The 132,115-nt window shown below is 43.6% G+C and overlaps 7 protein-coding genes across 23 annotated transcripts in view; 2 read left to right on the top strand and 5 right to left on the bottom strand.

Moving 5' to 3' along the window:
• Positions 1-16,140: 16,140 nt before the first annotated feature.
• CTNND1 (catenin delta 1) lies at positions 16,141-65,654 on the bottom strand. Of its 16 annotated transcripts, none has more exons than XM_051967335.1 (22): positions 65,353-65,653; positions 65,101-65,167; positions 41,662-41,779; positions 39,920-40,118; positions 37,735-37,806; positions 37,057-37,209; positions 36,249-36,784; positions 32,359-32,822; positions 31,935-32,118; positions 28,696-28,813; positions 28,067-28,220; positions 27,672-27,689; positions 27,143-27,211; positions 25,425-25,552; positions 23,538-23,688; positions 22,971-23,163; positions 22,466-22,580; positions 21,806-21,893; positions 20,229-20,291; positions 18,912-19,012; positions 18,546-18,632; positions 16,141-18,278 (listed from the first exon to the last, which is right to left on the bottom strand). In XM_051967335.1, exons 4-22 carry the CDS (start codon positions 40,112-40,114, stop codon positions 18,267-18,269), a joined length of 2,901 nt encoding a protein of 966 aa, XP_051823295.1. In that variant the 5' UTR covers positions 40,115-40,118; positions 41,662-41,779; positions 65,101-65,167; positions 65,353-65,653; the 3' UTR covers positions 16,141-18,266. The 16 variants fall into 16 exon arrangements, with proteins under 16 accessions (XP_051823295.1, XP_051823302.1, XP_051823299.1 ...); XM_051967342.1 differs by having other exon boundaries at positions 16,141-18,275; XM_051967339.1 differs by having other exon boundaries at positions 65,459-65,653.
• A 7,660-nt stretch (positions 65,655-73,314) lies between these two features.
• Positions 73,315-84,648, top strand: BTBD18 (BTB domain containing 18). The gene is made up of 2 exons (XM_051966224.1): positions 73,315-73,482; positions 82,106-84,648. Exons 1-2 carry the CDS (start codon positions 73,359-73,361, stop codon positions 84,148-84,150), a joined length of 2,169 nt encoding a protein of 722 aa, XP_051822184.1. The 5' UTR covers positions 73,315-73,358; the 3' UTR covers positions 84,151-84,648.
• A 92-nt stretch (positions 84,649-84,740) lies between these two features.
• Positions 84,741-85,813, bottom strand: SELENOH (selenoprotein H). Its single transcript, XM_051966229.1, has 3 exons — positions 85,445-85,813; positions 85,207-85,352; positions 84,741-85,113 (listed from the first exon to the last, which is right to left on the bottom strand). The coding sequence occupies exons 1-3, from the start codon at positions 85,558-85,560 to the stop codon at positions 85,013-85,015; spliced, it is 363 nt and encodes a 120-aa protein (XP_051822189.1). The 5' UTR covers positions 85,561-85,813; the 3' UTR covers positions 84,741-85,012.
• A 675-nt stretch (positions 85,814-86,488) lies between these two features.
• On the bottom strand, positions 86,489-94,275 carry TMX2 (thioredoxin related transmembrane protein 2). The gene is made up of 8 exons (XM_051966226.1): positions 93,944-94,275; positions 90,113-90,173; positions 89,619-89,732; positions 89,316-89,392; positions 88,928-89,034; positions 88,671-88,736; positions 88,461-88,590; positions 86,489-87,741 (listed from the first exon to the last, which is right to left on the bottom strand). The coding sequence occupies exons 1-8, from the start codon at positions 94,130-94,132 to the stop codon at positions 87,595-87,597; spliced, it is 891 nt and encodes a 296-aa protein (XP_051822186.1). The 5' UTR covers positions 94,133-94,275; the 3' UTR covers positions 86,489-87,594.
• Positions 94,276-94,437: 162 nt separating this feature from the next.
• MED19 (mediator complex subunit 19) lies at positions 94,438-103,718 on the top strand. Its single transcript, XM_051966228.1, has 5 exons — positions 94,438-94,867; positions 100,319-100,575; positions 100,670-100,766; positions 101,237-101,331; positions 103,304-103,718. Exons 1-5 carry the CDS (start codon positions 94,534-94,536, stop codon positions 103,370-103,372), a joined length of 852 nt encoding a protein of 283 aa, XP_051822188.1. The 5' UTR covers positions 94,438-94,533; the 3' UTR covers positions 103,373-103,718.
• A 983-nt stretch (positions 103,719-104,701) lies between these two features.
• On the bottom strand, positions 104,702-126,999 carry ZDHHC5 (zinc finger DHHC-type palmitoyltransferase 5). The gene is made up of 12 exons (XM_051966225.1): positions 126,886-126,999; positions 122,001-123,220; positions 114,353-114,474; positions 113,408-113,565; positions 112,159-112,331; positions 111,921-112,023; positions 111,412-111,503; positions 110,358-110,490; positions 107,725-107,848; positions 107,285-107,394; positions 106,308-107,167; positions 104,702-106,001 (listed from the first exon to the last, which is right to left on the bottom strand). The coding sequence occupies exons 2-12, from the start codon at positions 122,102-122,104 to the stop codon at positions 105,836-105,838; spliced, it is 2,145 nt and encodes a 714-aa protein (XP_051822185.1). The 5' UTR covers positions 122,105-123,220; positions 126,886-126,999; the 3' UTR covers positions 104,702-105,835.
• Positions 127,000-129,092: 2,093 nt separating this feature from the next.
• The window catches only part of CLP1 (cleavage factor polyribonucleotide kinase subunit 1), a 7,108-nt gene continuing 4,085 nt past the window's right edge, over positions 129,093-132,115 (bottom strand). Inside the window, exons 3-4 of one of the 2 annotated variants that reach the window (XM_051963807.1) lie at positions 130,472-131,139; positions 129,093-129,774 (exon numbers count right to left, since the gene is read on the bottom strand). In XM_051963807.1, the coding sequence (XP_051819767.1) occupies positions 129,768-129,774; positions 130,472-131,139 (675 nt within the window). In that variant the 3' untranslated portion in view covers positions 129,093-129,767. Of the gene's footprint in view, positions 129,775-130,019; positions 131,140-132,115 lie in introns of those variants that run through there. The other variant, XM_051963808.1, reaches the window with a different exon arrangement.

Raw genomic sequence — 132,115 nt, 5'->3', positions numbered from 1 at the left:
TTTTTTACATATAATTGGAAAAATAAAATATTATTGAAATTTTTTAAACTAATTAAATATAAAAGACTGTAAATTCCAGAGAAGGTTAGAACTTACATTGGTAAAAAGGAGTCTTCTCATCTGAAGGTCCCTGATAGCAATGAAAGCACAAGTCCAGCCTCTATCTCTAATGGATGTTCATATCAGTGACTACCCTTGAGTTTATTTCAAGCTCAGGTCTCTTCATAGACAGTTGCTCCTTAGCTCCCGTTGGGAGCATTTATATAAATGGCTTCTGATTGAAGTAAAAAAGGAATGAAACTAGAGGTCCTAAGTAGGAGACCACCCTGAATGACACAGCCTCTCTTTAGGAGCCTTTTTTATTTCCAAACTAGGATGCCCTTTAAATGGTTGCCAAGGAGTGAGATAATGTGGTTGTGCAGAAGAAAAGATACATGTCTATATGCCCTAAGACTAAGCCTCATGTTCTCAAGTTAGTTCTATGAAAAATAACAATAGCCACCCAAATCACACTTGAAAGAAAACTGCACTGACATCCATTTCTCAAATGTGAGTCAAGATTTATAAAGCACTTTATATACATTTTCTCATTTAACAACAAACCTGTAAGATATTAAATCCAGGATCACATAGCTAGAAAATATCTGAGGCTGAATTTGAATGCAAGCCTTCTTCACTCCAAATCCAGTTCTCTGTTCACTAGTTGACACCCACTGGAATATAAACTTTCTTATACCACAATAAGAACAGATCTATATGAAATGATGCAGAGCAAAAGTAGAGACAAGACAAAAAAAATACATAGTAACTACAACAATGAAAATGGAGAGAGCTCCAGAATCTTCTGTATCTCAACTGAAAACAAAAATCATAGATTACTTACTGAAAAAATAGTGCAATCAACTTCATAAAAAATGCCAGTGCTAACAAAAATCCTGATTGTGGTTCCTGAGAATTTGGTCCCCATCTGTCTCATTCCTCCTTTGCAGTGAGTATCTGAAGTTTTAAAGATGCATTAAAAGAACATGGAGAGGGTCATTGGCAAGAGAAATAAATGCATAAATCTAGTAGACATCACTGCCAAGGAATATCACAAAAGGAAGGGATCTGGTTATGGTGGAAGCAGGGCTAAATTGAAAATCAAAAGAGCTGAGCTTGGACCCAGGCTCAATCATATACTAACTATTCTATCCAATTATACATTAGGTAAAGCACCTCTGATTTCTCAGTTTCTTCATCTGTTAAAAAAAAAAAAGTGGGGGGGTTTCAAACTATGTTTTAAAGCTTGTTACCCCGTAGGCACTGGGGTTACAAAGAAAAAAAAATAAAAACAATTTTTCCCTCAAGGAGTTTACATTTCAACTAGAGAAACATCACATACATATATAAGTATATGGAGAATAAATACAAAATCAAAACTAGTTAGGGAAAGAGCATAGGACAGTTAAGTAGATCAGTGGACAGGATTGCCAGGATGTGGGACTCTGGGAAAGTCATTCTACATTGTCTGGCTCAGTTTCCTCATCTGTCAAATGAGTTAGAGAAGGAAATGGCAAACCTCTCCAATATTTTTGGCAAGAAAATCCCAAATGGTATTACAAAGAGTCAGACACGACTGAAAACAACTGAATAACAACAAGGGAGGAAGAACACAAGCAATTCAGGAAAACAGCAACAACTTCATGTAGAAGGTGGTGCTTGAGTTTCAGTGAGGTAGAGGAATGTTGTATGTAAATAACAGAGGGAAGGCTAGTTTGCCTGGACCATAAAGTGAAGGGAATAATACATAATAAACCTTAAAAAGACAGGTTAGGGTCAAGGGTGGAGGATCTTAAAACTCAAACAGAGGAGTGTGTATTTCATCTTCGAGACAAGAGTTAATCCTTGATGTTTATCCAATAGGTGGAGGATATGGCTGATCTACACTTGAGGAAAATCCATTGGCAGCTGTGTGAAGAAGGTCCATAGGTAGTTGATAAAAAGAAAGTTTCTATAATCTCAAGGATTCAAGTGAGCAATTGACTCATTAAAAAGCAAGCATTGTCACTAGATAACTGCTTGATCTCAGGAGACCTGTGCCACCATCTTTGTTCGATTATTTGAGGTTTCTGCTTTATAGATGAATGGTGTGTTCAATTAAAATTCCTGTTTTTTAAAAAAACAAAAAGTTTCAGTGAACAATTGACTCACTAAAAAACTGTCACTGGATAACTGCTTGATCTTGGGATGCCTGTGCCACCATCTTTGTTCGATTACTTGAGGTTTCTGCTTTATAGATGAATGGTATGATCAATTAAAATTGCTATTTTTTAAAATTTCAGTAATTCTTCATTTTCAGAATGCAGAATTATCACTCTAAGGACAACTGGAATCAATGAAAAAGGAAGAGGTCAACAAACATTCATATGAGAAAGACACAAAAGCTGACAATTAAACGAACAACTGAGCAATTTCTAAATCAAACATTCAACTGCTACTTATGAAGTACCTGGCTTTCTTTATCACCTACCCACCATAAGCAGATGACCTGGCTACTTTTTTAACTTAGGAGAAGCAATATGACTTTGTGTTCTACCTCAATATTTTTCAACAGCTTCCCCATCTACCCAAGTGAAATATAGCTGTATACTAAGCCCTTAATAAATGCTGGCTGTTTGAATGAAGGTCAGATTCAATAGGTCAAGGTGGTACTACTTGATTAGTGAAGAACCTATTCTTCTTTTTTTTTTCAAGGAAGGATCTATTATAGAAGTTTAAAGTTGCCTATAGCATCAGTAGCTATGACTTTTAAAATTTTAATTAATTGTTCTCAGAAAATATACCTGGCTGATGGTTTAAAATTTTACAGTTTAATTAAAGTGTGAAAATAATATAGAATTCCAAGAGAAACATGGATGCTAATACTTTCTCCATCCCTTATTATTTGCTTCCTTCCACAATCAATCACTAAACACTTATTAATCATTCATTATATATCAAGGAAGCACTTGCCAGGTTCTGGGGATACAAAAACAAAGAATAAAACAATTCTAATTCTCATGCTCCTACTCTATAGGATGAGATACATATATAAAGAATTATACTGCAGAAAAATATAAGCAGAATATACAGTGTAATTCGGGAGGGAAAACATTAGCAATTGGGGGTACAGTTTCATGGAAAGGCTTTATTTACAAAGAGTGAGATTTTTTGAAAGCAGAGGTGAAGAAGGGGTGCACACCTAGCATGGAAGAAAACTAGAAGGAAATGAAGAAATGAGATAAAGTGCTATATGGGATAAACAGTAAGGCGGCCACTTTTATTAGATTGTAGAGTACAGAAAAGGGAGTGTATGTAAGGAAGGAAAGATAAACTAGAACCAGGTTGTAAAGGTATTAAAAACTAGAGGAGCTAATATTTAATCTTACAGCAATAAGGAGCCACTAGAATTCATGATGAGTAGGTAACTGACATGGTCTTTTCTTATGTAAGAACAATTAGGAGGATAATCAGCCAATCAACAAACATTTACTAAAGGCCTATCATGCCAGATACTGTGCTTAGCAAGGAGAGATGAGGAGAGGAAGAACTACAGGCATGAGTGACAGTGAGTGAAAGAGAAGGGGAATGGAGGCCCTTGGGGTTCCTTGTTCTTATATGCATTTAACCTACCCCTCGGTCTCCTCTGCCAGCTCTTTGTCCATATCCAGCTAACTGTGGGTGGCTATATATCTATATCTATATCCAGCTCATCTCTCCCTAGAGCTTCAGTCTTTATTAGCAATTGCCTTTTGTTTATTTAAAACTGGATGCCTCTGGATATCTCAAACTTAACATATCCCCAATTTTTTTTTTTCTTCAAGCTTTCTCTCTAAACTAAATGCTCTTCCCAAATCCTCCACTTTTGTTGAAGGTACCATCACTGTCTCAGTTATTCCTGATCTTTTTGTTCTTCAAGGGATTAATGCTGGCTGGCATTTACTGCTCCCCTCTATCTTGCATTTTCTAGCCCTCCCTTTTTTGTTATAGAGGCCTGCTGTTTGCTCCCTCTCTCTCCCCTTTTTTGTCACTACAGGTGAAGGTCCCTTGCTATGTATATATGTATATGTATATGACAATATGTATATATATATTGTCAATAGTTATATGTGTTCATATTTTCTCCTCTGATGGGATATAAGCTTAAGAACAGGCCTATTTCACGTATGTCTTTGTTTGCCCAGTGCCTGGTATATTTCCTGACTTACTGGAGATATTTAACTGCCTTTTGATTGATTGAAGTCATCGATGATTAGCCAAAGAAAAAAACAGCTTAACATGAAGGACTGAGGCAGAAGGAGTGGACAGGATCAGCCATGAGAACCATCTTCAAGTGTCTGAAGTACTAGACTTGTTCTGCTCAGTCTTAGAGCACAGAGTTGGAAATAATGGGTAGCAGTTATAAAGAGGCATATTTAGATTTGGTTACAGAAAACTTCTTAACAAAGTTAACCAAAAATAGAATGAGCTGTCTAATGAGTTGTCCGAGTCAAAATTAGATGGATTGGACACGGTGACCCCTGAGGTCCCTTCCAATTCAGGTTCTGTAATTAGATTAGTTTCAAAAAGGATGAGGGGAGGAGTGAACCTTTACAAACTTTATGAAGGAGATGACACTGGAGCTGGACCTTGAAGGATAGACAAAAAGATATATATTCAAAAGGTAGAGATGAATTTGCCATGGGCATATTTGGGGCATTTTTAGGCATGGGGAATAGTGTAAAAGAAGGCAAGAAAGAATTGATCATGTGTTATATGAGAAAGCAAGGATTCTAATGAGTCTAAAGTTTAGCATGTAAGATGCATTATTGAAATAGACTGACAAGGTCAGCAAGAACCAGCCCATAGAGGCTGATAACAATCCCACTTGTCTAGTTCCAAGCCTAGAAATTTGATTTTTAGATTATGCAAATCAAAAGGGAACATAGAAAGAAAATAAATGTTCCCTTAATTAGGTTAATATACTTCAAAGGGATGGGAAGAAGAGGAAGAAGAAAAAAGTCGACACAGAAATTTTAAATATGCCTCTGACAGGACATAGTATCTGAGTCTGAGAGGGTTTCAAAGATCATTGGATTCAAGCTATGTATACAAGCTATACATACAAGAACTTTTCTACAATATCCCAAACAAATAGACAAGCTTAGAAGTCAGATTATATAGGTCTGATACATCCTATCCACAGTAGAATCTCTCCTAATGCTTGGAACTAATTTCATTCAGAGACTTATAGGTCATATTCTTGCTGAACTGCAACCACAACCTAATTATTATCCAATTGTTATCCCCCTAAGAAGAGTCATCCACATTGATATAAGTTCTCACCTCCTGTATTCAACCTGTAACCAAACCTATACAGGGCAATTGCCTGAATCTAAGGGGATAGTCTATGACTTTGGAATAGTAACAGAATGGCAGACCTAAAGGGGATCTTGGAGATAATTTATTCCACCTCCTCATTGCACATACTACTTGTGATCTTCAAGCAAATGCTAGATAGTTCTTTGGGAAAATTGTAGAAAAGATTCTTGTATGTATAGCTTGTATACATAGCTTGAATCTGATGATCTTTGAAACCCTCTCAGACTCAGATTTTTTGTCCTGTCAGGAACTTATTTAAAATTTCTGTGTCAACTTTTTTCTCCTTCCCCTCTGCCCCTCTGTCCCACTCCTTCGAAATTTATTAACTTCATTAAAGGAACATTTATTTTCTTTTGTTTCCCCTTTGATTAAATAGTCTAAAAATCTGATTTCTAGTGTTGGAACTAAGCTTCTCAAACTTTAATTCAAGCCAAATCGGTCTATTTCTGTTCTTGTACATGACCTTATAGAATACATTCACTTTCCTTTTTCTGGAAGAATCCCTATTGTGACCGAAAATCATTTTTTCAGTCTTATCCAAATCATTTAGGGTTTTCTTGACAAAGGTATAGGAGGGATTTGCCATTTCCTTTTACAGATGAGAAAACTGAGACAAACAGGGTTAAGTGACTTGCCCAAATAAGATCTGTAGTGTCTGAGACCAGATCTGAAGTGAGGAAGCTGAAATCTTCCCGACTTCACTCTGTATTCTAATCCTTTTACCCCCTCCCTGCCCTAAGTAAAATCCCTAGTTTTCTTCAAATCACACTTACATCACAGGAAACTAATAGCATAGCAACCCCCAACACACACTCCCCTCCTTCCCTCCCTCCCCCAATACTTGGAAATTTCATAGAAATATGTGTATGTCCACCTAATCTACAGCCCAGAGAGATGGCACATCTTCTCTCACTAAGGGGACCCTAGTTCTGGATTCATATACACTAACTTTAGCACTCAGGCATCCTACCCCAAATCAAGAAGTCAGGTTTTTCTGGAAACTGGGATTCATTTATATCCCTATTTTAAAATAGAATTTTGGAAAAAAATTTGAAAATAAAATGTGTGTGGTTCTCATCAAAAGGAATAAATTTTGTACAAAGTAGAAAGACATAGAAATATTTTTTATCACAAAAGAAATACTTAAAACACAAGAGTCAAACACACACATTGATCTATAATTATAGCATGTAAAGATAATTCCTATTATATTACCCCAAGAGTTGAAACTGAAATTGAAACTTAAAAGCTTGAAATACTTTGTGGAACTCTTAAAAGGCATGTTTCTTTTCACCTCAGCTCTGAAGCTTTTATCAGTTCCCCTTAATGGTAGTACTTTCCTTCTGCTTTTGTACAATTGTTTATAATGTCTCCTCCATTAGACTGTAATCTCCTTAAGGGCAGAGTTTTTTTTTTCTTTGTATTCCTAGCAATTAACAGTGTCTAGGCCCTTAATAATTGCTAGTTGACTTAATTCTGCATTAAGTAACTATCCTTTTCCAGCAATGGTTTTCTCCTATTCAGTCCCAGGAGCTCCTTCCCTCTTGAACTCAAAAGGTTGCTGTCAAGGCTAGGAAGATCCCTCACAAAATTACTATTTATATTCAAGGAAAGAAACACAAAACAGAAGATCTGAAGCTAGAGACTTGAAGCCTCACCTAGAAAATCACAGAGATTCATTGTCATGTATTTATAGCCATCATAGCTGGTAGATGTCCCGCCCAGGCCCTTCCCCCCTTTTCTCCATCTCCTGAAAATCCAAGACAATATTTAAAAGAGTAAAAGTAGCATTTGTTTCTCCATTTAACATTTTTGGAATAATTCTAATAGACTTGTGATGGGGAGCCATGTATATCCAGAGAGAGGTCTGTGGGGAATATGGATCATAACATCTTTTTTGTTGTTTGCTTACTTTTCGTTTTCTCTTTTCTTCCTTTTTGATCTGATTTTTCTTGTGCAGCACTATAATTGTGGAAACACGTATAGAAGAATTGTACATGTTTAACATTTATTGGATTACTTGCCATCTGGGAAGGGGGTAGGAGGGAGAAAAATTTGGAACACAGGGTTTTGTAAGGATGAGTACTAAAAACTATCTTTGCATGTATTTTGGAAATAAAAAGCTATTATTTTAAAAAAAAATTATGGAGCAAACATGTCTTCTTGATCATTAATCAAACATCTTCCTTCCTCATGGAGAAGAGAATGGGAGAGGCAGCATACAAGGTCATGACTGAGAACTTTATGATTTATCTAATATTCTTTAGCAAGAGGTCAAAGTATATCTCATCAAAAGTAGCCAGGCCCAGGCTCATCCAACGTGGGAAATGTCACCTATAGTGATCAGAATACAGACCTATGTTATCCCATTCATACTCTAGGAAATTGATATTATTACACATCCACCCAAATATGTGAGCTCCTGGGTTTTAGATATGATTTGGATTTTTTCTTCGCAAGATCTGAATTCAAATACAATTTCAGATATTTACTATGTATGTGATCTTGAGCAACTCATTTACTGTTTGCCTCGGTTTCCTCATGTGTAAAATGAAAAATAGAGCTTACCTCCTAAAACTGTTGTGAGGATCAAATGAGAGAACAATTGGGAAGTCCTTAGGACAGTGCTTAGTACATAGTAACTACTGTATAAATGATAGCCATTGTTATGCCTAGCTCTAGTATAGTGCCTGGTCCCTTGTAAATACTTAATTTCTTATGAATGAATGTTAAGGGGAAAAAAGGATCAAGAAATTATTTTTCAAATGTCAGTTCTCTCTCCTACAGTGAGAAAACAATATAACAATAATTATTTTGCTCATGGACATCTGACTATATAATCTACTAACATTCAAACCCAAAGAATATGGGCCATGGAAAAATCTGAAAAAAGCAAAAGAGGAAGGGTCCTGATGGTGATGATAAGAGGAGACTTTCATGGCTGTAGCCAAATGGGTTGCCTCCCCAACTGGCCAATTCAATTCAACAAATATTAAGTGCCTATAATGGGCAAGACACAGAGCTAGATCTTGGAGATACAAAGCAAAATCAAAACTCTCCCTTTCCCTAAAGAACTTATGAGAGGTGAGGCAGAGAAAAAAAAACACACACGCTCACATAGCCATACACCTATGTTTATATTCTGAATATGCTCAGGGCCATCAGTATATCATCTATAGTAATGATCTTGAATATATGCAGTCAATCATTCAAAAATTATCTAGTTAAGTGTGCTGGAATCCTGCTTATAAGAAACTTGTAAAATTAGACTATTAGAATAGAATTAGAATAGGTGATTTTCTATTATATAATTATTATAGAATCTATATTCTTTTATTACAAGGAAAATCAAGGTAGAATAAAGCACTAATAGGACATAATGGAAGGCAGTCATGAGGGAATCACAGCTTGGAGCTTTGAAGACAAGTGTTTTATGGATTGGAGATGAAAGAAGAGAAGTGAAGCATTGGTTTAGAAGGTGTGTACCCATAATTCTCTGTTGTTCTGCCCAATCGTTCCTTTGTTGACACTTACACTCAAACTGACAGGTACAGGGGATTTCCAGAAAGGGGGGAAGCAACACACTGCTACAATTACTTCTTATGAATATTAAGAAAAGGACACTAGATTCTCCATTTAAGTCAAATTAAATTTGTCACCGTTAACTTTGTAGAGTGCAATTTGCCGGGAATAATAAGGTAAGAAGCAGATTGTAGAGTTAAGACAAAAATGAGAGGAGAGCTATGGAGACAGCTATTATAGATGACATTCTCAGTTTAACTACAAAGCAGGTTAAGAGGAATTGGACACTAGTTAGCAGAGATGGGAGGATCAGGCAGGTGTTTCCTGAAAACAGGGTGACCTGGGCATATTTGTAGGCAGTATGGAAGCAGCTTGTAGTGAGGGAAAATCTGAAGGTGAGAGAATAAGCATAAGGAGATGCAATGGGATGATTACTTGTGCACTTAGAGCCACCTTTGTGTGAAATGAGTAAAGGAGATGGTGGCAGAAGGCATCCAAGTGTTATTAGATGAGGAAAGAAAGTGAGAATAGCTTCAATATTTTCCAGTCATAAATGAGGCAATGTTCTCACCTGGGAGAGGGGAGATAGATTTGGTCTTTTTTGAAGAAAGATGAAAAGTTTTGGAAGAGCTATTGTTATAGTGGGATAATGAGCTGAAGTGAGTTCAATGAGGGGATGTAGGATTACTTAGCAGGAGGAAGGGTGCTGTAGCATCAATTTATAATGGACCCAGTTAGAATGGTATAGTTCATCTTCAATTAGAAACGTGTGTAGGAGTAATGGCTGCAGATGGTGGGAGTGATCCAAGGCTGAAGTTGGCAGGTAAAAATTTTAAAGAGAGAACAGCTTAAAAATGGGGTAATAGCCTGGGAGAGAACTGAGGACTTCAGAGGCTGAAGATCTTAGTGTGGATGAAGAGTAGAGTTTGGTAAGGCAAAAGGAGACAAAGAGGTGAAAAGCCAAAAGATTATAGGGATTTCAAGAATTTTCATGACAGAGGTAGTATACTTATGGGTGATGGGATGATTAAGAAGAGTATGCCCATTTTTGCATGTGGCTGAAATGTGAGGAAGTAGGCCATGAGAAATAAGTAGATAAGGAACTAGAAGAGTTTGGCAGGGATTATCTATCTGTGTATGTGTGTGTGTTCAAGATCCCTAGTACAAGGACAGGAGTTGGTAAGGCAAACTTGTAAGCCAAGTACTGGACTCATTGAGAAAGAAAGCATCCTTGAGAACAGCTGCCAGGATGCTGATTGGGTAGATAGGAGTTGTATAGACCTCAAAGTAAGACAGGTTTATCAGTAATGATGGTAGGGGAGAACCTGTTAATGACAATGGGGAACAAGGAGTATTCCAATTTTCCCCTCTCAACTAATGAGCCAAGAGGAATGAGTGAAAGTGCAACCAGTGTTGGAAAGGATGGCCAGGAAGGGTGATGTCAGGAGGAACTAAGTCTAAATTAGAATCAGAAGATGGAAGGAGTGGAAAACTGTTTCATGGGAAAGCAAATTTGTTGACTATTAAACAGACATCCCAGAGGGCACAGTAGAAGGGATAAATATTATTTGGTTGAGATTTTTAGGTACATAGGTTGAGGGGAAATGGGAATGAGGAACTGGGCAGTTGCAGATGTGGCGTTTATATGTTTACTGGTTTTCAGAATCACTGCAATTCTACAGTGGGGAATTTGTTAATCATTAAGTGAAAGATACCTTTTTTGGTTCCCTGCAGAGACTGGAGATCAAGCAAGAGATGGAAGGCATGTATTCAGATGGTAGATTTCTATGCTCATCTCCTCTTCCTCCTAGAGTGTCCTCCCATCTTATATTCCTACCCAAAGCTGGAAATAGGCAGGTGAGCTCTGAAAGCAAACCAAACAATCCCTTCTCTTCTTGCAGGATCCTTACTCAGCAAGAGATAGAAGGCCTATGGAGAGATGAAGGTCTTATCTTCCATTTCTCTTTCTAAATGAACCTGTCAGGTCCTGTCAACTCCTCTCACTGGCTTCTTCCCCCTGATCTTTTCAGTTCCTGATTCTGGACTGTATGATCTCAGTGACTTCCCAATTTATTAGGTCATCCCAGTTTACTGAGAAAAGCAAAATGCACATTCCTGCCAGAGATGATAAATGAGACATATAGGTCCCAAGCAATTCTTTGGTGGAGATTTCCCCGACAATAAATTCCAAAGAAGTGAACCGAGTCATATTCAGACTTGCTTGCTGGGAAGCCAAGGCAGCAGCCATCTTTACATCAGATCTTTTGCTTTTGAAAGGTAAAGTTTACTTCAGTCCTCTTGAAAGCATCTCTTCAAGTGCTTTATCTGAAAGGCTGCTGTCTCTCAGCAGCTTATCTGTCCTGAAGCTGCTTTTTCCCCCCACACAAAGGCTCTCTTTTTCTGCTGCTTTCAGCAAATAAGATGTTCATGTTAGAGCTGTCTTGATAATGATACTAGTATTTATAAAATGCTTCAAGTTTTGCAGGTGGCTTTATGTGGTATCCTGATCTGATCTTTGGCACAATCCTATATTTATTGCTATTAACATCTCCATCTTATAGATGAGGAAAGTAAGAATGATTTTACCTGCAAAGGCCACACAATCAGAAGTCTGAGTCAAGATCTGAATCCTCAAATCCAGGATTTCATCTACTTCATAATTAAAGGAATATGCAATATCTTGTAAGAATAAAAAAGGGCAGGAGACAGAATATCAAGTTTGGATAGTAGACCCTAGCAGCCCAAAGCCAAATTGGGGTAATATGAAGTAAGGCTGAAAAAAGTAGATGGGAGCCAGATTAAAAGGTGAGCTACCCAAGTTTTATTTTAGAGTGATGAGGGAGTTGGTGTAGGGAGTTTGTGAGTAGGGAAATGACAGACACAACTTTAGGCTTTTTGTCTAGGTTAGACCTATTGTTGGACATCTTAAACTTGACAAAACTGAACATGTTTTTCCTCCCCAAACCCTCTCTTCTAATTTCTCCTATAGGGTTGAAGGCTCCATCCCAGACTCACAATTGTAGAGATCATCCTCAACTATCCCTCATATCCAATTTGCTGCCAATCATTGCTAATTTTATTTCCATAACAACTCTTGTGTATGCCCCCATCTTTCTTCTGGCACTGCCACCAGCCAGTGAGGGCTGGTCCTTATTACCTCATACCTAGACTATTGTAAATAGGCTTCTAGTGTTGACTTTCCTGCCTCAAATCTTTCTACTCCAGAGCCTCAATTTGGCTCTAAAGTTATTCTTTCTAAACTGAGGGTCTGACCAACACTCTAATAGTTATCACTCTGTATTTTGTTTTTCAAGCTCTTAAAAATCTTATCTCTATTTTTCCAATATTCTAATTTCTTTCCTTCCTAAATATGCAATAATCTCATGACACTTGCCTCCTTGCTGTTTTTAGCATCATACTTTCCATCTTCTGGCTTATTTTCACCAACTGGATGCTCCCCCTTATCTGGCATCTGTATTCTTTAAAGTCTCTGCTTAAGTCCCCTTTCCCAAGGTGCTTTTCTCTAGCCCCCAACCATCTCCCCTTCTAAGACTGCCTCCAATTTGCCCTAAATATATCCCGCACGTACACAGTAGTAACTTAACAGGTACTTACTGGCTTATTGGTACATATGTATATACACACATATATACACATGCTACTCCCACAAAGATATAGGCAGCTATTTCAAAGATAGCCAATTTAAGGAAAGACAACAGGCATTCTCAAATGCTTCGTCTTACTTATATATATGCTTCAATGCCTTTAGCTTTTCTTATGTCTCCTTCATAACACCTCTTCATATTGCAGGATTTTTATCTATGTTGTCATATTTTGGCTATTGTATCCCACTATTGTGGGATTGTAATTATGAAAAGACAAACAGAACTTCTGAAGATATCAAAAAAGATAAAAAGCTTTAAATAAAAAGAATTAAGTATGAATAAGCACTGAAAGAAAAGGCATTTAGGAAGTATATAAAGGATTAAATTAAACCCAACAGTGTTTATCTCTACAAACTGAGTTATACACTTGACTTTCCTGGAAAATCTTTCATCACACTCCAGTTTTCCTATCTGTATACATTCAATTACCGCCACTTCCCTTGAGTAATTTCCTCAGTACAGAGAAAATTTTCCAGTAACTTTGGTCTTTGCATAAGTTTCAGTTAGTACACATACGCAGATGAAGTTCAAATCTATTTATCTGCTCCCAATACCATCTTACTGCCTACAGCATATTTCCACCTCAAAATCTGGCCAACTTCTCAAACGTCCATCTGCCCTCCCATCCAAAGTTATTTCAACTGAGCACCACCAACTTCCCAGTCACCCAAGTACAAAGCTTTGAAATACTTTTGTCCTTTCTCCTTCATGCTGGTACCAAACTGTTGTCTCGTAGGTCTTTAAGTAGCATCTGGATAACACCTTGTACATGTTGGACTAGATGACTTCTAAAAATGATCCCCACAGAGATCCACTTAAAATATGATCCTTAGAAGTGGAAAATAAAGTCTTAGGAAAAGGATTAGGAGAGAAGGGATAGATGTAGATCAAGGACATCAGCTTAATCTGATCATTTTTCCTCCTATATTGACCCATTTGCAAGGCCAACCAATCTCTAGCCAAATGAGTTGAATTCTGTCATTAGCTTACTTTCCTTTTCTTTCCTGTATGACCATAAAGATTCTTCAATCTATGGAAACAAAGTAATGAGAATTCCTAAAGCAGTTGTTACTGGAAGGTGCAGGGTTTAAGTGAAGAAAAGGAAGTCACTAAACTATAAAGGCAGAATTTCTGCTAATGTTCTACTGCAGTCAGATGCAATGACATACCGAGTTCAAAACAGACACTTCGGTAGACTTTGGTAAAGTCGTTATCCACCAAAAATACTTTTTAAATTTTAGTTTCCTTACCTACAAAATAGTAACACTTACCTGCATGATGCTAAGATTAAGTGAGCTAACAAAAGCATTTTGTGAACCTAAGTTGACATGCAAATGCTAGGTTTATTAGGAGGGCATAGTGGACCATTAGGCCTAGGGAAATGTAGAAATCTTTTAGCTCATGCTGTTGGGCAGTTAGGCGATACAGTGGATGAAATGTTGGGAAGACAGCATCCCGAGTTCAATTATGATTTCAGACAGTGACACTGACCAAATCACTCAACCCTGTTTGCCCGTTTCCTCATCTGTCAATAAAGATGAACAATATTGCAAACTCCAGCATCTTTGCAAAAAAAAAAAAAAAAAAAAAAAAAAAAAAAGCTAAACAAACCAAAAACCCATATGGGATCATGAAGACTTAAACATGAATGGAAATGCTTTATCAACAGAGCAATATAGAATCATCATAATCAGGTCACAGAATGAAAAATATCCATTTTGGGGAGTCAAGTTCTGTCACAATTTTAATTTGAATCAAGTTTAGCTAAGATACTTGTTTTGATAATGAGTTTGTTTCAATATAACTGAACATTTATTTTGAGCATGAGCTCATTTATATTTGTTTTCTTCTGAAACACTGAAAACACAACCATTTCTTACTTACAAACTGCAATCTTTCTGATTCAATTCCATAAGCAGGCTTCAGGTCTTAGTGCTGTATTACCATACATAAAGTGCCATTAGTGTATATACTACACTACCAGATTGCATTTACACATATAAGGCATGGGACAAAGCTTGTAGATAAATGAAGGTAGGACATGGAGTACCAAGTTTGGAGGAACCCAAGAAACTCAATTTAGTTCGACAGAGGAGGGCTGAGGACCTTACCCCAATCTTCGACCATCTGGGGGAACCAGATGAGCAGCAGCACAAAGCTTTACTTATCACCCACTATTTATAATATTCTTAGTCACTGAACATGTACAAAAACTAATTTTTTTTGGCTATCATTTAAAAAAATTATCACTGCTGAAGTTTTTTTTTTTTTTAAGCCATTAGAATTAACTTTCTTTTTCCCAGAAGCCCTGTAGTTATGTGATTTTGCAGATCTCATAGCTTTTTGGGAAAGCACGTGTGTAAAAGTTACACTGTAACCAACTGTAGAGCTCAAATGACACCAATGTTTATCACTAGCGTGACCTTGGACCACTTTAACCCAAGGTCTCAAAATTCTCATCTATAAAGATGAAAGCATTGGCTAGATGGCCTGAAGTTCCTTCCAACTTTATAGTTTTGATCCTACGGCTCTTATTTTTATTAAGGTCCCAAGAAAGTGACACGTGTATAAGTTGTCTGAAGACTTTTGCAGTAAAGTAAAACCCATTCAAACAGTAAGCATTTGCTAAGGATCTCAAAAGGGCAGATCATATGAGAATCAATTCATTTTTCAACTCCTTTCAAGCTGCTGGAGCTATTATAGAAGTTCCTATCTCTTTACCCAAATGTTAGCTCAAATATACACACAGTACTGAGTTTTGCTAGATTTGGAATTTTTATCCTCAATCTACAATAAGGATCTAAGCATCAAGTTTTCTCAATAAGAACACAATTTACCCAACAATATCATGTCATATTTGCAAATGACTTTTAGAGGTCCCAGCAAAGCTAGGTTACTGGCTATCTCATCTCCTCATCCAACAATAGCTTTCCAAAAATACAGATTTAGCTAAGGAACTAATACCTTAGTTTCTTTGGAAACCCTTAACTTTAGACCTGAGAATTCAATTTATTTCCTCATTTCTGCTCTGACTTTTAGCCTTTTGTCTCCTTCAAGTATCTTTTCTATCTCAAACTAGAGAAAATGATCTGCGTTAGCTACTGTCATTCTCCTTTTTCCTACTGAGACAAGTGAAACAACTGGAATCCTATTCATAGCTTTAAGGAAGAAAGACTTCCTATTGCTTAGTCATGACCAAAGGTCAATAATTATAATGAACCCTGAATAGATATCATTCCCTTAACTTGGTCTAATTAAAGAGATCCAGCCAGGCTTCTGTATTGTTACTTTATATTTCCTGATGCCTCACCCTTTTATTTGAACACTTGCAAAGAGAAGAACAGAATTCTTCTGACAAGAGTTTCAAGGAACCCATTGCATTATGTAAGCAAGACTGTCCAGATGAATTAAATCCAGACATGGTAGACTGTGAAGGTCTAAGAATGGAGCTTTGTCGATAGTTCTGTTACAACCTAGAGCTGCAATAAAAATGATGTGAAGCGCTGAGAAATACCTGAGGCACAAGGGAAATATGGAGACATGGCTCAAATCAGTGACTCCGAATTCTTTGACATACACACTTTAAAAATTTTATTTATATAAAAAACTCATTTTTAAAAGCGTTAACAAGAAAGAGAAAAGGGCATGGAGCAGAAGACATGTCCCATGGTAGTGTTCAGTGGGGAGGTGGGATTTTTGGTTCTTCTGGAATTGAGTTTAGTGTTTTATAGTCACACAAATTGAAAAGATCCCCAAAGCCCATATCTGTACTGATACCCACAACCCCACCGAGAAAACAAAAGAGCACCAGAGGAAGAGAGACAAAGGTGGAGGAGGGAGAGGGGGGCCAAAAGGAGACCCAATTCAGGCCAGGACCCACTCCCCTCTGTGCAGTGTGCGCGCTCCTGGGGTCACCGAGAGAGCAAGAGGCTCCCCTCTACCAGCAAGGGGTGGGAAGGAAATAGTAAGCACCCAAGCTTTAGGGCAAAGCAGCTGGGTCCTTCTACCCCAGCCTAACAATCAACACTTGGGGAGGTCTTCCAGTTGCATTGAATGTGGCTTTGAATTTTAGCGAGGGAGGGATAGGGTTAAAAACAAAACAAAACAAAACTTAAATCACATAGCAGCTGACTCTTTTCACTACCATGATCAGATATATTGAGCTAGAGGGGTGGAAGAGCCCAGACTTTCCAGAAACCCCTCAGAGATGATGCTGAAATTTGGGGATCATGTCTCATAACTTTCCCTTGGCCCCCTCCCCCCCAAACATTTTAAGATTTATCCAAGTAGGATTATTGCTGGAAATCCCAACTTTCACTGCTGGGTATAAGTATGTTAAGGCTGAAATAAAGAGTCATCCTCCCCCAGACCAAAAGGATAATTTGGGTTCCTCTAGGCCCTAAGATCCAATCACTTGATCTCCCCTTAGTTTCAATGGGGAAGCAACAAAATAATATTTTGCAAAATCATTGGAAATGAGGCTGCTTCGGCAAAGAAAGGCACATGGGGGGAGGGGACCACCCCAGGCCAAAGGCACGTGGGAGAGGCAAAGCCAGGGCAGCCCCCCTGCACAGAACAAGGAAGGGCAGGAGCTATGTACATCAAATCCTTCTCTTGGCCAACCAACCCCAGGGTAAAGCAAAAAGAAAGGAGGAAGATAAAGAGTTTAAAAAAAAAAAAAAGAAAAAAGAAAGAAAAGAAAAAAAAAAAGAAAGGAAAAGGAAGAGAGGGAAGAAAAGAAATGAATAGCTTTAAAGCTTCCCACCTCAACTTCAGACCAACCACCTTATGTACATTCCTCCCTGATTGATAGATAGGGAGCTGATTGTTCTATTTTTTTTTTTTAATGACCTCATTCCCTTTCCACACTCTTCCAACTTACTTCCCCAAAACATTCCCTTAACCGCACAACCTGATTCCCTTTCCTAAGACTTCTGAAGCAGATTTGGCCATTACATCTGTGGTAGGATGAGGAATGAAGGGGAGAGACAGACTCAACAAGGGGCGGCACCTTCTCACAAACAGTGAGTTAGAGTCCAAAGTCCTTAGATGGTCCCTGCCCTGAAGACGCAGGAAGAAAAATCTACTCTGAAGGATCCCTTGGTGAGATGGCTCGTTCCCCAAATGGAATGTGCCAATGTTACCAACATTCTTTGCTTCAAAACCAAAGTATCCATTAGGAATAAAAGGAGAGAACAAACAAGAATTCACTCCTCGCCCGCTAAAAAAAATTTTCTTTGCCCACTGAAAAATTTTTTAAAAAGTAAGTCAGTCAAAACATGAGAGCTTTGATAGACACCATATGCACTGAAACCAACTTCTAATTCTTCCCATGGCTTTCGATGAAGAATCTCAAACTTTCTCCCAACCTCCATATAGGACCAGCAGCTCTAAGGAGAGCCGGCAAAAGAAATAATCTGCAGCAGTTTCTCAAGGCAGGAGAAATTGAGGCATCCTATGCAAGTGACTGAATCAGACTCCTTAGGAGAAACCAGGGTCAGGGAGGGAAGGGCAGACATCATTGGAAGAGGTTGGGATTGAGGAAAGGAAGGCAGCCCATACCGGGCTAATAGGGCAGGAGGCAGCCTGGCAGTTGGCACAACAGTCCAGCGAGGGAGAGGGGAGAATCATCAGTCCATTTCACCACCAAAAAACAAAGTACATATATTATAAACCCAGATGAAGCTTGAAACAGTGGTGCTAAATCTTCTGCTGTAAGAAAAAAAAAAGAAAGAAGTTAAAAAGATTGGTAGTGAATACAGAGAAGGCAGAAAGTTGGAGAAAAGCAAACAGCACACAATGGAAGGTCAGATCACCAGCTGAATGTCCCAATCTCCCAAGCATATGATCACTGCAGAATCCCCAAAGCCCCATTATGGTCAGACATTCTTTGTTCAAATCTGATCAGTTTGATTGGCCCACTGCTGGCACACCCAGGCCTGATTTGAGAAGGACCCCCACATGGGGCTGAAGACATACCATGGGGGAATAAGACAACTGGTCCCCCTCATCATCCATAATCAAAACATCCAACTCTTCCTCCAGTGATCCCTGCCCTTCCTCCTGCTGTAAACACATGCAATTTGTTAGTATGGAGAGTGATGGGACAGAAAAGCATGTTAGTGGGTGCCAAACCTGAGGAGATTTCAGAAAGCGGTAGTGGCAGAAAAAGGGAAAGCATACATAAGGGTTCACATAGATCAACAGATGAGGGTGGTATTAGTCATATCAAAACCTCTTTTCCTGAAGAGCTTACTAAATCAAACAACCAAAAACAACAACTCTCCTTAGAGGAATAAAAAGCAGACTCCGACTAGAAGGATACAAGATTAAAGAAATAGTTACCATTAAGGGTGTTCCTTTCAAGGGTTCCATTTCACCCAGGTCCCCAGATCGGTCCAGTGTCCTATTGTGGTCTCCCCTCTCATTCAATGTGGCATAATTATCTAACAGAAAAAGCATACAAAGATGTAATATCTTCTGCTAGTACCTAATCAAAAATACTCATCAGACCTTTTTGTGTTCTATGCAAAATATAGATGGTCTGTCCTCATTTACCTCAAAATACAGTTGTAAAACTATTTTTCATTTGACACAATATTTAATTATATACTGTCTTCTATTATTTTCTAAATATTTTTATAGAATATAAATGTGATAGCACTTAGAAGTAGTCTTCGAAGCAAGTCAGATTACTTCATGGAAAAAGAACTTGAAGAATGTCTTCCTAATATAATTTAGTGAAAGCAATTAGTCCAATTGCTATCCAAAAGGCTATCAAACTGTGTATAACCTTTGATCAGCAGTGTCTCTTCTGGGTCTGTATCCCAAAAACATAATAAAAAAGGGGAAAGGACCCACATGTGCAAAAATGTTTCCAGCAGCTCTTTTTATAGTGACAAGAAACTGGAAACTGACTTGGATGGCCATTAGTTGGGGAATAACTGAATAAATTATAAATGAATGAATATTATGGAATATTATTGTTCTATAAATGATCAGCAGGATGATTTCAGAAAGTCCTGAAGAGACTTAGATGAATTAAAGCTAAGTGAATTGAGTAAAACCAACAGAGCATTGTATAAAGCAAAAATATTGATTATACAATAGTCAATTCTGATGGACATAGCTCTTTTCATAAATTTGCGATGGAGCCGGCCATCTGCATCCAGAAAGAGGAATGTGGGAACTGAGTGTGAATCACAGCATAGTATTTTCATTCTTTTTTTTGTTGTTTGCTTGTATTGTTTTTTCTCATTTTTTTTCCTTGTGCAGCATGATGTGAAAATATGTTTAGAAGAATTGCACACACACACACACACTCTTTGGCTAAGCAAAGAGAGAGTACAGCAAGAATAGTGGTGCTGAAGAAAAGCACAAGTTGATGTATACAGCAATAAAGAAATCAGCCTAACTAGAGAAGAGAGTGAGAATAAAAATGGGAACAATAGGCAGAGAACATGAAGTAAGTCATGGGCTTAAAAACTGAGCAAATGAAATTACAATTTGCACTACTAATAAATTGGAGGTAAAGTTCCCCACAGTTCACAATTGGAAGGGAAAGGGGTGAAATGAAAAAGAGTCTAGACCTAGCTAACCTTCCCTAACCCTGATGATAACTTGCTTCCCCTTATTTGGGACAGTTAAAAACAAGATTATTACCTGATGATTTCATATTTGGACCCATGCTGCTCATCTGAATTTCCTCCCGGTCAGGTTTTTTATCTAAATAAGGTCAAAATGTACTTTATTAAAAGTCAAATATTGAGTATCCTTATTTATGGCTATCATTTTCTTCTATATTAAATGTAAAAACTTAACATTATATTTTAATACAACCATCTTAATGTTCTTAGTGACTATCAAATTTCTATTAAGAGGTTAATATAGTCAAAGGATATAAACAGTACTTAAAATAACTATTACAAATTGTTTACACTTGAAATAATAATAATAATCCAAATCACTAATAAATTCAACCCTGAGGTTTTACCTCACTCTACAAACTAGCACAGCTCACAAAAAATAGCAAGAATGTTGGAGAAGTTGTAAGAAGATAGGTCACATTTGGTACATTGCAAGTGCAACTATGAATCAGTACTACCACTCTGTAAAACAATTTGGAATTACTCAAGTAAAGTGATTAAAGTGTCTTTCTAGGTTTATGCCCCAAGGAGGTCACTTATAAGAAATTGCTATATGTACCAAACCATTTTAAAAATACTTTTTAAGACAACAAAGAATTTGAAACAAACTATTTATTAATTGGGGAATACTACACATACTGTGGTATGTGAATATGATGGAATGGTATTATGCCATAAAAATAACTGATATGATAAATGCAGGGAAACATGGAAAAATCTATATGAATTAGTATAGTGTTAAGTAAGCAGTTAAAAAAAAAAAAACAAAAAAAACACTCCCATATTAAATCCCTTTGCAGAAGTAGGAGTTCAATAAGTGTAGCACATATTTCCAGACTTTTTTGATATACTGATCAGCTACACCAATTTTTTTCTTCTTCTCTTTCTTTTTTGTTCTGTAAAAAAATACTATGTTATATGAAATGGCTATCTGGAAAGATGAGGAAAAGGGTAAAGGAAACTAGAGGGAAAATATGTAAAAGACCACTAAAAAACTTATTTTAAAACAGAAGTCACTTAGATTCAATATTTTAAGGGTATATTCCAAGAATGGATTTATTAGTCAAAATCTGACTATTTTTATTTTATTTTAATTTTTTAAAATATTCCCAGATTCCTTGCAAAAAAGTTTCTTCAAGTTTGAAATTCCACCAATAATAAATATATGTTTCTTTACACTCTTGCAAGCTTAAAAGATTTTTGGTTTTACTTTCATCAATTTGATGAAGTGAGGTTGAATATCAATAGTGTTTTAATTGCTGTCCAACCTTCAGCTTAAGCTCTAGTTTTTAAGCAACTAACAAAATGAAGAAAGACAATCTAGATCACGGCTTTTTTTTTTAAAACTTTTTCCACTTTTAACCCAAGAAATTTTTACTTGACCCTAGGTATATGGGTATATAAAATAGGCATACAAATCACTTACTGATAATAAATTATAATTTCATGACCCTCCATATTCAGTTACATAACCCCTTATGGGCCACAACCCATAATTTAAGAAGCTTTAATCTAGAACACCCAGAAAAAACTGTTGTACTTTTTTCTAATGAAAGAGCAATTTGCAAATATATAGGGGGTGTTTTATCTTACCCAATTTTTGGTTCCTGTCAATAAGAGGGAGGGTGCTATCATCATAAGAGTGACTGCTTTGGCTCCTAGAAGCATTATTTAGATTGACCTGGAAACAAATGTACAATACATCCATAAACCTCCGAGTTTATAGAAGTTATGCTACATCATGTCATTTAGAGCAATATTCCCAAATTTGACTCAACTTCATCAAAATGCCAAATAAATTAGGGAAATTAGCAGACCAAATAGCAAAAACATCCACTAAATAAGATTTCTGGATAAGAGGGGCAGAGATATAGTGGCATCCATAAATAATTTGATCAGTTTCAATGACCTAAATGGAACTCTTATCTGCAGAGAAATAAATAGCTTTGGATAATTGTAATTTAGATTGAACCAACTTTTTCATTTCCCTTACACTAATGGAGACATTGTTTAATAGAAGAAATGCTACATTAGGGTTTGTTTGCTTTCAAGGCTACCACAGTATCAAAAAACTGACAAAGATATTCTCTCTCAAAAAACTCATGAGAGAAACTTCTACAATGAGCTATAGAAAATAATTACTTTTAAAATTAGTGATGAAGTCTTAACAAAGAATAATTACTGTGCTAGGAAAAGAGGGCATTATAGTGAAAGAAGAGTGTATATATAAACAACTGTCAGTCCCATCAGTACCTGAAAGTCTGATTTTTTCCATCCTTCCTTCTCCAGCGGCTTCCGAAGTTCCTTGTAGCCCCAGACTGTCTGTAAGACAAGTGCTGCTGCCCGAACCTCCTTTTCTGATCGATTACTATAAAAAGAAAATACCAAAACAAGACTTTGGCATGGAAAAGAATATAATCCTTCTTCCCTTTTCAAAATAGAGAGAGAGAATATACAAATATACGCGCAATGGGTCACGCTTATTTTGTTGATTTAATGCAATATTTGGTCCCTGACAATGGTATTAAAGAATGTAGAAGATGATGGTAATTGTCCTCTATGATCTACATCTACCTTAAAAGGGACTTTTCCCTTTAACTGGGTTTTGGAAAATGGAATGGCTCAATTTAGTGTGAAAGTATGTGGGGGGAAGAGGGAGGGAAGAGAAGAAAAAGGGGAGAGAAGGTGGGACTTGAAGGCAGCACAGAGAAGGGCCAAAGAACAAAAGGAAAAGATCATAATGAAGATCAAAACAAACCCTGACTTGTTGATAAGCACTAGTTTCTCAATGCCCTGTGTCTCTCGGAGTTTCTTGGCAGCCTCCAAGTTCTCTGCAATAACTTCATTAATAGTATTCAGAACTGAGACCACAGTATCCTCTGAAAAGTTGCGGGAAGAGCCCTGTTGACCACTTGGCAAGTTCTTCACAAGGTTGGGGATAGCATGCTTCCCTGGAACAATGAAAGAGAAAACAGGTTACGAAAGATGTACCTTAAAAGGCCACAGGCAATTGCATTCAGCTACATTAACCACTGTAAGCTGTAAAACACTGTTTCAATTAGATGATCTTTGTTCCTCCATAATTGAGTCTTCTTCCAAAAGGGCAAGGGAGGAGTCAGCAGTAAGGTGGCTTTATTTTGTTTTTCTGAAGCTGGGGTGCTCCTCCTCTTCTCCACCCTGCCTGAGGCAGGGGAAGGACTAGGCTGACACTCTAGAACCTTTGAAGTTCTATCTTTGAAAAGAGCCTTTTCATTCCATAGCCCACTTTAGTTAGTGACATAGCTTCACAAGCTTTGCTAACCAAGATTCTCCCTGCCCAGCTCACCAATCAGTTCTTTATTTCGGGCATCCACAGCCAGATTACGTAGTGCCCCAGATGCAGCTTTCACCACTCGTTCATGCTCATTGGTCAAAAGGTCCGCGATGGCAGAGAGTGCCTTCTCTTGGCGCAGAGCTGAACGGATATACCGACCATACTAGAAGGGATCACATCAACAAGCATTTTATAAGTACCTACTATGTACCAGGATCTTAGAGTACTATGTACTCTCAGGATCTGAGAACAACAGTGAAACAGTTTTTATTCTTAAAGGGCTAACATTCAAATGGGAGAAAACAAGGAGATGTAAAACACAATGTATATATAAATCATACAAAACCAATGGAGGGAATATTGGGACAAATGGCCCAGTTACTACTGGATTTCATCAGGAAAGGCTTTTTGTAGAAGGTGACACTGAGTTCAGTCTTCAAGAAAACAGGGGGCAGAGATGGGGAGAAAAGGGCAGGGGTTGAAGGAAGTGAGGAAATGCTATTTTTTGAATGAGGAATTGAATGACCTGAATTTTAGGAAAATCATTTCTAGTAGGCTATATGGACCATTGTATTAGAATAGGGGAAGAGGCTTGAGGAAGGGAGACCAAATGAGGTTATAATAGTCAACGTGAAAGTTAATGGGGAGCTGAATTAAAATGAAGCAGACAGATAAAAGAGACAGAAACAAGATTTGGTAAATAGGATTGAGGAGTCAAAGATGAAGCTGATATTGTGAATCTGGATAACTGGAAGGATGTTGATACCCTGAGGTTCAGAAACAGGGGAGAGGGGAGATTCAGCAACATAGGAGCAAGAGGCAAATGGTGAAAATATATAAGATCAAGGTTTGGCAAGTCATGATTGGACACAGAACAGAAAAGCCCAGAGTGAAGAAGACTCCTGAGAAATCAAGGAGGAAAAGGCTAAAATGAAGACCAATACAAGGAATTGGAAACTGAGTGGATGCCCATCAGTTGGAGAATAGCTGAATGAGTTATATTAATGCAATGGAATATTATGTTCTATGAGAAATAATGAGCAGGCTGATTTCAGAAAAAGGCTAAAATGAAGACCAATACAAGGAATTGGATACTGAGTGGATGCCCATCAGTTGGAGAATAGCTGAATGAGTTATGGTATATTAATGTAATGGAATATTATGTTCTATGTGAAATAATGAGCAGGCTGATTTCAGAAAAGCCTGGAGAGACTTATATGAACTGATGCTGAGTGAGGTGAGCAGAACTAGGTGTACAAAACAACAAGACTATGTCTTGTTGATGGATTTGGCTCTTGTCAATAATGAGGTGATTCAAGGCAATTCAATAGACTTGTTAAAAAATAAATAAAAAGAGGACTATGGGGATCGAGTGTGGATCAAAGCATAGAATTTCCACCTTTTTTTTTTTGATGGTGGTATTATTTGTTTACTTGTTTTTTTTCTTTTGATCTGATTTTTCTTGCACAGCATAACGAATATGGAAATATGTTGAGAAGAATGGCACATATTTAATCTACAGTAGATTGTTTACTGTCTAGGGGAGCGAGGAAGAGGAAGAAAAATTTGGAACACAAGATTTTACAAGAATAAATGTTGAAACTTCTCTCTGCATGTATTTGGAAAAAATTTTAAAAAGAGGATCATCAAAGCCGACAACTGAAGAAATGAAAAGACAAGAAAAGGAGTTTGGCTAACAGAGGATAGATAATTAACAATAGATAGAAAGGATGGTCGATTTTAGTGCTAATTCTTAGGGAGGGTAAAATGTATGTAGGTATGTGACGATAGTCTATAAGGCTATGAAGGAACAAGGTGTAAAAGTGGAGAATCATGTTATATACATTATAACCTCCTTTTTATTTTTTTCTTTTCTAAATCCATTCCACAAATACTCACCGTCCAGCGGCCAGCACACAAATTCTGAATGGCTCCAGCTGAAGCCTCCAAAATGGCAGGAGTCCTGCTCTCCTTAAGAAGAGAGATATATATACGGACCACCTCAGGCTGAAATAAAAGCTCATAGCCTGCATGGGAGAGGGAGAAGAGATAAGATTTTAGAATTCCCTCCCCTAAGAGTTTTCACATTGATGGGATATGATTGTGAATACAACAAACCACACTAAACTTCTCTAGTTCATGAGGCAGGAAACTAATGTAACCACTTCCATTGCCTCCTGGAAGTTAGGACTTCTAAATTAGAAGTGGGCAGGCTAGAACAATGGTGCCATAGAGAATCATCATACACTTTTCTTTTCCTTCTCCTTCTAACACTTTCTCTTTTGTTTTTTATCCCTAGGAATATATGTTTTAGTCCTATGGCAACATTAACTGTTTATCTTCATTTTACTAGTGGCATTCAAAGTGACACTACTGATCTTTGGTTCTAATTCACTTATTTTTTAAAATCAACCTACTACTGTCTTCCTACCCATTCTTTTACTTCTTTCTCTAATCCAATAAACAAATCTCAACATCTAATGAACAGAATGTTATAAGTTTTGTGTTCCAAGGGCTTCACACTTCCAAATCAACTTTAACAACTAAACTAAAAGCCACGTGGCATTTTTAAGGATCAATACTACAGTGTTGTTGTAGATATAACCATGGCAAAGAAAAAGAATAATTGCCTTAAAATTAAGAGATGTTGTTTATAATGATCCAGGCTGTAAAACTTACTAAGCTATGTGTCTCTGGGCAATTTATTCTTCAGTGACTTAAATGTTTTTTCAACTTCAATTTTCTGAACTGTAAAGTGGGGCTAACAATGAAACTGATTATTTCAAAGGTACATTATGCAAAAAGCTTCTTAACAAACTTCAAAAAAGAACTTTAAATCATAAAACACTGACTAACCTCATTTAAAAATTCAGACATCCGGAAGGGAGAAAGAGTCCAAATTCTACATGAAATCTATCCCTCTATCCACCAACATAACATTTTAAGAACTGTGCTGAGATAGATCACTATGTGTGATGTATGTGATATACAGACAAAAAGAATTCCTATTCTCAAGGGACTTACATTTTATGAAATAATGCAGACACATAAATGCCTAAAATACATACAAAGGAAACACAAGGAAATTTTAGCAGCTGTGGAGAGGCACTAGCACTTGGGGGTATAAATCAAAAAAGGCCTAATATAGGAGGAGCTGGCACTATACACAGATTTTAAGACAGCTTAGGGATTCTACATGTTACAGGTAAAGAAAGTACACATTCCAGGTGTGGGGCACAGCTTGTACAAAGATATGAAAAACAGGAGCTGGAATGTTGTATAGGAGAAACAGCAAATAGATCAGTTTGGCTGAACCAAAATATGTGAAGGAGTGTAATGTGTAATAAGACTGGAAAGGTAGACAAATATCAGATAGTGAAAGGTTCAAGAGTTTGCATTTTATCTTATTGGTAAGGAGTTACAAAAGCAACCTCCTGGTCAGGCCTGTGCTTTAGCATGGGAGCTTTTACAACATGAATTTGGTAGCTGTTTAGAAGACCTTTATGTCTTCTAGAGGACAGACTGGGAGCATGGGAAAATAATTAAGATGTGGATCCAAAATACAGGATTCAAAGAAGATTAAGATTAAAGTTTTCTAATAGAATACAAACACTTACCTCGGGCAGGACTGGTTCTTTTGGGAAAATCTACTGTGTCGGTATTTGGATCCTCCATGGGTTTTTTCCCTTTATGAAAGTAAGAAAAGACAAGGGGAAATAAGAAACCAAGTACCCAAACCACAGCCTTCCTTACTCCTCCCTTCCTTCAGTGTGGATGAATCAGAGATGTTCCTTCCAAACACAGCACTTCTTTCAGTTTTCTTTTTTTCTCATCAGTCTCTTTGGAGAATAAGCCAAGAGGCAAAAGAAAGCCAAAAATGCTCATTTCTCCTAGCAGAATCATGCAGAGATGAGGACAGTGGTGTGGGCCATAGGTGGAGACAACCTATAACTATCATCACAGTCTTAGGTGCTGCCAGGAAATAGCATGCCAAGAGCCATTAGTTCAACCTGCTTCATTGGGCTCTCCACACTATATTTCCCCTGCATGCAACCAAAGAAAAGGATTAAGAGGGAGGTGCTAGAAAAGCTAAAACCAAAACATGCATATTAGATATAGGCAAGCCCCTCAAAAGAATCCACTCACCTCTGGAGAACCACTCATCTTCCAGTGCAGCACCCGAAGTGGAGAGAGGAGGGAGAGACAGAAAGGGAAGAAAATGCAGGAGAAGGATGACAATAGGACCGCAAATAGGCAGGAAGGCACAGATAGGAAAAAGAACACAGGTGAAAAGGGAAGAGTTGGGGATGGGGAAATCCCCAAATTAGTAAGATTCTCTTCCATCACTATCCCAACCAGTCATCACCACTCCCAGGACAGCAGGGACACATACATAACATAAGGGAAATGGTAGAACAGGGATGCTATTGCAACATTCCAGTCATCCAGATCCTGAGCTGCTTAGCTTATGGTTTGCCTCAGGGGATGACTCTTTTCCTAATCATCCCCCCAGCAGAAGGAGGATAGAAGCTAAGTCTCACCTTTGCCCTTCTTAGACCCAAAACAGCTGGCTGCATGAGGCCCTGTGTTGTTGGCAATGTTAGGAGAAGCTTCCTGGTATCGCTCTGCCTGGGGAATCTCTCGATGGACTTGGTACGACAGGTTCCGCAAAAGGCAGACACAGTTCTCCACCAGCTGAGGAAATGGGGTGAAACATTCAGTGAGAGGTCAGAGGACAGCCAGATCCAGAGTAAAGGGGATCTACATATCCAGAAGAGGAGATTAATAGTGATCTATGACTTCCAGCCCTCAAAAGAACTGCCCAAGCTAATGCCTCTGCAAGTTGTGGCATGAACAACAGCAGAATTTGGCCTGATAGTCTGAGTGCTCCCCCTTCCCTCCTAAAACAGAATACTCTATTTCTTACTAATGACGAAGGACACCAACTGTTACACAAGGGATAGAGCAAAGAAGAGAAGGTGATCTCCTTTAAAAGGGACTATTGTATTTCTCTTTAAGTTATCAAACCAATAATAAAGAATGAAGACTGTTGTACATGAGGCTTGACATGTTGGAAAACCAAAGTCTGCCTCTCTAGGTCCCAAATGCTTCTCTGAGGAAAGCCCCCACACCATCCTCTTCCCCAGGCCCATCCTGGTCTTCTTTTTACCTTGCTGTCTGAGTCTTTCTGCCCAATCTCTGCCTGAACAATGAAGATTAGGGCATCCACCAACCCATCACACTCCCGAAGTTTTCGACGGGCTTCACTTCTTTCTGAACTGACATTCCTGGGGGGAAAAGGAAGAGTCTAAAAGAACTCTACTTACCAAATTCAAAAATTTTCCCCTCTATTTTTTTGAGCTCTGTAGAGGATTATCTAATAACAAACAGCTCTTCCTCCTTTCTAAGCAACAAGTTAAAATAGCTAAATTTGTATTCCCTTTTATGATAATATTTTAACTAATCCATGCTCAATCTACAAGCCAACACTTCATCATATATGATTCTTGTCAATATCTTTGAATAGCCAATGTGCTGGAGTCCGTCCTCTCATTGTTTCATGTTTAGCAGAATTCAGCACAATTCAGCTTGTCCATCTTACAATGTCTTATTCGCCATTTCTTGACATAAATATCCACTATTGCCGGCTCTTTAACTTTGATTCTTTGAGACCACAGTATTCCATGTAATGTAGCGTAACCAGAAAGACACTAGTATTAAGATAAGATTGTGATCAACTAGAGTGCCGTACAACTTTCCAAACGCAATTTCGTTTAATCTCTTTTGCTAATCATTTTGTACTGATGTCCATTTGTAGCATTTGCCCAAGATACTGACAAGGTAGTTACTCAACGAGTAACCATGTCAATATAGGCAATCTGGATTTTCATTCAGTTTATTTTCCTATATAAGCAGCTAGGATGATCTCTTTTCTGATTGGATCTTAATGAAAAGATCCTGTAATCTATCCTTAAGGACTTTGATATAACCAACAATGTCATGTACATACAAGGAGCATCAACAGAATCTTTTCAACAACTTGAATCCTTCCTCTATGCGGACTCTGGCCAACATCTTCCATAGTGATAAAATACACCCCTTGGTTGAGTAAATGTCTCCCCATTTTGCATGTCACTTGAAGTTGAAACTTAGATTACTGAACTTCAAAGTCACATCTATCATAGAATCTTGTATGGTCTTAATATACACTTTGAACTTTTTGAGTTGTATTTTGAACTAAAAAGTAAAAAATACTTTTCTGTAAATCAATAAAGAAGCAATGGATTCTTCTATTCTCAGTACTGTCTATTATGATTGTGAAAGTCTGCTGTTTATAGTCTGCTAGAGAAAATTGTGGAAGCCTGTTTTCTTCTCAGATTGTCAACAATGACAACCGAAATAGGCACACACTAGTCTTTGTTTAAAAAAAAAAAAAAAGACATAATAAGCAACTGTGTCTGGGGTCATCTTTGTTGGCTTTTGTTATCTTATGATTTTTCTTTTAGAATCAGTCAATCAATAAACATTTATTAAGTGCCAAGTACATGCCAAAGCTCTTTACTAAGTAGGAATATAAAGTTAAAAGACAATTCCTGCTCTCAATAAGTTCATAGTCTAAAGTGGAGACAACACATAAGTAACTATGTACAACAAGCCACAGATAGTAAGTATACACTGGAAATAATCAACAAAGGATTGGGAAAATCAACTAAGATTAGGAAAAGCTTTCTGCAGAAAGTGGAATTTTAGATGGGATTTAAAAGAAAGCAGGAAGACATTCCAGGCATGGGAGGATAGTCATTGAAAATTCAGTTAGGAGAAAGGAGAGAGAGGGGGAGAAAAGAGAGGGAGGAGGGAGAAGAGGAGAGAGACAGAAAGGGGGAGGAGAGAGAAAGGGACAAAGAGAGGGAGAGTGAGCATACCACTGGAGTTTATCAAATAGAGGCAGCATGATCAGATCTATCTTCAGAAAGATTAATTTGATAGCTGAGTGGAAAACGGACTGGAGTGTTAAAAAAAATATTAAGAAGATCAACCAATCAGCAGGCTAACGCAATAGTCCAAGAATGAAAAGTGTTGAGAGTAAGTTCAAGATGACAAGATAGTGATGACTTCCTTTATATCAATAAGTAATCCCTAACTACCTTTAAAACTGTGTTTGCTCGAAGATTTTTCACTATATATTTCAACTCTTCTTCCCAATGTCATCTCCTTAACCAACACTATCACATCACACTTGTATCAGGTAATAAAGAATCCAAATGTGGCTATTTCACTAGTGCCACTAATTTAAATAGACCGCTACAGCACTATTACCAGATATGTTCCTCTTTTTATATCTTTATTATTCAATTTAAACTATGAATACTTTGTGGATGATCTGCTGAGGAAGTACTGCTCAACCTTCCTTCTTCCTTTTCAGTAATATTTTACAAATTATCTACTACACTAAGTGGACAATCTAATCTCTTCACTTGACAAGAAGACTGAGATTCTGCTGGAGAGTTGTTTCTAGGATCTTTCCATTTCCACTTGACTTTCGGTAATGTTGAATTTCTCTAGGAAACGGTGGTATCTGTGTCTTCATTTTTATTTCTCATTTTTTCAAGGAATTAACAGCTGGTTTATACACATCTGCTATATACAGAACTGCTGTAAGTTGCATATGATTTCTCTTTACTTGTATCCTTTTTTCAAATCTGTTGCCAATTTAAACTTTTATTGGTCAATCTGAACTTAAACAGCTGAATTTGAAATGAATCCCACATCTATAATTAGTAATTTCCGGCCAATATATATTTGTCTATATATTTTTTAACTTTGGGCTCATTTTTGTAACTTTGAATCACATTTCCCAAAGTGTTTTTGCCATCGTCTCTTATGCTCACCAATTTACGTCACCATACAAAGACACATATTCCGGGTATCCCAAAAGTCTTAATACAACTCTAAGTTTAAGCTTAAGATAGCCTTTAAAACTTCTGGGACACCTTGTATATTATTACCAATAAGTTTCTTCTAAGAGTAATCATTATGAATCTTTATTTTATTTAAAGTTCAATTCTTTGGATTTTATTGATAATAAGAATGTAAATAAGGATTTGGCCCAGTTCTTTCAGTATTGTTTCAACTTGCTGGTCACTAGATAAAGATTCAGCATGTGCTTCTTTGAATAAAACACTTTTCCTGCCTCCAAAACTCAATAAATATAATGGACCACTTATATTTTTGTCTCTTTCAGAGGGTGCCATGGTGCCTCACCATAGTGGTAAGGTAAGAACTGTGGCTCAAAGGCTTTACAAGTTTTATACTTCACTTGCAAAGCCTTGTACCACCAGAGCAAGAGTTTTGTGGAGGCTTACACAAAATAACTCACATATGCATAGTTCTTATAGCATCTGCTGTTACCTAAGGCAGCCAGCTGTGTTGGTGAGCACCGATTCCCATTCAATATGGCGAGGCTTGGAATCTTCATTGGGTTCCCGCTCCCAGCCAGAATGTGGGATGATCACTTCATCTGTCAAAGCATGCAGTGCATGGTCCACAATCTCCATCTTGATAGAATCATGAGATGAGAGGTTCCAAAGTGTTCCTGAGAAATGAAAATTATAAAGACCTAGTAAGCATTCATCTTTACATGTCCCTAGGCACCTGACAGGACAAATGTAGGATTTCTTGTGCCCAGGAGCCTGTTATCATTCATGTTCCCCAAAAGTAACATAACTTGGAAAGAGGGAAAGAAAGCAAAAAGCTTTTCCCAATTTCAAGTAATTCTTCTTGAACTGAAAGAAGAATTCCTGAACCTAATGAACTCTTTTAGCTCAGTGCTTACCCGTGATGACTTCCGTGAGGTCCATGTCACGGGCCTTGCGCAGAAGACGAACAAGGGCAGGAACGCCATCACAATTCTTTATGGCAATCTTGTTGTCCTGGTCACGACCAAAGGAGATATTCTTGAGAGCCCCACAGGCCCCATGGTGCACCTCCTTTTTGGGGTGGTCCAACAGGCCCACCAACACCGGGATACCCTTAAGTTTCCGCACATCGGTCTTCACTTTATCGTTACGATAACAGAGGTGCTGCAGATAGGCAGCTGCGTTGGACTTGACAGCATCCAGGCGGAAGCCCAGCATGGCAATCACCTCTGGCAATTCTGGCTGCCTCCAGTTGGGAGGTGGAGGGCCTCCCTTTCTCAGGCTGTCCAGACTTGCTAAACTTCCCCTTTCATGCTGAGCCAGAGGAGCCCAGTAGTATTGGTCTGGGGGCACTTCCTCACCAATTATATCTTCATAGCTCCTGAATGATTTTAGAGAAAGCAAAGAAAATGTAAATTAATTTAATCTATTTCCTATATGATCATCTTTTAAGTACGAATAAGGAGTATCGGTAGCTCTTGGCATTTCCATATCAAACAGACAAACCAAAGATCTGACTCGATTAACTATCACTGACCATCCTTTCTTAGCATATAGAACAAAGGGCATTTACCTTTTTTGAGAGATGTGCTGTATCATTTTCAATGATAAAATCAGAAAACCTATCCTTCAAGATACATTTAAATGACATTTTATAATTAGACATTTCCATGAAGAGAAATGAAGCTAAACCTTAAATTAGCAGGCAAATAAAGCAATGATTGAAGAGTGCAAAGAAATGCCCAGGAATGAAACTTACAAATCAACTAAGTAAACCAAGATGTAAAGTACTTCCACAAGAATCAGCTGCAGAGAATAAGATCCTTTAGTATACTTTATGTTTCATCTCCGCCCTATTCTAGAAAATGTGAGGGTCCTACAGAATGGCACAATCAAGAACCTCTCGCTATATCATATTAAGATTTGGCCTCAGTGAATGTCATACATACCAGCGTATTTGTCTTTTTTTTTTTTTTTTTGGTCACACATATCACCATATTTGTACTTCACGTGGCAATCACCTCAGTATGGTTCATATCTGACTTCTTTTAAGACTGCTTCCTTTTCCATAAACTCTTGCAATGGAGTACTCAGCAACAACAAAACTGGGATATCTGCCCACCAGTAATCGTAGTAGGCATTTTTCCCTTACACTGGCCCAAGGCTAAAGCAATGGAAAGTAAATTCTTGGATTTCAGTACCCAAAACCAACCACTAGAGGGTGAAGCTGTCTCACTATTACTTGATCATCACCATCAGGAAGAGATCTATTCATTATCTGTGAGGTCATCTCATTCCAAGACTTCCCCCTTTAGGAGAAAGGAAAAAATCTATTGTTTGGATCTCTTAGCAGAGGACTACCATTTTAATTAGCTACAATGTTAATACCTACTGATACTTTATAGTAAATTCTGAGCTACTTCCTAAAAAGAAAATACCAACTGCTCTATCCCAGCACAGTTTCTGAAAAAAATCCCTGAGATTTCCTAATCTCCCTTCAAACATAATCCTTTTTCTTAGAAGAGAGTTCATTATCTACTAAAGATCAATAATGCTGAATATCCTACCAGTAGTCATTCTGGTAACCTTTATGTGACAAGATGAGCCATGATATAGGCAGGCTCCCAGACTATAGCAGTCATTTACCAAAATAAAGGCCTGAACAGAAAACAGTATTTCTAATTCAATATATAAAATACAAAATAGCTCTCTGCGAAGCTACTGAGAATCACCAAGTATTATCTTTCATTGTAAGAAGTTATGATTTAAACAATTATCACAGGCTAAAGTACTCACAAGTACTTCAAAAATGTGTATTCAGAGATTTATTATGAGCCTATCATAAATAAAGTATTGAGGAAAATGTACACAGGAAATAGCTTCAAACTCATTATGAAATAGAAGTAGGTTCAAATATTTGGAATGTTCATTGTTTCTCTTCACTGCACATGTAAAAAAAAGAGGTTCTGAAGTTCAATGATTCAGCGTAGGTCACTCAGTTATTTTGTGCACAGAGGTTTCCTGACAGCCCAGAGCAATGCTTTTTTTCATATGCTACATTGACACACTGTTTAGACTTTGACCTTGTATTACTCTTCTAGGACCGGAACAGGAAGCAGCAGAATGTTCTTGCTAGACAAGCAGGTTTTTAATCCAAAACTATTCTGACAAATATCCAAAGACAGGGCACAGAAATCTCTCTCTAAATAAACTTCTCAATCCACTATAGCAATGAGAAAGTCCACGCCTTCTTAAGGTCAATCATGTCTCACTAATGAGAAATTCAGGAAATAGCCTGGTACAAATAGCCTGGTATCTGGGGCCAACACCCTCAGGAGGATACTTCCTAGATGACCACTACTCAGTACTATGATTCTGGGCGGAGGTTTCTAAACCTGGTAACCTTCTATGAAGGATCGATGAGTCAGAGAGGAGGAGAAAAGACAGTCCAAAAGATAACTCAAAAGACGGTGACTAAGGTTTAGGTAAGGAGGCCTCTCCTTGTTAAGTGAAGTCATTCAGCAGTCAGGCTAAATGTCCCAGTCCCAGTACCAGTCCCAGACCTTATGGCAAGATTTAACACAAATTGACAGTGATCAATTTTGATCTGAAACTTATTATGTGGTTGCTAAATATAAATCACCTCCTTTAAGCATGGGGGACAGAAAAATAAAAGTAAAAAAGGACCACTTCTCAAGCTTATATGGGAGTATGGAGGACAGGGACAGATCAAAGTGGATTTAGACGCCATATTCCAGAAGATTTGAGGAAGAGAACACTTAGTTATAGGTTTCTCAGAAGGCTACCCAAGGTGAAGCTTGAAGGTGAAAATTGTAAGACAGACATGGAGAAGCATAGTGAATACACACTTTAAGGGTACGTGGAGTCTGGGACCTGCCCAACCTGACTTGACTTAATTCGAATAGGAGGGATCCAGAGCTGAATCAGGGAGGCTGAGTAATTTGCCTTACTACCAAGGAAAGTCAGACTCTATTCTGACACCTTGCCAGGAGCATATGAAGGTCATTTAGAATGAAAAAATGGGGGTGGGGGCAAGTTTAGATACTATCTTTGGAAAAATAAGAGGATCTAAGAAAGGACAAGATTGAGATGATGAAAATGGAGAGCTGTAGAACCTTCATTTGGCTTGTTTGTTTTTCGAGTTCAGAAAAAGTCTTTGAACTGGGAAGGATAGAACAAAAATGGTAGTAAGGAGTTGAAATATCAGATAAGGAGAAAGATAGCAAGAAAGCATTTAGCTGTCTGGATGACTTTAAGCCACAGGGCCTAGATAAGCACCATCACATGATTGAAGAACAGTCAGACAGGATTAAGATGAGCCATGGTCAATGAAAAGGGAAAACCAATCGGAAAAGCAATTTGAAGTATACTTTTAAAAAGATTAAAACACCAGTCACTTTTACCTAACTACCTCTGACTAAGCACAGAGGTGACATTATGTGTGCTTCCAGATAGGACCTCCATATGGATTAGTTTTCCTGTTACAAAGGAGAGCTTCCTATTGGAGAAGAATAGCGCACTTTGGGAGAAAATTTAATGGATTGTAACTGAAAAAGATTTTGAGAAAGACAGAATGATCAGCTCTCAGATCTCAGATAGATGCGTGAACCAATGCCCATTTGGTTAACTTGCACTGCTCTGTACCAAAGCATAAGCATCAACCATAAGCTAAGAATCATGACAACTACAGTTTGAAAAGGGTTTTTAGCTGAATGTTGTCAGGGTCCACAGGATCACCTTTTTCTGCCCCTGTATACAAAGAATTCCTTTTCAGATCCCGGCCTACCTGAGACGTCGGCGGGGGTCGGACGGTGTCCCAGTGCGGCGGGCAGTGCCATAATCGGGCATGATGCCATAGTCCAGATCATCGTAGCCCATGCTACGCTGGTCATCCTCCAATCCATAAGGTTCTGGATGGAAGCGATGCAGATCCACACTACTTCCACCTACTCGGACTTGAGGCTGAGGCCCATAGACATCTTGCCGACTTGGAGCCCGGTATCCCTCCATACTGGGACGGTACCGCTCATCGATTCGAGTCACCCGGGACAGACTACCGTAGTTGTCACTGCTGCCAGGGTAGCCATCTTCATAGTGGCGGCTATAGCCATCTGGTGGATAATGAAAGTTCCTGGGGAGAGTGGCAGTGCCTGCCTGCCCCACATAAGGGCCGGGTCCCCCATTGCCATTCTTGCGGAAGTCACGGCCCAAGGTTTGGATATAATTGTTGGAAACTGAGGAGCCATCCATAGGAAGCCCATCTGGTCCCACTGGGACTGGCTGTATCGTTCGTGTTGTCACGGTCTTGACTACTTTCTTGACCTTGAAGGGCAGAGGAGACAGGTAATGGAACCAATTAAATGAAGGATCCTGTCACATACTGACCCTCCTATCTTGCCAGGACTCCCAAGAAATAAACTACTCAGGTAACAGCTACAGCTAGGAGAAGAGGTATTCTGGACCAATTATTTTCTGCCTTTTTCTCTTCACTATCTACAAAAATTTCCCAATGTCCCACCCAATAGCTTTCATATCCACTTTGACAAGTTCCCAAAAATCTAGTAGTAAATACTCCCCCATCTGTCCCAGCTCACTGTAGTCTCTGTTCGGCGAGTGGTCCCATCATCAGAAGTCTCCACAGAAACAACAGACATTGCTCCCTCTGGATCCTCTTCTGTGTAGGTCTCCACAATCGGCCCTGGTTCTTGCATCCTGGGGATGGTGCTATACAGAAGGTGACTATGGTCCTGTTGGAAATAATGGGGGGGAGGAGAGGGAAGAGTTACAATGATATGTCTCAAGTAAATATTGACATTAGAAAATCCAATAAGAACAGACAACATTTCAGCAACTCCAAAATATTTAGGATGGTGGTACTTCTCCATACTTGGAATTTACACAAAGGGCACAGATGTGGTTTTGTAAAATCTCCTCACCTTTGATTGATCCCTGACTGATAAAGAGTTCTTTCATGAGGAACCAACCCACATATTAGATCTAGCTCAAGTGACTGATTTCCAAGTTGACTGTCAGAGAAAAGCAATTTATTTTCTAGAACAAAAGTCTACAGAAAAGTAATATTTTAATTGGAAGAGACTGATTACAGGCAGTGGAAAATACTGCTCACTAAAGTTCATTCTCAAGTATTTAGATTCTTTCAGAGTTTTGCTTAATATCATTGCACCCCATGTCTAAACCAAATTACCAAGATGTTCTAACTAAAATGAGAAAGGAAAAAGAATGATGCAACCTCCCTAAACTGTAAACTGTACCTGGGGTCCGTTGAGTTTCAAATCTGAAAATTTTTGCCTTTCAACGTCAGCATCGCCCACAAACCGGCCGTTCTGAAATATATGCCACAGGAACAGTTTATGTATTATGTAGTCTTCCCATAGTCTCTGAAATACTAACATCTTCTTTATTAAAGGAAAAGGCCTTAAGAGGACACTGTCTACATACTAGTGGCAGATGTGTGAGATTTGCATTTCTAGCTCTTGAACTGAATCCAGACTGTCATTATTTACCTATGTGACTTTGGACAAGTCCATTCCACACTCTGGGCCTCCTTTTCCTTATTTGTAAAATGAAGGGAATTAGACTAAATGATTTATAAGGTCCCTTCCAGCTCTAAATCTATAATTTTTATCACTTTAAGTAACCTGAGATATAAGCAGGCCTGGATCTCCAGGACAATGGTGCCTGGCAAGAGCCAAGAACAGAGAAAATGAACACTAATTCTTGATTTTGGTTGGAAGCTATGAGTTTCCCCCCAAAAAATCTTTATCTACTTTTCCTATACTATCTTTACTTCTCAGTCCTGTGGTAAACACTCATAATGTCCCTTAAAGGCAGTTCTTTGAAGAAGCAGAAACAGTACACTTGCTTATCAAGTATGAAGAAGAACTCAAATTGGTCTTAAAATGTGTATCAGTCTAAATAAATAAATAAACAAAACAAAACAAGGAAAAAAAATTTGTACCAGTCCCCACAACTCCATCTCAGGTCTCTACAGCTATTGAACAGCTATGACCCTTTTTCCTAGACTGTCTTAAGAAACATTAAAACATGCACACAGACACACACATACACATACACGACTACTGTCTAAAATATATTTGAAATTCAAGGAACTTCATTCTTTTTTAGCTACAGAACAGAATTTTAAGGATGCTAAAATTGATTAAGCTGGGACAAAAGACCTAACTGCCTTGGAATAAGCCTTTATTCCATTCTAAACATGCTTCAGAGAGAGGAAATACAACCAAGGTTTCTTTCCGTGGAGAGGAAGGGTGTGGTTTTTTAGCCAAGTAAAACTCAAAGAAAAGACTATACTTATGATTCTGGAATTCCCCACCATCACACTCACTCTTAACAGTACTACTCTCCCCTCTCCACAGGCATCTTAAGTCAGTCTCTTTTTTCGTTGCTTAAATAAGTCTCAAAGAGAAAAGAAAGTAAGGACATTTGAGGAGGGTTTCCTTGGGAAGTCATGTAACTGGACCCCCATCTTGCCTTACTTTCTCAACTCCTCATTACCAAGAATTTTCTCTTCCATCTGCCCTCAAACTCAAATAGGTTGTTAGTGGGAAAAAAAATTCCAATTGCTCCTCTCTAGAAAGCTCTCAAGAGCTTCATACTACCCCATCAAGAAACAACCCCTCCACCAAAAGTAAATCGGACAAAATCCCAGACAGATCATTTCACATCAGGACCGCACGAAGAAAAGAGAAGATCCTTCTCATTCTGAATACTCTGAGCTACTCAATCACATCACAGACTAGTAGAACCTCCAAAGGCTGCTGGCTCCTGTAGTTAGCAAGTTTGAAGAGCAACATGGTATGGATATTTGCTTTCTTCCATTCTCCCTTGACCACAACAGAAGTAGCCATTAACTTCCAAACACACATGAATTACAGTTAACAAGGAAAGCACGCAGGGCCAGCATGAGGTAGGAGGACACAGTTGAGGGACACAGACTTAGCCCTGAGCACAGCATGTTCCCTGAGGACCGAAGTTAAGCTAAGATCACAAGCTGCCCAATTTCCCCAATCACTAAAACAATCGCTCGCCCTCTCCCCTATACTGTCTCCCAAGAAAGCTCCAGAAGTTAACACCAGAGGAGTTAAGAGAAAAAAGATGGTTTTGCTGCACCGCTCCGTATCGCAAGTTCTACCACTGGTGGCTCTGCAACCCAAGCCAGAAATACCAATGCGGCAGAACAGGTCCGAAGAAGGGTGCTCACCAAGGACGAGCTCATAGAGCTCAAAGCCGCCGCCAGCTGCCCCACCAATCCAGTAGGTACCAACCCAGAAGGTACCTATTCACTATAGAAGTTTACCATGAAGCACGGACACCAGGGACAGTCCATCACCATCAGAGCAGCTCCCTGGAAGTCTCAGCTGCTCTGGGGAGCATCTCAAAGTTCTAGCTGCCCGGCAGAGGGCAGGAGGGGGTTACCTGGTGCCGGCGGGTGAGGGTGCCGTTGGCCATGATGGAGTTGGCATCCTGTGGTGAGACGCGCACACGCTCCAGTTGCGCTGAGACGTGGCGCCGCTCCTCCTCTAAAGCCCGGGTCAGCTTCTCAAACTGGGCCTCTTGTTCCTTCACAGAGGCCAAGATGCTGGCGGTCGACTCCACCTCGGAGTCGTCCATGACCCTGAGGGACGGAACCGCCGCAGGGCAAAGTAAAGGGGAGGTGGATCACAGAGGAAGGAGGGAGATAACCTCCCTCCGCACTTCAGACCACTGGGGGGAGGAAGGGAGAGAAGGGGAAGAGAAAGAAAAGGTCAAAGGTAAGAAAAGAAAGAGAATCATCAATCCCAGAGGCAAAGATGTGCACATCAGGTTGGTGCCACAGTGGAGCAGGGAGACTATCACCAAGCTTAGAGTCCATCACCAGTGTCTGGTCAAGCAGGGTTAAACTCCCAATAATTCCCCTCAAGACATAAATAAGAACTGGATAGATAACTGGGATAAATATAACTTATACAGGTGAATGGGAACCAGGACATGGCTAAATGCTTATCACTGATGACATAAAACATAAAACTGTTTCTAGTTAGAAATTCTGATCTTCCCAGCAGCATAAAAAAGTTGCAACCCATATATATATATATATATATATATATATATATATATATATATATATATATATATATGAACCGCACCATCATCTACTACAGGGTAGTAGATGTGTGTTGAACAGAGCCTCTCTCAGGAAGGGATAGGTATCCTCTCTGCTGAACTAGCCCACCCTAGATTTTATGATAATTAGAATTGCTGCTAAAAATTGCAGACTAAAATCCCCAAACAAAATTAGAGTTCTCTTGAATATTACAATTTCCCAGTAATCAATATCTCGGTAATCAAGAAACAAAATGCAAATTTAGGGTCCTAATTCTTAAATGTTCCTGGATTTCACAGCTTCATGTTAAGGCCAACCTGGCCCTTGATATGGCAACTGCGGAGATAAACCAGGAAAACATTTAACAAAGGAATGAAAAGTATCCATAGAAAGTTTGCATAAAAATAGGCAAGTTCTGGGAAATTTAGGTAGTAGGTAGGGATTGAATGAGCATTAGAATTCTCAAAACACTGGTTTGTGACCCTGAAACATTTCAGGTAATTGTCTTTGAAAAGCCAAGTGAGAGATATTCTTTAAATCCTGATCACTCAGACAACATTAGTAAATTTTGGGAAGATTATTTATAGGTCATTATGATTCCTTCACTATCAGTTCATATCTTGGATAAATATCAATGGATCCTGTAAGGTATCAAAAGGTTATTATTGCTCCATTATTAAGATCTATTTTCTGTTAGACCTGGGGGGGAGGGGAAGGAGAAGGGAGTGAAGGCAGAGATGGGAGTGGGAGGAGTGCCTATGCCTTTCTTCTCAGTGCTCAGAGAAACATGCCAAAGAAATCACTAAAGAAATCACCCCCAACCATTACCTCAACCCACCAATAACAAACAGTTTTTTTGGATAGAAAATCAAGCAAAGGGCATTAACATTGAGGGTCCTAAAGGATCAGTAAAAAAAAAAAAATTCTGTCCCCCCCAAACATTTATCACTGGGAAATGCAGACTTTAAACAAACCCATTCCACCTCCACATCCCATCTCCTTTTCCCTCCTTGTCCCCACAATTGAAAAATAAAAATCTTAACAAAACACATCTTTTTAAAGTTTCCATACACACCTGTTAAGAAGGGAAGGTCGGATTTGATTGGCTTAACAGAGAACAGCCCAGTCTAGATGCAAAGAATCATGGAAGAAACATCTCAGCCACCACCAGGGAGGAAGCAGGAAGGAGAAAGCTGCAGAGATAGTGGGGAGCAAGGGAATGGGAAAGAAAATAAATACACCCAATAAATAAACAGTAGAAACAGAAGAAGTATCAGGAAAAAGAAACACTGGGTATGGGGAGGGAAAGGGAGGACTTCACACCAACAGTCCTCAGACTGCAGTTTCCATCTACTTTCTGGCTCTATAAGGGACAGACACAGTTTCTTTCTTCTGGGAAAACCTGGATTCCAGCCCCGTATTGGAGTCTCCCACTTTAAACTGAGAATATGGAGTTATAGTCTAGGCAGGAACTACCTCCTTTTCTTTGCTACAAGCAAATGAAAAGGGAGCTGCCATCAACAGGTCTTTTCTCTCCTTTCTTTCCTCCCCCTTCCACTCCCAGGTGGAAACCAGAGGACCCAGTCATGGCTTGCCTACAAAGGCGTTTGAGAAACCAGAGCAATCATGGGGGGTGGGGAGAGGGGGAAAAGGGAGAGGGAAGGAGAGGCTTGTGGGGACTAGTCTTGCCTAGCCTGGGCCTCTTGCCTCAGCTCCTTTTCCCACGCTCTCCAGAGCAAAGCCAGCCCTCTTTAGGACCAGTCCGTGATAGGTCCCATTTGTTCAGTTTTACCCATTTAGGGCGTGTAGTCTTCAGCAATCAACCATGCCCAGAGGAGGCTAGAGAACAGGTGCCCCATCAGTTCTTCTATGCCAAACACACCTGCTCCTTCTTCTATGACTGCCACTTCCTACTTTAAATGCAGTTCCCAAACCCAACAGCATTGCCCATGAACACCATGTTCTCCTTTCTTGTTCCACTTCCTGTCCAAACTGAAATCTCACAAATGTCTTTCAAGTAGAACTAGAGCCATTCTCCAGCCTCCTGAAATTTCCTTCATAGCTCTGCTGTGTTTATGTCTCTTATTTGTGTTCGAAGAAAAGTGTCTTTAGTAAGTAACCTGTCCAAGTTATATTGGACCCCTTATACTTGAGTATGCACATAAAAGTCTTTTTGAAGCTTTGATGTGGCCAAAAATAAAGACAAGCAGATTAAGTCTAACAAAAATTCTTCTCCTCAGTTTCAGTGGGACCTCAGTTGCATTTCCTACCAACAGCCTCCACCCTGTAATCTTTCTTTGCTAAGAAAGGCCCAAACCATAACTACCATAGGTCACAATGACAATCCTCCTAGCCACAACAGCTTCCTCCTTTCCCTCGGCTAGATCTACTCCAACACATAAGCCACAGCAAAAGCTACACATGAGAAAAACCGTATCCAGTTCTAAAAACATTACATTTTTACGGGTGCATAGGACCAAGAATTAGAGTAGAAACAACAATTAGGAGTTAAAAGCCCTGGATTCTAATTCTGTCACTGCTGTCTCTGCATATTCAACTCGGGGCCAAGTTTGGCAGAGGGTGCAAAGTGTTATATACAAAAACCTGGTTCAAAACCCAAACAATTCCTAGCCTAAAGGAGCTTACATCCTGTGGTAAGGGTGGGGAGAAAAAATAAAAGCAGAGGCAATATGGTACTGTAGAGAGACATAGGTCCAAATCTGCCTTTGATGCAAGCCATAACCTCTTCAACACCCTCGACAACTTCAAGTTTTAAATTGTTGCATGGTTGTCTATCTACACTGATAATGCTTCTTTAGAGACTTCCTTAAATAAAACCACAGGTCGTATGTCATCACAAAATACAATTAAAAAAAAAAAAAAAGATTTTGAGGGGGAAAAAGTTTGAGATGAGGGTCTGGCAGAGAATACCTGATCCGTGCTTTCGGACTATCTATAGAGGATCTACAGACCAATTTTGACTGAAATGGAAAGCAGGTGACAGGGAATAATAGGGATTTAGTGTGGAAAGGAATGTGAGAGCTAGACGGAGGAGGGTTTTAAATGACAGAGGACTCTGTTTAATCCTAGAAGCAACGGTGAGCTAGTGGAGATTTCTATGAATTAGGTCCATCTAAAAAACACAGGACAAATTAATTCTACTTTCAATCCTGTTAATAACTGGTATCTGCTTATGATAGAAAGGAGTTTCCTACTTTATTTTATCTATAGGAGTGATCACCAATTCAGTCTCATTTACAAGTACTCACACTTCTAATTCTTCCAAGATTACCATATAAGAGCTTCATGATGTCTTCAACTTTTTGAGAATTTCAGATCTAAGGTGGTCCTTAAGATAAGCACGTTATATTAAAGCAAAATCATCTTCAAAAGCACAAGTTGAGAGAGGCATGGCTAAGCACTAGTTAGATTTAATGAGAACTATGGGGGAGAGGAAAGTGTTAGTGGACTGCAGTTTCAGTAGGCATCAGGGTGACATGGCAGCCAAAAAAGTGACTAAATCTTCAGCTGCATTAACAGTGGCTTAGTGTTTGGAGGGAAGAAGCCAAGGACCAGCTCTGCCCCAATCAGACCACATGTCAAGTTTTGTGTTCAGTTCTGGGCACATTTCAGGAAGGAAATTGGTATAATGGAAAAGTGCCAAATGAGGATCAATAAGTGGCAAGAACTGAGACATTTAGTTTGGTGAAGAGAAGACATAGGGATATAATAGTCATTTTCAACCTAGAGACATATTCAAGCACAGTATTAAACTTGGAGTCAGGAAGACTAGTTTCAAATACTGACTCTGACATTAGTTGTGTTAAATGTGAACAAATCATTTAACCTCTCAGTCTTTATCTTAAAAAAAAAAATTATTTTAGGGATTATGAGATTATGCATGTAAGACCTTTGAAAAACCTTTAAAGTGGCATATCAGTGTCAGCTCTTCCTATTCTACTTCACCTCAGAGGATTGACCTGGAAATAATAGATTGTAATTGCAAAGAAGCAAATTTAGACTTGAGATAGAGGGGAAAAACCCCCAATAATTAAAGCTATCCGGAAGTGGAATGGGAAGGAGATAGAGTGTATGTCATAGGGGAATTCTTATTAAGGTTCAGATTGGTCTCACTGGATTCTGAAGTGCCTTCTGAGTTAGTGAATAAAAAAGACTTATAAAATCATTAAAAAAAATTTTTTTTTTGCTGAGGCAATTGGGCAATTCTAAAAATCATAAGTCAAAGAATCAGAACGTGAAGAAACATCTCACAAGTTACCTAGTCTAAACAGTCCCTGATCCAGAATCTCCTCTGCAACATCTAGCAATCATTTAGACTTCCCTTGAAGGCCTTCCTTTAGTGAGGAAAACCCATTTCCCTCTTCAGAGGTAACCCACTGTCCTTTTGGACAGAAATCAGATTTGGAAGGGGTCTCAATGGCCAATTAGTTCAATTCTTATCTGAAAAAGAAACCCTAATTTAAAGAAATGTTTCTTTATATGGAATATGAAGTTGAGCTTACACTTCTCCCCACCACTCATAGTTCCGATCACTGGGACCAAACAAACACATGTAACTACTCTCAAACTTGATTTTTAAATGCTTAAAACACACAAATTCAGTCACTCTTCTTCAATAAAGTAGTACTACTTCATAAAAATAAAACTCTCTACTTAAATGTTTGTGAGTGGATGTGTACAGCAAACCAGAGAGTGAATTCCCAGTGTTTTGACCTCCCATGTTGTGACTTGTAAGGAATTTTAGAAGCATTTAATTACTTAGTGTTTGCCTCAAAGGTCATGGATGCCATTTTTTATTCTTGGGGAACCCTTAACATACCCAAAAGGACAGTCATTTCTTTGCTACTGTAAAGGACCATAAATCAATACCTTTCCATAATCTCAGCAGAAAGCAATGTTTCCTACTGGAGGTAATGTTTCAAATTCTGCCACCTGAGTTTTGCTAGTTGTATAGGGGTTGCACACTATGAAAAGAATTCCAGTATCTCTCTTCCTGTGTTTCATTCTATAAATCAACCCATTCCTACTACCTCTACCCCCTAAAATGGTATCTGCTTATGATAGAAAGGAGTTTCCTACTTTCTTCCCCTAAAGAGATACATTCTGTACCATGATGGCAACAGGGGAAAAAAAAAAAAATCATGTTCTTTCACTCTAAAACCCCATTTCTACACGGCACATCTACAAGATTTCCCAAACGATTTCCTCTTTTCCCCTTACAGCCACAAAGGGGGAGAGTGGGGGGTGCTGTATTTGAGAATTAGCCTTTCCCTGGGTTTGGGCAGTTTCAATGTTTCCCTGTGGTTCTGCTTTATTCCAAATCTGGTACCCTTATAGCACTAACAAGAAGAAAATGAAAAGATCTTAGAGGAAGCACAGAGAGGGAAATCTTAATAATAATCCTCATGGTTAAATGAAGTTGTGTGAGCAATCACTCTTAAGAAAGAAAAACATTCTGAATGGATTGGTGTTGACAACTGGAGGCAAGTCTGAAATAAGGAGGCAACTGTAAGACTCAAAGAGCAGAATACCAGATTTCTGGATTGTTCGCTAGTTGTCTGATCATAGGCAACCAAGTCACTTCATATTTTTCAATTAAGAAACTGGAGTGTTGTCCATGCCCCTTTTAGTTATGTCTATGTACCGAAGGGCACTTCCATTGAGACCTAGACCTCAAAAGGAGAGTGGGATAATAGCTGTGGGCCAACATAGTACTTAAATCTGTTCAGTTTATTATTCTGACCTCTGTACTCTATCAGTCCTTCTGGTTTCAACTATGATTTACCTGGAATAAACAAAAAAAAAAAAAAAAAAAAAAAACTGCTACTTTAGAAGATGTAGGCCAGATGGGAATTCCATTTGCTTCCTCTAAGTATTCTGTGGGGCCTTTACAGTTAAAACCATATATAATGAAATGGCTGAGAGGTGCTATACCAGCAATGTGGCAAAAAAAGGGTGTGGCTCTCAACTAGAGAGCTGGGGCCGGTTCTGAAAGGCTTCTGAAAGAAACAAAACCTGCTTCTCCCCAGAGCATGTATGACACACACAGGACTGGTCTAACAAGTCCTTTGGATCGCTTAGGCCTAGCCAACTCGCCCTTTCTCCTCCCCCACTCTCTGTGGGCCTCTCCAGGGCCCTCCACTTGGGACTGATAACACTGAATTCTCCAAGTCCAGAAAGTCTGAGACACTGTTACCTGTGTCCCAGCCAAAGGCACTTCACCTAGCCTTATAAGGAATAGCATAGGAGAGGCGGATTTAAAAGAAAAAAAAAAAACAACTAAGATAAGGAAAGGCTAGAAGGAGTGGGATGTCAGGGTGTAAGGCCAGAGGCAGGGGAGAGGCTAAATGCCTTTTCCTTTTCCCTATCGTAGAAATTTAAAGGAGAAAGTCAGGTATACAATGGGGCACAAAGAAAGCATAGGAGAAATGAAAAGGAAACTTTTTTTTTTTCCAGAGTCAGATGTTGATATACCTTTTCAATTATTAGAGAGGTCTGGGAAAGTACAAATGTAAGCTCTTATTCTAAATCTTTCAGGGATTTATGCATTCCAATACTAGAAACAAAGCATATAGACACCCCGTTAACATCTAAGCCCCAACACTACTGAGATAAACAAAAAAATAACTTTTTGAAGCCCACTTTCTCCTGGGGAGGGTAGGCTAATTACTAAGAACTCTCCCTTTCCTGTTCTCTGAGGTTTCCCACAATTTAAAACTATCCTAAAAAGGACAAGGAAGATTTAGTTTGTCACTTTACTCGTCCCAAAGCCACTGGGAGTTCTAATCTGCCTTCAGCCTCGAAGGAAGCTCCTTCCCCTTTGGACATGCAACAGAGAAAATCAAGAACTTCAGAAAGGGACTGACAAGAAGGCTAAGAGAGAAGAGATGTACTTCTGTATCCGTACTTTCTTAAGTAATGAGAAGGGAGGGGAAACCTGGCTCACAACCTTGAATCATAGGAAAATCCGGGATGAATAGCAGTGAATATACAGGGGGGGGGCAGGGAGGGGAAAGTATTCAGAGAGATTGGTAACTACCGTGAGCTAGTTTTTTTCCTGAGAAGGTTGAAAGGGAAATGGATGAGAACATAGGGAAGAGGCAACAAACCTCAGATTCTGATTATCATCTCAAACACTCTGTTCCTATTTAGTCACAGGATTAAAGCTTGCTTTACACCTAGATTCCCAGTCTTCCCTCTCCTCCCCCTCCTCCGACTTTTAAGCTGTGACAACATAAAGAAACTTCACGAAGGACAGGCTGTTGAGGGCAGGAAGGTGAACTGAAAAATATGTGCAAGGAGAAAAAAGTGTTACTAACAATGCCATACAAACCACTTCCACCATTGTTAAGCCAGACCCTGAAACAGCATACAAGACAGGTGACTCACTGGTCACCACCATTTCAAAAAGCCAAACCCCACAAGTAAAGCTCTTTTCTGATCAGGTCAAAAGCAGGAAACTCTGGAGAGTTGGGATAGAAAGCTAGGCAAAGAAAGAAAACAGTGCTGATAGACCGAAGGACAGAGGGAAGGGATTGTTCCAGAGGTATGTTAACAATCTGCCTCCAGGGCAGCTGTCCTCCTGGCCAGTCAAAGGGGGGCTTGTGTGTGAGAGCTCACAAAACAGCCAGCTTGGCAAGAGGTTGAAGGCTCAGTCACCCAATCTACAATGTGAGAAGGGATAGGGCTGAGATAGAAAGTAGGCTGGAACAACAATGAAATGAGGGAGTTGGGAAGAGAAGGAAGCCAAATAGTGCACCACAGGTGTTGTTTCGGTCTAGACAAAAAAGGTAAAAATTATTTCAAGAAAACTGCAGAGACAGAGCTTCCACGCTGAAACAAAAAGCTCTGATCCCTGCCATTTCTCATTAAGTGTCATCAGTGCTCAGCAGTGGGGGTCTTTCTTGGGAGGAGGTCTGGAATAAGGGCCCCAGAACTTCACTCCTCTCTGTCTTTGGCAAAGGATAGATCTGACAGTTAATAATCTGAAAAAAGACCTTGGCCACTTCTTTTGAGAATTTATATTCTTTGCTCCTAAGCCCCCAAGAAAGTTTAAGCAATGAACGTGCTAATGGTACACAAAAATATCCACGGGGATGTTTTTATAAGAGTACCATCCTTTTTTACTCCCTTCTCCCACACGAAATCTTCCAAAAATCCACACATTCTGTGACATAGTCTTATACACCATTAAAAATCACAGTATCAAGCCTTAAACCCTAAATGTACTGGGATTTAAAAAAAAAAAAGATAATGACCAGAATTCACATTCTCCAATCCCGAAGAGCCGCTAGATCCCCATGTCTGAGACCCATCAGGCACACAAAGGCGGCTCTCTTCTCGGTAGGACTCTTAGCAGAGCTGCTCTCTCGAGGGACAAAGGGATTTCACAGGAGAACCACAAAGACATTGCCCCTCTCCCGTCCCCCCACTCCCAGCTTTCTCACTTCCTGTCACAGTAGCACCAGACCACAGTCTCCCAGAAACAAACAAATACAGAGTGCTGGATTCTGGGCTGCCGGCCAAACACATTCCACGGCATCCTGTCTACCAATCACCAGCCAGAGCTCCCACTTTGCCCAGTTCAGTTCCTTATCATGTTCGGGAAAACAACCCTCCTCTCCCTGCCCCAAACCAAAGCTACAGATGAAGTAAAAGCCTTTTCCAAAGCAGCAGGACCATTTAGTAGCAGAAAAGGGGAAAAGGGAGAGGAAGATTTTAAAGATTCCTACTTGACCATCCCAGTACTTCCTCAATTTGTAAAAAGGCTGGGGGGAAGGGGAGGAATGCTGCTTCAAAACCTCCCTAAGATCCACCCAACTGGACGATCATCTTCTACCCCCCAACCTCTTCCAGTCATCAACACCAAGCCACCCCAAATCTGGCTCAGACTGCAAGACCAAGCTTTCCTCACCACAGCCTTTCCTCTGTTTCCAAACTGCCCACAGAGTAGAGCAGCTGATACTTTATACAGGGCTATATATGGATAACAACTTATCACCACTGGGGAGCAAAGTCCATCCCAGTTCGGAGAAAAGGAAAGAAAGCCAACAAAGGATCTCCCAGTCACAGTACCAATGGAAATGCTCTCAGGTGACAAAAAGGTCAAGATGATTACCTCCAACTATTATCTGATGTGCTCACTTGCATGCTTCCCTCTCAACTACCACCTCTTCCTCCTTCCCTCCAAACACAATAGTGGCCTGTCCCAGAAGGGTGCTTCTTGTACTGTGGCTTTAAAGCAGCAGAAATGGGATCGGGCTACTTCTAGTTCATAATCGGAGAAACAATGCCCTTTCCTTTTGCTGCAAATGCACAGTCCACTGGGAATATATCCTAAATTTCCGAAGGTCAGGGTGAGATTTAATACTAATTCTTACCTCTCCAGAAGGGAAAGGAAAATCAAGCTTTTGAATGAGAGCTTTTTGAAATTCCAAAAGGCTTTGTGTTGCTTTAAGAAAGGCTCTGCCAGGGTTTCATTCTTAACTTCATAATTCCTTGGGTTATCCCCAGTTCCATCTGTATGGCCTCCTCCTCCTATACTAATGGTCAGTAACCTTTCCTCCCTCCTTTCTCTTCCCATGAGTCTGTCAGATGACCGACCCTAATCAAAACGAGGAGTAATATACAAATGGTTCAACATCTGACAGGAGAAACTGGAAGATTCAGGCTACATCTATGACACTGTTATACGTGCAAAGAGGGTTTGTGGATAATAAGCCACTTGAAGTCTGAAAACCTGGATAAAAATATGAAAGTTCTGTTTCACATATTTAAAAATTATGAAAGCACATGAACATCCTAGAAAGCAATTATTAAGACTTGGTCATGCCTTCTTAAACCACTGTCCCTTATTACTGACACAAAACACATTCGCATCAATAAAACGCAAGACTCTCATCTAAAACTGCACCTTACTCTTTCATGGTTAACTGCAAAATTAAGAACATTTCAACTGTACACTAATTCAAAAGAAGTGAAGCTAAATGGCAGGGCCAATCCAAAATTACTTTGTGGGATGGCAGTGCTAGGACAAACGGCATTGATAGGCGTGTCTATCTTGAGATTGGGATTGCCTACAAATCTGGGATTGTAGAGGGCAAAGTCCCGAGAATCAGACACACCCAAATCATACTACTCTCCTCCCAGAACGTTCAGCAGGTTCCCTGCTTCAGAAGGAATGGGTGAGACAGAACTAATGACTGCTGACTCAGAGCCCCATTCAGGCACTAAGAGGCAAGGTCAGAGGGGGAGGAGACTAATACAGCAAACCTGGTGTAATTCAGAATGATCTCATCAAATGTCCCAAATTCTAATTGTATCTGTTTGCAGACAGAATCAGAGACCATCCCAAGAAATAATGGATGTGCAAGGGAAAAGCCACTGGAAAAGCTTGAGAGAGCACAAGACATAATCAGAGTATTCTTTCTTTGCCATCTGACCTCTGTACCTCATTTCCAAAGCGGCTAGGAAAGTTTTTTGGAAAGGGTAAAAAATATAATAAGAAGCATGACATTTGGCTATATTCTAGACTGCTAACATTCCGATGTGCAGTTTAAAATGCCTGAGTCCATTCTCAGAATTACTAGGTTCCTGCTAGTAACTACACATCCTTCTGCAAGAGAATAGCTGGGCTGATGAATGTCCCAGCTGTTTCCACTCCCTCCAATCTCCTCTCCCTCCTCCCTCCCTCTTATCCCGAGGGACACTAGTTCAAACTCACATCAAAAATTTAATACAATTGACTGGTCAGGAAGAAGAAGCTTGGACTAGAATAGCAGCAAACACGCCAACTGGTCCTCCTTAGGATGGACACTCCCCCCACCTTAAGCTCATTCTAAAAATAAAAATCTTCCAACACCCTCTTCCCAGGAGGATACTCTGCTACTGCATCTTTACAGACAATAATCTGAAAGCAGCTTCCAATCCTTCATTTCACAGTTAAGGAAAAAAACACGCTATGAGGAGACTTGCAAGAGGTCACAGAGCAGGCCAGAGACAGAGGCCAAAGCCCCGGCCTCCAACCTAAACGTGATGCTCTCTTCCCAGGGGCTTGGCCTGTTTGATCTTCCAGGGTCAGTGAATAAAGGGAGGGTCAGCCCGGGGGGAAGCTTTGCTCCTTAGTCCTTGGTGTGTTTGTTTTGGAATACCAGAAAGACCCCTGCACCTCAGCCTGCCAGAGCTTCCAACAGGGCCAGGGCTGTCATCCCCAAGATGGCATCTTTCAGAAGGCATAGCAACCCCTGCCAGACTCCCCAAGGCCAGGAACTGGCTCTCAGCAGCGCCTTGATGGGAATTCCCTCCCCCCATCAGCAACCCGGGAAGGAAGTCAGGACTTCCTCTTCAGACAGGAAGTGACCTCACGCTTTCCCCTTTCCCATCAAGTTCTAAACAAATGGTCTTTGGAAGCTGGGCTGCAGACATCCTCTGGAGCTGTGCCCCTCTCCCACCAGGGTGGTGGAGACCCGGGATGTGCCCTGCTCCAATGCCCACTCTGGGAGGAGGGTAGCCTGGGGGGAGGGACTGCAGACAGGACAAGACCTCACACCTGCTGCATGAGGGAACTGCCCAAATCCCAGACTCCCCCAATAGTCCTCTGATGCAGGGCAGAACCCTCCACATCCAGACAACCCTGTAAGGAGGGCACCGTGGTCCTAGGCTTAAGGGGCACAGTAGGAAAGGAAAAACACAGGTCACTACAAAAAATATCTTACATCCTAGTACAAAGCCAAGTATTTTGTGAGGCCTCAAGAGGAAGCTTGCTGGGGAGAGGGTGTGGAGGGGAGAAACCTGGGGCCACAGGTAAGCCGGCCTTCAAGAGGGAACCCCTCCGGAAAAGGGGCTGGGAGGGTGGCCCCACGCAGGCCCCAGTGGGCCAGGGCACAGAAGTCCCTCACTCCAAAGCCACCCTTTTATCTGGCAAGCAGAAAGCTGGCCCCCAGGTGAGGAAGGCCACACGGCAGGCCCAGCGTCCGACTCGGACGGGGCACCAAGGTTCTCAGTGGCCTAGCCACCATGACCAGCTGCTGAAGAGCTGCCAATGTGCTGTGATGGCAGGAGCCCCTCCGTGCACAGAACTGCAGACCCGAACCAAAGCCGATAGGGCATGACCTGAGGTTTATGAAGAATCTGACAGATATCACCTCATCCCAATACCTGAGTACTAAGCTAAGGAAACAAGCACAGAAAGCTTCTATGATCTTTCCCAGCTCACACAGCTAGGTCTTAAAAGCAAGATTCCACCCTAGGTCTCTTCTAACTCCAAAGGCCACTGCTTATTCATTCTATCCACCACAAGAATATTTTCTAGGAGCTGAACCAACAGGATTTGGTATCACTGGCTAAGGCCTGAAGGAGAAAAAAAATTTAAATTCTCAAAGTTCTGAACTTGGGAGACTGGATGAATGATGTCTCAAGAGGCAAACATAAGTGAGATCAAAAAGGAAGCAAGATAAGAAGGAAAGAAGCTAAGCTTAGCTAAATAATAGCTAGCATTGGTTTCAGACAATGAGTTTTATCTGTCACCCAGATGGAAATGTGCTGTAGAAGTGCTTCACAGAAAACTAGCAAATACTACAAACATTAAAACTAGAACTGTCGATACACTCAACATACAAGTTTCCATCAAGTAAGATTTACTAACCTAACTCACCTTCCCCAAAAGGAAGTATAGAGGTAATAAAATAAATCATTCTTACGTAATCCATTCTCAACTGACAGAAATTTTTCATTTTGGAAGAGTGTGAACTCAACCACAGAGGCCACAGGCCATGGAGAGTCTTGTTGGCTCCACCAAATCCTAGATAGAATTTCTATCAGAAAAGGAAAGCACATATCTCTCAGCACCAGATGGTGAACTCAAGGGTCTTTCACTACTGCTCTAGGACACCCCCCACCTAGCCTCTCAATTCACCAGACTTGTTTTATCATCAGCTTGATAATAAATAGATTATTTTTTTAAACTCAGAACACTTTTTTTCAAGGTGTTCCTCAGGGAAGAAAAGAAGGGCCAGATGATGACTCCAATAGTGTTATGGATCCCTTGCTGTTCAGTCATTTAAATTGTGTTCAGACAATCAAAGTCTGAGAGGTTATGGAGGCTTTTTTTTTTTCTTAGTAAAAATACTGGAATGATTTGCCAATTCCTTCTCCAGGCCATTTCATGGATGAAGAAACTGAGGCAAAGAGGATCAAGTGATCTGCTCAGGATTTGGCTAGCAGGTGCCTGCAGCCAAATTTCAATTCAGATCTTCCTGACTCTAAGCCCGGAACTCTATCCACTGTGTCACTTAGCTGCCCTAAAACACTACTTCTGTTCCAAACACTCCCCAAACTCAATACATACACTATGTTCCCACTGTCTACCACATATAAATTCTTAAACTCATTAAAATGGTATTCAAGACTTTCTATGATTCCAACTTTTATCTAGTGGAAAAAGCCCTGAACTACAAATCATGATAGAATTCTCATCCTGGTTTTACCAAACTAACTATGTTGGAGAAGTTATTTCTCTTCTGAGACTACTTTTTCATCTGAAAAATGAAGGGATTAGAGAAGATATCATTTCCAAATCAATTGCTTTCTTTTAATCAATTGAAACTGTACAATCCAGCTCATCTAGGCCATTTTCCCCAAGAGTAACAAGAGCTTCCCACTGACTAGAACGTCCTCATTTCTCTGTCACATCTTTTATCATCAAAATCCTGTCTACCTTTCATGCCCACCTTGCATGTTACTTCCTCTGCTCTGATGTCTTCCTTGTTAACTCCTTTAGAAATGATCCCTCATAGGTACCTAATCTTCCCTACTAGAACATAAACTCTTGAAGAATAAAGACTAAGTCTTATTATACAACTGTATTTCCCCATACTGTGCTTTACATACTGTAATGTACCAAAAATTATTGAAAGCTAGTCAGGTGGAAGAATAGTAAGCTGAATTCTTGGAATAACACAATTTAACTATCAAAATAATTTTATCTGAATAGTAAAAAATAAAAAGGCAAAAGAAGTCTTAAGAAATTGTACATCACTTAGGTTATATGGAAAAGGAAAGGAAAACATACACAAGGTAAAAAGAGACTATTCTATTAGGAGACAGTACCAGGCAATGGAAAAGAAAGCTAAATATGGAGGCAGAGGATATAGGGTCAAGAAATTCTTGCTCTGCCATTTATATATATCTGATCTAGCCCAAGCCATATTACTTTCTTGAGATTCAGCTTCCTCTACTGTAAAAAGTTCCCAAATTAGGAACCTCAGTGTCATCCTCAACTCACTTTTTCTCACTCTACCTATCTATTCAGTTGCTAAATGCTGACATATGGATCTCTCCAACATTTCTGCCCTTTCTCTATGGACATGACTAGCACCCTAGTTCAGGCCCTCAGCACCACTCGGGGTACTATGAGTAAATGCCTCCACATTCTCCTGCCTCAAGAACCTCCTCTTCAAACTATCCTCCCCATAAATGGCTATTTATGAAACACAGGTGTGGCCATGTTACTCCTTACCCAAACTACAATGGTTCCTTATTGCCTCCAGGATCAAATATAAACTCCACTATTTGGCTTTGAAATTCCTTTGTGAACTGGTCCCAACTTTTTTAGCCTCATTAGACCTTACTTGCCTTCCCACACTATCAATTAATAGTCATTCGGCTTTCTTAGAATTCCTCAGACAAACTCTTAACATCGATCTTCAGGCCTTTAAACTGAGCTGCCCCCCTACCCCATGTTTACCATACACTCCCTCTTCCCTTACCTGGGCCTCTGAGCTCCCTAGATTATGACAAAACTCAGCTTTCCTTCTGAAAAAGTTACCTTGTATTTATTTTGCATATAAATAAACAAGCTTGATCCTAAAGAGACAAGATGGCAACTCCCCCAGTTCTTTTAGGGGTGGAGTACTAAAGATAAAGACAATATGCTATTGTTCTCTGATGTGTTTATTTTTACCAAACTTTCCCCCACTTCGATTAAAAAAAAGTATATGCATGTGTACCATCTCCCCTAATAGAAGATAAACTCTTCAAGATCAGGGACTTTTCATTTTTGTCTTTGAATCCCTAGAATAGAGATTGCCTACAGGAAGTACTTAAGTGTTGAATGAATATGTGTGGTACCTTTTAACTCTAAATCTGTGATCCTATAGCTACTCCTGTAACGCCTCCCCATTTATTACAGAATGAAATAAGCCACCCACTTAATTTAACTTGCTGTCTTGGGGAAATCTGGAGGACTGTCTAGATTATTTCCTACATCAAACAATCGCTATTTGACAAAGGGAGAAATGAAGGGGGAAAAACTGTTTCCTGCTTGAGGTCATCTCCCAAGAATGATATGAAGTTAACAAAATGACAATTAGACAGGTATAATTAAAGGGAAAGGAGAGTTTAATCAGGTCAAGTTCTAGGGCTACACTCCAAATCAAGAAAGAAACAGAGAGACTCTTTCACAAAGTAGCTAAGTTACTATCTGTGCCATGAAAGGGAAAGTACAAGTCTGGGTGATTCAGGACAGAGGGAGGAAAAAAAAAGGGAGGTGTTTATATCCTTTAACTTTCTCCTAAGGAATTAGCCTAAAATAAGCAATCATTAATATTGATCTCTCTTTCTCTATTCCTAAGCCATCCAGGCAACATCTGTTTCTGATACATGAAAGAAGCATAAAATCACTGATTATTTTTCCTGATGCTCGGGAGACTATGGATGCAGTTAGTTCATCAGCAAATCTGTCTTCCAGTGGGCAAGAAGATATTTCAAAGGATTAGAGAATTAAAAAAAAAAGGGGGGGGAGGCAAAAGACTAAAAAAGCTGGTATTTCACATTAAATATTTGGCCAAGATGTTGGCAAGTAATTTGGAACAATGAACCATAAGTCACTAGTTATCCTTTGACCCAACCACATCACTTTAGGTTTATATCCCCCCCCCAAAAAATCAAATAAAGAGGGAAAGAATCCATATGTACAAAATTATTTTAAAACAATTCTTTTCTAATAGCCAAGAACTAGAGGAAAAAGGGATGTCATTTATTGAAGAATGCCAGAGCAAATTATGCCAATGTGAATATAATCAAGTATTATTTCATAGATAATGATGAAATAAGATTATTTCAGAAACCTGGGAAGACCTATATGAACTGATTCAGAGTAAAGTGAGCAGAATCAGGGAACAAAAACAAAATGGCAAAACCGTGAAAGACTTGAAGATGCCAATCAATGTAAAAGTCAACTTTAATTCTAGAGGGCTGATGGTGAAGCTTGTTACTCACATTTTGGTAGAAATGCAGAAAGACAGCAAAAGGAAATTCAGAAAGAAGCACAGATAAACAGGAAAGCTTTGTAAGCTACAAGCTGAACTTATTATATAATAAAAAGAAGTTGTACAAAACAGACTGGTTTTTTCCGTACAACCCTCATTACCTATACTATGTAAAGTGAAATGTTTGTTTATTAAGTTCAAAATAAAATAAATATCTGACCAAGGGCACAGAACACACCAGGACTGAAAAAAATGGTCAAGAAGAAACAGAACTAAATCTAGTTCTGTCTTCTTGCACTAAAGGGAATTGCTCAGGAATAAATACTGAATGGAGGCTATCTCCAAAGACAAGGTAGAACCTTCAATTTCACACCCCTCTTTCCCCCTCTCCCCCCACCCCCTCGCCCGCCCCGATTTTCCACAGCCAACTGTTATTATTATTAAAGCCTAACCTAAACAAAATACTGATACTCCAAAAAATATTAACAATGACAAATTGGGAGAGACCGTACAGAATTGTAGGAATACAATAATAGGTACCATGAAATATCCATGTTACTCTGAAAACTTCTAATTCTTCTGAACTTCATTTGTTTTTAGGGTAGGAGGGGCCTTCCTACAGTATTTCCTGATGAGCTGACTTTCAGCAGGTTAGACATTCACCATTCACGTGGCAAATTCTGGCTTGCTTCACAAAATTCTAAAGGTAGTCAATGGAGAAAAATTTCAACAAAGGAGCAGTGAAAAGGAATCAGATTGGCACCAATTTCCCTTTTAAAATAGGTCTCCTCTATTTTAAAAGTTTGCTGGATATGTAGTCTCTACTTCAGTTCAATGAGGATCATTTCACCTGCCCTGAAATGGGAACTGCAGGTGCTTTGATAACTGTATTGAAAGGTTGGCCTAGTTTCTCTAACAATGTCTTATGTCTTCCACTGTCAGTGTGATAGTTTAGCTTATTAAAATTCCCTACCAACAAAATCCTTTTCCCTCTACAACCTAAAGTACCACAGCTATTCCTTAATGCATTTAAGTAAAATCTTCCAGATTCCCAATAGGAAGTAAAAACTTCCCATTGGTATTTTCAGGGGTGGGGCGCTATAAAAAAACAACAAATCTCTTGGAGATAGAATTTACATCTTTGGCCCTACTATTTATGAATTTGAGTTACTTCTTAGCAAATATATGATTTTTAACTCTGTGTCTCAACTTCCTTATCTATCAAAATAAGTGCAGTGGACTAAATGATGGCCATACATACCCTAATTCTAAAATCCTGTAACAATATACAATAACATTTTGCATTTTTAGGGACAGTGGTAATTTTCCTTACATCATCTTCCTTTAAAGGATCTACTTAGGTGCCTCCTCCATAAAGTCTCTTTCCATTCCTATGTGTACCCTTCTCCCCCAAAATAAGGACACTCTTGCTTTGTTTTTCTTATATTCTATGTATTTACATATATGCTGTATCTTTGTAGTGGATGGTAAACAGTCACTGCCTTCAAGGGGCTTATTTTGTGACTTTGAATCCCTTCCCCCTGTACATGAGGCAATTTGATTAGTTAGTTGAATTGAATCACCAGTTTTCCATTTTTAAATACAGATACAGCCTAAATAACTTTGAAGCAGCTAATCATAATAGAAGCTCATGTTAGTATACCGCTTAATAGTCTACAATGGGCTGTGGTTAATTTCTTCCCCTTTGAGGAAAAAATGTTGCTTATTCTAGAACAAGAATCAAAAGCTACTTTAGCTATTTAAAATTACCATTGGGGTCAAGCAATGCACATGAATGATACTGACCTAAGAAATAAAATGAGGGCAAGTGAAAAAACAGATTCAGTCCTTCAGAGAAGAGACAAGAATACAAAATGAAAAGAGAAAAAAACCAGGGAAAAGGCCATCAGTAACTGAATTACCTCCCTGTTCAGAGTCAAATGTTACCTATTTCAGCTCAAGAAACAAAAGTAATACAAATGTTTGATAGTTAAAAACATAGATATTAAAATAAATGGGAATCAAAGGAACTTCTCTAAATATTCTCATCAGGGACTGCCTTTTGTCTTAAATCTATATTCCCAATGCTTAGTACAGTGCAGAGCCCATAATAATACTAGTCCTTCATAGCTTCTATAAAGCATAGAGCAGAACAAACCTTTCACAGTTCTTTCAAGCCACGATTTCTAAAACAATTAACATTTAAATTATGTTTTTATGTTTAAAATGTTTTTACCCCCTCACAACTTCTTTGTAAGATATATAGAACAAAGTCCCTTTTACAGACAAGGAAACTAAAGCACTGGATTGAGTATTTGTCCCATGCTTATAGTTAATGTGATAGAGCCAAGGTTCAAACTTTCCTGAAATCTGAAATATGCTCATGGGAATACAATTTTTTATAGGCCTTCTTGATAGAAACAGCATGGTTCAGGTTGAAAAATAGGACATGAAGAAAAGGTCCTTATTTTTATAGGTTCAATTAGCATCATAAATTGGAAGTTCTGTCCTTTTAAGATAAATGAGACCTCAAGCTAAAGATCCTGGTTCAGTAACTAGCTTTAATAACTATTAATAATATCAGCCTGATCAGCTCTTTTCAGGTCAGCCTCTAGTCACTAAAAGTATAGATCAGAAGAAACAACTCACAAAATAGACTTGTCCTTAAAGAAGCAGGAAAAACAGGAATGCAATAGTTAGGTTCTACTCAAGAGCCCTAATCAATGGAATTGTATTTGAACTTTGATACCATGATGTATCTCACAAATATTTTATGGAAGATAAGATTTTTTCATTTATCTCCAGCCTCGTCTACCACTCATTTTAGTCTACCAAAGAGTAGTTCTAAACACAATGAAAGCAGAAACTTTCACTTAAAGACAGAAGTGCAATAGATATCTGGCAGTTAAAGTCATTTTTAAAAATTTAAGTCCATACTAATGGCTTTCAATACCTGAAGACTGGTTTGAAAGATAAATTTTTCAGATCCACTTTATTCTGAACCTAATGTTTACAAATGACTTATTTAAGTAAAAAATGTGACTCATTTGCTAACAATAAGCATTTTATAAGAGAATAGTATTGAATGTTATATATCATTTTATAAGACATTTCACAATACTTTTCATTTTTTAACTGATCCTGCATTTTTTCAGTGTGAAATTTTTTTTTTAATTTGGTAAAGCAATCTGCTGATTACTATCATATTTGAATTTTTTTTGTTTTTAGGACTTATAGACAAATGAAAAGAAAGTAGAAATATTAGTAATTAAGAAAAAACAAAATTATTGATTTTACCCAATTATTCTTAACTGGTGTTGATAAAAATACTTTATAAAAAGATAAAACTATTATTATTGAAGGAATCTGTTAACTTGATGCATTACCTTCTAAGGTAGGATGGTGGCTATCAAACACTACTGGATGATTTACAATCAAACATTGAACAAGTTATATTAAATGAGTAAAGTGTTCATATCCATGAGGAAAACAATCAAATGTGTCACAATTGAATACATTAGTCAATGATGTCTAGTGATGTCACAAGTCCATTATTTTAGATCACTTAATAGACCCAACAGATCTACTGACATTTCCAAGAGGATGGACAATAAGTCATATTTTACAAAACCTAAAGATTCAGCAACCCCACCGGATCCAAGTTTTTCATATCACAAAAAATAGCTTTCTCTTGAAAAGAAGTTTATTTAGGAAGTCAGTGTTAGAAGGGGTTGGGAAGAACAGAACACAAATGATTTGTTATTAGACCTCTGGAGCAGTCAAACATTCTGGAAGTATGAAAGAAAAGTGATTTAACAGCCAACAACTTTAATTCTAGCAATCCCACCATTAGGTCTATACAACAAGAAAGTCAGATGGTTACAAACACAAGATTCAACATATACCAAAATATTCATAGCATCATTTTTAACAGTAGCAAAGAAATAGGAAAAAAAAGTATTGTATGAGATATTAACAGTATAATAAGAAAAAGTTGTTTTGAGAAATTCAGGAAAAAAGAATAACTTTGAGCTTTTATGAAGCGAGGTAGAATCAAAGAATATACACAATGACAATGATATAAATGAAAAGATCACATAAAGAAAGCTTAATTATGAGCAATAGAAAAACAGTGAAGATCTCATAGAACAGTAAAGATCAAGACTGTAGTAGCAAGAAAAAACTAAATTTTATATACATTGTGAGATTTGTTTTGAGTACTGAGTGTATTTGGTGAGTCACAAAGCAGGGTTTTGAACCAAACAACTGATTATAAATACCAATAAAACTTTCAAAAATTCAGACAATAAAAAGTAAAAGCCTATTTGAGATTAGTTAACATTTTAAAATACAGCACAATACTTAAAGAAACCTAATAAAATTGTTTTATAAAAGTGTCCCCAATTACTAATCATTGGCTAACAAAATCCAGAAGTTTGGGAGTTTTTTTTTTTTTTTTGCCCATCTTTCTATATATTAGATCTAATGCATTCTGAGGGAGACTTAAAATTTCATCTAGAATATCTAGCAATGGGAATTTTACTATGCCAAGATAGCCAAGTTCCATTCTCATTATTTAATATTTAATAACAAGTTATCATAGAAAGTATAAGTTTGAAGAGACAAACTACTTTCAAAATGTCTAATAAGCTACACAACAAAAACACAAATCAATGCATGCCCTCTATTCCCCATTGGTCATTCTAAACCAGAGCAGTTGTTCCTTCCTTCCAAAAATCTCCTTGCCAGGCTACATCAATGCTCTATTGGCAACCTTGTAGGCAGCTGCATTTAAGCAGAGAAATCCCTATTTTCAATTGAGTGCCACATTAACCCTTTTTTGGGGGAGAGGAAAGATTGAATCACATGAACAAAAAACCTCCAAAGTAATTACAAGGTAGGCATTACTTCAAATGAAGTAGTGTCAGAAAAACTAAGTGCTATCTAGTCACATTTTTAAAATATTTAATCAAATGTATTAATTCTAAATGTGGCAAAAAGTATAAAATATTCAATTTCAGCATACGAGAAAGAATTTCAGGTAGAAAACTAATGTGACCTAAAACATATCCTTTATAGTATGAATCCAACCAAACATTAGGCTCTTTCCAAAGTGAAAATATAAAAAGCTCTTAGCAGGTTTAAATATGCTAATGAAGGGCAACCCGAATCTTCAAGACTTGGAGTAAACTGGGTCCAGGCCTAAAAATAAACAGTTCTCAACATTTTTGCCAGAAGGTATGTAGAGGGGTGGGGGAATGGATGGGAGAAGAAGATCTAGTAAACAATAATGGTTTACCTCACCTTTTGGTGAAGAAGAATATTGGATACACAGTCTATAAGGTTGGCAGGTTTTTACTAGCACTTAGAATTTGTTCTTGCATCACTGAAACTTCCCTCCAACATTTTGGACTATAGCCTCAGGGATCCAATGCGTAAATGCTAACACAAGTCTATCTGCAACTAGTTCCTACAGCCAGACCAAAGACTAAGAAACAAAGATTAGCCCAAACAATATAAAGGTTCTTAAGAGAAAGAATACCATAGGTGAGCCCAAGATACTACACAGAAGGGAAGCTTCCTGTCAAAAGGTTGAAACAGTATCCCTCTCTTGGCCAGTTTTCCCCATCATGAAAACAGAAGATAGTTAATAGATTTCCTTTGATGAAATCGCAGAAATGTAATGTACATTAAGCCACTATGGAAAAGGGAGGACCTTGAACAAGATGAAAACTGCCATTTACTAGGGTCTGTTTTTTAAAACATCTATTATAAAGAGTAACAGTCTTGGTCTGAGAAGTGAAAGTAAAGGGGAATTGGGTATAAAGTGAGATATACTGATTTCTTCAAGGCAACTCTTTCAAGGCAAGTCTCTTTCTTTCCAATTATTCCAATTTCTCTTTTGAAAGACTAGTTATATACACAAGCCTGTCACCTACATCTCTTCAGGGAATTGGACAGAAGTTTTAATGATTTAGGGCTTTCTTAAAATGGTAGTAGATGCTCTAAATTCCATGTCAGCTAAAGGCAAATTTTATAGTTCCATTTCTCTTTGCCTAAGAAAATAGTTGTGGAATTCACCCCTAAATTTAGTTCCAACACTCCTACTTAGAGATTTTTCAGCAACAAAACTCAACAGAACATCTATCAAATGATCTATTACTATAAAACAAACAAAATGATCTATTACTATAAAGGTGAAAACAAAACATAAAAATATACCCACTAAGTGCTTAGCACTAAAATGGGAGGGCATTCCACCTACTTCCTCAAGAGGGATAGGATGGTACTCTTTTCTCTAGTTCCAAACCTTCTACAATTCTTGAATATCAGACAGAAAATGAAAGATTAGATAAATCTCCTTTCTAATCTAAAAACCCAGACCACTGAATGTCTGGAGCTGCCTCCATTAATTCTAGACCAAAAGTTTCTTAACCTGGGGTCCATAGACCAAAAGATATATTTCTGAAAAGTCCATTAATTTCGATGGGAAAAATTCTGTTTTTAACTTAGTGTCTAACTAAAAATTAGCATTTCCTTCAATTATTAATTTTTAAAATTATTCTGAGGTTCAATAGGCCTCACTAGACTACCAAAGGGGTCCATCTCTCTCTCTCACACACACTCACACACACACACATACACACATACCACACACAGGAAAAATTAAAAACCTCTGTTCTAGGCACTTACTTGGATCCTACTATCACTGTGCTTTTGTAATCTTTCAAAACAGATACCCACTTTAAAGGTTTAGATGGATAATGGATCAACCTGCAATTCAAATCATCCAAAAATCTACTCAGAACCTTAGGTTGAAATTAAAGCAGAAAAAACGACATGGATATTCTTTAAATTTTTTCTACCTATTCAAATAAAAACTACAGTGTCCAAAGGGCTAAATCAATCATTTCATTGGGTAGTCCCCATAAATGTACCATACCATCCTTTCTTTTCAAATTTGGACTGGAGAGTCAAGGAAGAAAGAAGTATTGATAGAGTTTCTAAGAACCACTTCACTTTGCTCCTTAGCATTACACACACAAAAAAGACATTCCATTTTATTTTGAAACCCCTAAGCAAGCCAAATCCCTAGATGCTCTAGTTTTGCACGTAAAAACAATCCAATTTTCCTAATTTAAATTAAAAATTAAAACATGTAAGGGACTGTTAAAGATAAGACAGTTTAGGTACTAAAGGGCACTGAATTCAACTTCATCTCTAATTTTTAGAGTTGCTCTGATTATTAAAAAAGCAAATGGAGAAGTGGGAAGCTTCCGACTACTGCTAATGATATGACTGTGATCATTTAAAACTGTGTTAAAAGTATATGAAAAAAAATACTTCACAAATAAAAATGATTTAAAATAAGGGAGGGGGAGTCAGTAGCCTACAATGCTACAGATTTCTAATCTTTTAGGAAAGCAACTAAAAATCTACTCACCCACACAACTGACTTTCACTTTTAAAAAAATACATTTCCTTTTAAAATTCTGCAAATGAATTGAAAACTCAAGTATGCAAAGAGCTTTTTGCTAACCTTGTAAAACCTACCATCCCTAAATAAATAAAAAACTAGAATCATTTCTTGTTTTCTCTTCCATTCACAAGTAAACTAAATGACCCCTTAATTCCAAAACTTGCGAAATAGTTTTTGCACGATTGGAGGAGTGAGGGGAAGGAAGGGGGCGGGAGGGAAGGGGGAGAGAGAAGTCTTAGTAACCCAAGGTAGTTTTAAGAAAAGGCAAATGCAGCAGTCAATGGGGATCCATTTGTTTTCTTTTAAAAGGCAAAGCAGCAGGGCCAGTACAAGAGAATGAGGCTCCCACCCACTGCACCTGGAAAAGTAAAACGGGATCCACCCAGGAGCATGAGGCTGAAACAGACTACGGGAGTTAAATCACACTCTTGAGGGGGGGATTGGGGGGGAGAGAAAAGGGAGTGGGAAACCACTACCACAGCTTAAGCTGCAAATCTCCTTGCAACTTTCCACGTCCACAAACAGGGGAAAAAAGTAAAATAAGGTTTTGGAACATATGAAAAGCCATCTGTGAAACCAGCTTTCGACCTCAAGACAAATTCCTGTCTCAACCCACACACAATACACCAAAAAACCAACTTTTAAAAATTTTGTTACTAAAGGTTATGTAATTGTGTTCACTTAGACCCAGAAGGAAATATACAATCAGAAAATACACCAAGAGGCAAATTCACAGGACCGCTCTTACCCTCAGGAGCTGCTCAGCCAGCTCCCAGCGCTGGAGACCCAGAAGTTTGCTCCTTCTTGCTGTTTTGCTTTAAAATATAAAATTAAAAGTAGTAGAAATTGAGAGGGAAACAATTGTTCTAAAATCAGTCAGCCTAGCTGAATTTCTCCCCAAACAGCCAGCACCTTTTAAAAATCCCTCTAGTTAGCAAAAATTAAAAACTAGCTAGTCTATCATGCTCCTTCTGTACACATTATCCACACATACACACACCTCGGTTGCAGACTTCTAAAAAACAATCCTCTACGAAAAGGAATCCAAATCCTTGCCAATATTGCTGAGAAAGACAAATACAATAATGCAATTAATTTTTCTCCACCTCTTCCTCCTTTAAGGCTCTTTCCAATCTTCTTTCTCTCCTTCTCTCTCCTCTTCTTTTTTTTTTTCTTTCCTCCCAGATCCAACACCTAAAATGGAAGTTGCACCCAGCCAAAGGCAAGGGAGGCTGGGTGGTGACAAACTGGTCTGCCAGCCCTACCCCCTCGCTTTCCTAAGTGATGTCAGCCTTTGAGCGCTTCCAATAGAAACCAGGCATAAATCAGGGAGCTGACCTTATCCAATAGGAAACTTTATTATAGGAATTAGGGGAAAAAAAAAAAAGAAAAGAGAAAAGAGACAGAAAAAGACACAGAACTTTTAAAAATACATATGCATTTATATAACATGTATATCTAGATATATTGCAAAAGCAAAGGATATACAATCCTAGAGGAAGTATGGCAAGGCCTGAGCCTGAGGGGGGGAAAAAAGGTGTTGGGTTTGGGGAATTTTTTTAGCAATCTTTGCATAGAAACAAGCCTAAGCTATTTCCTGAGTTCTCTTTGATGATGGGACTGTGGGGGGTTGCCTTGTCTCCCCTTCCCCCTGCTTTCTGAATGTGAGGGGTGTCCAGGCAAAAGACATGCTGTCGGTTTACAGATCAAATTATTTTATTGTTTTTGGTTACTGGAATTTGGTGAAGGTTTTCTCAACTTCCTATGTCCCTCCCTAAGTAGCAGCACACCCCCCCCACCCCCACCCCCGAAACCAGGGGGGAGGGGATGGAGGGAGTTCAAGGGAGGGAGAGACAGAAAGCACGTATTTAATCCATTTATGGGGGGGTGGGGATGGAATAGGCTTCTTTGAACTAACAATTCCATTGCTGGGATCTGATTTTTTTAATTGATTAGTTTCTTTTATATATGTCTGGATTTTTTTTCTTCCAATCAAAAAATATGTGAACCAAATAGGATAAGTGATATAGACTACAAAACTGCCCAGATAATTCAACTGAGGGAATCTCAGGAAGATAATTGTGTATGTTTTTCTGAACTCAGGTAGTTGGCCTCATAATTTCAATTTACACTGGACTACACAGAATTATTCTTATTCCTTTTTTATCCAAACATACTAAGATATCTAGCATAAATTATGCTCTTCAAATGTCAGGTCCTAAAGGACAGGGGCTGTGTCTGTGTGTCTAAATGGAATCCATCATGCAGAATATAATATTCATTAAATATTAAATTATGTGACTGGAGAATTTCCTTTTTATTCTGAAAAGGAAAAAAAATCCCAATTATCTGAGAAGGGGGATGATTTGGGATCAATTTACTCAGAACACCAGTTTTCTCCTCAGATTCCTCCCCACCCTGCAAAATCCTTTGGCTCCTCATAGGACAAAGTGCATTATCCTAGGCCCAGCCCTTCACAATCTCACCCCACCCTATCCAAGTTTATCTCACATCTCCTAGAAAAGAACACGCCCTTCCATAAGGTTAATCTTGTCACTATTCCTAGAATAGCCCTCCATCTTTCAGCTCCTATTGCTGTACTATGGATGTTACCACTAATTTAATTTTCTTTTCTTTCTTCTCAGCCAATTCAGACCCTATCCACTGGTCAAGATTCAAGCCCCACCTTTCACAAAAGTCTTTCCATCTATACTGCTCTTTGAACCCTATATATAAAATAATCAGCATATAAACATTAGATCCAATCTCCTACTATTAAATACCTGAGCCCAAGGTTTTTTACAGAAATGAAAGAAAAAAACAATGGTTAGGAAGTAATGACGACTTTGGATAGCTTTAAAAGAACTGTATGAGGATTTAGTCAGCTAAAGGATCATAGAATTGAGAGCCAAAAAGAGACCTTAGATAGAGATATCATTCTAGTCCAATCCTCTGATTTTATGAAAGAGAAAACTGAAGCTAAACTAAGTGTCAAGCTAACAAATTCTTTAAGTAGTAGAACAACAGCATTTAAAACCCAAATCTTCAGATTCCCAAACTAATACAGTTGCTACTCTGGGCTGTTCTAAGAAACAGAAATGTAAAAATTGAAAACATAGTGGAAAAGCAAGCAATAAACATTATGAAGAATTGATAATCACAATGCATTGCACATAATAAGCAATAAACATTACTCAAATGATTCACTTGATATCCTGCCAGATCAACATGGCTACCTGAGAAAACAGAAAGGAATGTAGGATATGATACTGTATATTACTGTACTTGCAAAATTGCTTCAGATTAGCTCAGATAGGAGCAGTCACATGAATGGAGGGCTAGTTCATGAAAGTGCAGAACAAAGAAGTCACTGTTTAAAAGTGAAGGACATTATTGAATCTGTAAATAACGTTAAAATAAAGGCAAATAAATTACCAAATAAATAAACCTTTTAAAATATGGTTTAAAAAAAGTTTCGTAAATTAAATTGATCCAACCTGCATCTCTTCTAAACATTGAATAGAAATCATCTCTACAGTAAATTAGAAAAGAATTAAGAGGGAGAGAGGTGACTGCTTCATAATATTTTCCATTTTGGAATCTCTATATATGCTAAATTCATCCAGAAGAATGTAAACTCTTTTCTTTCTGTTTTCTGGCTGTCTTTTATACCCAACACCTATCAAAGTCCATTATAAATAGCAGGTGCCTAATATTTATTGAACTGCATTAAATATAAAAAGAAGCAAAGTTATATCATGATCCCTAAGAAAATTCTGGTCTTTTTAAAAAACACAATATATTTTTCATTCAATTTCAAAACTCTCAAATACTGACAAAATCAACAGCAGCCGCCGCCGCAAACACAAACACACAGATTGATCATTTAAAAGTTGGTGAAGTAAAAATTTGGAAGAAATTTTAAAAGCATAGACCTGAACTTTACAAAATAAAATAAAATCACTATATATCTGTTTATATAAGACAACTATACTATGTTGGTCAATTTTACAAGTATAAAGGATGACTTTATACTCCATGGTACTTAGCTTTGCTCTGATTATCAACATGTTCCCAAGAATATAAAGTATTAATCTTAATCTCTTTGCTCAAACTTCAACCCCATCTCAGTGGAATGCCAGTGCCATCATCTAGGGATAATACACTGAGACATTATAAACATTGAGGATTCGGTCTTCTGTCTTTGTTTTTTCCTGCTGGCTCCATCTAAATCTATCCCTCTTCTGTTCTATTTCCTCTCAATTCTTGCTTCCTCTTAAAATACACACACACACAGAGAAAACAACTTTGTGTTATTCCTTATTCACCTTTCTTCTCTTTTCTTTCATTGGTGTCCTCAATTTGTAGAAATTTTTGAAAATATAAGTTGAATCATATACAATTCAGAGCTGGAAGAAACTTTAGGGACCATCTAGTCCAATGGTATTAAAGTGGAATAGGATCCCTGGGGGATGTGTAATGACTTTGAAAACCATGAAGTAACATGGTTGTACTGTAATTTTATCTTGTTAAACATTTCCTAACTACATTTTTAGCTGGTTTCAGATCTCATTAGGAATTTTTGTAATGCTTATGGGCCATAAATTTGATACTTCTGACTAATCTAATAGAACTCCTTCATTTGACAAATGAGGAAACTGAGACCTAGAGAAAGCAAGTTGCCTAGAGTCCCAAGAATCAAACCTGGATTAAAATAACAGTAATAACAACAATCAGATCAATATTGCCAGTCCTCAAAGGACCAGTCCATCAACTCTATCATTAACTACAGCTTCTCCTGAACAGTTTTTTCTGGTCACATTCCCCTGTATGTATATTAGAATAACTCTTAGAGGGCCCAGGCGCTTCCTTTTATTTATATCCCCAGCCTGGCACATTCACCCACATCCCTAAAAGCCAAATCCAAGCTGCTTCTCTTTTCCATTTTCAATTCCAGGGTCTTCCTATCTTTTTCATCCTTCCAGCTTCCTCTTTTTAATGTCCCTTTGTTACCTCATTCTAATGTACTTACCCTTCTATCTGTCCTTCCTGCTTTCAGACTTGCTTTTTATCTTTGGAAATCTTCCTTTTCCATCCCTGAAACCACACCCCTGGAGATCTTTTTATCTGACCTGTTTCGGTTTCAGCCATGCTGAATTAGACATTATCACAGAATGTCGAGTTAGAGGGCATCTCGGAGGGTGCTGGGGCCACAAAGGGTCATTGAGAAAGGCTGAGATTTGTGCCAAAGAGAAGCACCAGTGGGCCCTGAGCGAGCAGAGTTACGGCTGGAAAGCCCTCGCCAACCTATTTATTTTACGGTGGGGGCTCGGAGGACCCGCCACCCCCATCACAGCCCAGACAAGAGAAGGATCCAGAGGCACCCCCCCCCCCCAACCCTCCTGGCCCAAACACAACAGGCTCTTCGTGCACTTCCAAAATGAGCCAATCTATCAGGTCCCCGCCAGATCCGGGGCTGGCCCTGCCCAGGCATCCCGCTGACAGAAACTCGGGAGAGACCGGAAAGGAGCTCGGGGATCCAGGGTGAGGCCTGCTTCTACAAGGGGGACAACCAAGCTGGCTAACACGTGCCCGGTTTTCATGAGGGAGAGACACATGGGCACCATTAATGGTAAAACTGACTCCCAATACCATCTGTGGTCCCAGGCGAAAAGCACTAGACAAATACCTCATTCACCTCCTCCTCCCCACCACGAGCTCAGCGGGGAGGCGCTGTTACTATTTCAGTTTTACAACGTCAAACAATGTGGGGGGGGATGGGAGGACAGAAAACGCTCTGGGGATCCCCGTGCACAAAGATGGACCCTTTGGAGGGATTTAGAGCTGGGGGGGTTGGTCTTACAAGCTCATCTAGTTCATTTTATAGATGAGGAAACTGAGTTCCCCCGCCCAAGGGTTAGAGGTCATTTGCCCAAGGTCACGCGGGCAAAAAGTAAGAAGCGGATACTCCTAGTCTAAATCCGGTCAGTTTTTTGTTTTTGTTTTTTTTCCCGTTGCCAATCCCTCCTCCCATTTTCCAAAGAGGGACACTGAGGTCCCGGAGGAGCCGGAGGAGGTGGTTTTCAACCTCAGCCCAGGGCTTCTAGGCTCGAGGACGGAATCGCGCACGAGAGGCCTGTAGCCAGGAACTCTCCCGGCGGCGCCGCAGGCCGAGCGACCCTGGGGGCGGGCAGGCGGGGACGGAGGGTCCCTCGTTTACCCCAACACTCTCCGCCTCCTCGCCTGAGTTCCCCGACCACGGCTTGGGCCGTGGAAGCGCCGGGTTGAGCTCGCGCCGGGTTGAGCTCGCGCCGCCCCCTCGGTCGCGCCCCCCTCCCGCCGAGGCCGCCTCCCCAGCCCCGGCCTCCCGCTCCCGCCGCCGCCGCCGCCGCCGCCGTCTCAGCCTCGAAGGCCTGAGAAACGGAGCCTCATTCCTCCCGCCCAAACCGATTCTCCTCTCGCGATTGGGCCCCAGCAGTGTCTCCGAGCCAATGGAAACGGCGTTGCCGGGCAGACTCGAAGGGGGAGGGTCTCGACGGGGAGGACCAGCGAAGGCCATTGGGTGGGGCCGCCCGGGGCCCCGTTCCAATCGAGTGGCGAGGCGGCGGCCGCGGCGGCGGCGGCGGCGGCGGAGGCGGTGGCGGCGGCGGCAGCAGCGGCGGGGGGAGGGGGGCACGTGGCCCCTCGGCGCTGGCGCCGCGCGCTCGGAGTCGCGTGTCCCACGCTGCCCCCTGCCCCCCGCCTCTGCTGTCCGGGGCTGCACGGTGCTGCCCCGCACCGCCTCCTGCGGTCGTCGCCTGCACCCGCAAGATGGGAGCCGCGGGCCCCCCGCGTGGCCGCGACGACGGTGAGAGCCCGCCTCCGCCCGGCCTCCCAGGCATCCCTGCAGCAGGGGTTTGCCTTTCCTTCCACGCCCACCCTGGCTCCTAGGTTCCCGCTGCGCCCTCGGGGTAGTCAGGGCGGGAAGCAGCCCCTGGCTGTCCTGGGAGCACGCGCGGAGTTTGGAGAAACCCTGCTTGGGAGGGAAGTCTGCTCGGTGGACGCCCTAGAGGTGAAGCGTCTGCTGGGCCCCTCGGGAGCCCGATGAAACCCTGGGGGAATGGAAGGCTACTGGCACCATGGGTGGACTTCCCATCTGTTAGCTTGTGGGAGGTGTGGGGCCCTGAAGGAGGGCTTGGTGCGGCGGGCTAGTCGAGGAACCCTGAGGGGGAAGGGAAGGTGTGGGTGGTCGAGGGAAGCCAACCAGGGCCTTCCCAAGGGGCCTATGGGTGCCCAGCGCCTCCCGGGCCCCTTCCAGCCTCCTTTGTAGTGGGCCTTCTTTGTATGGGGATGACTGGGCCGAGCTCCCTTATTCCTGCCGGTCTCTTCCCTGGTCCTTGAGTCTGAAGCCCCGCGGTGGAGGGAGCTGCATGGCGCATGGCGCGTGGCGCACGGCGGGACAGGACCCACGTTGCAGTGAGTGTGGGGATCCGAGGGAAGGCCCGGCTCCCGTGCTCCCCCAGCCCTGAGACTCAACAGCCTTTCCGGGTACACCCTCAGCCGCCCAGCAGGTGCCTTGCTCCCATGCACCTTGCCTGGGCACCAGGCCCCGTGCATCGCTTTGGGAGGCAGGCACGGCTCATGGCCTGCGGGCAGCCCCCCCCCCTCCCCAGAGAAGGCCCTCTCAGGAGCCCCTAAGCCGTTCCCCAAGCCGGGCAGCTAGGTGGGGGTGGGGGGATACCTTGTCCGCCCCCCAACCTGGGAACGCTTGCTTCCTTTGTTTCTTCAAAACGCGTTTATGAAGTTCATGTTATGAGTCAAATGCTGAGCTGGGGGTACAAACAAAAGGGGCACGTGTGCCGATAGGCGGGCATGAGTGTGTGACTGGACCTTCGGGTGTCCTGCCCCCCCATCCCCTCCCCCCGGCCTGGTGTAGGGTAAGGGCCTAGGCAGTGCCCAGCACATAGTGAGTGCCAAGGCAGTGTCTGGCGCATGGTGAGGGCCTAGCGTTTGAGGGGTACAGAAAGCTAAATCCCAGCTGTGCTGAGCCCACCTTCAGGGGACTCCGGGAATAGGTTCCATTCAGAGTGAGTTTCTTTGCTGGAGGATTAGCCATACTCCTTTCCCCAAGCCCAGCACAGATGCAGTGAGTTTCTTCTTGTACAGGGGGGTGCTAACTGTTTCCGGCCCCTCCCAGTCTGGGGAGGCCTATGGATGGACTTCTTCCCAGAATAATGTTTTTAAATGCATAAAATGAATATACAGGAAACCGGTTATTATTGAAATGGAGTTATCAAAATATTTAAAAAGCGGTTCAGGGACCCCAGGTGAAGAGCTTGTTCTAGTAGGGATTGGTGCCCCGCAGGCAGAGCATTCCAGCTGCTTCTGGCTCAGGCTCGCCCTGCTTCTCCCAAACACCCTGCACCCCCTGCTGGTTAATGGGGACACGTCAGGCTGAGCCCTTCCTTGTTAAGCCTGGCACTTGGGAAAATTCAAGTGGCCTTTGCCAGGATTCTCTTCCGGTCAGTTTGTTGGGAAAGGCTTGGCTGCCCCCTGGGGCCTTCTTTTTGAAGAAGGAGGCAGCCAGGATGGCAGGTGAGAGTCTTCCCTACCAGGCAGGTGGGCGAGGGGCATGGCTTTTTCTGGGATCTGCAACCCCACTGGCCCCCGGTCATGCCCCTTGTCTGTAGAGATAGCTGGAATTAGAGGCAAGAGCTTGAATTCAGGAGCGACCTGCTTCAGTTCCCACTCAGGCAATTAGTTGTGTGATTGAGAACAAATTCGTTAACTTCTTGGAGCCTCAGTTTGCTCACCTGCAAAATGGGGGAACAGTGCTGGCCCCTATCTCACGAGACTGTTTTTAGGGGGAAGGCTGTGCAATTGTGAGTTGTTTTCACCTTCCAGTGCAGCCCAGTAAGAAAAGAAAGAAGTCAGTAAAGCAAAACAGAGTCTCTGAAGCACCATGTCTTACTCACCAGGTACTTGATTTGTGAACAGACAGAAGTGTGTTTGGGGCTATCAATCACCATGTGCTCTTCTGAGAGCCCCAAAATCCTCTACAGGAATCCCAGGCTCCTTCGCTTAGCTTTTCTCCAACTCCATCACCAGCAACAGAGTGGCGTGTTCTGTGATGTTCTTCTGCAGGCAGAAGGTAAAGAGGCTGCTTGGGGGAGGGGGGATAGAGAAATCCTGTGGGGGGTGAGCTCTGGGAAGGGGAGGAGTTTCTGAGCAAGATCATAGAGTTGCAAAGTGGGAATGGTCCTCAGTGGCCATCTGGTCTGGCCTCTACCTGAAAGGGATGGCCCTGATCCAGGGCACTAAAGATTTTCTGGGAGCGGGTACTCTCTCATTCTCAAGGCAGGCGATAGCTCTGTTTATCAGAATGTTCTAGATACCAAGCTTAAGTTTTCTTTTTCCAGCTTCTACCTAATGTTTCTAATTTTGCCCTGTGGGGTCAAGCAGAACAAGTATTGACAGCCCTCAAATCCTTGAAGACAGCCATTATGTCTGCCTCTTCCTCCTAAATTCCCCCATTCCGGTTTTTTCCCCCCTCCTTCTCTTAGCTAAACATCCTGGTTCCTTCTGCTAATTTTCAATGGTTGAAAAAGTATTTATTAAGTCCTAGCTATGTCCAGCTTTGAGTTGAGAACTGAGGATTCAGATATAAAAGCAAAGATAGTCCTTGTCCTCAAATCACAATTTATATTCTAAAGGAACATAGGTCCCTTTGTCCCTAGAGTTACCGGGATGGGGAATGGGGAATGAATCTAGAAGAGAGTAAGTTGATACACCTCATCCAGGAACAATTTTGATCCTGGATCTAGAACCAATGAGCAGTAAAGAAAAGTCTAGGAATATGGGGAGAAGGCCTTGTTTGGGAAAGAATGAATACATGGAAAGATCGATTCGGCCTTTTCCTGGAAATAGCAGGCCAGTCCCAGATAGTGGAGGGGCCCTAGTAGGGAGTCTTTTTAGGCCTACCCACAGTTCTTAGCCATGTTAAACTCTTGATTTTTTGTTTATGCAGCTTCTATCAGTATTCACCCTATACAAAATTAAAACAGATAAAAGTTTAAAATATGTTATTAATTCATTAATACATTAAAAGTAATAAAGCTATTATGTTTTAATGTAATTTTATGAGAAACTTATCTAAAACAAAAAAAAAATTGAGTGAGAAGAATGGTATTGTTTTAGTTTGCAAATTTCTTTAATGGTTTCATCAAAGCCAGCTGGATTTTCTTATCTGTTTCTACATTCATTTTATTTCAGTATATTGTTCAGGAGGAAATTCTGGCCTTATACAGATATGTGGTTTGAAAAGGGAGTGTTTTAATAGATCATATTTAAGTATTAATTATGAAAGCACATTTGAAAACATTTCCCATTCCCTCCCTCCCTAAAAAAATAAAAGGTTTTTTTGAACCTTCAAAAAAAGGTCCACAAATCATGCTGCTCTAGGGAATGGTATAACTTAGGGACTGCAAGATGATGTCTAATCAGAGTTGAATCCAGTGGGGCTAACACCTTTCCTGGAAGTATTAACATCATCATCCTGCTGATTCAGATTGACCTTGTGGTTCACTAAAATCCTCAGATCTTCAGACTAACTGCTATTTAATCACACACACACACACACACACACACACACACACACACACACACCCTTGTACTTGGGAAATTGTTTAGTAAACCCAAGTATGAGAGTTTCCTTTGAATTTTATCTTATTAGAACCACGTGAAAGCTCTAGCCTATTGAGATTTTAGATATTGGCTTTTATCCGATGTGTTAGCCAAGCTTTGTTCTTATCTGCCGCAATTTTGATAAAGCATACCATCTATGCCTTTATCTACATTGCTGATAAAAACGTTTGCCATCCTAAGCTATAGCACCAGAGGAAAAGCCTGAGTTGTGAAGCTGGAGAAATCTCAGCTCTGCTACTTCATGCCTTTCAACTCTTTTTAGTTGCTTAAAGGTAAACTAAGATTTTGGATTCACCCTGTATGTGAAACTAGGGATCCAACATAGACACCTGTGGCACTCCACTGGAGACCTTTTGCCACGGGACATCAAACCATCTATTACTGTGATTCACCAATTCCAGATCTTCCACAGGAATTGTGTGAGATCCTTTATCACAGTGGACAAACTGGATTTGGATTTTGGAAAACCCGGATTCAAATCCAGCCTGAGATCTGTATTGTGATTTTGCCCAGAGTCACACACCTAATAAGTGTCAAATTGTCTGAGGCTAGATTTGAACTCGGATCCTCCTGACTCCAAAGCTGGTGTTCTATCCACTGCCCCACTTAGTTTCTCCTCCATTAATTTCAGGAGATATATATATGTTTTTTTTTTTAATTTAACATAAAAACCAAAAAACATTCCCATATACACAGCAAAACACAAAATATCCCATTTCCTTATACTTGCTTTTTTAAAGTATATAATACCACACCTCCTTGTAAAATTATTCTGTTTGTCCTGCTTCTTTCTGAGCTTTGTTCTCTTTTATGCATTTTAAAGAACCATTGCAGTGATGTTCCTTGTTTTAACATCAGCAAACCCTGCATTTGTATGTCTGAAGTCTGCTCCTTGAATCCTACTTCTCTCTGCCCACCCTTCCTTTGTGTTCTCTGGAACATCTGCTTCATAAGTAAAAAACTTGTTTTTATCATAATGCATTTCCTTTCTCACAGTGTTCATCTTGTATTCACAGACATGGGATCACTGCTCATTCTGCACTGCACTGCTCCCACTTTCACTTGTGGCCCATAACTGGCACTCAGTAACCTTTCCCTCTGAGAAGTTCATCCAATCTATGTTTTATCAAAACACAGATTCAAATTCTTTATTTATCCATTACCTTTCCTGATTAAGATCGGTACTGGATCACCATTTTTTCTCTTCCCCAATTCCTGCCTTCCCACTTAGGAACTTGAATATACATATTTATATTACCCCAAACACCCAAACTGTTGAATCTGATATATTTCTATATCATCCTGTTAACATGTATGTTCAACCCTCTGTGCACTTTAAGTAAGACTAAGATTCTACCTAATGTTCACTCTCTCCTTCTACTCCATCCTTCATGCTTTTTAGACTATTTTTCTTATATATCCCTGTTAGGATAAAGTTGTACCCTCTTCCCCCTCCTTTGTGAAGTAGTGTATTCCTTTTACTGATCGTGTCTTTCTCCTTTTCAGAACAGTCTCAATCATTCATCTCTCCTTTCGAGTTTCTCTGTTTTTCTGATTTAATACTCTTAGTACTCAACCATTAAAGACTTAAAATTCTGAAGGACACTTTTCTTTTCCCCATTAGAATGTTAGCATTCATTCAGTGTCCAATTACTTTTCCTTTCTAGATTCCTTTGTACTCTGCTGTTTGCATTTCAAAGTTGCTTCAGATATGCCAGAAAGTCCACTCTATATTCCAAAGGCATGTTTTTGCCCTTGGAGAATTTCTCTTTGCAGGTTAAGTTAGAAGGCTAGTCTGTAAGTTTATCTCTTGCCTTTTAGAATATTGTTCTCTCAACATCTCCCTTTTTTAAAGTAGGAGCTGCCAGGTTTCATGTGAGGACCCTTCCTGGTTCTCTGGTACTTGAAATGCTGCCTTCTGGCTGCTTTTGAGCTCTGCCTTTTGGCTGGATTTGGGGTGGGGATCTCTTTCAGGGGGCAGTGAGTGGGTTATTTTATCCTGGCTCTGATCGATCTAGGCAGTTTTCAGTTGTGATTTCTTGGATTAGAATATCCAAGTTTTTCTTTTGGAATCTTGTGCTTTTTATGGAATCCTTTCTTCTATTTTTTTTCACTCTTTTGATTTTGTTCTATTATTTCTTGCTGTCTCATGGAGTTAATTTCTTGTTCTACTCTTCCGGTTTTCAGGAAGTTGATCAATTGGCTAAGATTTACCACTTTCCCTTCCAAGCTACTTCATTTTTTATCTTTCATTTCTTTTCTGTTGGGTATTAACTGTCAAAAATCCTTTTTTTCTTCTCTTTGAGGCTGAGCTTAAAGTTGTAGCAGAATTTTTGTTTTTGTGAGATTTTTAGATTTGTAAGCATTTTTGATACTGGTCAGTCAGTGTCTCTGGTTTATTCATCATTCAGGTTTTGGTTCCTAAGTAAAGGCTTTATTGAAGGCAGGCTCTGCCTTCTATGTATTTTGGGGTAGAGTGGTTGACCCTGCTTGTTCTTGCTTTAGGTCCTCTGGGATCTATTTCTTCTCCATCTTTGAGGTTCAGAATACTGGGTTTCAGGGCTTCCTATGACTTTATCAGAACAGGGACCTAGCAGCCCTGGAGTTAACTTTTTTGACTTGGAGCCCTGAGACATGCTGCTTTCTAGGACTTAATAATGATCTTGCTGGGAGGTTTCTGGTAACCCTAGAGATTTCTATGTGAGTTTTCTACTTTTGCTGCTTTCAGAGAGAGAGAGCAGTATAGACTATAAAGTAGTTTTACCCCTGCTCTGGAGGGCCACCACCTTGTTTGCTTAGGCTGCCACTGGGTTTGCTAGTTTCCACCATACACACTCCATTCCTGTTGTCCAGGGGTTGCTAGCTGATTTGTTTTATTTTTTTTTTTTTTGTCAAGTACTTTGGTGAAAGTACTCACTTAAAATGGTCTCTTAGATTTTTTTCCTCTTTTTTGTTGTGAATTTAACAGTCAACAACAAACAAATATTACAGTATATAAAGAACAATAAAAAGGCATGAAAGAAATTGAGCTTCCATTAATATAAAGTTTAGAAATTGTGTAATATGATTTTTAATAAAGTAGATACTTTTAATGCAAAAAAAAAAAAAAGACACCATTCTTCCAGGGTATATGTTTCTCATGTTAGGGTTTCCACCCTAAAACTTAGTCTTTAATGGATATTAACACATCTTGCCTCAGGTCTGCCTATACTTTTGCTTTATTTTTTTTTTAAGTGAGTTTTATTTTATTTTTATGAAGATCTGCCTTCTTTCCAACATTTCTCCCTGGTCTTTCTCCCTCTTTATGGAAGTGATACATCTCATTGGCTTTCTTGAGTTTCAAGGTTTTTGCTGCAGTAAGTATGTAGGAAGCTATATCCATCCAGGCTTCCATCTTGACTGGAATGGCCTCCTTAATTAATCTCTAGTCAAAAATCTCCACTGTGTATTACCCCCAAACTGTTGAATTTGATGTATTTCTACATCATTCTCTTTTCGTGTATGTTCATTCTTCCTTATGCATTGATAGTGGAATCCAGGAGTTTTACTACTGGCTCCTTTATTAAATTTTGTTTCTTGAAAATGTCTGGGTGTCTCAAATACTATTCTCTTTAGAGTTACTTTTTATGGCACATATATCTATAAGTATGTGTTACTTTCTCCCTGACCCATTCTCTTTTAGTTGGAAACCCCTTTGATTAGATTAGCAGAATACTAAGCAAATATGTTCATCTCAGATCTTGCTAGGTCACTCCAACCCTGGACAGAAACCTATTATATGTTAAACTGTGATCCAGAAATCTATGGCCCTTTGTCAGACACCATCATCTGAATCAGCTATATACTTCTAAGAGAGTTTTCTTTATCTCTTGTTTTTAGTGCCAGAAGTGAGGTAAACCCTACCTGCCCCACCTAGTCTTCAGTTTTTTGGTTAAGACTTTGTAATCTTTCTGATGATTTATGCCCATAAGGACCATCAGAAGAGGAAGAGTCATCTCTTTGAACAAGTTGGAAGGTTTTCAATTAGGTCTTGGATAATTATTCCCAAAAGACAACAGGCCTTTCAGTTACTCTTATCATGTTAAAACGTTTCAGTTGCCTCTCAGGAAGGAGTCACCAATAAGGTCTCTTTTTCACCTGACAGCTTTTGGGGCTCTGTTTTCATCATTCTCAGGAACAAAAGTAGCTGCCACTTCCTCAGAGCATCCATCTCCCTTCAGGAAGAGGGATCTTTTTTTTTTTTTTTTTTTTTTTTCAAATTATGAGTGTACAGTTATCTCTTCCACATCATGACTTTCCCCACTTCAGTTTCAGTATAGCAAGGGTCAGTGTAAGAAATTAAGTGGAATTTTTTGGAAGTTTTGAAGATGACACAGAGAAGGTTTAAAAACTCAGAAGTGCATAATATATAACCCAAATTTTACAGTAAATTAATGTAAACACCCCATTAAAAAAAAGGACATTCTCATGGAATGAAAGGAGGACCAAAACATTTTTACCCAGATTTTAGCCCCTGAGATGTGGAATAACTATACATTCATTCTTTTTCTTTTCATCAGCTTCAACTACCACTTCAGATTTTTTTCCCCTCCATGAATACCTTGCTTCTGTGTGAGGGAACACTTTATTATCCCTGATAGCATGAACTCTATAGAGCTGTTCCATGAGCTCCTTCATCTTCTCAAGAGAAAGATCAGCTTATACTTGGAACAGGCAGAAAAACTTTCTTAATATAGAAACTCTCAAGGTGCAGATAATTGCAAAATTTCTTCAGTTTTCTATACTGAGATTCTTGAATCCAATAACTGCCTTAGATCATTCTCATATGGCATTGTGGGTGACCTATTGAGACTGATAGACTACTGAAGGGGACTGAATTTTTTTTTTAATGGCATTTTATTTTTCCAAACACATGCAAAGATAGTTTTCTTTCTTTTTTTTTTTTAATTTTAATATCTTTTTATTGATAGAACGCATGCCAGAGTAATTTTTTACAGCATTATCCCTTGCATTCATTTCTGTTCCGATTTTTCCCCTCCCTCCCTCCACCCCTTCCCCCAGATGGCAAGCAGTCCTTTACATGTTGAATAGGTTACAGTATATCCTGGATATAATATATTTGTGCAGAACCGGACAGTTTTCTTGTTGCACAGCGAGAATTGAATTCAGAAGGTATAAATAACCCGGGAAGAAAAACAAAAATGCAAGCAGTTTATATTCATTTCCCAGTGTTCTTTCTCTGGGTGTAGCTGCTTCTGTCCATCTTTGATCAATTAAGGCTCTCTTTATCGAAGAGATCCACTTCCATCAGAATACATGCTCAAACAGTATCGTTGTTGAGGTATATAATGATCTCCTGGTTCTGCTCATTTCACTCAGCATCAGTTCATGTAAGTCAAAGATAGTTTTCAACACTGACCTTTGTAAATTCTTATGTTCCAGATTTAATAGCAGCAATCTACCAGGGTTCTTGGAGGATCAGTGAATTTGATGTTTGTAAAACTTAATCCTTAATAATTGGTCTGTTTCCTTTCATATCTTATTTCATCTGCTCTCTTCTGTGTTAATCTTTGCAGCCTCCCCTGCTAAAAAAACACCAAAAAAAAAAAAACAAACAAACAAAAAAAAACCCAGATCCTTTATATGCTGGATCTCCATCCATTATTAGAGAAATTTATTTTTGAATCCAAATGTAAGACTGTTCTCCAACTTGTTGAGTATCTTTTGTTGTTGAGTTCTTTTCAATCCTTACTCTTAGCAACTGTGGTCTCTGTTCCTACAAGGTGTGACCTATTATCCCCTCTTACAGAGCATAGGATATGGTGGTCTCTGACTCTTGTAATTACTTGAGGGCCAAGTGGCTCTTTCAGTATCCTTCTCCTCTCTTTCCCCTGTCTTCACTCCCCGTCCCCAAGTAAATTGAAACACTGTGCTAAGTGCTAGGAATAAGGACTAGCCAAGAGATCTTGCCCTTGAGGAGCTTACTTTCTAAGGGAGGATGACTAGTTAGGAAAAAAGGCAAAAGTGTCCAGTGAGAAGTAAGTAGACCTGTGAGTAACTAGTAGTTAATATGTATATAAGTCTTCCTTAAGAGTTACGGTTTTTTTTTTTCTTTTTGGTAAATGTATCTATTTATTTTTACATGCATTTAAATAATTTAACCCCTTTTATTATCTTGACTTCCAACAAGGGCCTCCTCATAAGCATGCATAGTCCAACAAAACAAATTTCTCTATTAACCTTTTCCAAAAATGTATGTCATGTTAAGTCCATCACCTCTCTGGAAGGAGGGGAATGGGGGGAATGGGAGGGGGGTCTCCTTCAGATTTTGGGCTTGTCATTTATCATTGCACTAACAGAATCCTTTCCAAACAATTTTTGATATCATCTATATAAATTGTTCTCCTAGCTTTGCTTATTTTCTTCTGCATCAGAGAAGTCTTCCAAGCTTCTCAGCACTATTTTGTCATTTTCTATGGTACAATAATAATCCATTAAATTCATATTATAATTTAAATTTCCAAGAGAAAACCCAGGGGAATTTCCCATTTGGAGTGATTATGAAAAGAGATTTTTAAAATATCTTTTGTGAACATTTCTTTGATATCATGGGGGTAGGGCCATAGGGTTGTAGGCACAGTAGTGGTATTTCCCTAAGAATTACATCTTTAAACTGCTAGGAAGATGGTCTCCATTCGTTGTTACATTTGGCCCAGGGATCCGCTTCTCTTTTGTCCTCTTGGAAGGTAAATGCACAGTTGGGGAGTTTAGGATATTTTAGAGGGGATGTTGGCCCAAGAGTCAGGAAGACCCCACATCCCATAGGCCTCCCTGCCACTGATTCAAGGTGGGATCTCAGGTAAGTTTCCTCCCTTCTAGCTAAGCCCCGTTCTTTCTCTCTAAAGCGAAGAACTTGATCCTAATGAAGTCTAGCATCCCTACTGTTTCTGACAGTGATTCAAGAACTATTTCCCTTTCAATTTGAGGCTCCATGGAAGAGGGGTGGGGGATGGGGGTGAAGCACCATGCCCACTTGTGACACTGATGTGTTTGGGTGGGTTCCCCTCCAGGTGAGGCAGTCCCAGCTCACTGCTGCATCCTCTCAGCCTGCAGCCCCTTCTTCACCGAGCGCCTCCAACGGGAGCGGCCGGCCCAGGGCCGAAAGGTGGTCTTAGAGCTGGGGGGCTTGAAGATTGGGACTCTGCGCAAGCTGGTGGATTTCCTCTACACCTCGGAGATGGAAGTCTCCCGGGAAGAAGCCCAAGATGTGCTTTTAGCAGCCCGCCAGCTTCGAGTCTCAGAGCTGGAGTCGCTTCAGCTGGAAGGTGGAAAACTGGTTCGAGCAGCCCAGGGCAGACGCTTAAATCGGGAATGCTTGCAGCCACCACCCCCTGCCCCCATCTCCGCCCGAGTGGTGGGCCCCAGCCGCCGCCCCCGCACTCCCCTACCTCCTCCCCAAGCTGCCTGTGCCCCTGGGGGCGGGAAGCTGAAGCTCTTGGGAAAAGAAGAGGATCCCCAGGAGGAAAGCAGAGGGCAGAGCACAGAGCACTTGTCCGAGATGTCAGACCCCTTCCCCATTAAGGGGAAGGCCAGAATCTGCCCTCCCACACAAGCAGAAAGCTCTTCACCTAAAAGCCAGGGGCAAGGCCCCAAGGAGAACCGCAGGGTGCCAGGCCCTGTAGCTGCTGAGCTTTTCCCCCCCAGCCCCATCGTGGATGAACCTCTGTTGCCCAGGAAGATCAGGCTGAGCCGCACAAAACTGTCTCCCGATGTCTGTTCGGCCAAGTCCCTCAGCACCGTAACAGGGCCCAGTTCGGCCCCCACGCCACCCAGCCGCCGTCTGTGGCGGCAGAAGACGCTGAGCAAGGAGATCACCGAGGAAGAGCCGGGGCCCGGAAAGGGCAGCCTTCTGGAGGGGACCTCCAGTCCTTCCCTCACCCCCAAGATGGGCGGAAATAAGAAGCGGAGCCCCGAGGCCAGGGCCCCCAGCTCTGACTCGGCCGAGGAAGGCCAGGTCGGACGGGTCAAGCTTCGTAAGATCGTTAATGGCAGCTGTTGGGAGGTGGTCCAGGAATCTCCTTCCAGGGACTCTCAGGAGAGCCAGCTGACCCCCGGGCCTGGCGGGGAGTCTGGAGAGGAGACTCAGGGGCCGGGCATGAGCCTCATGGAAGAAGAGGGCAAGCCCGCTGTGGAAATCAGTCTGTGCTCGCTGGATTCGCCGGCCTGCTCCAGGCTCCAGGAGACACTGCTGGCCGCTGGCCAGTTTCCAGAACAGGCCGTGGTGAAGTCAGAATTTCCGGATATCCCTGACATGGTGGGCAAAGAAGCTCTGTTGGGTGGAGACTGCAGGGAGCCCTGTGACTTTGTCCCGGCCCTGTTGGGCCAGCCCTGTGAGGCAGAGGAATACCGCATCACCAGTGCTGCCGCCACCAGCGAGCTGGAGGAGATCCTGGACTTCATGCTTTGTGACTCAGACATCGGCCCTTCGGTCGACTCCCTGGAGAGTCCCAGGGCTGGAAACTCAAGGACCCCGACCTACCCTCTCACCGAGCCCGAGAAGAACTGGGTGGAAGGAGAAGAATGGTGTCTGCCAGATGTGGAGCTGTGGCCAAGAGAGTTTGCGGGGCTGGAGAAGGACTCCGTTAAGGTGAGAGAGGATAAGGGATCTGTAGAGCCTCTTAGCCCCCTCGTGGCCTCCCACGGGAGTGAAGGTGAAGGGCTGGCAGTGGCCGCCTCCTGGACCTCGGAGCCGGCAACCCCCGGCCCCCAGCCAGACGTGCAGGGGGAGAAACTGCTCTGCCCCGAGTCCCCTGTCCATTTCCATGCACCTTATGGAGACTTGTCCCCTCCCTGCTCCAGCTGGGTGGACACTAGTTATGGGAAACCCTCAGTCACTGACGATACACTGTACCCTGAAGGAGTAGCCTGTCCAGAGGTCAAGCAGGAGCTTGGTAACTCGGAGAAGCTGGCCCTGTCCCCTGCCAGTCTGGAGGAGGAGGGGGAGATTGATGTAGTGGACTGGACGGCCCAGGTCGGGCAAGTGCCCTTCCCCAGCCTCTCTGTGTGGCCTGACCCCTCCTCGGAGTCAGAAACGGAGGTGGACGTCTTGACGTAGGCTGTGTCTGGGGTGGCTGAAAGTTGTTCGCTGAGGCAGCGGGAGCTCCAGTGGCAGCAGAGGAATCGCCATCCTGGGGCAGGGCCACCAGGGGCTTCCTCCTGGGGAGGGACTCACTCCTTGCCCCTCTGTCTTTGGTTCTGTAGATCAGACACAGGGTAGGGAGTGGGTCCTGGCTGATTAAGGGGCGCTGCCGTTGATTTTGAGGGGGGGTGGGGGGAATTGTTGTAAATTTTGCCGCGAGGGCCCTGCCCTGACTTGGAAGTAAGTGGGACCCAGAGCCTGTTATGCCAGTAACACCAAGGATTGGGAGGGTCCCCCCTGGGGACAGCTTGGCTCAAGCACAGGGGGAAGGAGCCTATGCTCAGTCCAACAGAGCGGGAAAGGAGGAACCCAGGCGTCTTCCCCTGCTGTCGGGTTCCCTCGGGCCCTTGGGCTGTCCAGAGGCTCTGAGAGGCACGCACTGCGCAATCAATAAACGCCTTTCAGTCTCCAGTACACCTAGTATGGGTCTCTGGGCCGGTGTCGCACATGGCCAGATGCACGGGGCGTTCGCGGCTGCCCCAATAAATAGACGCAGAACAAGGCTATGCGGTACCCCAACCTTTATTAGCCGTTGTACAGCATGGGAAGCGGGGGAGAGGGGGCCCCTGCAGCTGCCCCTGAGGAAGGAGCTGTAGCTTCAGGAACGTGACTGGTGCTTTGGTCACGGTCCGTCATGGATGCTGCCAATGCCCCAGGGCACAGGGCTGCAAGCAAGAGGAAAAGGGAGGGGGGAGGAAGAAAGGGGGGGCCGGGGTATTCCTGGCTCCGTCCTACCCCGGGAACAACCCTGTCGTGGTTAGCCCCGCTCGGGCCTCGTCTAAGCCAGCTGGGTCTTCAGCTCCTCCACCACCTGCCCCGGCTCAGGAAATTTAAGTTTTCGAGGAGGGCCCTTCTTAATCCCGGTCCAGAGCTCCACCCCTAGGACAAGAACGGAAAAGGGTCACGGTGGGGGGAGGGGCAGGGGAGCTCGGCGCCGCCTCCCTCACCCTCCCAGGCAGGGCCCGCACTCACGGCTGCCGTCGGGGCGCTGCAGCGTCACTTCGAAGCTGCTCCGCCGGGGCTTGGTGGGGTTCAACAGCACCTGCAGCTCCGGGCGGGCCAGTCGCAGCGCCTGACCCACGGCCTCGGCGTGGCGCGCGTACACGCGTCAGCTCTGGCTGTGGAGAAGGGAGGGGGCCGTGAGCCGGAGGACGAGCCCTTTCCCACCCCGGGAGCCCCCCTCCTCCCGCATCCCCATCCCGCGCCGCACCAGTGCTCAATGACCACGCGGGCCTCTCCCGAGCCCGCATCATCACCCTGGGCCAGCTTCTCCGGCTTCTCGGCTTCCTCCTCAGCTGCCTTGCGCTTCCTCCCGCGAGGAGCCATGGCACGCGTGGGGACAAGGCACGTGTAGATTAGCCGGCCAGAATGCCCGCGCTGCCGAGTTCCGCGAGATTCAGCGATGTGCGGAGTCTGGTCCCGCCTGCCCCAACGTGGGAGGCGGGACGTCCGGATGCAACCACCGGCGCCAGAGCGCGGGGGGAGGGAGAGGGGGCAGCTGGAGAAAGATGCCAGGTGTCTGCCACGACACAGCCGTCTTCTGCGCTCTGGAGAAGACGCGGGAGGGTCAAGTTCTGCCCGTCCACCAGCCCGGGGAGCCTAAACCTTTCCCTTCCTTCTCTAAATGGTATGACCCTGTGTACATCGCCCCACTCTCGCAGATGTCCCCTTCCGCCGACGGCCAGGCCCCTCCCTCCCTGCCTCCCTTCCACACTTCAGCCTCCCCAGTGGGGGTGCCCGCCCCACCTCGCACTCCTCGGAGGAGGAGCTGATAGGAGTGGGAGGGCTGGTCCGTAATCAGAAACCCAGGACCTGGGCGTCCCGAATGGCCTCCTGCGGCAATTGGCCATTTCCTTTTCTGGCTCATTGCTACGGATGAAGAAAGTGAGCCACGCCCCGGGCGCGGTGCCTAGCCCAGGGTCACCCGGCCAGGGTTAGGGTTTGCTGCGCCGGGCCGCCCAGGTTCAATACCCCCCCCCCCCCAACGTGGGGCGCCTCAAGTTCGGTCCCGAAGCTAGGAGAGGAGCAATCGCGGAAAGAGCTGCCGGACCAGAAGGCAGCAGCAGAGTCGGCCGCACTTCTGAGGGCGTAAAATTAAACACATCTAGTGGAAGAAAGCGAGTGGAAAACACTTCCGGGGGCGAGTCTTCGGCACCAGTTCCCCGAAGCCGGTATCGAAAACCATGCCCCCACCAAACACAGGCCAAAGCGCGGGATGTTCAAAGCCCCGAGTTACCCACAACGAAGCCAGAGGTTCCAAATTAAATCTTTAATGAAAAAAATGCAAAGCAGACGCTCAGCCCATCAGACGGGTCCGGGGGCGCGGGGCGGGTGGCCGACCAAACTGCGGCCTTCCAAGGTAATGGGGATGCTGTTTGGTCCCCAGAAATGGTGAGGCAGGCCAGGAGGGCAGCCCCTACAACAGCGCAAGGGGACTTTGAAACGATCCATGCAAAGAGATTTGGGAGAAAAGGCTTTGAGAGCCCTTAGAACTCTGATCAACTCAATGCCACACCATGAGGTTTGGGAAGATGGAATCTCACCCAGAGAAAGGCCCGTTCAGACCCGGGCAAAATAGGAATCTGCCCCGCGGGACCAGACACTCCGTATTTGAAGTCTTTTTTTAGATATTTATTTGCTCAATTTTGGAGTGCAGGGCACAGAGAAACAAAGTTGATAAAACAGAAGAACCCCATTCCCCACCCCAGCCTTTCTCCAGTCCCCAATACACAAGCGGCATTCTAAAGGTTTTCTTTGACTCAGATGAATGGAGTGTTGAAATTAACTACTGCTCTTTAAAGCAACTTGCACCCCATCTTTCCACACTCCTCTAGAGCAGACCTGTTGTAAATGAATTTTATTAGTACCCAAATCAGAGTTAAGTTTAAACTCTTTACTCAATGTTAAATAGTAATAAAGAAGGTCAGAAAGACCTAAGTGAACTGAAGTCAACGATCCTGAAGATGTTAGTGAGGCCTCTAAGCTGAAACCTGTGTGAGACCACAGGAAAGTAAATGTGACTTCTGGATTAACCCATTCTCTGTTTTTCCAGGCCTCCAGTCAGTATAAAAATGTTCACATTCAGAAGTAAACTTTCTCCTTCCAAGATAAGGAATTGATTTTTTTTCCCCTTTGGTGAAATGGGAGGAGAAGCTTGGCCACAAAAGACATTCTTTTGTCTGCCTTGTTAATTCCTCCCCCGACAGCCTTGGGCCTGGTTCCAGGTCTATTCCAAATAAGGAATAAATATAAATACTAAAAGGCAGCAGGTTATGAAGTCCCTTATTACTAAGGACAGGACCTGAAAAGGCAAACCAGGAAAAAGGAAGAGGGCCCTCTGGAAAAGGAAGAGCAGAGCTCCTATTTCTCCTTCTTGCTTTCCTCAGCCGGCTGGTTGTGAGGAGCTGCAGCCTCGGGTGGCTCCTCGGGGATCACATCTCGGGTCTTGGTCTGTTTCTTGGCACGTTGGTAGAGCTCATTCAGGCTGAATTCCCGGATCACGTTCTCCTATGGAAAGCAGGCAGACACAAACCGATTCAGATTAAATGAGAAAAGATGATTAAATAACCAATTATTGGGGAGATCCAGGGTTTTTTCCCTTCCTCTCATCCCTCAGTGGTCAGGTCAGAATCTGAAGGAGACTACAAATAGAGATTGTATTAACATCTCCAATTTAGTTCAGACCCTCTGGGGGGAAAGCCCACAGGGTTCTACTCAGGCTAGGATAGGAGGTAGACCCTGTCTAGATGACCCCACTTTGGGGTTTAGTGTAAAGCTCTTCATTAGAATGAGTCTACTCATTATTCTCATTGTTTACCAATAAGAGCTAATTGCCACCTTCTGGAACACCCAGTCTTTCCCAAGGGCATATCAAGTCTAGAGCCGGTTCCATGAGGTCTCTGGCATTTGAAAATGCCACTGATCCCTACTGTTAATTATCTGCTTGCATCATTAATAAAATAATTTCCCAGAAAACAATGTCACTCAGACTTTTTATAGCTCACATAGATAAAGTCAAGAACCTCTCTGCTGGGTAACTGGGTATCCCTTGTATTTGGATCCTGCTTAAGGAGACAAGCTTTCAAAACTGTTCTAGATTGTTTAAGTTGTGAGAAATGAGAGAGGCTTTAACTTCCCCCCTCTCCTCCTTGTGTTCTTAGACATTAAAAGAGAGGAGGAGATACTCTTTCCTCCAGCATTTCTCATGCATGGGCCTTTTTAAGTACCTCAGAGAAAGTCCAAGAGACAGCTCGACCTTTCTTGTCAATCTGGGGTCTCCGCATCGTCTCTTTCCCTCCCTGGAACAGGATCAGGGTGGGAAGCTGTTTGGTGAGAGGTGATGTGCTCACTTTGTACCTGAAAGGGAAATAAAGGACCATGTCAGCTCAATCTCCAAGCATGCACCTGTTCATTCTGTTGCTTAGGAAACCACATACCGTGTACTGACATCAGGATAGCGTCCAACGTCCACTTTCCCAAAATTCAGCCCTGTACAATTGTACCTGGCAGGGAGATATGAACATTAAAACATACTGAACAGGCCATAAAGAAACAGACTCCAGAGAAGGAAGATTGGTGACAAATGGCAGGGAGAGCCTATTCAGGGGTTCTGGATGGAGCAGTCCATGCATCAAAAAAACTGAAAAACAGTGAGGGGGCAAGTTTCCATTGTCTCTTGTGGTGTGCTACTCACTTGAGAGAGAGGTCAGCATAGATAGGAGCAAATGACTGGCACTCATTAGACCAATTGGCAAAGAACTCCACGATCCATGTGACCCGTCTATCTCGTTCCAGCTCTTCCTGCCACATACAAGATAAGTTAGATCTGTCAGGAGAACACAGGTCCCTGAGGAAATCTCAGCCCCTAGAATCTAGTTCTTCACCTTTTCAGCATACAAACACACAACCACACGACATTCCTGATGCAATGATACAAATTCCTAAGCACAGTTGTTCCTCCTAGCAAAAACGGAACCAAACACTTGCCCTCCTCCATCTCAATAACATCCCTTATCCCTCTTTCACCACATACATACACACCTTCCCCAGGACCTCAGGGTACAGAAAGAATAACCACTCACATCAATTGTCTTGTCATTAAAGTACTTGATGTACTCAGGACCCATGTAGAGGGGAGGTTTGCAAGTCATCAGGAACACTAAAAACCAGAAATAGAGCATTAAAAAAAACGGACCTTTCTTGGGCATTTGTGGCCTCTGCCCAAATCATGTGCATTTTCCTTTACTGCTGAATTTTAAGTCAAATGAGAGCAACAAAGAGTTGGGGAAAAGAATGTGGAGTCTCGTGTTGGATGAGGACTAGGTCCCAGAGTCTAGTCAATGCCCAACCTAAAGCCAATCAACCCATTTCCCCGAGACCCTCACCTATGCAGAGTGTGATGTACAGCAGGCCCATGCGAATGTCCAGGCGGAAAAAGAGGATGGCATTGGCTACTTTACTGAACATGAAGATGTTCCCTATATGCTGCTCCACGGTAACTGAAACACAGACAGCATGGATCAGAGCTAGGCTAGAGCTGAAAGATGCTGGGCAACCTTCCCAGTCCCTACACCGGGGCCACATTAGCCCAGGTATGGAAAGCTTCTATCCTAAGACCTCAGGCCCACTAGTCTGGTTCCACCCCACAAAACAATATTCTTTCTTTGAAGAAAAGGAAATCACATAAGAACACCAGCTAAAACCACTATGGATCCTAGTCAGAAAAGCTCTTGACCCACAATGAAACCACTGGATCTTCCCAAATGTCTCAGGAGGCAGATACTTCAGCTAACAATATCCCCAAAGTTCCAAGAAGTACGTGTGCACTTCTCACAACTGGGCTTTGCAGAGAGGATGAGGAGCAAGGGGGCACACTCACTTGATCTCCGGTTCTTCATCATTACAATGGCACTGAGAAACATTAAGATCTCCACTTCCCTCTGCAAGAGAATCACAGTGACTGTACGTGAAAAACCAAGGCAGAGACACACACACGGCAGCAAGCCAGGAGATCTAGTGAAGATGGCGGCAGCAGGCATAGGATACATGGAGAACTGGGAAACGGTCGCCAAGTGGCAGAAAAGCCGACACAATGAAGTGCTGGGACTTTCCATTGAATTCTGATACACATTTAAACCAAAATACCTTTCTCCCTCATGCAGAGTAACACTATGTAAGTCTTCAAAGACAAGGCGTACCTTTTCCTCTGACAGCCACACAGGGTTTGCCAGTTTCATGTTATATCCCCCTTGGGTTACTACTTGTAAGGAGGGGATACATTAGGGGGAAGGGAAGGGTGGTGATGATGAGGGATCATTTTGTTTACAGACTAATGTGTCAAAGTATTGGGAGATCATGAAACTATTCATGCTTATGAAGCCCAAGTCAATGCCATCTCAACAAAAAAGTGCTTAACAATTTTCTGTACAGAGGGAGGCCTTTAGTCCAGCAAAAAGCCACCAATTTGGAAACAATAGTTCCCTAAATGGGGTGAACATCAATCATCATAAGCAGGATGAATTCTGGAAAAGATGCTTTTGTCCTAAAACATGATTATATTTCATTACAGGTAACCAAATTATTCTCTCTTTAGGAATAAGAATTTATCCATGGCAACTTTCTCAGCCTGTCTCTTTTAGGAATACCACTGTCAGCAGCAGCCCAGTCATTTCCCCCGATTCCATCCTTATGTAGCACAAAGGGAAGCAAATGACCCCAACCAACATGAAGAACATAAAAAAGGCATAACTTTGGGATGCATCTGAAATCTGGATTTTCTACCTCAATTCTCCATAATCAATGAAAAGCAAACTGAATAAACTCTGGTGAGTCTTATGCAGAAATTAGAGGTGATATCCATCTCAGTCAGTCCTTTGTTATGTGCCTACTATGTGCTATTATCAGCCTGAGGTTGGAGAGACCAAGAGAGGGGCATGGGTGAAGTAAGGAGAAAGGGGAAAATCACTCACACTCAGAATTTTACTGTCACTAGGGAGGACCTCACCCATTAGATACAGATAGAGCACACTCCTCTTATTTTACAGAGACATTTTACCTCTGTGGCCTGTTGAAGGCCACAAAAACCAAACACTCATTAAGTGGCTGTGAGGAGGAGTGGAGGAGCTAAAAAAGTTTACCTAAATGATCTTCCAGACCTCCAAATGCTTTGTGGGGCAGGAGGATAAAGTCTGGGGAAGGAAAAGAAGCTCTCCTCAGCTGAGGAAACAGTCCAGGAGGGACAAAATTACCTGAGTGCCTGAGGTCACACTGATCTTATATGCCTGCATACAAAACAGAATTCTATCTGAATTACAAGGACAGAAGTGGGGGTGGAGTTAAAGAACAGGGGGTGAATCTTCTGGGATGGGTTTCTGAAGGAGATAGCAACAAAGTTGATCTTTAAACGAGTAGGAAATTCAGGGAGCAGAGGGAAGAGGGAGAACACTCTAGTTATGAGAACAGAGCAACGTGTGCCATAGGAAGAACAGCAAGTTTGGTTAGAGTAAAGCATAACTGGATGGAGAGTAACAGAAGACAGCAGAAGGCTGATAAAGGTCTCATTTGTAAGGCATGGAGAGAACAGATTCCTCACACAACAAATAGTGCTATCACTCAGCTAGCAATAGTTGTATGAAAAAAAATATTCCAAACCACTAATAATTAGAGAAATGAAAATTAAAATAACTCAGAGGTTCTACCTGACATTCATCAGATTGGCAAAAATGACCAGAAAAGGGAAACAACAAATGCTCTAGGCTTATGAATTAACAGGCAAAACACACTGTTGAGGAAACTCTGAACTGGTCCAGTCACTCTGGAAAGTTATTCAGAACTTTGCCCATAGAGCTGTTCTTATATACACTCTAACTTAACAATACCACTATTTCTTGCTGGGAGATAAGAGGAAAAGGACGCATATATGCAAAACCTTTATAGCAACGTTTTTTGCCATAGCAAAGAACTGTCAAGTGAATGAGTGAAGAGCTGAGGAATGGCTCAACAACTGATGCCACATCAATCTGAGAGAATGCTAGTGTGCTGCAATAAGATGACAATAATTATGACAGTTTCAGAGAAAATTAGGAAGTACTTGTATGGATTGATGCAGAGAAAAGTAAACAGAACCAATAAAAAGATTTATGCAATAAAAGTGTTATTGGAAAGATAAATAACTGAAAGACCTAGGAATTATGATCAATGCACTGACAAAGCACAATTCCAAATTCTCCTGATGAAACATACTATCAACATCGTGACAGATATGAGACTCAATGAAGAATGAGATAAACGAAATTTAATGTAAAGAAAAGATTTTCCAGTATGGCATTACATAACTCGACTTCTAGGCAAATATAAAGGCACAAGGGCTCTACGGAAAGAAGAACAGAAGCAGAAAAACTTTTCAGGAAATTCAGGTTGACAAAGAAACTAGAACTGAGGTCCTGGCCTATGGAAGCAAAGACAAGAGGTGGAGAGGAGAAATGTCATGTATTCACTTCTGTGAGACTTGAAGTCCCAGAAAAGCAAGAATCCACCTTTGGGTCTTATATGAAAGTTGTTTGGGAAAAAAAAAAAAACTAATTACAACAGAAATGGGAGGAAGGTGTTATAATTTATTTTTATTCTATCCTCCTAGATAGGTCTCCTAGAAGGCCTTATTATTCTCTATTTCCTTTAGAATGGGACAATGCTATACACACAACAGACACTTGGTGTAACATGATATGCAAGAAAGAACCTTGGACTTCCAAAGGCACGTGTTCCATCCGTGACATTTGTCACGTTCCTTACTCTTTGTATGCCTGAATTTTGCTATCTGTAAATGAAAGAATTAGACGTGACAAATCCTTAGCTACCCTTCCAATTCTTGTTCAGGGTGGGTCTGGGTCTCGGGCTGGGCCAGAATTTGGGCTGGCTGAAAAATGAAAGGAGGATGGGGAAAATAACAGATGAACATAATAGCTGAAGAGGGAAGGAGGAGGGTTTGAGTATATAATAGGCTGATCCATGAAAAGCTAAAACAACTCTTAAGAGACTAAAAACAGTGACTAAATGGCCAACCAAGAGTCCCAGGACTAAAAAGCAGGCTACTTGCCAACGCTCTCCCTCCGTGCCGGGGAGATCTCTTTTAGACAAAGCTAAAACTGAAACTAACTTTGAATGAGAAAGGGTGGGAGAGACAATAGATTTCTGTTCATTAAAAACTGACATATATGACATGAGCAAAAGGAGGTGCAGTCTTCTGTGCGGATCCTAGCCCTCCCACCCTCCCAATGGGACGAGTCCCTTCCCATAACCCCAGGCTATCCCCTAGGCCTTCGAGGGACTGCCAGGACTCCACTCCCCACACTGGGTAAGTTTCGGGAAGGCAAGGGCTACGGACCTGGAGGACGGTTAAGTACTCAGGCCTCAAAGAGGAAAAACTGGGGGATGCGATTTCCTTTCGACCATTTCCACAAGGGCCATCTTACAGCACAGGAGATTCGAAGCTGGGGCCATCGAGGCCCAGTGGGATGAATCGAGGAGCCCAAGGTCACGCTGGGAGAAGCTGGCCGAGCAGGGCTCCATTCCGCAACTCTCCCCGCACCTTTCTAACTCTGAGCGGCCTGGGGTCACCGCTCCTGCCACCCGGCCCTAGTTACGCCCTCGAGCTCCGGCCAGCCGTTCCCACCCTGCCCTTCGGTGACCCGGAGCCACCTCTTCCGCTCACCCAGTCAAAGTCGCAGGGGTTGCCGTCCTCGCGCTGCGTGGGGAGACCGAGGCAGACCGGCGGCAGCTTCCTCACCAGCAGGAAGGAGACCGACAGTAAGGCCGACAGCAGGTAGTACGGCTTGGCCAGCCACCGCGAGAGCCGCGGCACGGAGTACAGCAGCGCCAGCAGCGGAGCCAACACCGCCATCTTCCCTGCCCTGAAGCCGCGGATACCGCCGCAGTCTCAGCCGTCGGAGCTGCTCAGCCAAAGTACTTGCCGGACACCGAATGTGTCCCTCAACCTCCTGCCATCTGGGCTTCCCGATTGGACAGCGTCTTTGTCGCTCCGGAGCCTGCGCCGGGAGCTGAATTGTGATTGGACACGACGGAAAGAACGGCTTTTCTGAAAGGCTGGCCTCTCACGGCTTGCCTCTCTGATTGGATGCAGTGAACGGGGTGGGCGGGAGATAGACGGTCTCTGGTCACCGACCTCCATTTCCTCTGTGTCATCTTAGAGCGACGGAAGTTCAGCGGTCGGTGAAGCCAGACTCATCCAATAAATAGAAGCTCTAGGAAGAGGAGGGCGGTGCTGCGAGAGAAAGTTGCCCAATGAGAGGCCGCGGCGGTGCCAGACTCCGAGTGGGCGGAGGCGGCAGCAGCAGCGGTGGCGGTGGCGGTAGCAGCGGCGGTGGCGGTGGCGGCAGAGGCAGAGCGGTCAGTGCGATGGAGAACTTCACAGCACTTTTCGGTGCCCAGACAGAGCCGCCGCCGCCGCCACCAGCCACGCTGGGCTTTGGGCCGGGGAAGCCGCCCCCTCCGCCTCCTCCTCCTCCCGGAGGGGGCCCCGGAACGGTCCCTCCGCCCGCTGCGGCCCCAGCTCCTCCTGGCGCTGACAAGGCCGCAGCTGGGTGCGGTCCCTTCTACCTGATGCGGGAGCTCCCAGGTGAGTACGGATGCTCTTGGAAACCAGCCAATCAGCTCCCAGGGAGGGCGTGAAGGTTGGGGCTTTAGGCCAATGAGCGGAAGCGACAAATAATGGACAAAGGGGGCGGGGCCACGTAGAGATTTCCGTAAGTCGGGGAACCCAGGGGGCGGGGCCGAATGAGCGGGCCAGCCAATGAACTGGCTCGGAGTCCGTCAGATTCATGGAGTCTGGAAGGCCCGGGTTCTAAACTTCTCACCTTGTTTCCTGTTGTGCTATTTCGGCGTAGTAACCGATTAATAAAAGCTTAACTCTTTAAAGGTCACATAAATTGTCTGTTGAGGTCCAGTGGATCTCGCTCTGGACAAGAGTTCAAATGTTGCATGTCATTCAACCTTGACTGCCTCCCTTCCTCATCTGTGTAATAGGTACTGGGACAGCCCCCTTCAGGGTTGCTTGTGAGGCTGCCATGAGATACTCTCTGAGGCAGCCTGGGACAATTCGTTTTTGCAGACCCCCCTCCTCTCTTGAGAGGCTGCTGGTGCCGTTAGCCAAGGGGGCAAACACGGTGGTTTCCTTTGCCCAGCTGACAACTAGCTGGGGTCCATCCATAGGAGCCCCAGCAGCGGCTCGAGTGAGTTAGGAATGATTCCCACGTGCTGGGGCATTCGTCTCGGGCGACCCACCTAACTGGGCCAAGATGTGTAGAACCCATGGAGGAGGAGGTGACAAAGCAGCCAGATGGCTGGCTTCCTGCTGAGCTCAACATTGACGTTATTCATAACCTTGAAAAAAAAGAAGAGTAGATTACCCTGGGCAGGCTGAAGGAGAGAGGACTGGCTGCAGAAAGAAGAGCCTACCCGAGTGTTAGGAGGAGGGCTAGATAGGCAGGAGTTAGTAGCAAAGTAGCCAGAGAACTTTATGACTGTTTGGCTAAGGAGCCAGGGAGAAGGAAGTCAACGGTGCTTAAATCTGGTTAACAAAAAAGGGTAGTACTTGGTGCATTAAAAAGTGTTGAATTCACTTCAAAAATCAAAATTTAAAGATACCAGTTTAAATCCTGGTTGTGTGACCCTGGACAAACCACTTAACCTGTTTGGCTTATTAACCTTTCACTTCCTCATCTGTAAAATGGCAGAAATTGATAAGAAGATGGTAATATATTCCACTATTTCAGGGGAGGGTGATGAGTTCTGTTTTAGAAATGCTGTATTTGTCCAAATATTGGGTTCGATAAACAATTAACAGATAAAATATAATGCCAAAAGCCATTTCCCAATAGATAAATGGTTAAAGAATATGAACAATTCCCAAAAAGAATTGTAAACTATTAACAACCACATGATACAATGCTCCACATCACTAAATAATAAAAGAAATGCATATTAAAACAACCTCCAGGAATCTCTCTGCAAATTGGCAAAAATGGCAATAGGTAGAAATTCAGCTTGAGAGCAGTTGTGAGTAGATAAAAGCACTAGCATACTCTAGATGTAGCTGCAAATTAGGACAATCATTTTAGAAAGCAATGTGAAATCATTCAAATAAAGTGACTAAAATGTCCATACTTTTTGATGTAGAGATATTACAGCATTAATATTTCATACATACATAAATGTACCACAATTACTAGAATATTACTATGTTATAAGAAATGAATATAATGAAACTAGAAAAGCATGGAAAGATCTACTTGACTTTTTTTTATAACTTTTTATTTTTCCAAATACATGCAAAGATGGTTTTCAATGTTCACCTTTGCAGAACTTTGTGTTCCACATTTTTCCTTCTTCCTCCTCAAGACAACAAGCAATCCAGTATAGATTAAACATGTGCAATTCTTCTGAACATATTTCTATATTCATAAGGCAGGGCAAGAAAAGTCAGATAAAAAGGGAGGAAAAAAAAAACATAAGAAAGGGAAAAAAAAGTAAACAGTAGCAACAACAAAAAAAGGTGAAAATATTATGCTTTGACATTCAGTCTTTGTTGTTCTCTCTCTGGATGGCAATGGCTTTCTCCATTACGAATCTATTGGAATTGTCCTGAATATAATCTTGTTATGGCTGTATACAATGTTCTCTTGATTCTGCTCATTTCACTCGGCATCAGTTCATGTACATGAAAGATCTACTTGAACTGCTGCAGAATGAAATAAGCAGAACCATGGAAACAGTATATACACACTGACTACAACAATGTAAAGAGAAATATCTGTCACCAAAAAAATTAAAAGTGAATATGACAAAACTATAGAGAACAAGCATGTCATGAAAGAAGAGATAAAATACCTCCACTCCAGCTCTTTGTAAAGGTCCACAAATATACAATGTGCATATATTCAGAGTTTTTCAATTTACTGATCAATTGTATTGATTTTTCCCTCTTTTTCTTATTATTAATTTTTTTCTTTTCCTTTAAAAATTACTGTTTGTTATATGGGGTGGGTTTCATGGAGGAAGAGGAGAAATCCTGGAGGAAATTACAGTGATGTAAAAAAGGAAAGGGAAGGGAATGGAATATAGAGTCTACTATGTGCCAGGTACTGTTCTAAGTACTTTTGTGTTTTTTGCACATTGTTCTTATTCAGTCCTCCCAATAGTCCCTGAGGTAGATGTTGTTTTTGTCCTCCTATTACAGTTGAGGAAATCAAAGCAAACAGGTGAAGTGACTTGTTGAGGGTCACAGTTTGTAAGTGTTTGAGGTTGGCTTTGAAATGATTGACTTCAGGCCAGCATGCTATCCATTGTACCACCAGCTGTGATCAATGAAAATTTATTTTTATTTTTAAAAATTAGAGAAAAAGAAAAAATGATGAAAAATTGAGTTTGAGTTGACTGAAGGAATTAAGTAAAATTCTCTAATTGGAAGATGGAAACAGAATTGGAGTTTTAAAAAAAAATAAGGGTTGGAGTAGAGGCGTGCCCAGAGGAGATAGTTGAAACAAGAGTGTGGATGGTTGAGGTCTCCGAGGGCCCAAGAGAAGAAAGAACTAAGAGCCAGACCCTGGGCTGTGAGTCTCATGAGTCCCATGACCAAAAAAAAAAAGTTTGAGAAAGAAAGAGAGGAGGAGCCAGTACCATGTGGCATCTCAGGGAAGAGTCCTAGACTTTCCGAACTGGAAGTGACCTTGAAGATTATTCAAGCCAACTGCGTTTTACAGACGAGGAAGCTGAGCAGGGCCATTCATTAAGAGAGACTGTATAAAACCATGGTCGCCCCCCTGGGCCCATAAAACTGAGATTGGGGCCGGGAGAATGGACTTGAGGAGTGGCGCAAATGAGATGTTTGTGGCCAAATGGGGCCATTGAGGCAAGGAACATTTCGGAGAAGGGCCTCAGGTGCCATGCTGGTCAGCTCTGAGTCCACAGATGAGCCTCCTTCAAGTGACCCTTGATTGTGGTTGTTGAATTTTCTTTTCAATCACATCCTGCCACTTTAGAGTGTTCTTAGTAGAGATACAATTTCCTTCTCCAGGAAATTTTATTTTTTAATAAAAATTTAAGATTTTCCAGCTCATTTTACAGAGGAGGAAACTGAGGCAAACAGGATGAAATGACTGCCAGGATCGCACAGCTATTAAGTGTCTGAGGCTGAATTTGAATTCAGGAAGAGTTGTCTTCCTGATTCCAAGCCTGGTATTCAATCCCTTTTGCCACCTAGCTATCCCCAAGTATCCCTAAGAAGAGTATGCAGTGAGGGTGGGGTGGAGTAGAATGTTCCATTATGAAGTGATTAAGAGCTCAAGCTCACTGGTGAGCTGAACAAAAACTTGAATTAATATGGAGTATTGACAGCTGAGGGTTACTGTGTGGATTGTAGGAGATGGAGCCAACAGGTGTGAACTATGTCTTTTTTTTTTTTTTTAACCTTAAAAAGAAGAGAAAAATACTTAGAGGGATTTGGAATAAATAATACTTGTAAACTCTTTGTAAAATCTCTAATGAAAATCCTTTATGGTGAGTGTATTTATCTGTGCCATTCTTGTTTCCGATTTCAGTTATATGACTACACATAATTGGTATTATAGGTAATAATTCATAGATCTACCCACATTTCAGGAAGAGCTCAGAGACAGTAGAATAGACAGAGCACTTTGGACATTCTGAAGTGGATGTCCTCTTAAACTTAACATGTCTAGAATGGAACTCATTATCTTTACCAAAAAAAACCCAAAAACTTCCCTTCTAACTTCTTTCTTGCTGTCAGTCTCACCATCCTTCTAGTCACTCTGGCTCATGGCCAAGACTTCTCCCTGTCTCTCACTCCCTGTATCCAGTCAGTTGCCAGTCTTGTCAAAACCACCTTCCCAATAGCTCGGGTGTACATCTTTTTCCTCCTCTGAGTCTGCCTTCATCCTGATGCAGGCCTTTATCATCCCAGCCCTCATGGGGCTGCCTGCCTGCTTCAGTGTCAAAAAGTGAACTTCCTGAAGCACAGATCTCACCCTGTCATCCCCACTCAGCAAACTCCAGTAGCCCTCTGTGGACCTCCAGGATCAAATATAAAAACCTCTGTTTGACTCTCAACTTCCTAACTTGCTAACTCCTTAACTCCACCTTTCCAGGTGATAAGACTTACTCAAGGTCAGATATTGCATTAGCAAGGACTCCAAAATCACACCACAAGGGATCTTTTTACAGTCCAAAAGCATTAGGCACCCTATATATAAAGCATTCCCTCCCCTCCCCCCCACATTAATTGAGAATTAACTAGGTCAAGGTGTTTGTTATTTCTTGATCAGTGAATACGAAGCTGAAAGATATTCAGAAAGTAAACCAAGAGTTAGAGAAGCTTTATTTCAGCCCTTAGGTGGCTCATGTGCCATTCCTCATTGCAGGTGCTGTTCAGGAAACGTTTGTCTCAGTGCATTCAGAACAGAGCCTTATGCTAGAGCTTTCTCAGAGAAGATGAAGAACTTCACATAATGGTTAGGAAGGGACCGGTCAGCCCGGTGTTGCTGGTAACACCGAAGTCCGAGGGAACTACAGGCCCAGCCCGAACTTTGGGGGACTCCCTCTGCCTTCCTTACCGGTCTTTCCCATTCTCTGTCCATCTCGGATTTCCCCATGGATCTCCTCTCTCACCTGTTTCATTCCCTCTTGTTCTCCCTTCTATCCCCTCCACCCACCCCCTCCTCTCTTCTACCTCCAGGGTAACCAGGCAGAACACAGAGCTAGTTTGAAGGTCCGTGAACATGCAGGCATTTTTATGATTTCTTAGGAACGTGCCATCCTTAGAAAGAGTATCATTTGAGAGTTAGGACAGAGAAGTTTGCCTACTCTTAATGCTTAGTGCAGAGAGGGACAGATGGCTGTCCGTGACGCTTGGCGTTCTCTCCTCGTTTACAAACGGGGAGTCCAATGTGGATGGCTGTCTTGGGAAGCAGAGTCGACATGCTTGTGCTTTTGGTCCTCGGCAGTGGCAGCGGGGCCTGGTCCTGACTCCCTGTCCCCCACCCTCTCTCCGCAGGCAGCACCGAGCTGACGGGGAGCACCAATCTCATCACGCACTACAACCTGGAGCATGCCTACAATAAGTTCTGTGGGAAGAAGGTGAAGGAGAAGCTGAGCAATTTCTTGCCTGACCTGCCCGGGATGATCGACCTGCCGGGCTCCCACGACAACAGCGGCCTCCGGTCCCTCATCGAGAAACCGCCCATCCTGGGAGGCTCTTTCAACCCCATCACTGGCACCATGCTGGCGGGCTTCCGTCTGCACGCGGGCCCGGTGAGTCCTGTGGCTCAGGCGGAGGGGCGGGGGGCTGGACACGGAGGGCGTGGCCTCCGCCTCTACTCACGGCGCCTCTGGGCCCTTCTTCCAGCTACCAGAACAGTGTCGGCTGATGCACATCCAGCCGCCCAAGAAGAAGAACAAGCATAAGCACAAACAGAGCCGGACGCAGGACCCTGTTCCCCCAGGTAAGAGGCTGCTCCCGAAGGCCAGAAAGCGATCACATCTTCCGCATCCGATTCTTGCTGCCCTCAAGCAGGCCGAAAACAGTAGGCACTCACACTTCTCGAGCACTGTCCTCACAGAGTCCCCGCAAGGTAGCTAGTGCGAGGATATAATCCCCGTTTTATAGCTGAGGAAACCAAGGCCCCAAGAAGGGAAATGCTTACCCAAGGCCACACAGCTAGGAAGTCTCTAAGCTGGGATTCGAACCCAGCTCTCCTGATTCCAGGTCATTCTCTTAACACAGAGCTCCTGCTGAGCCCCACCTTTATACTCCAGGAAGAACCCTGGGGGGGGCCTTGGCACTGAGTCCCTGGGAGAGCCTGAGGCCCCTTTCAAGCCACTTGGAAAATAACATTGTCCTTGACTCAGTTTTCATGTTGGCTTTTGAGTTCATAAGCCGTAGGAACTCTACAGGTGATACTGTCTCCTATAGAAACTCCATCCGATTCGGATCACAAGAAAAAGAAAAAGAAAAAGGAAGAAGATCCTGAGCGGAAAAGGAAGAAGAAAGAAAAGAAGAAGAAGAAGGTAGGATAGTGGTCTCTTCCTGTAACCCAGTGAGGTCCTGTGTATCTTGTTTTTATCTTAAGGCGAATCCGAGTCCTTTCCCTCAGGTTGGACCTGTGGCCGGAAGCCCATGGGACCGTAGGCCGCTCAGGCTTGTGTAGGGCTCTAAGGGTTGCCAAACGCCTTGCTCACAACCACCCTGGGACCCAAGTAGGACAAGTATTACTGATTATACCTGTTTTACAGTTGAGGAAGCTCCCTGCAGCGACCGGTGCAGACCTCATCTTGGAAGTCTCCTGTACCTCCTGCTTCCCCCCTTGTTCTCAGCAGGGGACTTTGCATCCTCCTTCACTGAGGAAACCGCTCTCTGTGCCGCCTCCTCTTCCCTCGCTCTGGGCCCTTCTCTTTGCCTTCTCCTTGTGCCCTGGGCCCATCTCGAGGTCCCCTCTCGGGGGGAGCTTTATTCCTTCAGTTCCTTCCTTTCTCTCTTGCTCACCTGCCGCTTGTCACCCTGAGGTAGGTCCAGGTCCCCCAGCCACAGAAAACCTTCACGTGATTGGCTCGTCCTGTGTTCCTCTTCCCATTTGCAGCCACGGCCCTCAGAAAGGCCGCCTTCCTTGCCTTGCTCCCCCTTACTTCCCGCCCTCTGCAGTCTGCCTTCTGACCATGTCACTCAACACCCGGGAGCTCTTGCCGGCCAGACCCAGCGGCCTCTCCGTGGCTCGTCACTTCCTCTGGCTTGATATTCTCTCTCCCCCACGGGTTTTCCTGCCCCACTCTCTCCCGGTTCTCCTCCTAGCTGCTTAGCTAGTCCTCAGCCTCTCTTGCTGGACCTCACCCACCTCACCCTCCGCCGTCTCTCTTCCCCCGTCTCAATGAACTCCTCCGTGAGCACTCCCAGGGAGACAGCTGCCGGACCTCTAGACCTGTCTCCTGAGCTCCAGGCTGCCTCAGCACCCGCCTGTCGGACCTCTCTACCTGCATGTCCCTTGGCCTCTCAGACTCCGTGTCTCTAAAGGACTCACTGTCTTCCTCTGTCTCTGTTTTCTGTTGCTGGCGTTGCCCCGGGCTGTCGTTCTTCTTGGCTCTTCCTTCTCTGTCCCTCACTTGGAGTCAATTATCAAGTCTTGTCAGTTCTGCCCCCACAGCTCTCTCGGCCATTTCATCTTTCCACTCACACTCATGACCCCAGTCCAGGCCTCCCGGCGCCTCTCATCTGGACAACCGGCCTCCCGGCTTCCCGCTTCTCTCCTCGCTTCACCATGATAGGTTGAGGGCACAGGGAAGTCCGTGTCACATCAGACTTTGGCCAGAAATATGGATGGTTCCCTCTTGGCGGAGATGAGCCAAACTTCTCAGCTTGGCCTTAACAGTCTGGTTTCAGCCTTCCTTGATTTATTTCCCATTTCTCCTTTACACACAGAGTCTACTCTTTGGCCTAAGGGCCTGTTGGCTGTTTCCCCAGACTCAGGTGGGCCTTTGCACAGTCTGGCCGTGCTTCAAATCCGCTCCTTCCCACCTCTGACTTTGAGAGTTTTTAGCTTCCTTCAAGGCTCACCTTAGGTGCCACCTCCTAGGAAGACTTTTTCATCATAGCTGTGAGTGCTCTCCCTCTTCCAAGGATATTGCATTTATTCTCAGTAGAATGGAAGCTCCTTGAGGGCAGGACTGTTTTCTTGTATTTCCAGCCCCGGGCAAAGTGCCTGGTGTATAGTAAGCCTATCAGGCTATGCTGGTGAAGTAAAGTGAGGCTCAGAAATCAAGGGAGGCCACAGGATTACACGAACTAGCCAGTGGCCAGGCTGAGTGAGACATGAGCCCCGCTTTCCCGATTCCCAGAACAGGCCTTTCCTCCCCCACCCACGCTACCTCCGTGTAGCCTCTTGCTTCCTCGTCCTTTAAGGCGGGAACGAGGCCGTGGAGTTTACCGCCTGAGGTGAGCTTCCAGAAATCGAGATGGTTTCCCTACTTTTGCTTCTTGTTTTTTCCCCAGAACCGTCACAGTCCAGAGCACCCCAGTATGGGCAGCTCCCAGGCCAGCAGCAGCAGTAGCCTCCGTTAACGAGATCACTGGACGACAGGCCGGGGCGCTCTTTTCTCCTACACGCAACTTGCCGACCGAAGCAGCCTTGGAGGCTGGAGGACACAGAGCTCTGGGAGCATCCCCCCCGTGATGGGAAGGATGCGGGCCAGGCCGGCTCTGGCTGGAGACGAATGAGGCAGATTCATTAGGGGTGGGAAGGGCAGTGCCTGGGGAAGGCACGGCTCGGTTGGCTCTCCGGGGAGCCGCTCTTCCCTTCCCAAGGAGCCTTCTCTCCATGTCTTTTTGTACAGTTTGTCTGCTTTTCGGATTTGGATTGGTTTATTAGGGCTTGGTTTCTTTTTTTAAAAATTCGTATTGTACCAAACTGACTGAGTTGTGACGCTTGGGTGTTGGGAACCAGGGGCAGGGTTAAGGATGCTGCGTTTATGCTAAGTGGCCCTTGTCCTGCTGGTTTTTAGCAGAGGAGTGGCCGTAGCGGGCTCCATTGAGAATGGGGACAAATACTGGGTGGGCCAAGTGTTGGAATACCACCCCAAATGAAATGGGGAGAGGGGGCCCAGTATCCACATCGCTAAGCCTGCCACGGTGCCCCTGTCAGATGGAAAATCGAGCGCAAGGGTTGATCTGGCACTTTGTTAATAAGAACAGGAAGAAGTCTTATCACTTGAGGGTTTCTTAGCACTTTAAGGTGTGGAGAATTCCCGGCCTCCCCATTTTTAAAGTTAAATGGAGCCGTTGTCTGATGGCCCGATCTCTTTCCTCTGGGGGCAGGTCAGGCTTTAACCAGGATGGGTCCTGAACCAGTGAGCTCTCAAGGCAAAGCTCTGGCAAAGGTAGGTGCTGTGTGTGTGAGGCATTCTCCTCAGCTACCCAGAGAGTACAGAGATTCCATAAATCTGCTAGGACCTTTTTCTCCCCTTAAACCTGGCAGAGGGGTAACCCCATTTTTTGCAGCAGAGGTCATGCCAGAGGGTAGCCGTAGTTCTCCCCCAGTGCCAGCAGGTGGCCCTCGACCCCACCTGACATTTGACCGGATAAGGGCGGTGGTGAGGGCCCTTAGTTGGCAGCTACCGCGGGTGCTACACCTTTCCAAAGGTGAAACCAAGATTAAACACCCTGAAAACCTGGACTGACTCCCCTGATTCGTTATGACTTGCCCTAGCTCGGGCTCTCTTCAGGTCAACTTCATTCACTTCTTCCAAAAGAGACAAGTCGAGCGGGTATCACTTAGAAGCAGCTTTGCCCCAAGCCTGGACCCGCAGAGGCCAACGGCCCCAGTGGCCACCTCCCACCAGGAAAAGGGTGGAACTGGCAAGACCAGAAAGAACACAGATTCAGGGCGGCAGATTTAGATCAGGATTTCTTTTTATTCCTTGTTGGTTTAAAATGGCTAATCAGAATAAAAAATAAAAGGGCCTCTGCCAAGAGGGAGGCAGGTCCCCCTTCCTGAAGCCAGGACCCAGCATCCCCTGCCACCCAGGAGAGTTGGGCTAAAGGTAATCCCCAAGGAAGCCAGAGAGGCTCGGACTGGGCCTGCCCCCCTCTCTCTGTTCCCAGTTTTTGGCATGTGATGAGAAATATTGCTTTTTGGACTCTTCTCTCCCGGCCTTGAATTTGCAAACTCAACTGTGAGAGTTGGGGGAGGCTGCCCGCCTCCACAGCCCCCTTGGGGTTGGTTGGGATCCAATGATATGGGAGCTGAGCTAGGCCAACTCCTTCCTACTTCGCCAGGGGGCAGGTGGCAGGGCCTTGCCCACTGAGGAAATCAAGTGCCAATGAGACTATAAAACTAACTGCATCGTCCCCAAGTCCCCCCTCCCCACCATGGAGGGGAGTGTCCTCACTTGTTCTCCTCTTCCCAAGCTCCTCAGTGGTGATGACTGGGGGAAGGGAGGGGAAAGAGAGGGGCCACAGGGAAGGGAAGGGCTGGGTTGGAAGGTCCCACACCCCAACCCTTTTCCTGATGGTCTGAGGGACGGGCGGGGGTGGGGGGAGCTCCCCTTTCTCTCCTGATGCTCACCCCTCTTCTCCCCTTTCCTCATCCCAGGGTATATATAGAATTTCTTTGATATTTATAATATATATATAATATATATATATATATATATGTACACACACACCTGGTAACGCAGAAGAGGAAAAAAATAGAATCCGTAACAATAATAAAAAAAATTATTTCTGGTTTAAAAACGATCCGGTTCCCTCCAGGGCAAGCAATTGCACAAATGTCCACTGAGTCTGGCCCAGGGGTGGGGAGGGCTCGGGGGAGGAGGCTGATTCTCAGACAGGAGTCACCGCCCTGGGCAGTGGGTGCCGACTCTCCCCCACGTCCCCTGCCTCCAGCGTTGTGGTCTGTAAAAGTTCCTCATCCTCGTGGGATCTGTGGTTTGAAAAGTGTCCATGCAGGAGAGGGGAGCCCCTTTGGGGGGAGCAGGGTAGCCACTCAGGGCCCTTTGGTGTAGGCACGGAGGCGCCAAGGGCTCACACCGAAATCTCATAGGTGGTGCCGCCCACCCCCGACACCTTCTTGACTCCTCCTCGGGTGGGGCTGCTGAGGGAGGCCTGGCCCGAGCCAGGGGAGGCCGAGCCCAAGGTCTTGGGCTGCCCGTTGGATTTACTGTAGGCAGTCTTCAGTTGCACCTCGTCTCTGGGGAAGGAAGGACAGATAGGGATCAGGCAGTGAGGAGGCCAGACCCACCTCGAGGCCACCCCCTCAAAATGGTGTCTCCCCAGCGAGCCTCGGACACGAAAAAGGCCACTCGACCTTAGCCTCCCCCAGCATTCACTCCCCCTCCTTCGTCTGGGGGGTTTCGCACATTCACTTCCCCTGGCACCCAGGGCACAGCCCTGTACTTCCTGACACCCGGCTAGATAAGGAGAAGAGGACGCTTCAGAAGCCGGTCATATGGGGCACAAAGGGCAAAGGAAGCCTACGGGTGGCGCCGATACTTACTTGGGTGCCAGTAATGGCTGCAAGGCAACTTCCTCTGTCTCAGGGACACCAGATGGGACTTTTTGGCTGCTATAAGACATGGATCGGCCTAGGTAAGGGGCAGTTGGGGCTGGCTCAGGGGACCCCAGTCCCCGGCCCCGAAGCCCTTCCGGCTTGCCAAAACGGGGGGCGGCTGGGCGGCCCAGCGGGGTCTTGCCCAAAGGCGAGCGCTTCGAATCGTCCGAAGATGAGCTGGTACGGGGGGCGTGGCCAGAACCTGGCGTCGACTGGATGCCAGAGTCTCCCAGTCCGGGCTCCTCTTCCCGGCCAGGGACAGGAGGCGACTGGCGCAGCAGCTTCTCCCGCTCCTGAAGGGAGGCCACGATGTGGCGCGACAGATTGTCGTACCGCACGGGTGAGGGCTCGCGTGGCGGAGGGCCGGTGGGCACCAGGCGGGGGTGCCTCTCAGCTTCCCGCTGCTGGGCCAGCCGGGCCGACAGGAAGGGAGAGGTATAACCCAAAGGGGGGTCTGGCTCTGGCCCTGCCTGCACCGACTCAAAATCAGGGCTGTCAGAAGGGGTGAGCAGGCTGTCATAAGAGAGGCTCCCGTTGCGCGTCTGGTTGGCCAGACTCTTATAGGAGGTGGAAGTTGTGCCCTCGGAACGAATCGACTGCAGCTGGCCCATTTCGAAGCCCGTGCCTTGGGCCGACTTGAGGCTGGAAGAACGTGAGCCGCTTGATAGTGGGTCAAAGTGAAAGCTTTTGCCAAAGGTGGGAGAGCGGAAGCTTTCGGGTTCCAGGCTGGGCTCTGACCGGTAGCTGGGGTGGCGGCTGCTCTCGGCGATCGAGGCTGGCTCCTTCAGGCTGTCTCCTCGACTCAGCTGAGGAAGGAGGCACATCAAGATCTGGCCCGCGAGCCCCCCTCCACTCGCGGGCCTGGGCTCCCACCTCCCAAAGGAAGTCAGCATCCCCGCCACCCCCCAGGCAGGGTCTCGTACCTTAGCGCTTGAGGAGTGAGGTATGGCCGCGGACGTGCTGCTGCTGCTGTAGCCGGGCCTGTACTTGTACATGGTGGGTGTGGGGGGATTGTCCTTGCTCAGAAGACTATCTGTGGGAGAAATCCACAAGCACAACGACCACACGTCACTTTTAGGGTGGTGGGGCCCGGCCCAGAATTCTCTCCTTGGAGTCTCACGAGAGGAAAGGACTTAAGGGACTTGGGCTTTTAGGACGGGCTCACCCCGTACCCTGCCTGCCCTTCTCCCTCTTCTTGAGAGCCCTGGGCCAAGGGAGAATCTGAAGCTCCTCCAGAGGTCTGAGCCCCGTTCCCATGGCATGGCAGGAGGACAGAGGGATTACGACTTCTTTACCCCACCTCCCCCATCCCGCTGTCCTTGGCCATCCCGCTCGCCCCCCGCCGTGTCCAGCAAACTCTTACCCTCTGTGGTGGCGAGGCTGAGGTGAGTCCGGAGGCCCGTGTAGCGACTGAGATCCGGCTTCGGAGGTGGCGGGGGCTCAGCATCTGCAGACTGGCTCTCTGTTACCTCCAGGCTTCCCTTGGACTAAGATTTGCAAAAAGGAAGAGATCAGACATGGAAGAACAGTCTTGGTGAAACTAAAGGATGAGGGAGAAGCAGAGGTCACAACTGATGTCTTTTTCTAAACAGATAGGACAGCTGGGATACAGAAAGGCCCTTTTGTCCCACAAGGCAACGATTCAGTACGAATTCATTCTTTCATTCATTTGTTCCCCTCTTTTCTCCTCCCATTGCCATCCCCTCGACCCTGACACATGAGCTCTCAGCTCCCTCCCCCCTTCCCGGACATCAGCTCCATCTACGGCTCCCCCCCTGCCAGTTACCCCTTCTGTGAGGAGTTTTTGGGAGTTCCTATTAGAAAGAAGTGGATCATATACCTCATAGGCACAGAGGCAATTACAAAAGTCCACTGTGATTACATGGAATTGAAGAGCTTCCACACAAACAAAACAAATGCATCGAATATAAAAAGGGAAGCAATCAACCTGGGGAAAAATGGTTTTGTGGGGCAGCTAGATGGTGCAGTGAATAGAGAACCAGCCCTGAAGTCAGGAGGACCTGAGTTCAAATTTGACCTCAGACACACAACACTTCTGGGTTGTGTGAGCCTGGCCAAGTCACTTAACCCCAATTGCCTCAGCAAAAAGAAAAAGAAATTGTTTTTTTCAAATATCTCTGATGGAATCTGATATCCAAGATGTGCAGATAACAGAAATGTGAGGCTACAATCCATTCCTCAATAGGAGTGCAAAGATGTAAATGGGAGAGCTAGGTGGAAGCACTGAATAGCGTCCTGGGGCTGGAGACAAAGCTCAGAGTTCAAATCCGGCCTCAGACGTTCCCTAGCTGGGTGATCCTCCACTTCACCCTGTTTGCCTCGGTTTCCTTATCTGCCAAATGAAAGAAAAGGCCAATCCCTCCAAACCCGAATGGAGTCAAAAAGAGTTCGGCATGACTGAAAACGACTAAACGAGAAGATGTGGACAATTCTTAGAAGAATGAATTATTAACTTCCCAGAAAGAATACTACAAATCACTTAAGAATGAGAGAATGCAAATCGAAACACTGCACTTGTCTCTCTTAGCCCGCAAACTGCAAAAGATGTCAAAAGATCCAAAGTCTCTGTTAGGAGTCAGGGAGATGGCACACTAGTGCAATGCTGGTACACTTACCAGCATTCTGAAAAACAATTAGGAATTGCACAAATAAAGTGCTAAAAATAAATATCCACATCCTTACACCCACAGAGTCTACTGCTAAGCATAAACCCCAAGGAGGTCATCATCAGAAAGAAATGCTGGGACAGCAGCACTTTGGAGTTACCAGAAGATCACTGGGTTTGAAGAAAGCACAAGTTTAGCCCCAAGTAAAAGAGAAAGAAACCTCCCCACCCCCCACCCCCCAATCCCACCTCGTTTACAGAATTTTGGGGGAGGACTTCAGGGGATTTTATTGAGCTCTTATTGGCCCTGAAGTCAGGAGGACACCCAACACTTCCTATCTGTGTGACTCTTCTGGATTTTTTTCTCCTCTTCTCCTTTTTTAAAAAATTATTTCTTACACAGTTCTCTAGAAGGAGTAAGAGGGAAGAATAGAGAGAAAGGTACATTAAAAACAAGATCATTTAAAAAATTATGTGTATCATATGTACACAAATACACATGCAGTTTTTCCCCCAAAAGAAGGCAAGACACTAGAGGGCAGGGGCTGTCTCGATGGCCTCTGTGCTGGTCCCTGGTACTTGGCGTGATAATGTGCTCACAAGAGCTTTCTCTGCCACCAACTTCTTCCCACTCCCATTCACTCCTCACAAAACTGCTCATTCTCCTGGGCTCATCATCGAATGGCCTGCTGACTCAAGTTCAAAAACTGCTGCCTGACATTCACTGGGTGCCCCCATTGGGCACCGTTTGCCAACCTTGCCCAATGCTATCCACACAGCGCTCCCCTCTCCAGCCAAAATGAATCATTTCCTATCTCAACAACACATTTTGAACTTTCTTCTTTGGCTTCCAGAACTTGACTTAAGCAATTACATTTAGAATATTACTATCAAAACAAATATTTCTAATCATTCTTTTAAAATCTTGTTCTTTTTTTCCCAATGAATTTAAATATAAAAATTCACAAAAAAAAAAAAAAAAAAAAAAAAGAATTGTCTATCTTCATTCCCTGTACCAAGGAGCTTCATGAGCTGAGAAGAGTTCTGTAAATTTCACCAGAACGAATCCATGACACACTCCACCATTAGAGGTCAAGGAAGGACGAAGAGGTAATTTTAAGACTGGCAGAATGTCACAAACTTTTCCTCATCACTGGGGGAAACCGATTCCCTCCTGACTTTACTTCCTATCCCATAGATGGGGGCTGGGGAACTCTGTTTCTGCCAAAGGTCATTTGGATATTTGTACCATCATTCTCAGGCCAAGCACAATTATCAACTCTGAAACAGGTACCCAGCTTTCAGCTCATCACCTGTGGTTGATTATGCAAATGATTTGTAGCGGTTCCCATCCTGCCCTAGACTCTCACCTTGGTTCTCTTGAGTTCCCCTTGAATACCGTTGTCCATAATTTTCACAGCAATCTGTCCATCTGTTATTTCTGGTCGAAGGAAAGGAGGCCGGATCACGATTGTTTGCTCTCGCTTTGGTCTCCCCAAGTACCTGGTAGTCAAAGGATAACGATTGGTCAACAGATCCTTTTCTGAGCCCTTATCACGTGCCAGGCATTGTAAGGGCCACCAATAACATAGGCCGAGGACTTGCACTGAGCCAACCCTCTTTATTAGACTAAGATGAGGCGGCTGAAGGCTAATCCCTAATTCAGATCACTAAATATAAATCTGATCCCTCAATAGAAAAGAAGAAAAAAAAAGATCCAGCCAATCAATCATTACTTATTAGGCACCTACTATGTGCCAGGCACTGTTCTGAGCACAAAGGTTGCAAAGATGAAAATCAAACCATCCTGGCCGCCAAGAACTTATGTTCTACCAGGGAGACTGAGCACATGCAAAACAGACTTAAAAACTGAGGAAAGGTTTCCTGTAGAGAATACAGCTTGAGTTTTACAAAAACAAGGGAGTCCAAGCAGAGGGGAGGGAGGAGGGTCTTGAGAGTCTAGGGGATGGCCACAGAAAGGGCCCAGATCCAGTACAGCGAGCCAAGCTCACTGCACAGAAAGATGGGAAGGAAGTTGTAAAGGTGGGCGGACTTGGGCTGTGAAGGGCTTACAAAGCCCAACAGAAGAGCTGTCCTGAATACAGGTGACAGAGAACCACAGGGCTATATGGAGTAAGGCTGGGATGTGGTGAGACCAACCTTCACATTAGCAAGGTCACTCTGGGACCTGTAGGATTTGAGAGGGAGGAGACTTGATGTAGACCTCAATTAGTAGGTTACGGCCATAGCCAAAATAAGCGCGAGAGGCAGAAGTCTTGGGTGACCTAATAGGGCAGCCATCTCTCCTCGTGACAGCCACCCGGCTCTCAAAAAGGGGACGCCACTACTGAATTCAGTCTCCACCTATCATACCCTGCCCTAGAGTAGAAACCCCTCGGTTTGAGCTGGAGAGGAAGGCTTTACCTAGGGGCCGAAGAGCTGCAGAGCACACGACTGACATTGTTGCAACAGCCATTGGTGAAAGGGTTTACGCCTCCCCGGAATTTACCTGTAACCTGTGAAGAGAAAAATCACTGTGAGCCAACTCAGATGATAGAGTATCAGAAAGGAGGTTTAAAAATCAGGTATGGGGCTGAGCAAGCTACCACCCAAAGGAAAAGGTCCACTGTCAATAACTCCTTATGGACAATATTATGTTAGGACAAAAAACTCAGTGTAACGAGAGATATGGAAATATGTTTAGAAGAATTGCACATGTTTAACTTGTATTGGATTGCTGCTGTCTTGGAGAGTGGGGGGAAGAGAGGGGAAAAATCTGGAAGACAAGGTTTTGCAAAGGTGAATGTCGAAACCTATCTTTGTATGTATTTGGAAAAATAAAATACTATTTAAAAAAAAAAAACTAAGTATAACAAAGTCTGAAAAACCTTGCCCCAAGTCTCTCAGCAACCCCTCCCCATAATCCTTCATACCTGTTCGTTAGTTGTGCGACCCCTGGCCACCAACACCACATGAAACCCCGTCAAGCCGGCTACAGGAATGAAGAACAAGCCAGCCACACACATCACTGCCATGCTGAGGCCTGAGAGTCAAGGGAACCATTCAAGTGACATGAGCTGACATTAGCTACTTTCAGGACTTTCCTTGTGCCATCACCCCCACCCCTCCTCTGGGCCGCTTCTCCCCCACCCTGAGCATCTGGAAGGATACGTGACGGCCGTGCAGACCCCTGAGAGCTCCTCCATGTGGTAGAGGATGTAGAGCAGGCCGAAGCCAAACACGCCCATGATGTGGGCCGTGAGGGAGAGCAAGAAGAGGAAGAAGTAGCGGTAGTTGCGTCTCCCAATGCAGTTGTTCACCCAGGGACAGTGGTGGTCAAATTCCTAGGGGCAAAGATAGAAAGGTCAAAACATTTGGCTGTGAGCCCATCAGCCTTCTCCAGTCCCAAAAGGAGGGGGCACAGCCTCGAGTTGAGCTCGTGTGGCCAGGACTTCGGGGGGCCACTTCTGAACGAGGCAGCCCTCCTTCCTCCCCGAGCTTGAGAAGTCACCTCAAGGCCACAGTGGCTCAATGTCAAGGAGCCGGTGTGACTTTCTCCCTTACAATGGCCATGCCAGCTGACCCGCTATGGGACTCAGCCAAGGGATCAGCCGCACCCTTCTGCCAAAAGGAAAAGAGGCTTGGATGAAAGCAGGTACAGGAAGGATCTGGCGGCTACTTGAAGCTTAAGGAAAATGGGAGGGGCTAGGAGGCAAGAGTCAAGGGGAAAAAGATGACAAGTGGGAAGCATCTTGTAATAGGGACCAAAGAAGTCAGGCAGGAGGGAACAAGAGGGAATTTAGCCACGGGCAGAAGGCAAGAAGAGGTTTACAAAAGATCCAAGGAGAGCGGATAGTGGAGCTTGGAATCTCCACAGGAGGGGGGGAGGGAGGGAGGGGCTGGGCTCCAGGGAGCAGGTTTCCTTCTGAGACATCACTGTCCCCTGCCTCTTGTACAGAGAGCACCCCGATTACGGCAGTGCGCCACACTGACGGGGGGAGAGGAGAGGAAACAATGACGAGAGGGGGAGAGAGGCCCAGGTTTGAATCTACTAGTTCAACGATTATGGGCAAGACACAATCTTTTTGAGCCCATCTATAAAATGAGGATAATAACTTCTGTAGCCTTTGCCTTACAGGATGGCTGTGAGGGCAAATTAAATCCTGTCTAAGAGATGATTTGCAAACCTTTAAACATTTTACATTTACTATCATGGCCTCTGATGCCGAGCTGGAACATCAAGCTGGTGTCCTCAGGCTGCGGGACAGAACCAGGAGAGCCCAAAGACTAATGGACGCTATTTGGTCTGGGTCTCTCTCCAGAGGCTAAAAGAACTCGGCTTTGCCAGCTGATGGGAAGACAGCCGCCACGGAAAAGGGCATTCTGCTGCACCCCATTCCTCAGCAAGGCCCTTACTCACCTCGACACAGTTGTCACAGACACTGCAGTGTGAGCAGCGAGGGGGGCGGTAGAAGCGGCAGGTGGCGCACCATTTCATTCGAACCTGGATCCCTTTAATCTCCACCGTTTTGTAAAGTGGGGCTCGGAAATCATCCTCCTTATCCTCGTCCTCTTCAGCTGAGATAGGAGAAAGATAGCTGAACCCCCACAAATATGGGCCCAGTGGAGGAGACCCACCGAGAGCATCCCTTCCCCAACACGCTCCTCCACGTGGCCACGCTGAGAGGTTCCCATCCTCCAAGCAGACTTTGTTCTTTCCCTTTCCAACTCGGCTCCCCCGGACCTTCTAGATGGAACCACCACCCTATCCCATGAATGAAAAGCCGGCCCATCTTTCCAGTCTTAGCTCCCAAGCCGAGTCTTTCCAGGCTTCCCTAGTCTCCAGAGAAAGAAGTGATCACTCCCGCTGCTGAATCCCTCGGATACTTTATCCTTGTCCTGCTGGTGAGACAAATAAGCCCAGCACAAGCGAGAATGCAGCGTGGGCCTCATCTGCCCTAGCAGCCTACAAGCTCCATGAGGAACAACTATTTTACAAACTGCGTCTAATCCGGCGCTGACCCTCAACCAAGAATGAAGGCATTAGGGAACAAGGCTCCCTATCTCAGCCCAAGGACTCGTTCTTTCTACCACTTATTACGAAATCAGGAGGGAGAAAGGGGTGGGGGAGGGTGTGGCAGCAGGAAGTCACCTTTGCCAACATAAAGGATCTCCAGATTTATAGTGCCTTATGCCACACACAAAGGTCACCGATAACAAACTGGGAATACCTGTCCCTCAAAACCCTAGTCTTGTCACTGCTTCTAGTGCATAAATAAATCCCCTCATCGCCAAACCCCTAAGACCTAGGGGTAACTAAATTTGCTCCTCAGAGAAGTGCCCAAAGAGAAGAGGGAGGTCTTACCTCGGGGAAAAATGCCTGGGTCCATGAAGGTGGCCATGCTGAAGTTGGCCAGCACAAAGAGGAAGATGACAGCATTATAGATGGGCACTGCAGGTGACACATTCAGGCTCAACCTTGGGCACCTGGGCAGAGAAGAGGAAAAAGGGAGAAGGAGCCCCTGTGAGTGCCAGATCTCCCTTAGCAGCCTGATCCATAGCCCACGTTCTGAGGAGTACGACAAAGCTTTCCCTGGGAGAAAGCCATCCCTTTGCCAACCAGTCTCCAATGCAGAGTGAATGAGGTTGAGGGCTCTCCTTGCCATTACTCCAGGAGGGGAACCAACAGAGAGGGAACTGTCTTTGGCTCGGCTCCCGGAACCACGCTACGTCTGGTTGGAGGCTTCCCTTTCCTTTCCTTTCTCGAATCCCCACTGCTATTTCCCAACCTCTAGACCAGCGGGTCTGATTCCCCGGTGTCCAAGAATCCTCCATGGTGACCCTTTCCCACATGGGCTTGCTTGTTCTCTGCCCACTAAGGAAAGTGACCACAGAAACACCAGAGGATGATTCCTCTGGGGGACGCCTGCCTCCCTCCTATCCAAGCAGGAGAAACTGTGGCACTGACACCGACCACATCCCTTTCCAGCCTCTGAATCCCAGGCATGTCCTCCTGCCTCACACACGGGCTCATAGCAATTGACGCTGGCTGCGCCTGCTTCTCCTGCCTTGCCCCCACTCCCAGGTGACTCTGGGTCCCGATGGCTAATGTTTCCCACTCAACTCTCAGGGGCGCAGAGTTTCTTCAAGGACTGAACTGAATTTTATTCAAGAGAAGGTTGACAAAACAGCAAGGAGTTGTCTCCTCTCCCCCAAGACTCTTCAGGCCTAAAAATGAATCAGAGCAAATGAGGCTCAGACTAAAAGAACCCTAATTGAATAATGACAGGGACAGGGAAACTAGAAAAGCCTAGCCAGCCAACTCACAAGAGCATGAAAACAATTTGCCAAAAGGGAACAGCCTCACTTGTGCCAGAGATGGGGAACATGGCTCAGCTCTTTCCATGAGGAAGTCCTCCCCAAGTCTTGCCTTTGTCTAGAGCCTTCAGGAAGGTGAGAGCTTGGGAAGGCCCGAACCACCAGGAGCCGAGACCGAGAACTAGGGGTTCTGAGACAGCTGGGGGTGCGGCGGCTGGAGGGCTGGTTCTGGACTCAGGAACACGGCAGGTGAAATTCAGCCTCAGACACTGAACAAGTCCCTCAACTGTTCTTTGTCTTAGTTTTTTCAACTGTAAAATGGGGATAATCAAAATACCCACTGCACAGGGGTGTTGTGAGGATCAAATGAGATCCCTGCAAAAGTATTAACATGACGGGTAAAGATAAAGCACTAAAAATGTTCACTCCCTTCCTCCATCTTCCATTTGGCCCATCTCATTTTACAGAGAACCTTAGTGACCTCCCCTTGGTCACAAAGGTATAAGCATCACAGAGAGATCTGAACCTCGCTCCGACTTCTACGCTGAACGGGATGTCCCTCCTGAGAGAAGGAACTCTCTGCTTGCCGAGCTCAAGAGGCCGTGGAAGACGGCGGCATAATACACTAATCTACTTTGTGGCGAGAAGCTTAATCCCCCAACTAGGGCAGCACGTGTCCTTGTCCCCTTTTCCTAGCCTGGTCTGAAGTAAGGAACGAAGGCGCTGAGAGAACAAGGTGCCAGATGGCCCCGATGGCTTAATCCAGAGGGGCCGAGGATTCCATCAACCAACAGAAGGGAAAGCTTCTCAGAGGGCAAGAGACCCCCAAAGAAGTCATCCCACCCCCCAGGAAAGCTTTCGGGGAAGACCTGAGGAAACAAAGCCCTGACGACAGCCAAGAACAGGGCTGGCCGGGGCCCTGGAAGTACGGGAGGACATACTCTGACTTGCCCTCAGAAAGCCCCAAGGGTCTCCCCTGCTGATCTCCTCAGGGGTCAAGCGGGCTCAAGTCCAGTCCTCTCTACTCCCACCAGAAAAGTACCTCACACTAAATTAAGGACAAAGGGATCCTCTGCCCTGAGGGTCTGGGCTGACAGAAGCAAAAATTCAGATGGGAAGGGATGGGAAACTTGTGGAGGAGGGTCCCCTATCCAACTCCACCCTAAGGATTGTTGTCCTTCATCTTGCAGGGGAAAGGATGAGGGAAACCAGTCCGCCAAGATTGGAACCTCCCCTCAAAAGTCCCCCCTCTTCTGTTTCTGGGGGGGAAAGAGGGTGACATACTTGACCCTCATGCTGCCTATTCCTGTAATCTCTTCCTAAGGAAGAAAACTGAAAAAGGAAGGAGGGTAACACTAATCAATCCCTGTGGATACCATAGGAGATAACTATGTTCTTTGTTTTGTTTTAGGGGAAAGGAGGATTAAATCATTTCTCGGGAGGGAACAGAGACCATTCTGCTTTTCTTAAATTTCTGATAAAAGAAACAAGAGTTTCCCTCATCCCTCAGGAGGCCTGAGGTTCCTGGGGAGTTATTAAATAAGAGGATATGCCAATTTTCCTGATCCCTTTTATCACTGGGTTGCCTTATTTTTAAACCAAATTCTCTCATCCAGTTCACAGATCTTTTAGGTACCCTTCTCCAGATGACAGACTTTATTCCCCTCAGAATATCTTCAAATATAAACCTGTTCCAGCCAAGGTGTATGGAGTTAAATCCTAATCTGGCACCAAGAGAAACTATCCCCTACAGAAAGAAGCCCTCCAGAGCACCAATGTCAGTAAGCAAAGCCCGGATTCCGGCTCCCAGACTGCCAAGGCACCTTCTACTTCCAGCCTGCGTCCCTGCTATCACAATGCCCTACCAAGGAGGGGCGTGCACGAGCCAGGTTTGCTCCTTCCTGGCCTGGGGAGGAGCCGTGTTGCTATGGTACCCAGCAGGCCCGGGGTGACCACCCCAAGCAGCCTGTCTGAATTTGCTCCCTTTGAGAGGGGAGATGAGACACGGGCTGAGAACAGGCGTTGTTAGGGCTCGTCCTCTGCCCATGGCAATAATCACAGAGCTCCTGAGGTTTGGGGAGCGGCCTTAGCCCAGAAGGCTGGCTGACTCACGACAGGACTCCTCGACCTACACCAGCCCAGGAAAAACAGGTTTCTCTGCCCACTCTGTCAAGCAAGACCAAATGGAATGAGGGGAGGACGGGTTCTACTGCCCACTTGGCCAAAGTCTTCTCTCTCCAGGAGAGCCAAAACAAGGAATGGACAGCAAAGAACTGGGATTCTGGGGGATGGGGAGGAGTGGGCTGCTCACGGCCTCACTATGTGGCCATGGGGAATTCAGGCACCGATCTCTCCCAAGCTTCTGTGTTCCCTCGGCTGTCCAATCCAGTGTAAGAATGCACAAGGGCACATGTCCAATGATCTTGGAATGCTTCTTAAAAAACACCTGGCCCCACACTGAACACCCATTGCTTAAAAGGAACAAGGAAACGTTGTTACCCACCATCATCATCATCAATTATCATTCCAGTCCCTCTATATGCCATTCCACTTTTCCTGTCTGAGGTTCAAAGGAAGAAAAGCTCCTCCAGGCAGGAAACAGGTGGGCACCGAGGCACATGCCACCAATGCCTGGCATAGTGGAAGCATCTGACTGACAGTGTCATGACGGATGCAGCTCTGGGGCGCTGAGGCTCCAAGCCCTCTTCTGTGGGGTGCCGTGGGAGCTGTGGGAGATGAGAGAGCCAAAGAGCAGCAGCCGAACCCTGACCGGCCGGACTTCCCAAATATCTCCAGCTGCCAGGGCTGGGCGGTGACCAGAAGAAGAAATGTGCCAAAGGACCAGCCGGTCTGGACTTCCAGGCCACAGAGTCCCTGAGCATCCCCTTGAGGGATGATGACTGCAAACATACTTTTGTCCCCCACTCAATTTTACAAATGAAGATAGTGACGAGCCGAGTGAGTTAGAAATAGGCTTTTCAGACCTGGAAGGGAGCGTGGAAGTTGGCCAGCCTCCCTCCTTCCCTTTTAGATGACCGAGGTCCAGAGAGGACAAGTGACTTGCCCAGAATTGGGGCAGAACTGAGCCAGGAAGCTCCCCAGAGGCCCAGACTTCTGACCCTGACTCTTTCTACTACTACACTGTCTCTTTGTTCAGAAATATTCGAATTTATTAATTCCAATTTATTAGAATGGCTTGGGGGCAACTACTGGCACAGTGGCAAGAGTCAGGAGGACCTGAGTTCAAATCCAGCCTCAGACACCTGGACAGGAAGGAGAGAAGGGAGAAAGGAAAGGAAAGAGGAAGGAAGAAGCCAAAAGAAATCAGGCCTCTTGTCATAAAAAATCATAAGAGAAGTCTATTCTTCCACCAGGCAGGTTGGTTCCTTTTGGTAAAATGGCAAAAACACACAAGCACAAATTCCTAATACAACCCTTTAGCTTCAGAATGTGGGAAAACAAGGCACAGACTGAAGAATACCTCCAAGTTCCCAGTGGGATGAAAGGGCTTCTGCACATCCCCCAGCCAACACCCCATCTTTTTACTCGTGAGACAGACTGGTGCTTCATGAATACAGCCTCTCCTTGCTTGATGAAACAAATGAGAGGGAAAATTATTTCTAATTAGTTGAAACCCACAGGCTTCTGTAGCTTCTCCCTCTCACTCCCAGCCTCCTAGATCCCACAAGTGGGTCTTACACAGCAGCATACTGAGACTGGAGATTGGGGGAGAAGCGAAAAGCAAGGATGACTAAGGCTAAGATAAAACTAAGGAAAGAGCTGGTTTACTTTCAGCTGTGACCTCCTTCCTGCTTTTCAAACCATGAAATGTTCGATTTGGGTCTCAGAAAGAACTTGAGAGGAATTTGGGGGGGAGGGGGGAGGGATAGGAACTTGTGGGGAGCAGTTGTTCTAGAATGCTGATGGCTCAGTTCATTATCTAGTATCTGTGGGAGAAATGACAGAAGACCAAAAGATGAGAGCTCCTAACGGATAAGGACATGGCTCACGAGGGGCAGAAAACCAGGAGGGCTGCCTCTCTTAAAATGTAGAGAGAGGAGGCCCAAACAATTTAGAAACTAGCTCTGGGGAGGGAGCCTTTCGTTGCGAGTTAAGGCAATCTCACCTCTCAAAACTCCCCCTAAGACTAATAGGGTCTCCAGAGTTAACTACTATTATTTTCCAAAGCTCATCCTCTTTCCTGGCCTGAGGCTGAAGGGACCGTGGCCCACTAAGAATCCCAAAAGCACTGGCACTAAGGAGAACGTTTTAAAGCATGTAGGAAAAGTAGGTTACACAGTTTCAGCCATCAGTTGAGGAAACACCTATTTCAGAACATTTCTGTTCTGGGTAAACTGGTGTAACCAGGCAAACGTTTCACTGGTCCCTGATGAGCAAGTCAGGAAATAGGAGAGACGGTGCCTCCTGCTCAGTCCAGCTCAGCAACTGTCTAAATCAAAAGAATCCCCATTAACCTACCCTAAATTGCCTAGATTTTTTTTAATATGGGTATGGGTTTATGTATAAACCCACACACATCTTGCCCTTTGTTTAGCTTCTAGGTATATTCAAGGATACCATGAGAGATCTAAGAATATATTCCTAGTCCAAGACCAACTGTTACTGCTACTGCTAGAATTCAAGAGTTCCATAGTAAGATCCTTTGGGTCAACTGCTGGCTCTACCTGCTGGATGAAGCAGCAGAAATAAAAACTCAATCTTTCACTGTGAGCCCAGCCCTCTTTGCTGATGCCCAATGCATGAAGGACAATTTATGCAGGAAAAAACAGTTCCTAGGGAAAGTAAAGGATAAGCAGGATACAGGACCCACTATTCTTCAGAGAAGAGCGGCTCCTCCCTGGGATCCATGGAGTTCTCCTCTCCCCTGTGATGGGGCTTAAATGGCCTGGCCATCATTAGATTCTCCCACTTTTCAGACAGACCCGCTACAAGAGAATAGGACTTCAGCTGGCTAGCTCCACAAGACAGATGCTGATCATCACTTCATTGATTTTGTTCAAGCAGATTTCAAAATTCTCATCAAACTTATAACCTAACTCATGTTTTTATAGCATTTCAAAGTTTATCAAAAAGAGAGAAAGAGAAGAGAAAAGAGAAGAGAGAAGAGAAGAGAGAAGAGAGAAGAGAAGAGAGAAGAAAGAAGAGAGAAGAGAGAAAGAGAAGAGAGAAGAGAAGAGAAGAGAAGAGGCAGCATGGGGTAGTGAAGACTCCAGATTAGAATTCTCTCAAGAGCCTCGGGCGGCGGAGGCTTATCTTAGTTGAGTTTCATCTGCCTGGGTGGAGCTCATTCTCACACCCACAAAATCTCAGATCCTTGACACTGACTAAGGCTCAGGTCCACCCTCAGAGAGGCGGCCCTGGAAGGGCCTCACCTCCTGGTCTGAGACCCAGCGAGAACTGGAGGTGGGAACTGAACTCAGATCACCTAAGGAAATCCAGACCTCTCTAGCCCCTAGAGAAAGGCTTCTCTTTTCCACTTTTAGGGCTTCCTCCCTTTCCTAACTCAGAGGCAGTTTCTTTACTGGTATCTTTTACCCTACCAAACAAAAACGAGTCCCTCCCATTTTCTAGCTCTTTATCTAATCCATGATATTGCTTATTTTTTTCCCCAGGAGCAACTTAATGTAGATAACAGAGTTCTGATGTTGTGTTCATCTGCTTTCAGCCACAAATAAATTACCATGGCAAAAAAGTTCTCAAGACTTGGGTATTCTAAAAAAATCATCATTCGGAGCCATCTAACAGACCCAAATGGCTTTAGCCTCTGATGTCTGGCCTAGTTAGACTTTATGACAAAATCCTCACCCCCCCCCCCCAAAAAAAAAAAAAAAAAACTTTCAGTGGGTGCCGGGTGATGGTCGGGTAGCATACAAGAGACAAGGAAGGGAATCGATGGATGAAGGGCAACTTCCTGTTATCTCCTGGATTTCTGTCCAGTAACAAAGGGAGAACCCCAACTCTGACTTTCAGAAGCAAGGGAGACAAGACATTCAAGTGCCCAGCTTCCCATCATTTCTTCTCACTCCAACATGAACTTGAAAAGCTTCCTATATGCCCCTATATCAGAGATGTTCTAATGGAGGCTTCTTCTCCAAGACAGAACACTTGGTTGCTGGGCTCCGGCACGCTCTCGGACTTCTCCAGCCTAAGGACTAACCATCAGTGGCAGGTGAAGACATTTAGCAAAAGCCACGATTGTCGCTGCAGCACAACATCAATCAATTCAAAAACTCCTGACCTCTCCCAGTCTACCAGTCTGAGGATTCGGGACACCTGGCCAGAATCCTTCCAGCTGTAGCGTCGGGAGAACTTCAAGCTTCCTGGTTCCCTCAAACAGCGCTATTCACAACTGATTGCTTAAGTCTCTTCAGATCTCTCTGACAGCTTCTTCCCACGCCCTTGCCCTTCCTGGATTATCTAATGATGGGGCTCTGTGGCATAATGGGAAGCCATCTAGGATTCCATGGAATGGGAAACTGGTTTATAAAGCACCAGAGAGTCCGACAAAACGAAATCTGCCAATTCTGATCCCATCTACTCCTCCTTTTGTGACTATCTCCCTGGGTACCCAAAAGCCCCCCTCCCTGCCAGTCCACCGCGCCCCTCCCCAGTCACACCCACAGGGAACGCCTATCCCTTGCTTCCCTCGGAGGACACCCTAGGGTCAAACTCACGTAAAGGCAAAGAAGAGTGTGGTGGCTCCCACTAGGAAGATGGCGGCTGCCGAGACGGGCACATACTTGCTGGGTTTGAATCTCTTTGCGGACTCTGCGGGCATGGTGGAGCTCTGCTGGAAGATCTGCCTTGCCGCATAGCCCAGGCCCACACAGTGGCAGAACGGGCAAGAAAATGGGAGGCGGGTCAGTGGGGATGGGGGGAAGGAGAGCCCAGAAGGAAACCTAGGGCTGGAGTGTAAAACCGTGGCCCTTCCCCCTCCCAAAGAAAAGCAAAGGTCAGAGGATTGCAAATGAAACAAAAAGGCTGGGAGGGGGAAAGGAGAACTGAGCGGCTGAAAAGCCCCCTCCCCGAGATGAGGCAGGAGAGGGGATTAAGCAGCACCGCGTGGACAGTTTAAAAGGGGAAAAGGAGCCGTGGACTGTATGCATGCAAATGGCTGCTGGCCGAGAACTTGGGCAGGTGGCAGGACCCGGCCCGAGCTCATGGGGGGATGGGGGGATACGGGCCTTTGAGGGGAAAGGGCAGGAAAGAATGGCACCCAGGGCAATGGAGGAGAGCTGCTGACGGGACTCCTCTAAGAGGCACCGATGCCCCTCCGACTGACACTGAGTCTGCCTTGCTTCCAAAAGTACGGGATGGGCCTACACACTAGGTCTTGCTCAAATTTAATCCAAATCAGAAACTTCAGGTGGGTCCCCCTTCCAGCTTCAAACAGAGTCTGTTTCCATGGCAATCTCTGCCCCTTTCCAGTAGTCTTCTCGGTGCCACATCCCCCACACCTCAATTTCACCAGGACCGGCTGCCTGGCAATGGTGGTTTAATTTTATTTATTTCCCTCTTGGCGGCTAAAGCTGAGCAACAGCTGCTGCAAGGTTGAGCTGTAAATCCTTCCTTTGAAGGGGGTGGGGAGAAGGGAACGGGAGGGAGAGCCTGTCTATCCTGGGTCTCTTTCTTTTATTCCAAAGCCCGTCAAGGGCCACCGTTTCTGTAGACTTCATGTAAATCAAAGAGGAAATCTGAAATCCCAGAAGCCATGCTCTCTACTTGGTCAAAGGCAGATAAAGGCGTTGGGTCCACTTGACTATGTTTTGGCAGATAATGGCCGATGAAAAAGCTTCAGAGGTTCTTCTGTGTCAGGGTCTCCTAAACTCTGCTGGGCTCTCTCCTCTTCACCCTCTGGCTCTTGGGGAAGCTCAGCTGGGTCACTGGGAGTCACCTAGAGAAAACAAATAGATTCAGCCACAAAGCTTTCCAAAAACATGAGGAAAACACTCTAACCCAGGGGTCCTCAAACTACGGCCCTCGGGCCAGATGCGGCAGCTGAAGACGATTATTCCCCCTCACCCAGGGCTATGAAGTTTCTTTATTTAAAGACCCACAAAACAAAGTTTTTGTTTTTACTATAGGCCAGCCCTCCAACAGTCTGAGGGACAGTGAACTGGCTCCCTATTTAAAAAGTTTGAGGACCCCTGCTCTAACCCAACAGGCTGCCTTCTCAGGGAGTATTTCTTCTACAGAGACCCCTCCTCTTCCACACTTCACTCAGATCCAAACAGAGAGATCAGAGACTTTGCCTTTTCAAATCCATAACCTCAATCCTAATGGGAAGGTAAAGGGCTTGTGCCCCAGCTCACTGAGCAGAATCATTGAACCCTAGAGCGGGACTGACAAGTCCAACCAGACACAAATGGGTAGCTACAAACTTCATGTATGTAAAACCGAAACTCATACAAGAGCCATTAGACCCTTTAAGCCAAGAGTGTATTGCTATTATTATTACCACTACAACCAAGGAAGAAAATAATATCCAAATCAAAATAAGGTACTAACCCCCTCTCCTTCTATCTTATAATTTTTTTTTTTAAACCCCTCTCTAAAGAGATAGTGGCTGGGTAATTATCTTAGATAAATCAGAGAATTCTTATGAAAGAAACCAGAGCTTTGCACTTAAAAATAACTGGTAAAGAACTGAACGTATTTTGAACTCTATTTTAATGTAAACTAACAATCCTAAAAACAAATTTCAACAGTTCTTTCTTAAAACGGCCCATTAAGAAGTAAACTCAGCTCCACCTACTTAATTGTGATTAACAGTAACAATTATTACTGTTTATGACAGCAGCAATGTAACACTAGCCTCTGGATTTTATAGAATGTTTTTCATCTGGTGATCTCAAAGCACTTTACTCTTATTATGTGATGACACACTGCCTGCCTCCCTACTAAGTCAAAGTTAAGCCTAGAGATGTGCTTAAGGCCATTCAATGAGTCACTGAATCAGAACTTGGGAGTACTCGCAGCTCCCCTTAACCTCCCACAAATACATATTCTTCTACAACCAACACTAGGCCAGATAGGGCAAAACAATTCTGGAATAACCATTGCTCACCACAGGAATCGCCAATTGACCACAAGTCAAGAATCTGACTTTTTTCCAGGTCCTCCATGGATAGAAAAGTTCTGATTTCCCTCCCATCTGCTGAGTTCCTCCATTACCCTCCCAGATCCAGAGATAACGGCAATAATGGGGACACCAGGACAAAAAACTTGAAACACTTCCTCTCCCACCTCTGCAGCTGGAAGCCCTCAGGGGTCAGCTCCTCCCTTCTAGATTTACTACCTAAACTAGTAGTTTGTTTGTTTGTTTTTAAACGACAAGAAAAGGTTTCTTTGTTTTGCTTTCCATTCAAGCAGGCTTTTAAAAAAGTAAGCCACAATTAAAACATACCCACAGTTCAAGGAGATAATCTAGAAAACATGATTTCCAAGTGAATGAATTGAATTGAATTGAAAATCTTCAGCTTACTCAGATGCAGGGACATAGAACAGAGAATGGGGGAGGAACTTATGATTTTACTGATATAGGGGATTAGAAGAAAACCGAGGCTACCGATTCCGGTTGGGACTTTCTTGGCAATTCAGTGTCTTAAAGGCTTGCCCCCACCACCGAGGGGTTAAGTGACTTGCCCAGAGTCGAAATGAGTATGTGTCAGGCAGGATTTGAATCCAGATCTCAGACTTCCAGGCCAGCTTTCATTCTACTCTCACAAGCAAGGATCTAACTATCCTTACTCATCTATTTATCCCTCAGCTTTAGGGAAAACAGCAGAAAGATCGACTGGCTCGGGACTGAGAATTAAAGGCCTCAATTTGGGGAGGGAACCGGTGAATACCAATTCCCAAAGCATCCAGCTCTTTTCCCAACAGTGAACTCACACCACCTGGAATTTAGGAATGGGGACCAAGGGAGTCAGCTACTAGATAAAGAACTGCAATTCTTCATCACACAGGAAACTGCACAGAAACTCCAGAGATTAGAGGAGATGAAATCCAAGTATAACTGTGTGTCAGCTAGTCTAGAATACGATATTATTTCATACTGTGCTTTGGGAAATGACTGTGAATGTGGGCTCAATACTATAGACAGATAGCGTTGGAAAAGGAGCTAAGATACTGGAAGCACAGTGCAGACAAACACAAACTGAGCATTACACCAGATGCTTGAGGGATTTACACAAAAGGAAGCAGAATAAAATCCAGGAAGGAGCAAAGGTGGAGAAGCTGCTCCCGGTCCCATCAGAAAGAAGTGTGGTTTCCGACAGGGCTGAATGAAAGGGTCTTTCCATGGCAAGAGATCAATCCTGGTCAACAGGGGAGGTTCTTGCAAGAATGGATCCGACACCGAGATACCAGCACAAATACAAATACAATTTCTAAGAAAGTGGCTACAGTGCTATAGGGGAGGGGAGGTTTAAAAGCTATACCCGAGATATCGGTAGAGCAGGAATGGCAAATGACCAGCACACAGGGACAGGGGCCGAGGCTACGAGGAACACTCCTAATCAAGAAGCGGGGTAACAGGAGAGGCGGCGCGGCCGGAATGCCCGGCCCAGGCACTTATTCCCCGGGTGATCCGGGTCACTCTCCAAGACACAACAGCTGGAGGAGAAAGCACTCACCAACCTGGGGAAGAGCCGGACAGAACCGTGTCCACCCCTAGACCCAGAACCCCCCAGAGCTCCCTGAGGCGGCCAGGCGGCGCCGGTTCCTCTCCCTGAATTCAAGTCTGGCCTCAGACCCCGGCCGGCTGAGTGACCTTGGCCCAGTCCCTTCATCCTGCCTGCCTCGGTTTCCTCATCTGCCCAAAAAGCTGGATGAAGTCTGCCGAGGGTCCCACTGTAGAGCAGGCGGCCGAGGCGGGGAGCAGTGGAGCGACCCCGGCTAAGGGCACACGGAGTGCTCGCTAAGCCCAAGGGAGCCCGGCTGACCACAGCAGGAGAAGGCGGTCCCACACTCGGACAGGACGACTCGGGAACATCGGGGGGCTCCGGGAAGAGACCCATCGGGGGAGGGCCAAGCTGCCCGGGGCACGGCACCTCGAATCGGGGGGCAGAGGGTACCTTTGCCTGGGAAAGACCCGGATGAGAGGGTGCCCCTCGTCCCGGAGCGCAGGGTCCTTCCGAGGGGGTTCGCCCGGCTAGAATTAGTTTCGGAGCCAGATTGTGTAACCTCAGCGACTCAGTTTCCCCATCGGCAAAATGGGGCAGCGCTCCCGGCACTGCGGGAGCCCCCGGCCTGGGGAGTCGCTGGACAGTGGGAGTATTGGGGGGCCGAGCCCCGGATTCGCCGTGCTCCCGAAGGCCGGGGGGAAGGGAGATAAGACGCCGGACGGCAGCCACGGGGCCCCAACCCTTGGGGGCCGGGCCCGGCGCGGCGGCCGCACGTCCGTCGCTCACCAGCCACTTCGGGCCGGCCGAGGCGAGGTGGGCCGGGGGTGAGGTCCCCGGGCAATCCCGGCCCCGGCTCCCCCTTCCCTGGAGGTCACCCACCCTCCCTCCCGGCACTTCCGGTTCCGCAGGGGCCGGTGTCCCCGGTACTCACCCCGTGCGCCGTGCCCGCCGCCGCCGCCCCTCGGCCGTGCCGCCTGCCAGCCGTCAGCCAGCCAGTCCGTACGTCCGTCCGTCCGTCCGCCTGGGTTGTGAGAGGCAGCGCGCGGCCCCCGCACGCTCCACGCCCGCCCCGCTCCGCGCGGCCCCCGCTCCCCGCGCGCTCCCGAGCCCGGCGACGCTCCTTCTCGGCAGCAGGCGCGCGGCCGTTGGCCCTCAGAGGCCGGTCTCGAGCTATCTCGCGTTCCCATTGGCTGCCCGAGCCCCGGCGCGCGCCGGGTCTCGCGCGGGGCACGTTTCGCCCATTCATGCGGCTCGCACCGCCCGCCTGCCCGCCCACTTTCCCATTCACTGACCGCCCTCCTCTCGCCCCCGCCCACCTCCTTCTCAGGCGCGCGCGCGTACGCAAGATCCTCGCCGCTTCCTCCCACCCCACTCCCAGTGGCCGCGGATCGCTCGTTCCTGATTGGCTGTCAGGGAGCAGCGCCGTACGCGCACGAGACGCCGAAGCGGCGCGCGCATGACCATGGGGTATAGCACGATTGGGTAGAAGCTGAGCATACTGCGCAGGTGTACGGAAAAAAGGAAGTAGCGAGGGGAGTATTTCCATCTTTCTTAGCCCTTCTTTTACTACTCCAATATCCAGTCGCTAAAGTTCATAAATCTGAAAGCATAGCACTCAAACGCTAGTGTTTAAGCCAACCAAGCAGGAAGTCTGGCTCCCGTCGGAGCCAAGTCTCTTCGAGATGCATGGTACGGGCCAGATGAGCGTCTCATTTGGCCACTCACGGGGAGGACCCGCCCTCTTCCTGCTTCAGCTCCTTCCTTCATTGGCCAGCCCCAGGGAAACTGATTAGTCCCTTTTGTTGGAGGAACTTTATTTAAAACCACCAGAATCCCAGTTCATAGGCCAACCGGGGTTCCTGGAAGAGTCCTCCGCAGGCTCCACCTTCTGCTAGTCTGGGGGTGGGGGAGCTATCTGGAAGAGGATCCAAAGGGGAGGAAACTTCGGGTTCAGACGACCTGGGAGGGTGGGGCAACGGGTGCGGCAGATTCCCCTACTGTCTCAGAGGAAGGGGGCCGGGGGGCAGGGTGTAGAACTCCCGGGCAGCTTTTAGAAGACTGCCCAGGTGGGTGGGGTGCTTCTAAAGTAAGGGCTTCTCAGAAAAGTAGACTAGCCTGGGCAGGATGCTGACTTGGAGTTGGGCGCTCTCATCTTACTTTATCCATCTGTAAAATGGTACTAATGGGAGCCATAGCAGAACCTGAAGGTGCTCTGGCGAGGATCCAGCAAGACGGGCAAAAAGCGGTCGAGACCCTCTCTGTGGCCAGCTCCGCCTGAGGGCAGGAGCCCCGGGGGGACAGCCCGAGACCTCGAACATCATCTTTCCACCTCTGCCCCTACAGAGGCCCTGCAAAGCCCTGGGGCGAGACATGGCTCCTTCCACTACAAATCTGCAGTTTGGATCGGTTTGGGGCTTTTACTATATTTCAGCACTACGTAATGTGGCCAAGAGAGTACCAGAGTGGATTAAAGGCTCCAGGACTGAGTTTTCTTCTGGTATTTAATTAGGGCCGCTCAAGATCTTTCGCCAAGAGCCTGTTTTATCTTTCTTCCCAGTGATTCAAAAGAACTCTCTGCTTTCACCAATATCGTGTGAGAAAATACCAAGGCTGCTAAGCTCCACCGAAAAGAAATAGGAAGTATCTAAGACACACAGGACAGGATTATTGCTATTTACATTTGCAAAGAGCTTTGGATATTTTGAAATGTTTCCTTAGAAGCCCTTTCAAGTTCAGTTCTCAGATTTCTTTTTTGATTTTCTGTGGCTTTCAAGATTTGCCTGTGGCACCTGCTGTGTCCCCGTTAAAGAATTCTTTGTTTAACGAGTATAAATAGGAAGGATGGAAAGGAGGAGGAATGCATTCAAAATGGAAGTGATATAAAACAAAAAGGATCAATAGTTTTTTTTAAAGAGTCCATATTCCCTTAACTCCTAACAAGTTTTCACTGTTTCAGACAAGGTGTCCCAAGGCTGCCCTACTGATACCTCCTGGCCAAATGAAAAAGATTACTTCTTCAACACCCCCTATCTGGAGGAAGCATCTCCGAGGACACCAGGCTGCTGAAGTGCCAGGTCCTCCACAAGTTAGAAAGGGAATAGTGGCTTCATGATCGAAATTGCTATGGGAAAAAGAATCTTCATTAGCCAAAATTTATTGAGCACCTGTTATGTAGCTAGCACTGAATAGGTTACTCACAATATTCAGCATATAACCCCTAAACTCTCAGCAGCCTCTATTGGGGTACATTCCATAAACATTATGACATATCTAGAAGTAAATCTAGTTTTCAGCTTTACATTTTAACATAAGTAGCAAAGCAATCCACTGATCCTTGAACTAAGTACCGACTCTGTTAGGAGGGCATCAAAGAATAATAGAACACACTTTTGTGTATTTTTTCAAAGTGCATTCTCTCCTAGCCACATATGGCAAGGTATTGGGTCCCTCCGAGATGGAAGGGGTAGGGAACTGTACAGAGATGACCAAGGTGTGCCTACACATACCATGAGTTTGAAGGAATAGCATCATTTGACAATCTGTCTATTAAATGATGTTGTCCTACCTAGAAACGAAGCTGTCTCTCCAAGAGGAATGGGCTGTCTGGCTCTTTGCCACGTTAAGGCTTAAATTACCTTGAAGTTTGAAGCAAGGATTGGCTCCAAGTATCAAGATAGGCAACAGGGGAGATAGTTTGTTTTACTCTCCTCTGCAGCTCTCTCTTGAAGATGATGGGCACATCTGACACTTTGCCCCCACATTTATTGCCTGCCTCTTGAATTGTCCTCGGTAAGGCTGGTGTCGACAGCAGATTCAGCGCCTGGCCAAGTGCAAAGGAAAAGAGAACCAATACAATAAACTCACCAACCAGACTCCTAGGGGATCTACAGGTCCAAAGCTAAGAGCGTCTGTGCCCAGAAGGCAGAGAATCGGGTGTCTCTTGCAGGACCCTTCCCAAATGTCTCTTGGTATTAGTTCTGAACTGTTACAATCTTAACCAAATAGACACATACCCTCTTATTTTTGCCCCTCTCAAGAATTTAAGAATCAATCACACACTCTTGGTTGAAGGGCTGCAAAAATATTTATTAAAACTAGAAAAATCTTTTTTAAAAGTCTGTACTCTCCTGAAAGATGTCCTTCAATTTGTACTCCCACCACGGACAAAGACAAAAAGATAGTGTGTGAAATATAAGTTAAAGATATAAAGCCAAAAGGAAGAACATAATTAGACCACCTAATAACAGTGAAATAGGGTCAGTGTTTCCCCAGGTTTTGTGAAAATCCCAGCTGGCATTCCAGATCTACTCTGGGGCCAAGTTACCTGTCTTGAACCAAGAGGAAAATACAATTTCAAAGGGTCAGGTTACCATTAGTTCTCTCAAAGGTGGCCTATCTGTTTCCCACTAAACCAGTTTTACCCAGGAGTTTCTGGCCACAAGAGCCTCCAACTACCTGGGCCCTCCCCCCTGTGGATGTATGTGGAGGGTCCCTCTGACGCATGCAGAAATCCCTACTTGAGATCCATGAAGCGGATGTCCATGATGAGGAGGAAGTTCTTAGGCAGTGGGCGAGGGGCTGGAGAGAGCACAGTAAAAACCTGGTGCTCCAGGTCCACACTAGTCACCACAATGAAGCCAGCCACACTGGTCTCAGAGATGTTCTCCTCAGTGCCCTCAGCTGTGCTGACACTCAAGAGGTGATGCACCATGTCTCGCCCTGGGGTAACCGGTACCAGTTTCAGCTGATTGTCCTCCTGTGACATTCCCAAAGGGAGACATGAGTCTGGGATGGTGGGAGCCCCCACCTTGTAGATTTTCACATCGGAGAATTTGACATTGAAGGCATGGGGATAAAAACAGCCTCGGAAACCATAAAAATATTCTCGGATGCGCTCATCCCTATACTCCCGGCGGAAGTCCTTTGATCGTTCAACCACGCCTCCTGACTTGGGGAGTAGAACGGTACGCACAAAGTGGGGTAAGTCCCGTTTCAGCTCATTGTACAGTCGCTCCTGGTCCAGCACTACCACCACGTCCACCTCAAAAGCAGAAGCAGCATGCACCAAGGCCTGGTAACCAGAGCCCTTGACCCACCCACAGGTGTTAATGACACAGCCACTGACAGAGGCTCGGCGGTTCACCTCACAGCGTTGATTGAAGACATCTGCCAGTCGGGATGTAATCTGTAAAAAGAAGGATCAGCATGAGAGGTGGATCTACTTCAAACTTATATAACTGTTTTGTCCCACTTTTGTTGTAATTTTCCACCCGATTTTCAGCATTGCTTGCTTATTTTCAGTTAGTCCCCTAAGTAGATAATCAGATTTAAAGATGTAAAGGACCTCCAGGGCCATTTCACCTGAAACTGAAGCCTAGTAAATCCAGAGACTTGCCCAAATATCTTAATACTTTGCACAAGTATTCCATGGCCAGGTTGGGATTCAAACCCAATTTCTTTTATTTAATATCCAATGTCCAGACCACTTTTCATTAACTCCCAGATCCATGGTTTTATTGGTGTGAATGTTGCCTTCACACACGTTCTGAACCCCTCTAGAAGAAACCTCTGAGACCAATCTATACAAGCCCTTTTAGAATCTGGCTTAGGCTGGTGCTCAAAGAGACAAGAGAACACTTGAAGACTTTCAAGTTTGGTAAAAATACACAAGAGCAGGGACAACTAGGTGGCACAGTAGACAGAGCACCAGTCCTGAAGTCAGGAGGACCTGAGTTCAAATGTGACCTCAGACACTTAACACTTCTTAGCTGTGTGACCCCAGGCAAGTCACTTAACCCCAATTGCCTATGCAAAAAAAACCAGACCATTAATTTCTTTTCAGTAATAGTTTGGGCCAAATATTAAATCAATAGGGTTGGAAATTAAGATTTTTAAAAAAATTATTGTCTCGTTTCCCCACTCCAAAACATTATGTACTTACTTGCGAGATAAAATTTCATCATCCAACAAAAACATGATTTTCAAAACTTTCAGCAAAACTCAAATATATATGTGTGCATGCGTGCACACGCACACACACATCCATACATACAGATAAAAGTATGGTAAGTATGGGTGAATTAATATAAGCCGTAGAGCAAATGGAATGATAGCAGGTTTTAACCAGCCTAAAGCATTCCCAGAGTTTTCATCCCCAACAA

This window comes from Antechinus flavipes, chromosome 6 (assembly GCF_016432865.1).
Source record: "Antechinus flavipes isolate AdamAnt ecotype Samford, QLD, Australia chromosome 6, AdamAnt_v2, whole genome shotgun sequence".
NCBI classification, from domain to species: domain Eukaryota; kingdom Metazoa; phylum Chordata; class Mammalia; order Dasyuromorphia; family Dasyuridae; genus Antechinus; species Antechinus flavipes.
This window is presented reverse-complemented; position numbering and strand designations above follow the sequence as displayed.

What these genes read in the sequence shown, in the direction of transcription:
- CTNND1 (XM_051967335.1), bottom strand. Translation starts at nt 40,114, where the DNA reads ATGGACGACTCCGAGGTGGAGTCGACCGCCAGCATCTTGGCCTCTGTG. An exon ending in AACACAGCTGGCTGCCTTAG is followed by an intron (nt 28,814 to 31,934) that starts GTAACAGCAGAT and finishes TTTTCCCCCCAG; the next exon opens with GAATGTCAGTTCAGAAAGAA. An exon ending in AAGAACCAGTCCTGCCCGAG is followed by an intron (nt 25,553 to 27,142) that starts GTAAGTGTTTGT and finishes TCTCCCATGCAG; the next exon opens with GCTATGAGCTTTTATTTCAG.
- BTBD18 (XM_051966224.1), top strand. Translation starts at nt 73,359, where the DNA reads ATGTGCTCTTCTGAGAGCCCCAAAATCCTCTACAGGAATCCCAGGCTC. An exon ending in TGTTCTTCTGCAGGCAGAAG is followed by an intron (nt 73,483 to 82,105) that starts GTAAAGAGGCTG and finishes GTTCCCCTCCAG; the next exon opens with GTGAGGCAGTCCCAGCTCAC.
- TMX2 (XM_051966226.1), bottom strand. Translation starts at nt 94,132, where the DNA reads ATGGCGGTGTTGGCTCCGCTGCTGGCGCTGCTGTACTCCGTGCCGCGG. An exon ending in TATCCTGATGTCAGTACACG is followed by an intron (nt 88,591 to 88,670) that starts GTATGTGGTTTC and finishes TTTCCCTTTCAG; the next exon opens with GTACAAAGTGAGCACATCAC. An exon ending in TCTCTTGGACTTTCTCTGAG is followed by an intron (nt 87,742 to 88,460) that starts GTACTTAAAAAG and finishes TGCTTTCCATAG; the next exon opens with GAGAACGTGATCCGGGAATT.
- MED19 (XM_051966228.1), top strand. Translation starts at nt 94,534, where the DNA reads ATGAGAGGCCGCGGCGGTGCCAGACTCCGAGTGGGCGGAGGCGGCAGC. An exon ending in CCTGATGCGGGAGCTCCCAG is followed by an intron (nt 94,868 to 100,318) that starts GTGAGTACGGAT and finishes CTCTCTCCGCAG; the next exon opens with GCAGCACCGAGCTGACGGGG. An exon ending in AAGAAAAGAAGAAGAAGAAG is followed by an intron (nt 101,332 to 103,303) that starts GTAGGATAGTGG and finishes TTTTTTCCCCAG; the next exon opens with AACCGTCACAGTCCAGAGCA.
- ZDHHC5 (XM_051966225.1), bottom strand. Translation starts at nt 122,104, where the DNA reads ATGCCCGCAGAGTCCGCAAAGAGATTCAAACCCAGCAAGTATGTGCCC. An exon ending in TCTGTGACAACTGTGTCGAG is followed by an intron (nt 112,332 to 113,407) that starts GTGAGTAAGGGC and finishes CTTTGCCCCTAG; the next exon opens with GAATTTGACCACCACTGTCC. An exon ending in GTCGCACAACTAACGAACAG is followed by an intron (nt 111,504 to 111,920) that starts GTATGAAGGATT and finishes TTCTCTTCACAG; the next exon opens with GTTACAGGTAAATTCCGGGG.